Source organism: Tetranychus urticae, chromosome 3 (genome assembly GCF_039701765.1).
Source record: "Tetranychus urticae isolate SD_2017Ah chromosome 3, NJAU_TeUrti_SD_1.0, whole genome shotgun sequence".
In the NCBI taxonomy this organism is placed as follows: Eukaryota; Metazoa; Arthropoda; class Arachnida; order Trombidiformes; family Tetranychidae; genus Tetranychus; species Tetranychus urticae.
In genome coordinates this window covers 17,859,813-18,003,991 of record NC_142960.1, presented here as the reverse complement: position 1 = coordinate 18,003,991, position 144,179 = coordinate 17,859,813, and the positions used below count along the sequence as shown (strand labels likewise).

Sequence of the window (144,179 nt, the reverse complement as noted above, 5' to 3'; positions counted from 1 at the left end):
GATACTCTTTTAGTCCTCCAATTACCCTTTATATTTTATATCCTTTTCCCTTCAAAGCACCTTCTTCCCAGTCCTTTGTCATTATCATTTTGCGCCTATTAAGCTTTACAGATTAAATTGACCCAATCAAATTAAGTGGCCCTTTCAGATCAATCTTCATCTCTACATTTTTACACCATCAAATTAGTTTATTCACTTTCACCTCTTAATCCATTTATACCGTTGAAAACTTTTAATACAATGTTTACCTTTTCATTTGCTAATCAGTACATTAAATCCAATTTTACTTGATTACTTTCAATCATCAATTCATAGTTATTTACATCTTTCAAGCAAAAGGTTTACTTGTTAAAAGTAAAGTCAACCTAACAAAATGAACCGATAGCAATAAAGACTATCAGAAGATACACGAGATAGCTTTCGATAACTGATATGAATCGATTAACGAATAATTTGTATCGAGCATTTTGCTTTTCAACAAATCTTTAGTTTACTTTAAATGACAATTTTGACAATTTAGCAGCAATTGAATTTACTCATTTTCATTAACTGTTGTCAGGAAAAATGTTGGTTAAACCTTAAGCCACTTAAGACTCTTCACTGGACAAACAGCCTTGATGTGTTAATCTTTGCCAGTTAATCCATATCATAATCTAAGCCTTGACATGATGAAAGTTGCGAGAAGAAAAAATGACAAAAAAAATTATCAATAATTAATGGTTGACCATTTTACCAAATGGATTTCAATTGAAAATGAATGAACAAGATTAGGTGACATTTTCTTGTAATCAATATCATCACCCAATGAAGACGCAATCCAACCAAAGTAAACAGAAGAAGAAAAAAGTAAAATCTTTATTTGACAGATTCTAATTCGAGTGAGGGAAAAGGCAAGAGAAAAGTCGAGCCTTATGTACAGTGTGCATCACTTACCTGTGGTGTTATATAAAAATGGTTAATTCCTCATAAAAGAGGAAAGCTTTTGCTTTATTTTTTCTCTCTTTTCTCTTTTCTCTTTTATTATTTCTTTACAGTGAAACAAAAAATATTTATCATTTTATCCAACATTTATCAAGCTGCCAATCAAGCCCAAACGTACAAAATTACTGCTGTGGTTGGTTAACAAAATGCTTCAATATTGATACATTTTCTCATTTTATTCAGTTAACAGGGGAATGCTGTTGTCCCTTGCGAAGCCAAACTAATTTCCAGTTGAATGTTGAACAACAACAGATTAAATCTTTTACAATTTGCTTCCTTCCTCGTTTAATCCTCATCAAAACCTTTTCCCTCCAACATTGTAATTCATTTATCCAATCATAAGAATCACTTTCATTAGCGAACGACTCTTGTCTAAAGCCCTAATTAACTCGTTACACTCGACTATTTAATTAATCAAAAGTCTTTAAACTCTTCAAATTCATTGACTGATAATGAACTTTCATAAATGGAGACAATTGTTTAGTCATTAAAATTGCTCTTTGAGATGTTCATTTGTAAAGTTGATTCACTCTTTGCATCTATCAAGAAGAATCTGAATAAAAGTTGAGTTGATAAAGATTTGATGGTCAAACGGCGGAAGCAGGAAATTGGTCAGTGAAATATTGGTAACCATCAGGGGTCAGTAACTTAGTGAATGATAAAGCAAAGATTATCTTGATTCTCATATTCACCGGTCCATTGGAATAGAGTATTGCGAATAGCTAACAGCTACGAATATGAAGTTCTCTCTGTTGACATGAGAATTTACTTAAAAGAGAAAAAAACTAATCGTGATCTGAATTTGAGTGATTCTCAATCATGATAAAGATGTTTAGCTATCACAGATAAAAATATATATTATTTGAGATTCCAATGAAGCTGAAAATTGTGTGACTTCCTCTCAATCATTTATTTTTCACCATTTGCGTCTTCATAAGGAACAAATCAAAAGGCAAAATAAAGAGAAGATTCAAAGTCATATTCTTCTTTGTCTTTCATTCTCATCATTCTCATCATTCTATCTCTATCTCTCTCTCTCTCTAATAACTTGACGACTTCCTACTTGTCAATCATCAATAAACATTCTCTCTGTCTATTTTTACTCTTCCATGCTCTTCATTTTCATCTTACAATCAAAATCTTGATTTTTACTCATTACATTCTGATTTGGTAGCAATGCTTATTTAATGCCATTTACTTGTTCAAAAGTGCCTCACTCTTACTCTTCATGATAACACCATTCTCATGCATCTTCGAATCAACTTTTTTTTCTTCCTTTTTGGTTGCTACAAAGATTAATGTCAATCATTATTGTTACCATTTTTGATATTTATCATGCCAATAAGACAAAGGCAAGGTTGCAACATTTTCCTATCAACAATAAAATTGCTTCTTACCCTGTGCGTGTCTGTAACATAATTATAAATAATATATAATCAATTTGATCAAAAGGGCAGACAACGAAAAAAAAGTTGTTATATCATTCATCTGTCATGTCAACTATGTAAATGTAATCCATTCAATAAACTGCACATTGATTGCAAATGTTCATTTTGTACTGTTCAGAGTGGTACAAAGTTGCACATCGTAAGGTGAACAAATATTTTCAACTGTATTTTGATTTTGAAATCCTAGTTTTTTGAAAAATGCACTATTTATGCAATTTGTAAATTCTATTTTTGTGTAGAAAAACTAATGAGACGATCGCACGCCGAAGTCAGAGCGTTAGTGATGTCAGTTTTATTCATTTATCATAGTAGTAATAAAAGTAGTAGTAATAAAGATACACAAGATACCCCACTTTTATTGATCACTCATCGATTATATTAATAAAAAATTGTCACATCAAATTGCTAAATGAAAAAAACAATGGAAAATTGAAAACGATATAATTTTAAACAATTTAATGCGATTAAATAAAATAAATAGACTAATTAAAATTGAACTTTATAAACAATTCACGAAAACAAACTAATTTCAACCAATCTAACACTTTAGTATTAGCATTAGTACTATTTTGCTCATGTTGTCTGCAGAGTTCAGTTTTTGAATGAGAAGCTTTCTTCATGATCATTCTCATTTATACATACCGCATATCAACCGAATGAAATATAAAAATAAAAATTAGATAATAAATAATATTTAATGTATAAAAAGATGTAGAAGAAGAGAAAAGAAGATAATACATAAATCTTTTCATTAATTGTTATCTTTAGAGTACATGATTTACAGTGAATAGTTTTTATTTCGAGTTTTTTGTGTATATTTTTCAAACATTTTATATATCTTGACGCCTTACACGGGTTGTTTGTGCTCTCAGTAGCACAAGATTCATTAGACGGAATTTTGGTTACAGAAAAGCTAATTTTTGACTGATGTTTCCAAAAAGCATCATCTTTCGGAGGAATTCTTTGACCCTTACCAACCGAAAGTGTTACAAAAGAAACTTTCTCAGCGATTATTTTCATTACTGTGATAAAATGAATCAAAACAAAATAAAAATATTGAAAAATCAATTTAATTAGTTAGATAGATAAGTAAGAATAGGTGCAACTATTAAGTTTGAAAATCCAGATAATATGTTGAAGAATAATCTTCTTGTTACAAATATGTTTGTTTCAAAATCAATTGAAGTAATGCATGCAAGCACATTATGCACTTGACATGCAGGAAACAAAGAAATCAAAAATTGAAATTTTTATATCTGCAAAGTTAATGGGTTCCTCATATTCAACATGACATTCATCATTTATTTGCCCTGTTTCCTCAGCCTGAACCTCGACATCAGATAACCGGATAAATTTAAGACTAGTAGGAGATGATCCAGCATTTACGCGATACATTTCTAAATAGAAAGAAAAAACAATAAATAATTGCAATATTCAATGTTATAATAATATAAAACTCAATTTTAATCTTAAAGTCAAAACACTTTTCACTTCAAAAGATGTTTTTAATTAATATTCTATCTAATTGAAAAAAGGAGATTTTTGAAAGCTTTATGATAGTGTGGATGACGATCATTTAGAATTGATATTTTGCCACCTCAGAACTATGCATAGAAAGAGGGCAAAATGACAATGACAATGACCTTTGTGACTCAGTTTACAGCAAAGTAACCAGATTGACAACTTCTATGTTCTCTTGCAAGAATCTCATGGTAAATAAAATTTTTAATCAATAAACTTAAGTCTGAATACCCCTGCTACGAAAGAACGGCACATAGGACAAGTAGCGTCACCTGGAATCATTTTTAATATGAATTTGGTGAAAAGAAACAGTTCGTTATACACTCATGAGCAAGGGGAAAGAATGAAAATGACAATGACCTTTGTGACCTTGAAAAATGAAAAGATAATGCTGAGTTGATAGTTTATTATCAAAGAAGTATACCTTTATCTATTACTGTTTTCAAGTTACAAGCCTAAAAAAATCAAGTTTAGCATAGTTAAATCTGTCGCAAAGGTATAATTTTTGAACGGTAAGTGATATACAAAATTAGAGTATAAAAGTTGTGTATTTTAAAGACGCAAATCGAATGCAGTTTTTTGCGACAAAATCAGTTGAGGAATAAAGAAATTATGGGAAATTTAAAAAGTCTATGGTAAAAGGTCTGAGAAAGTTGATCTACTCAAAATAGGCCAAAATAGTCAGAAATACTTTTTACAGAAGTCATTTATCTTTGTCCATTGAGTTTCTATGCTTTTTTATTCACTTTGTATACTAATGCTAATACTGAAGTGTTAAATTGGTTGAAATTAGTTTGTTTTCGTGAATTGTTTATAAAGTTCAATTTTAATTAGTCTATTTATTTTATTTAATCGCATTAAATTGTTTAAAATTATATCGATTTCAATTTTCCATTGTTTTTTTCATTTAGCAACTTGATGTGACAAGTTTTATTAATATAATCGATAAGTGATCAATAAAAGTGGGGTATCTTGTGTATCTTCATTACTACTAAAGACATTTAAGGAAAGGAAATGTTAACCAACATTTTGTCAATTTTCCCACGCGCTTATTTCCAACCGAATCTCCGAATTCAAAATAGAAAGATAAACAAAATAACATTAACATTATTATTTAATTGTTACAAATACAAGTTAAATATCATTCTGATCTGATCTTTCATCTTCGTCATTGATATCATCATCAGCATTTTCATCTTCAATGTCTTTGATCGCTTGTAAATATTGTCATCTACATTCAGGATCACTTTTTTGTTTCACTAAACGAAGCAACTCGATTCATCACTGCAGATTGATTCTGTCTCCGCAGTTTCATTTGAAACATCGGGTTCAGTTATTGTAGTCCGAGCATTACGGTAATCCATCTTCTAATGAATTTTTATTACCTTTCTCGCGCAGTCAACGACTATTCTGCATTGTCAAGGATATCTTGTCCAATCACGACCATGTAATTCATAAATAATGAGGCTTTTATCATTTCTACTTACAGTGGAGAAGTGTCTGGACGGCCTAACGCATTTATCACTATCAGGACTATAAGTTTGCTTTGATTGAGAACCTAATGCTTCTCTTGCTTTTTGTGAAGGTTTCTGACTCTACCTTACCGTCTAACAGCAAGTACATCTGCTTGTGCTTGGCTGGGTTTTTGTATGTTTTTTATCTCTTTTTTATCTATTTCAAATATTTTTACTCTTACTTTCAAATGTCTTTGAATATTTATGTTTTGGAGAAACTATTTTATATAAGTTACTAGTAACATATCGCCCTTTCTCATTTTTCATCCAGAATACGGCAAACACACGTACAAAATATTTGATTGCTGTGTGCACAATGTGCTGAAGCCAGCAATTTCACTACTCGCATAAACAGGAGGTAATTAGATGAAACCCCGTCTCAATGTAAATTCAATTGATAGACAATTTAGAGTTATTTAGCTGTAAACGTGAAGGTTGTTTCTGGGCAAACCTAAAATATACATCTAATTTTTAATCAAAGAGGAGTTATCTTGTATATATTTACAGTAGTAATAAAATGTCTTATCTGGCACATATTCTTTTTCTTTCTTTCCCTTTCTTTTTCTCTTTCTTTTGTACCATTGAACACAACAGTATGATTGTTATTGAATAATTCATTTATTAACTTTTTACAAATTAGAAAAATTTTGTATATAAAATACAAATGTTTTATAATCAATATTAGAATAAATGGGATTTTTGATCATTTCCTCAAACACATATTTGGGATCCTTTTTGTCATCCGTTAGATTTTTTAGTGCCAATTCCATTCCGAATAAAGCCATCTTCTTTCCCATAATTTTAGCACATTCATTGCACATATAAAATGAAACAAATATGGTGTGCTTCTCTAGAAGGGTACAAAACTATTCAATGTTTTCGACCGTTATTGTCAATATTGTGGCAGAGGCAATAACGCTAAATTCTTGACGATCGATTCCTTTAATTTGGATGAAATCAATGTTTTGATTTGGGCAATTCTTGCTTTCTCCAATTTTAACTATTCGCATCAATTAGTTGGTAAAACTTTGTATTCTTTTTATATTTAATAATAAATATGTTACATAATATTGCTGCATATTACGTGTTTATATCAATGTTAAGAGGTTAAAAGAAAGTAAAAAGAAAGGGAAAGAAAGAGAAAGAATATGTGCCAGACAAGACATTTTATTACTACTTTTACTACTAGTTACACTTCTTACAGTCCAAATCAATTTTCGAGTGAAAAAAATCTTTATACGGATGACCTTGGAAGCGAATTTTAATATCTTTACTTTTCAGCGTGTTTCGAATATCACATCTAAATAAATGCCCGAATCTCATAAACCGATGTATCTAAAATACTTTTTATATCCTCTGCAAGTTTTACAAGCAACTTTGTCTCAACAATTGGGTGTTGATTTATCGATTTTATCCCTTAAAATTTCCCGTTAGGAAATCGAAACTTTTCACATTTTGACAAACTTAAAGTTTGTCGAAATGTGAATAAAATTGTTATCGTCATGAACTTGGTGCCTTACAAATAAAGGATATTTTTCTAAAGACTAACCTTTTATCTCGAATTGCCCATCATTGAGTAAACTTGCCTACTAAACTGCAAGTATAATCGACTCTTATAGAGAATCACGAATTACCATTTACGCTCAGCAGGATTCTTTCAGTTGAATAATATTGTTTCATGTATAATCATTTCAACGATGAGTTACCTTTAATCACCAATGAACACTTGGCAACTAAAGTTAGTAAAAATGAAGCAAAATAACCTCAAGCTATTTACCAACGTTTCAACTGTAATAGTATCAAGTGTTTAACTTTGTTTTTGTTTTTTTTATTTTCTGGCTCTCATTATTTCGTGACCGTTAAGTAACTCTGTATGACTTTTACTCATTATGACAATTGATTATCTCGAGTCCAGTTTGTCCGGTCAAAAAAACTATTCATTAATATTGTTCATGTTCACTTCTCTCTCGACCATTCCAATTGTTTCCGTGTCTCGTTTCATACCATGATATATGATAACCTCATGGGAACAAGATAACCTTTTTTTCAAGTGATAAAACAATTTGTTCAGTTTGAAAGTTGGCGAGTTTTTCACTTTCAAGATGAACCGAAGAAAGGAAAGTAACAACTGATCTAATTGAACATCAACATTGAACTTTATCATTGATTCAACTCAAACAACAAGCCAATTTATTAGCACTTTTATTGTACTCACAAGAGCATCATAATTATCCTTCTCTTCACTTGCACCTTACAAGGTTATTAATGAACAAATTAATAACTTTTATTCAGTTTCCATTTTCATCAATTACACCAAACAGTAAAAGAGTTAAAATTGAATTTAGTTGCAGATAAATTAATTAGCAAACGTAACTGCTTTTCTCAACGTGATAATTAGTAGACAATCAAAGAATAAATGATGAGCAGTAAATTGAATGTTATCGGTTAATATATTATCTCCATTATAAGGGAATGTTGAGCGATGAATTTTGACCAGTTTAGCCTTTCCTCAACAGAAGCAAGTTCAATTAATTATTCATTGATATCAGGGAATGAAAATAAGAATTTTTATTCTAATTTAGCTCAAAGAGTCAGCACTTTGGCGCAATTGAGAAAGTTTTTTTTCTTTTGCTCTCTCAACTCAAAGTTATCAAAAAGTTGGTATTGAATTTTATCTGAGTTTTGTAGAATCAGATTAAGGATTTTTTTGGAAAATTTTTGTTTCTTTTCAACATTTTGTTTCACTTTTGTAATAAAATTTGGTCAGAAATAAAGTGTAAATTGGCTGTCTGGGAGTGAAAATAAAGAAGCATATTTTGTGGTCATAAACTGGGAGTGAAATGCTTAACACTATCTTGTTGTATATCATCTTTTGCACGACTGAATCTAATGGTATAAAAATGATTGGAAATGTTATCATGTCAACCTTAACTTGACACCCAACAAGAGGAAAGCAAAAAGATGAAGATAATAATCAAAGAGGAATCACTTGACTATTGAATATTGTGCACTTAGATTGTCATGAAATACATATGTAATATCTATTTACATACACTTTTTTGCTTCTTCTTCTTCTTCTTTCTCCTCCTTCCCTTGAATCACATGTTAAGATGTTGAAACAGTTACGCATCATCAAGTTTAACTTGGATTTCTATCAGATTCATGTCATTTCCATCAGATTATCATCATAACCATAATCATAATCATGAGAAGTAACAAAAAAGGTTGAAACCTGCAAAGTAGTCAAGAACAAGAAATGAAAATGAATAATGTTAATGATTAGACGAGTTGAATAAGAGATAAAATTGTTGGAAATGAAATTTCCAATCAAGAAAAGTTGTTACCCATGAAACTGCATCATGTAACACTACCTCAAGGTTAAGATGAACATTTCTCAACATTTATCGAAGGTAATTACATCAACATTAAAAGGTTAACTTGAATTGACGCAGCCTAAAATGATGACTGGAAAAGACGGCATTTCAAGCATAATCTATGATGCTTTATAATGGCAATAATAATAAGAGCAATAATAATAATTGTAATCATGATATTGTTAGCATGTAAATAGAGTCAAACATGTCAACATATAAAACGAAGGAAAAGCAAGGTTAAAAGGTAAAAACATTTTCCTCTGTAATTTATAAACATTGCCAATATATTATTTGATGGTCCACTAGTTTGACTCCCCTTAATATATTGATGAGTGAGGTTCACTTATTCACTCCCAGTCAGTCCCTTGCCTATCCATGTATAGATGAACATGTATGTACATTTGGTTAAAGTGACCATCGATTTGCTATAAAAACAAAAGTACGTCCAACTCAGTTTCAACTACAGATGTACAGATAAACACACACCTAAAGGTTGAATGGTAAAGGACAGTAAAAGTTGAATTATGGGCAAATAAAATGTCTGTGGGTTGCAATAGGATATATTTATATATCTTTTGGCTTTTCTTGTTTTTACGACCAACTAAACATTTTGAGCAATTTTTTTTCATTCAGGCTTGAAACTCAATTGAATTACAGGGGAATCATCATCAACAGGGAAAGCAAAACTTTGAGCCACTTTGCTTTAGACTTTTCTCTCTCTCATTCTTTCAGTCTCTTCATCATCGCCTTCCACCCTCGGTTGGAAGCCAATTAAGCCTTTCGTCTTTATTTCTCTCTTTTTCTGTACATTATCTTCATCTCTCTACTCCTTTTGCTTTTCCCTTTTCAACTTCAAGTTTACCTTAAACTAATAATGCTAATGCCTTTGTTGCTAATAATAATAATAGTAATGGTAATAATAATAATGTTGAAGTTTAATAGCAATAATAACGGTAATAATATATATATTTTTTGCTCTTTTTGTTTCTTTTCCAGTTGACGTTTATTTCTTATCGCAATATCATTTCATATTACTTTTAACTGCTAACTTTATTTTTTCATTATTACCGACCAAAAAACCATTAAATCAATTGGTGATTAAAATTTGTCGCCTTTTGCTAAATTGTTTTGCTTACGGTTTGAACTTGAATTGTAATTTTGCAAGTTGACCAGTTTGAACTTTCCAAACATCGATTAAATTTAGGGTCGCCAGCTATTTTACAATCAACCTGTTTATAAATCATGTTGAGGTAAAGGAGGATATCGATTGTTTCCCTCAAGATAGCTCACACCAGTGGAAGGACCAGTAGCATCCAATGCATGCGAGTGATTAGAGGTCTTGGGCTGAAATGGCCTCAACCTATTCTCAAACTCCTAGTGGGTACTAAGTTGAACTTGTTAAACTTTTAAAGCTGAACATGTTTTGTATGATGGTGCTCAGTGGGCCATTTTTGGTAAGCAGAACTGGCGCTCTGAGATGAACCAAACGTTAGGTTAAGGTGCCTAATGCTGACGCTGATGAGATTCCATGAAAGGTGTTGGTTGCTAATGACATACGTCCAATAAATTTTCAAAATAAAATCTGGTTTTATTCATGGATTTTAGTACTTATGAATGATCCAATGTTGTTAAAAGAATTCTCGAAAATTGCCAAAACTGTAGGTTCTTCTGAGTAGACTTTTTATCGGTTATGTTTCAACAGCTAACCTTGTAGATGACCAGTTGTCTTGCTCAGAGTTTTTGCTCTGTTAAAGTTGACTATTGAGTAATTTTGCATTATCATTGTGACAAGAAATTGATTAAACTTGTAACAAGTTTATTATAAATAATTGGTTCGATGACTAAAATGTCTTTCAGCTAAAAGCTGTTGCCTTTACCCATGAGTCAATAAACAATATTACAACCTTTATCAGTCATAATGATGACAAGATAATTCTGACGAATAAAGTTCGATTCGGATAAACATTCTATTTTTACTTTTACCAAAGTTAAATATCTCTTTAAGTATCAACTTTAATTTTCACTTTTTGTCTTATAAATCAACATAAAAGTCAATTAATTGTCGAACCAAATTTTCAAATTGTTTTTACAAAACTCTAGATTAATGTTTTCCAAAAAGAGTTTCAAATGATTTTCAATTTCATGTTGACCATTTTTACCTAAATGTGTCTTTGGTTATAAATAGCTCGACTATTTATACGAGAATCGCATGTTTAACTTCTCATCATTCCATCCCATTATTCATCATGAAAATGGTTCATCATTGAGAGCCATTTGTTTATACAAAAAAAAGACTGTTTCAAGTTTGCATGTTTGTCGAGGAAAAATGTGATTCATTCCTGTGAGTGAGGATAAACAATACAAATGGAAACATTACGAGCAATTATAATAATAACAGTTTTATCTCGAGTTTCGAAGTGAACAGAAGGAAAAGTATCAAAAGACTGTTTGCGGTTTCATGTTTAAACGACAAACAGAATAAGATTCAAAAACGATTCCATCAATAATTGAGAGTCAGCAGAAAGGAGTAACTTTTCCATTCTTTACCATGAAAGGCAGAAACAGATTGAAATGTAAACTTTACACGAAAAAATGTTGAAATGGTTTACAATGAAAAGTCATTCCAAGTTTCAGTCAACTCCACTCCCAATCTTGAGCTTGAACACTCATGAGACTTTACTCTTTTTTGTTATCATGAAAATGATTCAGTAAGAATTGGATTTGTTTATTCTCAACTTTTTCTCTTTCCTCAGATTCTTCAACCTTTTACTTTCATTTATCTTTACATTAGCTTTTTCAAGTTATTTATCTTTGACTTGACTATTTGAGTTTCAAGTAAAAGATGAGTTGCAAAAGATGAAAGGTTTGATCAATGGTCGGCTGTGACCTGATTGTGCTGAATCAGCCGATTATTTTCTTTGTCATCTTTTTCGTTATCATTTGCTGGTGCAACTCTCATGGGAACAACCAAAGAAAAGGTTGAAAATGAAAATATCATGAAAGTAAATGAACATGAAAAAATTCATCCCAACAAATAGGTTGGAACAAGAATTTGGTTTGGCAAAAGGTAGAGTCGAAAAAAAAATGATGATAACAAAAGAAATAAAGAGATGCTATAAGAGCTGATTCTTTTTCCATCTTTGAATGTTGAGCCAACTTCAATTGAGATGGACACTTGCAATTGATGCACAATCATTTCACCCTCAACTCTACCTGTCATTTCGACTTTCACTTTTCATTCCTTCTCTTCAGATTGAAAATCTCCCCTGATGATTATCTATCTTTTATAGATATTTTTCCCTCTTTACTTTTCCTGTAAACATAAGTTGTGTTTATAAAATTCATGTCATGATCTTTATTTTGTCCAGTAAAAGAGTGTAAAAAAAGAGGAAAAAATAATCGACTTCGAGTTGCTTTGATTTCCAAATCAAACCTGAGCTAAAGACTATCGATTGAAAGGTGAGAGAAAAAGTTGATTAAAAATGTTTAATTGAACAAAGGAATCAACTTGTGTTGCCATTTCATTGGCAGTCTAGTTGAACATTTTCAGTCGGTTGAAGCTCCCAATCACTGGGTTGATCCTTTCATCTTTAGAGATAAACTTGACTCTCAACTTTTTTTCATTCAAAATGAATGAATATTTTACATGGATTTTCGTGACTTAGAAAAAGAAACAAAAAGTTCTTTTTGCAATCATCATCTTCTCAGTTGAACAATTTACTTTCTCCTTTTGTTCCATATGACACTGGGTAAAGTCACCATGTGATATCAGGCATCATCCATCATCGACACTCTAAAGGGCAAAGGTTGCCTCAAGGGTAGTTGAAAGGATCATTAATTTTCGTAGACGATTCATTTAAGTGTGAAAATTGTCTCAACATTTTCACTTATAACTGTATATTATTCAACATTCTTCATCTTTCTTCTTCTTCTTCTGCCTTCTTAACCATCATCAACATCGTCATCTTTTTTCATCACCAAACCTTTCATCTTTACGCATAAAGTGAACATCAAAATTCCAATCCTGAAAGAATCAAGGATCATTGAAGGTTGGCCAAGATGATGATTGATACTAAAGCAGAGAAATATTTATGTTCATTGGCAATGCCCAGCACATGATGCATCACCTTGCCTTAGCACATTGACTTGTACCTTTTAATAATGATAATCATCTTCTTATCTTATCATCGTTATTCCAAGCATCATCATTATGGTTTCATCATGAAAACTTTAACTAATACTCGAGAGAGAGAAAGCCTGGAATTTTCATGCGAATTTTCCCCCTTTTTTCTGCTCATTTTTTTCCACTTTCAAGAAGGTTCACAGTAAATGATAATTCGTCGAGTTTTCTCTCTTTCTTTTCCTTCTTGAACCATTTATGGTCTTTACAGTTACTTATCATGACAATCATGGAGAGGATAGAATGAAAAACAAACAATAAAAATATCTTTCCCTGAGAATATCGAATGAACTGAAGATGCACAAAAACTGTCAAAATACAGTTAATAATGGTATTTTATTTACCATGAAATATGAACTCAATGTTGAATTAATATTCTGTCCAAATGATTCCCTTCAAACACTTCCATTAATGCATTTCACCATTAAACTGATTCTTTAATCAATCAATTGCAATTTAACTCTCAACTTCTTTAACAATTTGATTCGCCAGATTAAATTCAGTTCAAAGTCACAATCAAAAGTCTTAGTGTCACCAAAGTAGCGATAAATCAACTCGAAAAGTTTACCAAAGACAATCTATTGATTGAATCGACTAAATTAAAACTGTTTCACAGAAAATTATTTTTCTTTAAAAATGAAAAATTTTAATTTCTTTCATCATTTCATTTGAGTTTTTATTCAAATTGAAAATTCTTATCAATTTTACTCGAAATTTTGCATAAAAAAGTTCATTGCAAAGCTCAATCTTGACCATGCAATTGAATCAATCTTTTCATTGCGGTTCAACCAGATTTGTTGAAATGTTGAAAACTTTTGTTCCTTTTTGTTTCGATGGTTTTAAGAAAAAGAAAAGGAACAAAAAGTTCAATCTTTAACCATGAAATTTAATTTACCAAAAGAATAAACAAGCATGAAGAATTGTTGATGTATAAACTTACTCACTATTCCTTCCCTGTTGAACAATTTGATAAGCAAACATGAAACGCTTTATCCTCTGCTTTTGTGATAAGATTGGTCAGCATCGAGTACTAAACAAGAAGATGATGATAAATAAGAAGCAAAGTAAATCCTATTGTTGTTGGGCTACAAATAGAGTTAACTATTGTTTGCATTCTGTAGAGCAATTAGATTATCAGATATACTTGATGCAACCAAATTCAATGAATTTTGCTCAAACTTTAGCCTTTTCTTTTCGCAAAAATTTCCTTCTCAAAAAAAGTTTCTCATTTTTCCAAAAAGAATTGAGCAAAAAAATTCAATCAGATTTATTTCAACATTCATATCGACTTGAAATTTCGACTGAAAAGTTGGCTTTTAGCAGCCAAAAAGGAAAAGGAAATTGTTCTCAATTAGAAACTGTTTCAGCCTTTCAACTCTTCGACTCCTTCCTTTTCCTCCAACTGTTCTGCTTCCTTTGAATCATATTTATCTCCGTCTTGACTCTCACTCACCCACCATGAGATTCAACAATGTCACCATGTTTCAAGAAGAAAAGACAGAAAAGGAGAGAAAAGAAGTAAACTTGTAGTTCTATTCAAAGTACACTTAATCGATAGCAGCTATTAATTGAATATCAAGAAATCCATCCCTGTCATTCCCTGTACTCTTCCTCTTATCCTTACTGTTTACTCAACAAACTTTTCAAATGATAACAATCGACTCTATTTATGTACAACCAGCAATCAATATGTATCTCAATATAATCTCGTAATGTGAAAATAAAAAGTGAATCCAATCAGCATGATTGAAAATCCTTTCACTTTACTCTCTTGTCTAACTCCACTCGTCAACTAAATGCTCATTCATTTAATGGCTGTAAAGCCTAAGTGTCTCGGCTTTTCATCACTCCCAGCCTTTCACTCCCAGGCTAATAACGTTTGGAGAAACAATTTAACTCAAAATTACTCAAACATTTTCTCAGTTTAAATTCATATCTCAACTCATTTCAAGGGTGAATCCTTTTCTTTTTCAGATGCAACAAATTTTTTCCTCAACTTTTCTTACATAAAAGACTAAATTGTAAATCCAATTTCAAGTCAAATGAGATTATTTTACCCGAAAACTGATTAAAATTTTCTTTTCCTTCCATTTGCATGTTAACTCTGATATTGATCTTGAACTCTTTTCGACAATTTATTTCGCTTCTTTGATATGATTGACTTTGGCGAGTAAACTTTGACTGGTTGATTGACTTTTACTTTTTTCCTGTCTTCTTTTCTTATCAAATTGAACTTATCATGTTGTTCATGTTCATAATGAACACTGATTTTCTTTTATCTCAAGTGTCAACATCATTGGAATGAAATAAAAAACAAAAGCAAAGCAAAATGATATCTTCATCATCGTTTCCCCTTGCAATTCCTTTATCAACTTCAATATCATTCAAGTTCCAATATCATATTCTTTTTCCTCTTGTAACATTTCATGAGATATTTATTTTGTGACATTTTCTTCCCTTTTGTTTCTAGATGGAAACAGCTGTAAAATTGATATCAATTGAAAACTAAATAAAAAAAGGAACAGAAAAGATAGTTTATTTATACTCCTTTTTTGTCCTCATCTTCATCATTTAGGAAACAATCTTTAACCCCAATTTGGATTCCCAAGATTCTGAAACACACACTTTTTTGTTTCTCGTCTTTTTGCCCTCAAGGAAGAATGAAAAAAGTTCAATCATCAGTTACAGTTTTGGTGAAATTTTTGTCAAAAGAAAGTCATTCCATTAAACTAATAACAATATTTCATTTTGTAACTTTCACAGTTTCACTTAAAGTTGAACTTCAATTTAATAATTTACTTTCATCTTTGACTCAATTTATCAGCCGCTAGCGTTAATCTGATAAAGTAACAAGAAAGGTTAATACATGACATTAGTTTTGTATCAGTCAAGTCAGTACTTTTGGCACAAGGACGCAACTCGACTGTTTGTGCAAGATAAAACATTGAAACATTTATGGAACAATAGAAATCTGTTTCGCAAAGATTAGCCTCAATTAGTTCATAACTTGTGATTTGTTACAACTTACAGATGAAATCATTGTAAAAGATTATTTTTAAGATGAAATTGAATGAATATCAATAAATGCTGAGTGAAGTGTTTATCAAGTCAGTGCGAATCTACAAGTTAATCCGCTTTGTCCCGTCAATGTTCAACAGATTTTAAGCTTCTGTTCAGATAAATTTCGATTCCAAAGTTAAACTGCAATAGATTTCAATTCAATTTCTATTCACTAATCGATTTGCTTCCTGTAAATTTCATGGATTATACCAATAGTTTAAAGTCACTTTTAAATCCTCCAACAATAGAACTTTTAAAATCGATTATTTTTCTTTCTCTTCTGTCTAGTTACTGGGACTTTTTCATATCAATATAGTTTCATTGCACATTCGTTGCACTAAAATCAAAGCAACTCGATGATTCGCTCAATCTTTGACCTCTTGATCTTCTAACCTGGATCTCTGCTAATGATAGTTACATTGTAACTAATAACTTGTAACAATATGAGAAACCAATGAATCCATTTTCTCAACATTTCCTTAGATTGGATTTAATTGGAAAGGTTTCAAAGCAGAAAATTTTGTTGCCAGAAAAATGAAGATATTTCAGATATTATCATAAGTGCTTACCATTTCCAGTTTAGCTTCTGTTCTGAATCAATATAAGTGCTTTTTGTTGTAAAAATTGTTACAAACTTATTGGTTAAACATTCAATATCAACTTACTTGTTTGCCTTTTATTTTAATAAATTGTTTTTACAAAACTCTAGATTAATGTTTTCCAAAAAGAGTTTCAAATGATTTTCAATTTCATGTTGACCATTTTTACCTAAATGTGTCTTTGGTTATAAATAGCTCGACTATTTATACGAGAATCGCATGTTTAACTTCTCATCATTCCATCCCATTATTCATCATGAAAATGGTTCATCATTGAGAGCCATTTGTTTATACAAAAAAAAGACTGTTTCAAGTTTGCATGTTTGTCGAGGAAAAATGTGATTCATTCCTGTGAGTGAGGATAAACAATACAAATGGAAACATTACGAGCAATTATAATAATAACAGTTTTATCTCGAGTTTCGAAGTGAACAGAAGGAAAAGTATCAAAAGACTGTTTGCGGTTTCATGTTTAAACGACAAACAGAATAAGATTCAAAAACGATTCCATCAATAATTGAGAGTCAGCAGAAAGGAGTAACTTTTCCATTCTTTACCATGAAAGGCAGAAACAGATTGAAATGTAAACTTTACACGAAAAAATGTTGAAATGGTTTACAATGAAAAGTCATTCCAAGTTTCAGTCAACTCCACTCCCAATCTTGAGCTTGAACACTCATGAGACTTTACTCTTTTTTGTTATCATGAAAATGATTCAGTAAGAATTGGATTTGTTTATTCTCAACTTTTTCTCTTTCCTCAGATTCTTCAACCTTTTACTTTCATTTATCTTTACATTAGCTTTTTCAAGTTATTTATCTTTGACTTGACTATTTGAGTTTCAAGTAAAAGATGAGTTGCAAAAGATGAAAGGTTTGATCAATGGTCGGCTGTGACCTGATTGTGCTGAATCAGCCGATTATTTTCTTTGTCATCTTTTTCGTTATCATTTGCTGGTGCAACTCTCATGGGAAGCAAAAAGAAAAGGTTGAAAATGAAAATATCATGAAAGTAAATGAACATGAAAAAATTCATCCCAACAAATAGGTTGGAACAAGAATTTGGTTTGGCAAAAGGTAGAGTCGAAAAAAAAATGATGATAACAAAAGAAATAAAGAGATGCTATAAGAGCTGATTCTTTTTCCATCTTTGAATGTTGAGCCAACTTCAATTGAGATGGACACTTGCAATTGATGCACAATCATTTCACCCTCAACTCTACCTGTCATTTCGACTTTCACTTTTCATTCCTTCTCTTCAGATTGAAAATCTCCCCTGATGATTATCTATCTTTTATAGATATTTTTCCCTCTTTACTTTTCCTGTAAACATAAGTTGTGTTTATAAAATTCATGTCATGATCTTTATTTTGTCCAGTAAAAGAGTGTAAAAAAAGAGGAAAAAATAATCGACTTCGAGTTGCTTTGATTTCCAAATCAAACCTGAGCTAAAGACTATCGATTGAAAGGTGAGAGAAAAAGTTGATTAAAAATGTTTAATTGAACAAAGGAATCAACTTGTGTTGCCATTTCATTGGCAGTCTAGTTGAACATTTTCAGTCGGTTGAAGCTCCCAATCACTGGGTTGATCCTTTCATCTTTAGAGATAAACTTGACTCTCAACTTTTTTTCATTCAAAATGAATGAATATTTTACATGGATTTTCGTGACTTAGAAAAAGAAACAAAAAGTTCTTTTTGCAATCATCATCTTCTCAGTTGAACAATTTACTTTCTCCTTTTGTTCCATATGACACTGGGTAAAGTCACCATGTGATATCAGGCATCATCCATCATCGACACTCTAAAGGGCAAAGGTTGCCTCAAGGGTAGTTGAAAGGATCATTAATTTTCGTAGACGATTCATTTAAGTGTGAAAATTGTCTCAACATTTTCACTTATAACTGTATATTATTCAACATTCTTCATCTTTCTTCTTCTTCTTCTGCCTTCTTAACCATCATCAACATCGTCATCTTTTTTCATCACCAAACCTTTCATCTTTACGCATAAAGTGAACATCAAAATTCCAATCCTGAAAGAATCAAGGATCATTGAAGGTTGGCCAAGATGATGATTGATACTAAAGCAGAGAAATATTTATGTTCATTGGCAATGCCCAGCACATGATGCATCACCTTGCCTTCGCACATTGACTTGTACCTTTTAATAATGATAATCATCTTCTTATCTTATCATCGTTATTCCAAGCATCATCATTATGGTTTCATCATGAAAACTTTAACTAATACTCGAGAGAGAGAGAGCCTGGAATTTTCATGCGAATTTTCCCCCTTTTTTCTGCTCATTTTTTTCCACTTTCAAGAAGGTTCACAGTAAATGATAATTCGTCGAGTTTTCTCTCTTTCTTTTCCTTCTTGAACCATTTATGGTCTTTACAGTTACTTATCATGACAATCATGGAGAGGATAGAATGAAAAACAAACAATAAAAATATCTTTCCCTGAGAATATCGAATGAACTGAAGATGCACAAAAACTGTCAAAATACAGTTAATAATGGTATTTTATTTACCATGAAATATGAACTCAATGTTGAATTAATATTCTGTCCAAATGATTCCCTTCAAACACTTCCATTAATGCATTTCACCATTAAACTGATTCTTTAATCAATCAATTGCAATTTAACTCTCAACTTCTTTAACAATTTGATTCGCCAGATTAAATTCAGTTCAAAGTCACAATCAAAAGTCTTAGTGTCACCAAAGTAGCGATAAATCAACTCGAAAAGTTTACCAAAGACAATCTATTGATTGAATCGACTAAATTAAAACTGTTTCACAGAAAATTATTTTTCTTTAAAAATGAAATTTTTTTAATTTCTTTCATTTCGTTCGAGTTTTTATTCAAATTGAAAATTCTTATCAATTTTACTCGAAATTTTACATAAAAAAGTTCATTGCAAGGCTCAATCTTGACCATGCAATTGAATCAATCTTTTCATTGCGGTTCAACCAGATTTGTTGAAATGTTGAAAACTTTTGTTCCTTTTTGTTTCGATGGTTTTAAGAAAAAGAAAAGGAACAAAAAGTTCAATCTTTAACCATGAAATTTAATTTACCAAAAGAATAAACAAGCATGAAGAATTGTTGATGTATAAACTTACTCACTATTCCTTCCCTGTTGAACAATTTGATAAGCAAACATGAAACGCTTTATCCTCTGCTTTTGTGATAAGATTGGTCAGCATCGAGTACTAAACAAGAAGATGATGATAAATAAGAAGCAAAGTAAATCCTATTGTTGTTGGGCTACAAATAGAGTTAACTATTGTTTGCATTCTGTAGAGCAATTAGATTATCAGATATACTTGATGCAACCAAATTCAATGAATTTTGCTCAAACTTTAGCCTTTTCTTTTCGCAAAAATTTTCTTGTCAAAAAAAGTTTCTCATTTTTCCAAAAAGAATCGAGAAAAAAATTCAATCAGATTTATTTCAACATTCATATCGACTTGAAATTTCGACTAAAAAGTTGGCTTTTAGCAGCCAAAAAGGAAAAGGAAATTGTTCTCAATTAGAAACTGTTTCAGCCTTTCAACTCTTCGACTCCTTCCTCTTCCTCCAACTGTTCTGCTTCCTTTGAATCATATTTATCTCCGTCTTGACTCACACTCACCCACCATGAGATTCAACAATGTCACCATGTTTCAAGAAGAAAAGACAGAAAAGGAGAGAAAAGAAGTAAACTTGTAGTTCTATTCAAAGTACACTTAATCGATAGCAGCTATTAATTGAATATCAAGAAATCCATCCCTGTCATTCCCTGTACTCTTCCTCTTATCCCAACTGTTTACTCAACAAACTTTTCAAATGATAACAATCGACTCTATTTATGTACAACTGGCAATCAATATGTATCTCAATATAATCTCGTAATGTGAAAATAAAAAGTGAATCCAATCAGCATGATTGAAAATCCTTCACTTCACTCTCTTGTCTAACTCCACTCGTCAACTAAATGCTCATTCATTTAATGGCTGTAAAGCCTAAGTGTCTCGGCTTTTCATCACTCCCAGCCTTTCACTCCCAGGCTAATAACGTTTGGAGAAACAATTTAACCCAAAATTACTCAAACATTTTCTCAGTTTAAATTCATATCTCAACTCATTTCAAGGGTGAATCCTTTTCTTTTTCAGATGCAACAAATTTTTTCCTCGACTTTTCTTCCATAAAAGACTAAATTGTAAATCCAATTTCAAGTCAAATGAGATTATTTTACCCGAAAACTGATTAAAATTTTCTTTTCCTTCCATTTGCATGTTAACTCTGATATTGATCTTGAACTCTTTTTCGACAATTTATTTCGCTTCTTTGATATGATTGACTTTGGCGAGTAAACTTTGACTGGTTGATTGACTTTTACTTTTTTCCTGTCTTCTTTTCTTATCAAATTGAACTTATCATGTTGTTCATGTTCATAATGAACACTGATTTTCTTTTATCTCAAGTGTCAACATCATTGGAATGAAATAAAAAACAAAAGCAAAGCAAAATGATATCTTCATCATCGTTTCCCCTTGCAATTCCTTTATCAACTTCAATATCATTCAAGTTCCAATATCATATTCTTTTTCCTCTTGTAACATTTCATGAGATATTTATTTTGTGACATTTTCTTCCCTTTTGTTTCTAGATGGAAACAGCTGTAAAATTGATATCAATTGAAAACTAAATAAAAAAAGGAACAGAAAAGATAGTTTATTTATACTCCTTTTTTGTCCTCATCTTCATCATTTAGGAAACAATCTTTAACCCCAATTTGGATTCCCAAGATTCTGAAACACACACTTTTTTGTTTCTCGTCTTTTTGCCCTCAAGGAAGAATGAAAAAAGTTCAATCATCAGTTACAGTTTTGGTGAAATTTTTGTCAAAAGAAAGTCATTCCATTAAACTAATAACAATATTTCATTTTGTAACTTTCACAGTTTCACTTAAAGTTGAACTTCAATTTAATAATTTACTTTCATCTTTGACTCAATTTATCAGCCGCTAGCGTTAATCTGATAAAGTAACAAGAAAGGTTAATACATGACATTAGTTTTGTATCAGTCAAGTCAGTACTTTTGGCACAAGGACGCAACTCGACTGTTTGTGCAAGATAAAACATTGAAACATTTATGGAACAATAGAAATCTGTTTCGCAAAGATTAGCCTCAATTAGTTCATAACTTGTGATTTGTTACAACTTACAGATGAAATCATTGTAAAAGATTATTTTTAAGATGAAATTGAATGAATATCAATAAATGCTGAGTGAAGTGTTTATCAAGTCAGTGCGAATCTACAAGTTAATCCGCTTTGTCCCGTCAATGTTCAACAGATTTTAAGCTTCTGTTCAGATAAATTTCGATTCCAAAGTTAAACTGCAATAGATTTCAATTCAATTTCTATTCACTAATCGATTTGCTTCCTGTAAATTTCATGGATTATACCAATAGTTTAAAGTCACTTTTAAATCCTCCAACAATAGAACTTTTAAAATCGATTATTTTTCTTTCTCTTCTGTCTAGTTACTGGGACTTTTTCATATCAATATAGTTTCATTGCACATTCGTTGCACTAAAATCAAAGCAACTCGATGATTCGCTCAATCTTTGACCTCTTGATCTTCTAACCTGGATCTCTGCTAATGATAGTTACATTGTAACTAATAACTTGTAACAATATGAGAAACCAATGAATCCATTTTCTCAACATTTCCTTAGATTGGATTTAATTGGAAAGGTTTCAAAGCAGAAAATTTTGTTGCCAGAAAAATGAAGATATTTCAGATATTATCATAAGTGCTTACCATTTCCAGTTTAGCTTCTGTTCTGAATCAATATAAGTGCTTTTTGTTGTAAAAATTGTTACAAACTTATTGGTTAAACATTCAATATCAACTTACTTGTTTGCCTTTTATTTTAATAAATGAAAAAAAGTTAAGCTTACCCAAGTTATTAATGGGCTTAATGTGCATATTCATTGAATTAATAGATTGGCCCTTTAAGTAGCTTCTTAAATCATAGCCCGAAAACAGTTGGGAGAAAAAATGATTTCCTAAACTCAAGACATTTATAATAAATAGTAATCATTATAAAAGCAACAAACATGAATTAATTTAGCTCTTTTGATCTCTGTTTTGGCAACATTCATCAGTCGAGTAACTTGATCTGAAACTTATTTCCTATTTACAATTGTGATTATCAAATCGCTTCAAGTTGTTTGCAGCTTGGATCTTTCCCTGAAAAGTTGCACATTTTACACGAACTTTTTTGTCCATTACTTGTTAATCAAATTAGACGAGTTATTTGAGACCAATGGAAAGGTAAAGAAACAGAGTTTGTTGAGGGAGGAAACTTCATCAACTGACCATGAAATTGATACAACGTTTTTGTTGGTAAACTTTGAAAGTCTGTTTTTTCGTCTTTTGCCAATTCCTTTTCAATTCTTGAAACTTGAAAATGAACCATGAAATGGTGGCCAATGTTGAAATGGAAAATTTTATTTTGTTTGGAAACTGTCGGAGTGGATAAATGATTACGAGCAGAGCAAAAAAAGTAAAACCTTTAATCTGATATAATAATAGTAAATAGACTCACAAACTGGTCTTTACCATAAAACTTGTTCAATCTTATTTTTGGTTCAATTTTTTCTTCTTCTGTTTCTGATTTTCACGTTTATCCATTTCCGATAATCATTTTTGTTTCTCTCCAAGTTACCAATACCAAGTTAAAGAAACTTTATGAACCTATTAACACATGAAATTGTCTTGCTTTTCACAGGCTCAATGAACTCGACAACTTGACTTTGGACAGTAAAAGGAAAGAAACAGATAATAACAAGACTTGATTTACTTGCAAGTCAATAATGAAACTATTAAGGTATAAATGAAATTTCGTCAAGTCAATAACTCGATAACTTGAAAGAACAAGATTTGTATAATTTCATGATATTCATCAGTCAATCAGTGATTTGTATAAACTTGCATTTCGATTGAAAATGCAAGATCTTTTCATCATTTACTGTTCAATTAGCTTGAGGAATGTTCGTCTTGTCTCTTGATTAGCTTGTATTGAGAGGTTGAGATGTCAATGGTTATTCGAACAAAAAGTACGGATAAATTGGCAACAATTCATTTGGCTTTCCATGCAAAATGTTTTCGCCATTCAACTAGACTCGAAAAGGTGGAAACTTGTACAACTTGTTTATACACGAAAATGAAAGGCTTTTCATTGAAACTCTCAAGAGGTTAAGTTTTATTAGCAAAAGCAGCTTTTGTGGTTTGTCATGTTGTTTGCATTATAAGGTTGATAGAGACCAATAAATGGCCAACGGGATGATGATGATTGGAAGAAAGAGGAAAATGAAGTAAAAGTTGTTGCAAGAAATTAAAAGTAATGGTCAGCATTCATCAACAACTGATGAGCAAGTTGTGATGGAAAATTTGCAAAACTTTTCAAACTCGAAACGAGGAACCATGAAAAAGCAAAGATTGACTTTCGATTAAAGTTTGCCTAAAAGGTCGTAATGATAGTCATTATTGTTCTGCAATGAATACCATTTTACCGGTTTAACTTAAGTGACTGTGATTATCTTTGATTGCATCGATTGTCTTGGACTATTTGCTGTTGCTTTTGCTTCGAACAGCAAACCTTTTCTTTCAATCTTATTTTTCCACCTTTTCTCTTCTTCCTCATCTTATTCATCTTCTTCATTATTCTAAACACGATTTTCAAGATTCTCTTTTCTTCTCTTCCAATTTCAATGACTTTTACCGTCTTTCACCCAACATTGTACAGACCTTTATCTTGACTGATTGACGAACATAAAGGAATGGTGAAAAAAAGGACATTTGTTGTCCATGAATTTATGCGTCTTTGACAGAGAAAATTTCAATTCTTTAAATTTCTTGTTTGCAATTTTTTCTCGTTTTCCAGCTTGAAATGCAATTTCAACATTTTCTTATTTCTTGCAACTTTTGCTGTCGATTTTGCAAAACAAAGTGTCAATTTGCTTTTACTGATTATTTATTATTCATGAAACAAACCAAATGATTTTCAACTTTTTCTGCTTGAATCAGATGAAATTTATTGGTTGCCATTGAAGTTGAATAACATTTTAAACGATTCAAGTGATAATCAGAAAAGTCAACATTAAACTTTAGCTTTTATTCATAATCAATTGAAACGTTGTTCAACAAAATCTTGGCTTGTTCAATGATTACAATGATGAATAATGAGAAACGGAAAAGGAGAAAAAAACAAAGGAAAGTGAAGGGAGAAAAAAAGTTGGTTCGAAAAAAAAAGCGAAATGATAAAGAAGGAGGAATAAATGATGATCATAATCTTGGTGATGATAATGATAATCCATCTAAAAAAGGATGCTGAGCGATGCTTGATTCTGGTTGCATTTCATGATAGCAACCAAGCATAACTTGAAAAGAGACACAAAAATGAAGAGAAAAGGTTCACCCAAACAATAATGCTCACCATGTTTGCCTCTCATCCATCTTGAGTCTTCTGTCAGGATGAAGGACTGAATGGAACCGGAAAATAATTGAAAGATTCGTTATTGAAATGAATAGGAAAAGCGCTTTTAAAAGACTTTTCCTTCGATTCAAACATTTCAATTTTATTCTTAAGTTTGACTTTATTTGCTTTTATTGCACAAAAAAGTAATCGGAAAACCACAGAAAAAGCAATTGTTCCAATGGATAATTTCAATTACAAGATAATTAGTCGACAATTTAACTTGTAAATTACATTTGGAAAGTAAATCAAGTTGCAAGAATAATGTTTGCAAGAGAAGAAAAAAAGTTGGAGCAAAAAACAAAGATTTATGAACAAGATTGAATGTTATTAAGTGTGCAAAAGAAACCATGAAAAGCGTAAAAAACATGATTATTCAGGCTTTACTCAATCATGTTGGTTGAACAGGAAAAAAAGTAAAGACAAGAAAAGAGCAAACAAAGTGATTGAGATTGCCAAATGACTAACTAGAGATTGTTCAGTTCAATGGTAAAGAGGGAAAAAAAGTTATTCAATGTTTGTCTGTTTACTTTTTTTGGGTGAAAAGTTGAAATTGAATAAGTCTTTGCTCTTTTTTTGCTAAAAATGATAACCAGACTCGCCATGAAATTGGATAACTTTCACTCCCTAAAAACTCCCAGTCCGAGAAGATCAAAAATGTACATTTTCCATTCAACTCTAAATTTCATTTTTCATCATTTCGATTACATTGATGTGAATCATTTTGCTAATTAAAAGGAAAAAATGTAAACTAAAAAAGAGCAAAATTTTCTTTTTCTTTACATTGTTAACTCTTGCTCTCTAAGCGATTGTCAAGGGTTTACTTAATCATGACTTCTCGAGAAATGCAAATCTCTTCAAGAACCTTTTCGATAATTTCATTTGGTCATGAAAAGAAACTGAAATTTGAGAGAAAAGTCGAAACAAAGTTATCCTTTTCCAGTCGACTTTTTACTTCTTTATGTCATTTTGTTTGCTTTAAATTTTTCAGCTTTTACTTTCAACTTTTAGTTCCAAACTTGTTTCTTTCGACTTTCCCATGTTTCTTGTGTTCATCATTGAAATTCACCTCACAGCATCACTCGCATCCAGTTTTGGGTAAAGATAATGAAGAATAAGAAATTGAAATGGAAAACTGAAAGAATCTGAAAATGACCAGAGAATGAAATTTTTCAATCAACTTGAATCATTCCATGAAACTTTTTCACCTTCCATTAAAAGATGCGTTTCTTCTTCTTGGTGATATCATGAAAAAGAGATTTCACAATTTTCATTATCATCATCAAACAATTTTACAATAAACATTAAGTCTAAAGTGTAACTTTAAGGGAAAGAATGAAAACTCATTTGGTGAACAAACAGATTCACTTCTCATTTGTTCAATTCACTTTGCACAGTAAAAGGCAAAGCTAAACACACTCATGATCTTTACTCTCATCGTTCACTCTGATTATGATCCCTTTGTGAATATAAAAAGGTAAATACACAATTTATTATTCCGCCATAGTTAACTCATTAGAAGCTATTTTTCAAGTGAATTTCAATCCATGATTTCAAGTTAGGCAAAAGGCAATCATTTCCATGAACCATTTTGTATTAAATTACCAAATCTTTATTCTGATTTCTTATCAACTTACTTTAAAGGTACGAAAACTTGAAATGCATTTTACAGAAGCTTCATGTTAACCTTTTTCGGATAAAAATATACACTCAAGACTCTTTTACCTTGTAATTTTTTTATTATACAAACAAACACATTTCAACTCCATTGAGTAACTTTACTTTTTTTGTTATTTACCAAAATTGAATTCAATCTTTCTTCATTTACCATTCAATTTATGTCATACTTTGGGTTCATCTTAAGCCACTTAAGATGCAAGTTGCCCTCACATTTGGAAACAATTAGTTGACAAAGTTTCACTCGCTACTTTTATCCATTTTCATGGACATTGTTATTGTTATTACACTTTTATATCAGTTCATTTATCTGTAACAAGCAACTCTACTCAAATCTGTATAATTAATGTAACTGTTGACATGAAAGTGAAGGAAACAAATGAAACAAAGCGTGATAACATTTTAACTTTTTCACGTTATTATTCACACAATTGAATCTCGGCTATTAAAGTCAAGACATTTCACAGCATCTTTAGCATCATCATCATCATCATCATCATGACATTGTCTTGGAAAAAGATGACAAAAAGTCTGAAGAAGGGAAAAAAAGGTTAACTCGACTAGAATAAATTTATCATCATTTTGTTTTCCGTTTTTTCTCTTTTTCTCCTCTTCAACTTTTTAACAAAATTAAATGCAAAAGTTGATTCAGTAAAAAGGGAAAAACGAGATTTCCAATTGAACCTTTTCATTGTTTTCAAGTTTACCAAATATTAATAAGTCGTTTGTGCGACTGTAAAGAGAGGATAAAATGAAACTGTAAAGATGAACTTCAACTAAATGCTCAACACAATTATGAAAAGGAAGCCCTAGAGTAAAATATATTTAGCTTAGGATGAAGAGGATTTATCAAAGTCAATTTGTATTTCCATAAACGGTGGAAAACAAGATTCAGCTAATTATCTCAGTTTCAAAAGACAAAAGGTTCTTCCATGATGGCCAATGCAATTACCTTGAATAATGTCCAACAATTAAAAATAAACTCTTCACTGGAAAAAATTGATAATCTCAACTCCCAGTGCAGCTTGGAGTTGCTTTTCAATAGAAAAGGTAAAATCATTTTTGGAAATAATTTGAAAATTTTTCTCCTTTTATTAAATTTACTTTTATCTTTCAACAGTAAATCCAGTAGAATAATCATTTTCATGGAAAATCTCATTCTAGTCCAAGTGATGAAATTCAATTTACTTTTCAAGTTCAACTCTTTTCTCATTGTAATCCTTTCTTTTCACGATAATCTCAATACTCGGTTGAATCCTCGGTTAATCTAATTTTGCTTTTCGTTTTTTCTCAATTGAATCCTTTTGCTGTCCATTTTCAGGATAATTTACATTTTCATCACTTTATTTAATCGTTTGATTTGATAATCATTAGATGATTCTAAATGTTTACAAATGTTCATTAATCATATTCTTGACCAAGTAATGAATTTGTATCGCATCCGATGAAGGTTTCAATTTTGGGGAAACAAATTTTTTCTTCTCATTCTCTTTGTGATACAATAAATGATAAAATAACTTTGATGCCAATTTTATTGAACAACCATGATTGATGATTGTTTCCACCGTCAAATTAAACTATTACCATGTTGATTGATGTTGATTCCTTATTGACTAGTTAAATTGTTTTGCCTTTACTTGAAACTGTCTTGTATCCATTAAAAGAAAGGTCACCAACTTGAAAAGTCAAAAATGGTATTTTTGTGTCTTCCTTTGCGCGTTATTAATAGATCAATAAATGACAGTTAAAGCATCACTTTAAATCTCAACAATTAAACAGTAAAAGTTAAATGCAAAAGGCAATAAAAAAAAGTTCAAATTGTTTGTTTTATTTTCAAGTTTAATGATTCAATAAAGATTCAACATTTAAGGTCAAAGCCTTTGCAAGAAAATCAAATGCTTTTCTGGTAAAATGGTCAAGAAATGTAAAAAAGAAAAGGAAGTTTTCGATCAAAAATGTTCTTTTCTATTTCGATTTTTTCTTTATATTTTGCCACTTTTTCTTCGTTTTTCAAGGAACAAAAATTATGAAAATGAAAAGATCGAAATTCATAATCTTAAGAATTCATTGACTTTAAGTTAAGAATCATTCTTAAATGACTTTGGTTTCGTTTTTCATCCTCAATAACTCAATTGAATTTCGTTTTCTACAAAAGGTGCCAATAATAGTGTTTTTGAAGCTTCTATAATTCCAATGAATCTCATGTAATTTGAAAACTTATCAAACTGAATAACATTATCATCAGAATGAATTGAATAAACTTATCCATGAAAGTCTTGCGGTCAACTCATTTCAATGGAAATCGAGATTCAATGAGTTTTCATTGATGAAAACCTCATGAGGTGAGATGAAGAAAAGTTTGATTTTTATTTGAAATCAATGAATAAATTGATATTCATCCTTTTTCAATCAAAACAAAAATCTAATATTAATTTTGATTTTTGCTAATAAATCGCTTTCTAAGTTGCTTTGAAACCAATTTGTTAATTTTTCAATTTTAAAGAGTGACAAAAGTCTAAACATTTATTTGGTTTAAATAATTGTTGACAATGAAAGTTAATCTCGATTAAGAGTTGAATTGATGAAAAGGAAGCGAGAAAAGGATTCGCTGGAAATGAGATGTTGATCCAAATCGATTAAATGGTTAAACGAGTGAACATTTAACATCTCATCTTTCTCCTTCTCTCGTTTCATCTTTTATCATCTCACCAGTAAACAAGGTTTCCTCATCATCATCATCATCTTTAGAGTTTCCTTCATCTTAAAATGATTGCAATCAAGTGTAAGCCGATTGATCCAGTTGTCCCATTAGTCTTGACGAGTCTTTACCCTTAAAAACAAAGCAAAACCCAAACAAGACAAAAGACGAACCCAAATCCCAATCTATTTTTTGCTCGCCTCTCACCCTGAATCCATGTTCACCAATAAAAAGTCTCCCTCTTCTCACCCTGTTTTTATGGATTAACACAAACATTGCCTCTCTGTTATTTATCATCCAATCATCCAATCATCCTCTTCTCTTCATCTCATCAGTCTAAATAGACTGTCTCTGATGATCACATCTCTTGATTACTTGTGAAACAAAAACTGGATTAACAATTTTTACAAGTCGAGTTCAACATTTGAAATTAACCTTTAAATTATTTCTTTTCTTATAAATTATTTTCTTCCATTTCAATCATGTATTCATCATCACTGTTATCACCTTTTCGTGTTAACATGTTGGCTATTTCATAATGACCCTCCATGATGGCTACACTTATCCTTGTTACTTTACCTCTTCAAGGAAAGAGAAATGTTGAACAAGACAAAATTACGCTGTTCAACGGGTGACCAACAAATGCAATGTAAAGAAGCAGGTTCAACATCATCACCATCATCATTACCTTACCCTTGTCCATTGGCTACTCCTGTTTTAGTCACTGATCTTCCTTCCTCAACAACAACATCATCATCATCAACTACAACTACAACATTATCCCGTCCAAATGGAAGCCAATTGACGGAAATAGGAGTTAACTTGCCTGAGACAATTTCGAGGATAACATCACTTGTATCATCATCTTCATCAGGAACCACCGATGATAAGCCAACAGCAAATCCAAGCAACACTAACATTAACATGACGGGTAACATTGAGAGGATCATTAATTTGAGAAGCGAAAGGTTATCTGTCAATGAATCGACTTGTAAACCATTTAACAAAATCACTTGTAATTTATCCAATTTACGTCCTCGAATGTCAGCTCATCATTTAGACAGAAGACATCATTCACATTCACATTTCAATTCATCTTTCAATCGACACAAAAAATCAGGTAAAAAATATTTTCTTTTCTTTGGCTTGAGAGAATGGACTTTACCGATTAGAAACAAAAAAAGCCAAATTTGGCTTTCAATTATATCCTTCCCCTGTTTTCATTGATTTACACCTTGTTTCCTGATTCCTTGATTACATCCAATGGAAATGGTTAGGAAAAGTGAGAATTGAAAAGACGGTGAATCAGCTTCAATTGATTAACTTTCAATAAACAATCAATCCTTAATGAACCAATTTACCAGCAATTGTCCTTTTCCTCAACAATCAAACCTCATTAATGGTTCAACTTCAGTCAATGTTAACCTTTTTTGATTTTTACCTTATTGATTTGCCTTCTTGATTTGTTTATTAAATGTTGAGATGAAATTGTTGATCATCTTCATCATTAACTTGAAATTGGCGAGAATTCCTTTAATCATTCCTTTACAATTATTTATATCATCAGTCATCATGTGATGATATCTTTGCTTCCAAAATAAAACCTGAAAATGGGTTTCAAGTTGAAAGATGAAGGTAAAGATGAAGATGGTAAAGTCCCGCCTTGGGCATTCCTTAAAGACTATAATATCATGGAAGGTTAACTCATCAATCATCAATCCTTATCGTCTTTTCTTCCTCATCTTTTTCATCTCCTCATTTGACCATCTCAAGAGATTATTATGTCTTTAACTTTAAACACTTGCACTCTTCAACATCAACAACTCTGAAACTGTTGAATATTCAACAATTTTTTTCTTCGCCTCCAATTTTTTCCATCGACTTTTCACTTAAATTGTTTACAGTGTTGATTGTTTCGAGTTCATTAACCATTACGAGTCATCAATTAGCTTCATCAAATTGTCTCCAATAGATCAATAAATTTTGGAAATTATTGTTTTCTCCTTTTTTACGATTATGGTAATGTTGAGATGAATATTGCCAAAATTAGAGATTGCAATTTTACTTGAATTTAATGGCAATCGATTCAAGATAGCTTCCAATGAGTTTACCATTGAACACGGAAAAACAATCAACTAAATTTGGCCACAGAAATTGAAAAATCTCAATCTTCTTTAAATTCTCAATCAATTTTGGTTGATTCCTTTTTCCACTGATTTTAAAGTTGGCTTTTTTTCCTTTGGACAAATTGATAAAAATATTTTCCTTTTCCCTCTAGTATTTCAATAATAATGATTATATTAACAGTAGGTGAACCTTGCATATCTTTTAAATCATTAGCATTGAGTGAATGGGGCGAGAAGAAGAAGAAAATTTAGTAAGAAAATAGTTTAGATAAACTCATTTCAATTGCAAATGATGTTGAATTATTTTCCATTATGAAGACATTAACTTTTATAACGAGCAGAGTGAGAGGGTTAAGGGAAGATGAGTTGATTTGCTGAGGATGGAGCTTTGATGATTATGTATTTCTTTTTTTCCAATCCTTTAACGATCACTAGCTTTTTTTTACTTTTATTATACCAGCTTTAGTTCAAGTCATTTCCATTGATAGGTCAGTGTAGGGTTGAATCTATTGTGATACATAATTGGTTCCGTTATCTCAAGCTGTTGATGAGCATCACAGCTCATTAAGACTTCATTACTTGATTGTTGAATATCCAAGGAATGAATGAAAAACCATTAAATTGTCCTTCAACTTGTACGAATGGCTTTGCCTTTAAATTGGTTTAACTTTAAAGTTGCTATTTATGTGATTACGATCAAATTGTTTGGCAGTTTGCCTGTCTTGAAAAAAAAGGTCCATCTTATTGGATAAACAGACGATGTTGATGATGGCAAATTATTTGCTGCATTTTGCTGTTAGCTGTTAGGGGTTTTGTTCAAATAGATACAAAGTTAGGCTGGTTCCAATTGTGATGAACTCGATGAGCAAACGAAAAAAAAATCTGATTAAGATGCTGATCATCCCTTTCCTTTTTTGCCTCTCTTTTTCTCATTCTCTCCTCTATTGTCTTATTTCAGCCATTTATACATTAATTCATTTACTTTTCTTTCATCTTTCTCTTTACTTTTTCTTCCTCCTCCTCCTAATTTGATGTTGATCAATTCCCAATAGAACTGAGAAGGTTTAACCAGAATAGAGGAAATGATGATTCGGAAGGAGAAGGAGCAACCAATTGTTATACTTCATCTAGTGAACATTCAATGGATACCGTAATTTTCTGTGGTAAATCCTTGAGATCTTCATACAATAATAATGGTAATCATAATGAGAATAATAATCATAACATTCCGGGTTCAATGAAAAGTTCAGTAAAACCAAAAGTGCCCAATGGTTCATCATTAGAGCCACGAATCACACCGTGCCATACCGTGAATAAATCATCCAATCAAACCTTGAATTTGATTCAACAGCAACAACAGCAACAGCAGCTTCTTCAGTCTTCACCAGTTCCTCAAGCGTCTTCAACAGCCTCATCGACATCACCTTTACACAACCATTTAACGGTCGTTCAACATTCAATGGATGTTTGTATCAAACATAAAAACCAATTGGATAAGAAATGTTTCAACACCAAAAAGCTAGTCTGTGACATTGGAACTTCACCTTTACACAAAAGCCTTAACTGTAGTAATACTTTAAATAAAATTGCCAAATGTGATGAACTTTGGATAGATAAGCCTAAACGAGCCAAACGTAAAAAGCCTCCTCAGCCTAGAATCTCAGGTGTTGAATTGTGGGTTGATGGTCCTCACGCAGTACCACTTAATCAGCCAAATGAATCCTCTCAGTGTGTTGACTATACTGACAAACAGCAAAGGATAACTGAATGGGTCAATCAGCATGCCAAAACAGTTTTAATTGCAAATCAATCTTGTACAGGTAGCTGTAAAACTCCAGTAAAAAATATAACTCCAGCAACATCTTCAAAATCCAATTCATCCAATGGTGCCAATGGGACGTGTATTGAGCTTATAAATCTTCCAAGTCCTTATCATGTACGTGTATCTGAATCAAAAATTAAGGAAAAGAATAACATTAGTCAAGATAAAATCATTGAAACCAAAGAAATGGCTTGTCAAACTGATCAAATAGATTCACAGAATGGTGAAAAGGAGAAGAAAAGTGTTTTACAGGAGCTTAACACTGAGGAAACATTGATTCTTCTGAGTAACCTTCATGATGATGATGAGCTGCAAAACGATGATTGGACTGATGGACGAAGATTAATGTTGTTAGAGAGAGGAGCTCTCAGTGATTGCTGTGATAATCAAATTTGCTGTTGTTGTTCAAGTCCATTAACATCTGATGGTGAAGAGGATGATGTCCTAAAGGATGAAAAGAACGTTAAAGATGATAATAATGGTAAAACTGAAATAAATGTAAACAGCGAAAAGAATGGCGAAAATCAAAACAATTTAGATAATGTTGAAATAAAAAGTGAATCAAACGACTTGACTGAGCCACCAGGGCAGTTAAAGTTGGAGCAATTTCTTAAACAACTGATTACAGTTACAAATCCAATATTAAATAATAAACTCAACAATGACACTGATAGTGATAATTTGAAAAACAAAAAAATTAACAATGAAAATATTCATCGACACCACCAACATCATAACCATCACCATCATCATCACCATCAAAATCATCAACATTCAGAAGAAAAGAAACATCAAAATTATACAAATTATGATTCTTTGCCGCCAAGACGATTGACTCGATCCCGCCTTCATGGATCCAGATACTTTGTATACGGATCTCATCAGGATTTAACACATTGTATAGCCAATGAAGCTAGAAATGGATCCGTTATCGACTCATCTGTTGAAGAGAAGACATGTGTTCCTGTTAATTTTGTAATTACAAATGATTTACCAATTACGGATGATTGTCCAAAAAATCATGTTGCTTTTATCCCAACTTCGCCTCGCATCAACCGTATTTTGGGTAAGTTATTGCTCCTTAACTGTTGAAATCTTTTTGTATAATCTTTCTGTGTAATCTTTCGAAGCTTAATCCGTTGAAACCTTCAAGTTTTGGCTAATCCATTTTGTTTTGTTAATCCGATTCTCTATTAGGTGGACCTCCAGGTAAAGGAGAATGTTTAAGTGTAACAAATAGTCCATCTAAATCATCCAGGAAACAGAGTTTTAGCAAGCGAGATACAACTTCAACCACAACCAGTGGCCATGGAACAACAAGTGAAGGCGATGATAGATCAAGTGTAACCAAAAAATCATCCGATTCCTCATCTAGTCCATCTCAACATCATCATCACCATCATCATCATGGCCAGACTCAGGGACCGGCCTCAAGTGGATATGATAGTACCATTAAAGATGAAGAAAGTGATCGTGAGCTGGTTGAAAATGTCAATAAAAGTGTTACCAAAGAGTTGATTGGAAATAATAATAGTTCTAGTTCTATTGCTAATCATATTAATAACAGTAATAATATTGTTTGTAATTCTAATAGTAACAATAACAATAATAGTAATAACAATAACCAACAGGCTAGTTGCAATATTGTTAAGAGTTCTGTTAAAATGAGAGATAAATCTGACAAAAATCGGAAAAATAGAAAAGAGAAAGAGAAAGAAAAGGATAAACGGGAATCATTATCTTCAGATAAATGCTCTTTTCTTTGCTGTAAATTGACTTCTTTTTATTGAACAACCAAAGAATCTATTAATTGATATTGATCATTGTTTGCCAAAGTCCCCTGTATGTGTTAAATTGAAACAAAACCAAACCAAAAAAAAATCAACGCAAAACAAAATTACGAGGTAAACTATTGAATTGTCTTAACAAAATGTTTTCACAAAGTTTTTTCTATGTATTATTCCATAAATGAATCCATTTTATAACCAATGTAATTAAACTGTCTGATTTTACTTTAATCTCATTGCTTAGCTTTGCTAATAAATTTGTCACCTTTGAAATTGGGTGAATCGATGAAATCTAATTTTTACTTTTATTAATATTTTCTCTTGTCAATTAATTTAGCCACAAATACGGTCCTCAAATCTATTAGTGAAACTGGATGGAAGTTAAAGGAAGGAAATTATAAATTTAATGGCAGAATAAAGCAAACATGTCGACATTGATCTTCTTTTACAGTTAACCAATAAACTCATCAAGTAAATTTCAAATCAGAATATAAAAGATTAATCTGTCTTGGAGTTGATGAAAAAAACAAGTCAATATTCATTATTGTTTCTTGCATGATAGTCCAAAGATTTTGAATATTTGATATGAAGTGATAAGGTAAACTATTTCAAATGTGTTTTAAAATAAAAAAGACTTCGGAAGATTTGATATTTAATTATTGATGTTATTTATTGTAATTGTGTGAGGCAGAGTATTAAAGAATTGTCTGAATCGCGAATGAAAATTAGGTGCTCTGACTGCTGGTGACATCTTTTACAGCTGAAAGTCAACTCACAGAGTCTCATTTGTTTTGCTTTATAAAATCATGTTGATCAATTTTTACAAATAAAATTTACATTTACCGTTGTTTTTTGTTTTATAATCAATTTCGAAGTTAATAATGTAAATTTTGAAACTATTTGACCTTAATCTAATGTCATGTAATCTAATGTCAACCGAGTAGAGGAAGCTGTTAAAATGAAATAAAATAGATGACCATGGTTTAATACTGATGCGGTGTTTATTGAAAATACGCATTAAGCGCAAGCAGTTATAAATTACTCATTAAATTAATGACTTCTGCAAACTTGATGGAATTCCAGTTTACTTAAAGGTCGGTACATGAGCTGGAAGTGACTGCTGGCTCTTCCTTTGTTGATTCAACCCAGATGGTGTAAACACACTCTTCTTTGGCAGCCTGTAATGCAAAATAAAAAGGTAGGTTGTAATTCAATGATTTAACTGATAAAAGTGTATTTCAAGTGTGATTAATACTTACACCTTGTCCAACTGGACAGAGTTTGGCACCAGCATCTTGTTTGGCGCAGTTAGTATCGGCGAGGACCAAAGTGAGTTCGTATTTCATACCATTGACGACTTGTTGCTTAGCAGACTTAATCTCGACGAGGGTTCGGTAGTAAAGAGAGTTGATTTGGCTGTTTCGGTGTTCAGTGGCGACTTGAGCAAGATCTTTGATGGTTTCACTGTTGGCATCAGAAGTTTGCCATCCACCGAATCTGAATTGGTGTGAGGCTCCGATTAAACAGACGGCAATAACGAGAATAAGTTTCATTTTGGAAATGGGTGTTTGTTGGTTTGTTGATCACTGGTAACGGATTCAAATTAAACTGGTTAATTATTAGCCATTTGGTTTGTCTTTATATAACTCAAGGATAATCTCTCGTTAATTAAGATCTATCGTATTCTGGGAAAAACAATGGTGTGCGTCATGGCTATTGTTGGGATCATCGATTCACAATCGATTCCATTGTTATTCACATTTCTCATTGTTCATAGATAAGATGATAAAGGAAAAGAATGGATTTAAAATGCCTGATAATTACAAAGGTTGAATATTATTTCGTATCATTCTGTCGATCTGGTTTTATCCCAATCAATATCCTAGGATTGAACCATCACGGTGTTAACAATCTTGATCAGTGTTCAACAATTAATACTGTTCAGATTATTAGAATGTAAGTTACAACCTTTATACCTGTGATCAAATTCAATTCAATCAGTATGGGTGCTGCAATCTAGATGAGCTAATCAAGTGAATCTAGTGACAAAGTACATATGATATGATTTTACGATTAATGTTAATGTCCAGCAATTTTCTTGTGGCTATAGACAATTATCGGTTTCGGTTCATAAAATTTAATAGGAATATTTTCATGCTCATTCAAGTTTACAATGTTAGATATCAATACAATAGTTAATAACTATTAGTTAGTAACGTGATAGCGAGACTTTGTTATCAATCAACTGATTTGTAAGCAAAAAACTCTAACAACCTTTTCTAAGTTTTAAGTACCAAGTAAACCAGAAAATATCCATTGTTATATCAATTATAATCATTTCTTTGTTTTTTCTTACAGAAAATTTTGCAATGACTGATCCAAATTACAAGCCTCATTCAAAGGTTCAATGTCATCATGATATTACGTTCGATTAGTGATATTAAAGGAGGAAGGCCAAAACTGCCTGAAAAAAGAAATTTCTTGTGATGAACGTATATGATGTAAAACTATATGCTGAATTCATTTCTTCAATCCATTTTTCAAAATAATGATTTCGTTTTGGAGATATCATGAAATAACGTTAGAAATGCATGGGAAAGAATAGCAAAATAATCAAAGGTGAAAGCACTTTCTAGATAACTTTTTCAGATGTAAAATTCAATTGCGATTTCAGTGGAGTGATTCATTTTGACCAAAACTGACGCAAAACTGGCCATTTTTTCGAAAAATGTAATACTGCCAAACCTCCGATAATGTCACACTCTCAAAATGTCACAGAGTCATGGTAACGAAATTAAAAAATTTAATTTAATTCAGTTTTTTAATTAAATAAATTTTGCAAGGACTTCAATAATGGTTTTAATTGGGTATATTATACGAATTGCCCAATTAAACATCAAAAATCTCAAAATTAAATTCAAAATTAATTTTTTTTGTTAAATAAGATTCGTAAAAAGGCTATTCCACCTAGAAATAGCCAAAACGCTAATCCCACGAAGTGACATTATTGGAGGTTTGACAGTAGCTCAACCAAAGGGTATTGAAAATATAAATTGATAACCAAAGGTGGCAGCACTTTCCAAATAACTTTTCTAGATGTAAAATTCAATTCTGATTTTAGTGGTGTGATTTATTTTAATCAAAACTGGCGCAAAATGGCCATATACGATTTTCATTGACAGAGAGCTGTTACATTTATCGAAAAAAAATGGCCAGTTTTGCGCCAGTTTTGGTCAAAATGAATCACTCCACTGAAATCGGAATTGAATTTTAAATCTGAAAAAGTTACCTAGAAAGTGCTTTCACTTTTGATTATTTTGCTATTCTTTCCCATGCATTTCTAACGTTATTTCATGATATCTCAAAAACGAAAAATTATTTTGAAAAATGGATTGAAGAAATGAATTTAGCATATAGTTTTACATCATACATAATCATAAGAAAAATTTTTCATGCTAGGCAGTTTTTCCTATTCTTTTGGTCTTCATCCTTTAAGTCAGATAATCAAACAGTAAGGGAAAAGAGTGAATAAACAAAAATCCAAGTTAGTTCAAGTCCCCAATCTTGACTTTTAAACTTCATAAGTCCAGTCATTCAATAGCAGCAGTGAAAACTCTTAGCATTAAGCCGAGCAAAACTGCCAAATGAAAGTGCACTTGATGCCTTTTTCCTCCCTTTTAGTGGAATAAACTTGGTATTGCTAAACCAAGAGTCAATGAAATGGTCGCCAATGATGAGACGAAGCTTGGAGTTATAACAAATAGACCAGCAAAGGTAAAACCAGCATCAAAGCGTCCAACACGAAGTAAAAAAAGGTTAATCTATAAATATTAGAAGGTTTACATTAAAAATTGAATGTTTGTTTTGGATAACTTTGATATCATCATTAAATGTATTTACAAAAATACCTCATTAGAGTATTCAAATGAACCAGATTTAGTCAAGGTAAGTGAATAAACTTTATCAAATATACCAACAGACAGCTGATTTACATGGACAAAAGCATAAGTTACTATGAGCATATAACTGAACTCGCCAATCATTCGTATTAAATGTCGTATCAGCATGTACCAAGAATCGTAAATTGATTCGAAAAAAAAGTTAAATGAAAAGATGCAATTGAGAGCAAAGTAAACGTAATAAGAAAATGTTATTACAAAGAAAAATGAATCTATGCATTTGGATGCTTCCGTTGCTTTCATGAATAATGAACGATTCCGTTTCAATAGAGGAACAATATTTTCCTCACTGATGGTTGCACACATAGAGTCTAAATTTTCAATGCGAGCACTGATTACATAAAATGTTGCTTGAAGATAGACACAAGTTTCAATAACAAAATGAACAAAACAAGACCAACAAGCAGCATCGGTAATTATCAAAATATAATAAGTAATCAACTTGATATGCGAAAAATTTATGGTGAAAAATGCCTTTGATATACGTGAATGGTCAACTACAGTAGATTCAATTAAAATTTCGTAAACGAAAAAAATGACCACCAATTTGTTCATCGTTGCTTTTTTCGTGACAACAAATTCATTGGCAACAGACTCATAGCCATGCACTATTGCAGCGCAAGAGGCTAGAAATTTATTGTACAATGATTGATTGATCATTAAACTGAAGTAAGTATAAGTAGTAATTAATCTGTAAGCAAATCTCCAGAGCGTATCGTATTTGACGATATCGTTTGGGAATCCATTTGTGAATAATTTGTTGAAGATGAGGTAACATTCAAAAAGACCTCTCATTGCATATGCAATCGACAGCACTAAATGGATTATTCTTGTGGTTAAATTTTTCTTTGAAACTGATTGAGCCAAAATACTTGAAGGTTGAGCAAGAATAGACTTTTTTAATGAGTTGACAGAAGTGATGGTTGACATTTCAACGAAAATTAAATTAACAGTTAAAGTTGACAAGCTGATTCATTCCATTTGCAACATTAATATTTGCTGTATTAAGCTGTATGTGGCATTTTGCATTTGCTCGTTGGCACAATTTATTTTGACCAAAGTTTGGTCACCAAACCATTCACTTTATCTTTTTTCAATGACTCACGATTGATAAATCATCTTTTGACGTAAATTTAGCTTATGTAGCGTACCATCGAAATAATCGTTTCATTTAATGTGTCAATTGAAACAGCATTGTTATTGAAAGAATGGCATCTTGATTTTTTATGCATCTATTGAATCTTGTTCTGGACAAGAAAATGCACTAAATCAATAATTTTTGGACAGTTTTTGTTCCATTTTAATATTTTCCTTCTTTTGTAATGAATCAAATCGAATGTTATGCATTTAGACACAAAAGTAAATGAATGAAAGGAAAATTAATTTTCTAACAGTTAACAATTACCAAATCGATCACTTGGGACAATTGAGATCATTTTGAGGGCGATTCTTGTCTATATAATTATTTTCATGTTTGGATAGGTTTGGACCAATATTTTTGACCAATTTACCTGTAAACATAATTTGTATATAATTGCATAATGCAGAGTATTGTTAAATTGTCGGAATCACAAAAAGCATCTTCACAGCTTGTGATAATTCCCATCTCAAAAAGTTCAGAGTCACATTTGTTTGGCTTTGTAAAATTGCGTTGACCAATTTTGTTTTACAATCAAAGTTATGGGACTGCATTTTTCGACCGCAATCTTACAGGGTGGGGAGAAAGTTTCTAGGCATTTGATGACGAAATAAGGCACAAAAAAGTATCTGAAAGGTGGAGCTTAAATGCCTAGAAACTTTCTCCCCACCCTGTATATTAACCGAGTAAAAAAAATAAAAAGATGAACAAGGTTTAGTGCTGATTGATTGTTTATTGAAATTACGGATTAACCGAAAGCAGTTAAAATAAAAAGCAGAAAACAGAAAACTATGAAAACTATGAAAACAAAGATGTGCGTCATGACTATTGTTCATGTTAGTACCTGTATACCTATTATCAAATTTACTGATCATGGGTACTATTGCTGCAATCTTCACAGGAGAGCAGAAAAACTGTCCTTTCATATCCTGATTCAAAGCTAGATAACTTCTGATAACAGCCGAAAATAACCGAATAACATTACTGTGAACCCTCTCATATTGTCACCCTCTCAAAATGTCCGTGGTCATAGTAACAAAATAAACAATTAAGTTTAATTCAGCTTTTTTAATTAATTAAATTTCGAGAGGACTCTAATTATGTTTTTAATGCGGCTTGATTTAACAATTGGGTAAATAAACATGAAAAATCACAAAATTAAATTAAAAATTCATGTTTTTTTTGTAAAATTAAATTCGTAGAATGGCTATTTCACCTAAATATTATAGAAAAATAGCCGAAATGCTAATCCCACGATGTGACAATATGAGAGGGTTCACAGTAATATTATTTTTCGCCCTATTTTGTGATTGATTATTCATATTCAGTAACCAAGCCCAATGCAACTAGTGTCAATGTTGCATCTGAAGTTTTTTCAGATACATGACTTTTGAAATTGCAACTAAAAACTAAGATTATATACTGTGATTCTAAGATTTGATTGGTTAATAGACTATCAGATCATAACGATCTTGGGCTGTGAGCTTAGGATGACAAAAAATAGATAAATAAATCTGGTTGCTCGATGCCTCAAGGCGCCCCAGCTATAAAAGATTTGTTTTTGGGTGGAAAGTTTTAGGTCAACATGATAAAAATTAATAAATATTTGAGGATACTAGAAATTCAATGAAATTCTTAGTTTGATCAATTTAACTCAGGTGGACTGTTGAGGAACAGAATAGCATGTCAGATTGAAGTTCATACTAAATTGTATGCATCATTTTTGTGACGCGAATCTGCTCAATCTTGAAACAATTATTGAATTGTGAACAAAACAAAGCTAAATTGTTCTAAACCGCCTTTCCTGAACTATATTTCTTCAGTTGATTGCTTCATGAAGGTAAAAATAAAATACATAATGCTCCATGTCATAAGTTAATTAAGGCCAAAAAATTTTGAATTCAAACGATATGTCGATAGGCCTCCGAATTCACCTGACATTAACCTCATCGAAAATTGTTGGGGTTAAGTAGTACGAAAACATACGCTTCAACTCCACAGACCGGAAACGGAATTACCTCCACCCCCTTTCGCATGACTGATTTCACGCTCGGTTGACTTAACGCTCGACTGACTTAACGGCTGACCTTGACACCGTCTTTCGATATTAATGTTTTTAATGCTTGAATGATTTTTGACACCGTCTTTCGATATTAATGTTTTAGATGCTTCGATAGTTTTGCACTTGACCGTTTGACACCATCTTACGGTATCTATTGTTTTAAATGCTTCAATGATTCTTTAATTGTTCAAGGTTGAACCTGAATGAAAGAAGGGAAACGAATGTTTCCCTTCTGGAATTGACAAGTATAAATAGTAGAGTACAAAGACATAAGCTTCAGTAATTACCAATGTATGCAATTGTTTATGTATTAATGTTAATATTTGCTTTAATTATCGTTTTATTATTCAAAGAATACTTTTATATTGTTCTAGATGCGCATTGTTAATATCGTATCACTATGGGACCTTGGAAAAAGGATCCGTTTAGCTGCAAGAATGACCAAGTTCAATGCCGATGTAATTAAAGAAGGAAAAAACTGTTTATTAATTTTTGAATCCGGTAAAATGATTGCTACAGGTTTTAAAAGATTAAATGAAGTTAAAAAATTCATAAAGTCACGTTTTCCAAGTGCAAAATTCGTTAAAATTGTGAATATGACATCAGTTGCACATATTCGTGGTTAGATTAATTTAATTGGTCTTTCTTACGAACCGGAAATCTACCCTGCACATGTCTGGAAGAATAAGAACCTTTGTGTTGTGTATTATGCTTCTGGAAAATTAATTGTTACTGGCGGAAAAACGCATAATGAGCTTCGTGATGCATATCGAGAGTTTAAGAAGAAGACAAGTATAAAAAGAGATGATGTTGATCAAAAAGATCAGTAAAGTAACTGAAATCACAATGTCAACTTTAAACTGGCACTCTTTGAAAGCCGTGAAAATCAACGACCTCCGTCTAACCCTATCATGGGCAACAGACGCAACTGCAGCCCCATTCTGAACATTGATCACGTACGCGAACGAGCTGTTGAGAACTTTCTTGGACTGGTTGCTCGTTTGATTGATGTTGTTGTTGTAATGCCTGATTGTTGCGGCGGGAGGAGCGAAGGGTCAGTTGAGTGTTGGCTGTATAAGAAAAAGCAAAAAGCAAAACAAAATTAGACTGAAAACAAATCATGGAATAAGAAAAAGAATCCTTACCGTTTTCCATCATGAAAGCAGATAAGAATTGGCGAAATATGATTTGAAAAGAGGGGAAAAAAGAAAGTTTATCGTTGAAACTCTTGAAAATAACTGATGCTTTTCTGAAAAAAGTTTCAGCTTAAATACAAGACTCTCAAACAACTTTGAAATAAATTAGTGCACTTGACAGCTAAATAATTTCATTAATCACTTTACAATTCACGAAAAGGGAAAAGCCAGCTTATGAACTATCTCCTTATTTGGTAAAAAAGTAATTCCCTGAATCACTTTACATTTCAAACATCATGAAAAGGGCGAACCAGCTCATGAATAATCTCCTTATTTGGTGAAAAAGTAATTCCCTGAATCTCAATTCATGAAAAGGATAAAACCAGCTCATAAATAATCTCCTTATTTGGTAAAAAAGTAATTCCATTAATAACTTTGCATTTAAAACAACATAAACTCATTACTTGATCAATTAATTCTCATGTTTGAGAATAGTAAATGTGATAAATCACCTCATCTGTCAGCTTAAACTGAATCAACATGCTTGAGAAAACAAGAATTGAATAATCAAGTCATTGCACTCATATGATAAAACTTAATCAGGTGAAGAAATCAAGCATAATTAGGTTGATAGATAATAAAGCTTTGAAATGAACCTAAAATGAGAGAATTAGCATAAAAGAAGTGGTAAAGCCAATTTTGACATTTGAACATTTGACCCTAACTAATTATACTTGTCAATTCCAGAAGGGAAATATTCGTTTCCCTTCTAGCATTCAAAAATCATTCAAGCATTAAAAACATAAATATCGAAAGACGGTGTCAAGGTCAGCCGTTAAGTCAGTCGAGCGTTAAGTCAACCGAGCGTGAAATCAGTCATGCGAAAGGGGGGTGGAGGTAATTCCGTTTCCGGTCTGTGGAGTTGAAGCGTATGTTTTCGTACTACTGGGTTACATTACACAAAGATTTCAAAAGTAAAAATTTAAAATTCAAAAGATTTGTAAGCAAAGATGTAATGTCTTTTTGGGATGATCTTGATGGCTCTTATTCGTTTTGATTTTCCCCACATCTGTCTGTTTGAAATCTATTAATGAATGCTTTTTTGTACTTTTTTATCTTCAAATATTTAAAAGACCGAGCTCATTTAGATCATTAAATACATTAAATGTTTTTCGTATTTTATACCTTACTTCATACTTTAAAACGTATATTTAACTAAATATACGTTTTAAAAAAAACACAAAGCTGATGGCGCTCGATCTATCGAGTAACCGATGGTTGTAACCGATTTAATCTCGACGAGGGTTCGGTAGAAAGGGAGTTGATTCGTTGCGTTGACCAATTTTGTTTTACAATCAAAGTTATGGAATTAAATTTTTGACCAAGTGCATTTTTGATGCAATTAAAAAAAATTTGCTAAAATAAAAAGATGATCAAGGTTGAATGCTCATTGTTTGTTTATTGAACTATTACAGGGTGTTAATTAAAGAACTTTAGACGTTCGAATACTATATTTTCTGAGACTGTTGCTCGAAGCTTGAATCACAACGTCACAGTTAAACCTCTCAGCACAAGGACAAGCGACACCACCAAGTGAAGTACAAGTATACTTATTGATGCCTTTTTCCTCCCTTTTAGCGGAATAGACTTGGTATTGCTAAGCCAAGAGTCAATGAAATGGTCGCCAATGATGAGACGAAACTTGGAGTTATAACAAATAGACCAGCAAAGGTAAAACCAGCATCAAAACGTCCAACTCGAAGTAAAAAAAGATTAATCTGCAAATATTAAAAGGCTCACATTAAAATTGAATGTTTGTTTCAGATAAATTTGATTTCATCATTAAATGCATTTACGAAAATACCTCATTAGAGTATTCAAATGAACCAGATTTAGTCAAGGTAAGTGAATAAACTTTATCAAATATACCAACAGACAGCTGATTTACATGGATAAAAGCATAAGAGTAGTATGAAAACATACGCTTCAACTCCACAGAACGGAAACGGAAATACCTCCACCCCCTTTCGCATGATTACTTTCACGCTCGGCTGACTTAACGCTCGGCTGACCTAACGGCTGACCTTGACACCGTCTTTCGATATTAGTGTTTTTAATGCTTCAATGATTTTTGACACCGTCTTTCGATATTAATGTTTTTAATGCTTCGATAGTTTTGCACTTGACCGTTTGACACCATCTTACGGTATCTATTGTTTCAAATGCTTCAATGATTCTTTAATTGTTCAAGGCTGAACCTGAATGAAAGAAGGGAAACGAATGTTTCCCTTCTGGAATTAACAAGTATAATCATTGCGGGTCAAATGTCAAAATTTGCTTTTACCACTTTTATGCTAATTCTCTCATTTTAGGTTTATTTCAAAGCTCAATTGTCTATCAACCTAATTATGCTTGATTTCTTCACCTGATTAAGTTTTATCATATGAGTTGAATGACTTGATTATTGAATTCATGTCTTCTTAAGCATGATGATTCAGTTTAAGCTGACAGATGAGGTGATGTATCACATTTACTATTTTCAAACATGAGAATTAATTGATCAAATAATGAGTTTATGTTGTTTTAGCTGCAAAGTGATTAATGGAATTACTTTTTTACCAAATAAGGAGATAGTTCATAAGCTGGTTTTTCCCTCTTCGTGAATTGTTAAGTGATTAATGAAATTATTTAGCTGTCAGGTGCACCCATTTATTTCAAAGTTGTTTGAGAGTCTTGTATTTAAGCTGAAACTTTTTTCAGAAAAGCATCAGTTATTTTCAAGAGTTTCAACGATAAACTTTCTTTCTTTTCCCTCTTTTAAAATCATATTTCGCCAATTCTTATCTGCTTTCATGATGGAAAACGGTAAGGATTCTTTTTCTTATTCGATGAATTGTTTTTAATCTAATTTTGTTTGCTTTTCTAAGGCAATACTTTGTCAATTCTAATTTGTTTCAATTTTTATTTATTTATTTTAATCCAGGAACGCGGCAACAAACAACAAGAAGATCACGAAGAAACTCCTCTGCGGTTCGTGGTGCTTCAACTTCACAAGAACAGTCCCCCGCAGAAAGAACTGGGCAAACAGTTAGAGTCCTGGACCGGTGTGCTGAGTGGAGATGCACAACCTTGCGATGGGCTATCGATCCTGATGGACGGCGGCAGACCGAAGTCGGATTCGAAAATGCACGTTTGTTTTTTGAGGACCTTGACGATCAGGAGGACCTTAGAGAGGAAAATAGAGTTCCTTGGACTGTATTGAAAGAAATTAAAGCTCTCCATGACCTCGAAGCAGAGGCAAGAAAGCCCATCAAAGAGTACCCAGTTCGTTTTATGTGCCTTTATTTTGAAGGCACTTTCAAGAGAATGATAAATTTGAGGGAGCATGTAGTTGGGCGAGATCATCCTGACCACAAACGGTGGTATATCCAATGCCCAACACGAATAGATGTCGAAAAAATCCCCAATAGAGGATTTGTTGAAGAGAATACTTATTTACCAAAAAAATATCCTTGGGCAGCATATAAATGTGTTGACCCAGAGTATGATGAAGGTAAAGAAATTTTCGCTGTCCCTGAGATTAACCAACGGCAATTCAATGCTCACCACATTGATTACCGTGGTCAATCAAGCAACAGTACTGAAGCACCTCAAATGTAATTGTTTTCCATAAATAAAATTCCGTCATGAATAAATGCATTTTCCAATTAATTTCGGTTGTATGTTTTTGAATGTAATTAAATATACCAGTGTCAATGATGAAATTTTTCACCGTCGAGGAATAGAATCATGTTAAATCTATGATTTGATCTTGTCAAATTCAAAATGAGTCAAATCAATTAGAAACTATACGAGCCCAAACATGCTAATAACATTGTAATAGCAATACAATGAGAAAATAAAGAACCCTAGAAAAACAAGTGTTCAAGGTTAATGATGAAATTTTTCTCCGTCGAGGAATAGAATCATGTTAAATCTATGATTTGATCTTGTTAAATTCAAAATAAGTCAAATCAATTAGAAACTATACGAGCCCAAACATGCTAATACATGTTCCATTGAAATACAATGAGAAAACAAAGTACTCTAGCAAAAACGCGTGTTCAAGGTTAATGATGAAATTTTTCTCCGTCGAGGAATAGAATCATGTTAAATCTATGATTTGATCATGTTAAATCTATGATTTGATCTTGTCAAATTCAAAATAAGTCAAATCAATTAGAAACTATACGAGCCCAAACATGCTAATACATGTTCCATTGAAATACAATGAGAAAACAAAGTACGCTAGCAAAAACAAGTGTTCAAGGTCAATGATGAATTTTTTTACCGTCGAGGAATAGAAACATGTCTAATTTATGATTTGATCTTGTTAAATTTAAAATAAGTCAAATCAATTAGAAACTATACGAGCCCAAACATGCTAATACATGTTCCATTGAAATACAATGAAAAAACAAAGAACCCTAGAAAAACGCGTGTTCAAGGTTAATGATGAAATTTTTCTCCGTCGAGGAATAGAAACATGTCTAATCTATGATTTGATCTTGTCAAATTCAAAATAAGTCAAATCAATTAGAAACTATACGAGCCCAAACATGCTAATACATGTTCCATTGAAATACAATTAGAAAACAAAGTACTCTAGCAAAAACAAGTGTTCAGGGTTAATGATGAATTTTTTTACCGTCGAGGAATAGAAACATGTCTAATTTATGATTTGATCTTGTTAAATTTAAAATAAGTCAAATCAATTAGAAACTATACGAGCCCAAACATGCTAATACATGTTCCATTGAAATACAATGAGAAAACAAAGTACTCTAGCAAAAACAAGTGTTCAAGGTCAATGATGAATTTTTTTACCGTCGAGGAATAGAAACATGTCTAATTTATAATTAGGTCTTGTTAAATTTAAAATAAGTCAAATCAATAAACAACTATACAAGTCCGAACATTCTAATTCCAATTCAATAGAAATGGCGCTTTATTTACATCGCAATTTCGAGTGACAAAACCAATCAATAACAAAAATCATGTGATCATTCAAGCGGTCAATTCAAGCTTATTAGTCGTATAAAAAAATCCGTTAATTTTACTGTTTATCATTATGCATGATTTAATGAGCGATTAATTCACGTGTGAAATGCCTTCTCACCCCGTTCTGCAGATGTTATCGGTTGTTTACAAAGTGTCATCATCAAACTGAGATCACTTTCACTCCGACCTCCAACCAGTCAACTTGTGTTATTAAAAAGTTTTTTATTGTCAAATTGCCAATCCTCAACAAAATGAATTCTTCTAATGTTTCATCCGATTGGGATTTCAATGATCTATGGGATCATCCCAAAGTAACAATCAATACCAATGATGTGGACATGGTTGACACCGAAAATGATGTTGGTAATGCTGTTGAAATGCCTGTCAACAGTGATGATCATGATGTTGAAATGGACGACATTTCTTCAAAGGAAAATTCCTTTGATGACAAGGAAAACGCTCAAATTAATGTAAGTTCATTTTATTTTTTCTTCTTTTTCACTTTTTCACTCTTTCATCTCTTTCGTTTCCATCTTTTTCATCTTTTCAGGATATTGCTGCCCGTTTCAAAGACTTTACTCTAAGTTCCTTTGATAGGAGACAGTTTTCAGAATTGCTTTCTAAAATGGAGCAGGTTTCCCTTGAGGAAACCAGAAAAAAAGCTCCAAATGCAATTCGAAAGCATTTACAACTTCGCCTTAGGAACAAGGCATTTAAATATATGGAGAGTGTCAACAAATTAAAAGCTCAGCGAAAAATACTCGCTACAATACAAAGTCAGCATGCCCATGACATATGTGAGCTGATTGACCTCCATCTTAGGGATGTCAATCGGACAATCAAAAGATACTACAGAATTGTAAAATCTTAATTTCATGTTTACCAAAATATTCAATAAAATTCATTTTTTTTATTACACAAAATGTTTAAATTTTATTCAGAAAAAATATATAAATTGTCTATTAACATTCAATATAATTTTCAATCTTCAATTCATTTTTTATTTTAAATATTCAATAAAATTTCATTCAAAATTCAAATTCAAATTGTTTAAATTTATTCGTAAAAATTAATATATAAGTTATCTTTCTTCTTCTAAGATACAATGTGATTGCTGCAAGCAACATTACAGAAACTTGGGGGAACTATTAAATCATAATTGTCAATGTTCATCGGAAAATTGCAAAATGCTTAATATTTTAAATGAACAACAAAATGAACAACAAAATGAACAACAAAATGTCCAACAAAATGAACGAGAAAATGAACGAGAAAATGAACGAGAAAATGAACGAGAAAATGACCAACAAAATACCCAACAAAATGTCCAACAAAATGCACAGCAACCTGCGTGTTTTAAGTGCCCTTGCTGTGCTATATCTACTGAACATTTACCGGAATATTTGAACCATCAGTGCACATGTGCAGATAATTGTAAGCGGATGGACATTTTCTTTGATGAACCACCAGCTAAAAAGGATTGCTTGAGGTGCCCATGTTGTGGTAAAGAAAGTGAACCTCTTTCAGAATATTTATTGCATCACTGTAACTGTGAAGAAAGATGTCGAAGGATGGAAATATTTTTCGATAAAGAGCCAGTGATACAAGATGCACTATCGACAAGAGCAACTCCAAAAGAAATAAAAAGAAAAGTGAAATGCTCAAAGTGCAAAAGACATTATTCATGTGAGCAAAGATTGCGATCTCATCAAAGAGTTTGTGGAAGTATTTCTTTGCTAAATCCACCACAACCTACTTTTCAATCACCTTTTAAACTTGTTCATTGAGCGTTCCGCCGCCGGTTCCGTGTTTATTCACAAGATATGACGGACATGATAGATATTGACATCGTTAAAAGACAACAAAAATCAAAAATCAAGCAATTACTTCAAAAAAACATCAATGATCTCGGGCCAATTAAATTTTACTTGATTTGTAAAGTATATTTTCAAAAACTATCCATGATTGAGTTGATTGAAGCGGAAATCCCTTCAACAATGAAACCTTTACTCCCCGGTGATAACATCAATAATGAAATCGAAGAAACTTTCACAGAGATGAAAGAAATTATCGATCAATACACAGAAAGGGGAAGTGGATTTACTATTGTTGACATCAGTAAAATTGATATTTGGATTGCTCGTTATCAACCACATAGAGGAGGATGCTATCAACATAAATTACCTGAGCAACTCTTTGAAAAACGGTGTTTACTTTCAATTGAATGTCAAACTGATTGTTTCATGTATGCCATCCTAGCTCATCTTCATAAACGAAATAATCATCCTGGAAGATATCAACAATACGATGAATTTATCAACTCTCACGACTTTTCAAAATGGCGTGGAAATGTTGAACTGAACATGATTGAATCATTCGAAAAGAAAAACTCAATTTCAATCAGTGTCTTCACTTATAACTCAACTAATAAATTCGTGATACCACTCTACATTACTAAAAATCCTCAACCTTCACATGTTCGACTATTTTTGTTCAATGAACATTACTATTTAATCACAAACTTTGCTAGACTTTTAAATTCACGGAGCAATTACCGCCGATACCACTGTGAACGGTGTTTGCAAGGCTGGCGACATGAATTTCAATTGATCAAACACTCAGTTGATTGTTCATCTAAAAATCCACAAAAAATCATGATGCCTTACCCGACACCTTCAAAACCAAGGCGAAATTTTTGCGAAAGGTCAAACTTCAAAAAAGAAGTTAAACATCCAATTATTATTTATTGTGACTTTGAATGTTTAATTGTGCCAACCAATGACCCATTGAAACCTTCCATTCATAAACCATGCAGTTATGGATACATTATTGTTGATTGGAATAGGAAAATCATTGATAAAAAGTTTGAACATGGAGCAAATATAATCGAAAAATTCTTAATCAATTTAAAACAATCAATTGAATCCGCAAGATATTATTTATCTCTCGCATTAAAACCTCTAAAAATGACACCAAATGACGAATTAAAATTCCAAACAACCAAAAACTGTTGGATTTGTGAAAAACCTCTTGAAGATGATAGAGTCCGTGATCATGACCATTTAACAGGGCTATTCAGAGGTGCAGCACATAATGCTTGCAATGTAAATTATTCAATTCCAAATCGTATTCCGATATTTTTTCACAATTTAAAGAATTATGATGGCCATTTATTAATCGATTCAATCAAAAGCAACACATTTATTCAAGATTTGAAAATAATTCCTTCATCGATGGAAAAATATATTGGATGGTATGTTGATAATCTTGCTTTCCTTGACTCATTTGCATTTTTACCTGGAAGTCTTGATACACTAAGTTCCAACTTGACAAACGATGAAAAAGAAGAATTTTTACGTCAAGAATGGCCTGATCAAGATCTAAGTGATTTGATGGGAAAAGCATCAATACCTTATGAATATTTATCATCACTTGATAAATTCAATGATAAACAACTACCTCCAATGTCTGCATTTTACTCGTCATTATACGACACAAATATTTCACAAGAAATGTATGATCGATTGAAAAGAATTTGGCATCAATTCAATTGTGAAAACCTCGGAGAATTGATTGATATTTACTTGCGACTCGATGTTTTAATGCTTGCTGCTGTTTTTGAAAACTTTCGAGAAACCAGCATAAATGATTTTGGAATTGATCCACCACATTACATGACATGCCCCGGCCTTGCTTATGCTGCTTCATTAAAAATGACAAAAATATCAATTGAATTATTCTTGGAAATTGATATGTTATTATTAATCGAAGGCGGCATTAGAGGAGGTTTCACAACTGTTGCTAAACGTCACGTGACTGCTAACAATCCTTCAACAAATTATGATGGCGGCCAACAAACCTGGTTAATGTATTTTGATGTGAACAACCTTTACGGTAATGCAATGATGGACATGTTACCAATTGGTGAATATAAATGGGTCAACTTTTCAAACCAAGATAAATTACTTGAACATATTATAAATACACCTGATGATGGGGATATTGGATATATTTTAGAAATTGATTTAGTGTATCCTAAAGAACTCCATGATGCTCATAATGACTTTCCTTTGGCACCTCATAAAATGAAAGTCACACATGAAATGCTAAGTCCTTATGCTAAAAAATTATATGATGAACTTAATGAGCAAGGGCTTACACCAGTTGCTACCGAAAAACTTGTTTCAACTTTTTTAACGAGGAAAAGATATGCACTACATTTTCGCAATCTAAAGTTTTACCTCGAAAACGGACTTAGAGTTTCAAAGTTGCATCGTGTGATTTCATTCAAGCAACAAGCCTGGTTAAAACCTTATATTGAATTCTGTACTAAGAAGCGTCAACAAGCGAAAACTACATTTGCTTCATCACTCTATAAATTATTTGTAAACAGTATTTATGGTAAATTGATGGAGGATAAAAGGAAACACATTGAAGTCAAGCTTGCTATGGGAGAAAAAGTTGCAACAAAAAGAATTGCGAATCCACTTGCATCAAGATTCAAAATTATTGATGAAGACAAAGTGCTGATACAATTGAAACCTGAATGTGTTTTAATGGACAAGGCAATTGTGTCTGGCTTCACCGTTCTCGAACTCTCAAAACTCCATGTTTATAAACTTTATTATGGTCGATTCAAGAAATACTTTGGTAATAATGTTCAACTAGTTTATTCCGATACGGATTCATTTTTACTGGAAATTAAATCCAACGACATAATTACTGACATGAAACAATTCAATGATATTATGGACTTTGGTGACTTGCCCAATGATCATCCCCTCTATTCAAGTCAAAACAAGAAGAAAATTGGATGCCTCAAAGATGAGATGTCAGGAGAAGTCATCCATGAAGTAATCGCTGTTAAACCGAAACTTTACTGCATAAAATCACAAAGCGGAGAAAAGAAAAGAGCTAAAGGCGTTCAACGAAATGTTGTTAAAAACAAACTCAATTTTGAAACTTATAAAAATTGTCTTTATGATGAAAAAATACATAAAGAAATAACAAGACGCTTTGGATCTGATAAACATAAAATTTCAATGTATTGTACTGAAAAGGTTTCAATCTCACCTTTTGAAGATAAACGATATCTTTTAGATGATAAAATAAGTTCATATGCTGATGGACATTATAAAATTAATCAATAAAATTTTTAATCATTTGTAACAATTTTTGTTCATTTTTTAGTGTTTTACATTTTTCAAAAGTTTTATAAAATTTGTTTAAATCATTAGCAAGTAATACAAAAAGTATACAAAAGTATCCACATGATGATGAATAATCATCTTGATATTTATTGCTTGAGTAAGTATATCCTCTGGGTGAAAATCTTTCAAGGAATGATAAAATATTTCCGTACGGTGGCCGACCATAAGAATCAAAATAATGAGAATTTCCAATTTTATCAAAATGAACCGCAACCCAATGAGACCCTTCTTGATAACTTGGGTCTAAATTAATGATAAAAGTTGTCGGTTTTTTCAACACTAAAGGTAATTTATCGCTTGGGAAAACACCACCAAAGTGTTTAACATCACGTAGTATTCGCTTCAAGTCAATTGTTGTCAACATTAGTAATCAAGTGTTACAATTCTATCTTTATCAATTGTAATTAGATTATCAAATTGACCAAAAACAATGATCTTATATGAACTTATTGTTTCCGATGCGAATCGAAGCTCTAATCTAACAGCTCCTCTTTTAATTAAGGATAATGATCCTGTTTCACCTCCTAGTCCTCCTCCTAAATCAAATCCGAAAAGAGTTTTTGATGCTTTGTAATTTTCAAAATCCAAGTCGAGTTGAGGGATTCCTTCATCTTGTCCCAAACATCTAAATAAATTCACATATTCACGCATACAATTATCAGGAAAACTTGGTTGATAAGGTATTGAAGGGTATAAATTTCCGTCAACATTTAACGAAATTTGTGTAATGTTTGCATGTTCAAACCAAAAGGGATCTTTATAATTATTGCCCGCGAAAGCTGATTCATCAACAAGTCCAATGATTACTCTTCTTGGTAAAATCCCGGAAAAAATGTTTTCAATATTGACTGTTGACATGCCTTTATTCAGAGAAAAGCTTTTAACAACATTTCTAACGATGAAATATTTTGCAGGAGACTCTTTAAGTGCAGATATTATCCCTGTTTGTGTGTCTGGGAATAATTTAACACGCTTAATATGTAATGCTAAGCGAGTTATTTTTATTTTATATTCATCTTGAGTTATGTGTATCAATGGAAATTTCTCTCTGCTTCTTGTGAATCTGAATAATAAGGGAGTTCCATTCAACAGTAATTTGTCTTGTTGACACATTGGAAGATGTAATCTAAAATATAAATCAATGTTATTTTTAAGATGAACTGAAGAATCATAACGTCCAGCATCAGCTTTTGTTGGATGACGGAACAATAAATCTTCAATGAAAGATTGATAATGGTACATATTTGTAGCTTGAGATGTATTGACAGTACCAATAAAAAAATCAATTTGATCAAATAAAGCATTTCCAAAGTTTTGTGAACCTTTAAGCACAGCTGTTGTTACTTTTGCTCCGGCCTTATCAAGAATCTCGAGATTTATATGAACCATTGTTTGAGATAGATCCGTGAAATCTTCGGATGCAGGTACATCAATGGTGTGTACTTTAGAGCTTTCTAATGACGCTGAAGGTCTATACTCTACTTCATAAGTAGAATCAATAGCTACTTGTGTAGGTGGTACAGTGAATAATGATAATTCACTTTTACTTGCAGGTAAAGATGCAGGATGTAAATACTCCATGTTTAATCGAAAATATCTTTCTTTTTTCTTTTAACAGCTTTTTTCTTCTTCTTATACAACCGTTTTCGTTTAACACCAGTTCCACTTTGATTGAGCATAACATTTGCTTTATCAATTGATTGTTTTGCCAGATTACGAAGACTTTCTTTACCTCTTTCTTTCAATGTTTGTTTCAAATTTTTATTTTCCAATAAATCTTGACCGACGTTGATTCCTGTTTTTACGGCCTGTTTTCCAAGAAACTTCAAAACAGGAATTGCAAATCTTTTGAATAGACTTCCAAATCCATATCCTCGCTGGTAAGGAGAACCTCTGAATATTTCTATATCAGAGAATCCTTGTCCAGCTTGAGATAAATAATAAGATTTGAAGTCTGAATGCCTTGGACAATAAACTTTACGTTGCATTTTGTTTCTTCATAAAATAAAATACACCTTATACAAAGCGTTTTAAATGTAAGCCAATTGCGACTCTTCCTGAAGCGAATTTAATTGGATTTCCAGTTTCATCTGTCAAAATGAAATTCACATCCTCAATTTGATTCGTCCTCACAGGATAATAAAAAGGCTTTACAAATCTCTCATGAACAATCTCATGTCTTTGTCCTCTTTTCAGAGGTAAAATTCTCAAGACTCTCGTAAATGTATCTCCAACAAAATGTGGGGCAACAATATCTGAATAAACAAACATTAAACTTGATCTTGCATTTAGATCGGCCGGCCTGGACGCAGTTACTTTGGGATTAGTGATTAAACTTTCACTTGGATCGTCAATGAAACCAAGAGCATTAATCAAAGCAGCATCTTTAAATGTTGGAATCAACTTAGTGTTTCCTATCCTCCCTCTTATAATTGATATTATTCCTTTTGAATATTCTAATCTTGGTGGTTTATCACTAATATCATTTGTTGTATTTGCAGCTTCAAGACCAAGTTCTGCCTTTAATTTGTGAATTTCTCTAGTGAATTCTTCTTTTGTTACATTCAAGTTGACTTGAGATTCATCGAGGGCTTTTTTAACTTTTTTCAATTCAAGCGTTAAATTGTTTACTTCAATTTGTTTATCCCTCAATTTCTGATCCTTTCCTCTGATATCATTTTCTAACGAATCAATTTTCGATTTTTTTTTCATTCAAATCAGTAACTTTATTGTTACAATCACTCAAACTATTTTCCGTTTCAGTAATTTTCCGTTCGAGACCTTCTTTCTCAGTTTTTAATGAATCATAATTTCTTTGTATTTCTTTTAAATTTGAAATTTCTTGATTTTTATCATTGATATTTTTTTCAGCGTCTCTCAATTGACCCTCAATTTTCACTTTTTCTGTTGAAAGGTCATTAAATTTTCTTTGAAGTTCATCAAATTCATTTTTCTGTGTGTCAGAGTTCGCACCAGCTGCTTTGAGACGATCTATCTCCTTCTTTTTAGCATCAATTTCCTTTTCTGCGTTAATCAATTTTTGATCAATTCCCGTTTTTGCTGTGTTCAATTCATCATACTTCCTTTTTGCTTCAGAAAGTTGTGTTTCAAGAGGTGTTACTTTGTTCGCTTCTGTTGTTAGACGTGTAATTTCTTCTTTCTTTGTCTTGAGCTCATCATTAGCTTTATTCAACTTTGACGTAAGTTCTGTCTTTTCCCTTTCTAGAGCTTGTTTTTCTCTCGAAAGATCATCCCGGGCTTTGTTTAATTCCACTTTGCTAGTCTCGAAACTTTGGATTGATTTATTCAATTCTTTAATCTCATTGAGTTTCGCATTGAGTTCCCTTTCAGCGGTTGTTAACTTATTAAACAACTCATTCAATTCACTTTGTTTTGATTCAAGTGTTTCATTTTTCCTTTTGAGCTCTAGATTTTTTTCAGATAATTCCCGTCGTTTTTCATTAAATTGTTTGAACCATTTTCCAGCTTCTGGGTCTTTCCTTGCTCTTTTAGGAGGAGGAGGTTCATAACCTGAACTAGTATATAGTTCTTCCAATTTTCTATCTTTTGCTTCATCTGTCAAATCGGGATTTTTCATTATATCCTTTTCTTCAGATAAGAGCTCTGCTTGACTCATTCGAGATTGGCCCGCTCTTGCAAATAGTTTATCTATCAATTCTTCTTTTTTCTCATCATCATAAGCAGGATTATTTCTTATTAATTGACTTTCAATCTTGAGCCTACTCACATCAATAGGCAATTCTTTAGGGTTTCGTACTTTTTTATGATAATTATAAAAATTATTCAGGAAAAAGTCCTTTGTGAAAATGTCGAGTGATTGATTATTCAGTATATTGTCTTCTATAGCTTTGAATCCCTCTGGTGATAGTAATTGCTCAGTTTGTGAAGCTTGATCACTTTGCATCCCTTGATTAGCTTGCGGTTGTTGATTTGGGCGTGGTTTTAGTGCATCAAATATTTTTGATGCTTTCACATTGAATTTATTAACAAATTTTTGTACATCATCCCCTTCATTTATGTTTACAAAATATTGTCTATGACCAGCACCTGATATTTTAAAGTACACTTCACTTTCACTTTGTGTCAGATCTATTGGATAAAATATTTCTTGAATTCCTACAACCCAATCTCCATCAAGAGATATTGCATGTTGTAGACGATTCGTAAATTTTGTTAATGTGTTTTCTGGAAACAAATTTGTTGAGGCATTAGAAACAGCCTCAATATAATATTCATCAGGTTGGTAAAACATCTTCGACCCAGCTATTAAATTTTGATGGATATCCGAACCACTTTACAAAATATTCCTTCTTTTTTGTCTTTGGATTTATTCTTGTTTTAATAACTTTCTCTACCTTATATAAACTTATTTCATTAGCTTTTACAAGTTCATAATGATAAAAAATTGATGTTATATCTTCTCCGTTATAATCTTTCAAACGATAAACATATCCTTGTGGTGTTTTTTTCACTTTATTTATCGTGAATATTTCTTCAGTAAAATTACTAGTTGCTCCTTTTTCAAAAATTCCTTTAGCTCTTGCAATTCTTACTTTATCATCAACTTTAAATGGTTTTTGTTTCGAATGATTAATAGGATGAGTTTTCCTTATATTCAATAAAACTTGAGTTGAGTTTTCCTGGGTAACTTGACTTGGTGACATTTGAATAGTTCGATGATAAGAATTATTATATGATTTTACGATTTTTTGTAAATCGTCAATGTATCTTCTGGTATTATAATAATGAAGATAACGATAAATTCTTGTTCTAAGAGTCCGATTGAATCTCTCAACAATTGCACATTTTATCACATCATCTGTAGAAGTAAAAAAATTTATTTCATTGTCTGCAAATAATTGTTTGACTTGAGAATTTAAGAATTCTTTTCCTTGGTCACTTTGTATTTTATCAGGTTTTCTCTCTTGTAATAAAACTTTAAATGCTTCAACGATTTCATTTGCATTTTTCGTTTTTAATGGAATTACCCAAGCATAACGACTGAAACAATCAATAATATTTAATAAATACTTTTTATCATCATTAAATTTCGATAACCAAGACATGTCCATTAAATCGATTTGCCATTGTTCATCAATTTTATTAACTAAAATTGGGAGCCGAGGAAATTTTCTCTTCACTTGTCTAAATAAAACATAAGTATCCTGATTCTTCAACCAATCTTCAACTTGTTTTAACGACGCTTCCTCTTGGACGCTCTCGAATAATCTTCTGACTCCGCCAAAGCTTGACGTCTGGCGTGACGTACTTGCTTCGGATTGCTCCTGTAATTCTTTCCATGTATCTTTACTTTGAATTCCGGGGTTTTTAATAAACTGTAATAAACCCGGTCTGTTTTGCCTTATAGCAGTAACAACTAGATCAACACCGTTTGGTTTTCTAGAAATTTGATTTTCTAATAGATAATTAACAATCATCTGTAAATTGCTTCTGTAAAGAGCTTTCCCATCAGGTTTTATGACTTGACCGTTTTTATCTATCAAACCACGAATACTTTTTATTCCAAGAGCTAATACTTCTCCAATATTGGGTTGAAAAGGTTGCATTTTACTCTTCCTCGGAGAAAGTGGTGGTGGTCTGTCTATTTCAGTTTCAAGCTTTGGTGGTTCTGTAACAAAAGCTTGCATGAGATTTGTCCTAGCAGCAGAATATGAATTCATTGGTGTTGTTTGTTGTGTTGTTTGTTGTGAAAAAGGAGTTGAAAATTCTCCTCTAGGTGTAGAAAAAACATTTTCTTCTTGATCATCAGCTTCTTCGGATTGAACACCAATTTCTACTGTTTTCTTTTGAATTTTATCAATCAATCTTGCTTTTTGTTCGGCTGTTAAATTTGATTCGATTATTGCTTTCATGTTAATTTGTTCAGGTTTCTTCTCCATTTTTTTCAACATTAAATTATTTAATAATCTAATTTTCCTATCATTTGGAATATTTGCTTCAAACAATACGTTGGATGGATCTTTATATTGATCCTCTGGAATTAATAACATACGTGTTATTGTGTTCATTTTTTCATTAATTTTGAAGCAACAATAGAAGCTAATAATGATAAAGCTGGCTTTATTAATAGTGGTAAAAAGCCTCCTTTCTGAATTAAAGTTCTTTTGATTTTTGTACTATTTCTTTGTTTGGCGATTTTCCTCAAATCATTCTTATACAGTTTCAATGATTTTAATTTGTTTCTTGGTAATTTAATAACACCTTTCAAAATATTCCTTGCGATTTCAAATAAAACATGAAAAACTTTACATGGACCAGAAGAAAAAATTGTTTTTCTTTCAGTCTTTTTCTTTGTCCTTGCAAGCTTTTTTAGTGTAGGGTAAACTTCAACTGCTTGTTTGACCGTCATTTTAATGTTGAATTCGATATGTTCAGCTTATACAAGTTGATATGCAATTATCGGAATTGAAAAAATGTTTGTTAATAATCTAACTTGATTTGGAGTCTCTGGTTTTAAATCAATAAATAAATATGAAAATGGTTGAGATGTGGCATGTTCGTAAACTTTTTGGAATTTTACAATTCTAGTTGGGAACATTTGTCTTGCTAAACTTGTGGCAATTGATTGATCCCTTGGGTTTTTGAACAAAACGATATATTGAGAGTTTAAAGAAATATTTCTACTTTCAATTCCTCTCATAAAGAAATTTTGGCAAATTAGTATTACTGATAAATTTCTATGATGACTTCCTTTTGTAAATAACTCTGATATCAATTTCGAATTTGATGCTTCATGCATCAAGTCATCAATTATTATCCACGTTGGCCTTTTATCAAGTTTAATTTCATCAGGTAAACCTTTTATAAATTCAACATTAAAAAGTGAATTAAAAATTTCTTGATATTCACTGTAAAAATAGATTATCCTTTCGGGTATTGGATCACAAATTGTTTCTCTTATAACGATTAGTTTTCTAACAAACTCAGTTTTACCGCTGCCTGTAGGACCCGCAATAAGCATAGTAAAAGGATGACGTAAATATATTTTAAAAGACATTTTAATTTTTCAAATTAGTTAAGTTATACTTATATAATTTTCGATTACAATTTTGATTATTTGATTACAATTTTGTTTGATTACAATTTTTATCAATTTTGATTATATGATGTTTCATCCAGCATTTCCAGGCATGTTACCACAAACATCCTGTCCTCGTTGCTGTTCACGATAAGCTGGGCCTTTCTCAACCCACTTCTTCATGCCGATTACTGCATTTAGACTGCATTTCCCAGGATTTACATGTAAGCTACATGGTTCCAACCGAGTGTTTATACCGCTCCAAGTTGCACCAAGCTTTCCAAGGTTCAATCTGGGAATACCAAGGGCCCTTAACATATCTTCAGCCTCCTTGGATTTACAAGCAGCAAGAAAATGGTCGTCATCAAGATTACATTCATAAAAGGCAATGATTATATCATTGATACTTTGTATTTTGGCACCTTTGTCAACTTCAAAAGGTAAACCATGATGTTTGCGTGTTAGATACAGTGCCTGTCGCTGATCATTGGCAGATAGTTGATCCATTTTTAGCTCATGGTCAACACTAAATACACTTGCACCATGATCACTAAGGACAGCACATTCACGAGGATAAAATACATTGTTGGCGTAAAAGCCTTGAACATCAATATAGCAGCAAATGTAATCCATTTTCTTGTGAGCATTTTGAACTTTCTCTCTTCTATTTATACTCTCCGATTTCTCTCATCAGCAGAGTGAGTGATCGAAGGAGCGGGGGAAATTCAGCATGGACACCGCGCAAAGATTTCAAAAATTCTCCGTTGACTCTCAACATGAAGTCATTGCGAGTACAAGGTCCAGGGGGTAGAATCATTTCCCCGAAATTATTCATATATGTGTCAAAAATTTTTACACAATTTGTTTTTAGAAATTTGATAGCTTCGGCAGGAAGTTTATTGCCGGCAATTATTTCTTCTTCTTCTTTGAAGGCATGGTCGATTGATTTTATTTCACTTTTCACTAAAGTGGAAAAGATGAAGGCATCTTCAATTGTTCGGGCTGGAGCAATTGGGCAGCAGACAAATTCTCGTGGTCTTAGTACACTAAGAATGAAATTCACACCACAGAGATAGATGTCAAGTGGAGCTATATCCTTCTCTCGGATACAAAGACGGTGATTACGCTTAATAAGCATGATTCCTCCGCTTGTTGATTCGATGGTCAACTCATCAACAACCTTTTGCGCGGGAGTGTTGCCTTTAAGCACTTCTTGAATGAAGATGTCAAGTTGAATTAACTCCCATCGCTTCATGTTGACACCGTAAGAAGTGGGATAATCCTTCACAAAAAGACGCAAGTCAGCACGACTGCAAACAATTTTGTCGTTGCCGTCTGTTGCCCATGATAGGGTTAGACGGAGGTCGTTGATTTTCACAGCTTTCAAAGAGTGCCAGTTTAAAGTTGACATTATGATTTCAGTTACTTTACTGATCTTTTTGATCAACATCATCTCTTTTTATACTTGTCTTCTTCTTAAACTCTCGATATGCATCACGAAGCTCATTATGCGTTTTTCCGCCAGTAACAATTAGTTTTCCAGAAGCATAATACACAACACAAAGGTTCTTATTCTTCCAGACATGTGCAGGGTAGATTTCCGGTTCGTAAGAAAGACCAATTAAATTGATTTTACCTCGGATATGTGCAACTGATGTCATATTCACAATTTTAACGAATTTTGCCCTTGGAAAACGTGACTTTATGAATTTTTTCACTTCATTTAATCTTTTAAAACCTGTAGCAATTATTTTACCAGATTCAAAGAGTAATAAACAGTTACTTCCTTCTTTAATTACATCGGCATTGAACTGGGACATTCTTGCAGCTAAACGGATCCTTTTTCCAAGGTCCCATAGTGATACGATATTAACAATGCGCATTTAGAACAATATAAAAGTATTCTTTGAATAATAAAATGATAATTAAAGCTAATATTAACATTAATACATAAACAATTGCATACATTGGTAATTACTGAAGCTTATTCCTTTGTACTTTACTATTTATACTTGTTAATTCCAGAAGGGAAACATTCGTTTCCCTTCTTTCATTCAGGTTCAGCCTTGAACAATTAAAGAATCATTGAAGCATTTGAAACAATAGATACCGTAAGATGGTATTAATCAAACGGTCAAGTGAAAAAATCATTGAAGCATTTAAAACAATAGATACCGTAAGATGGTGTCAAACGGTCAAGTGCAAAACTATCGAAGCATTAAAAACATTAATATCGAAAGACGGTGTCAAAAATCATTGAAGCATTAAAAACATTAATATCGAAAGACGGTGTCAAAAATCATTGAAGCATTAAAAACACTAATATCGAAAGACGGTGTCAAGGTCAGCCGTTAGGTCAGCCGAGCGTTAAGTCAGCCGAGCGTGAAAGTAATCATGCGAAAGGGGGTGGAGGTATTTCCGTTTCCGTTCTGTGGAGTTGAAGCGTATGTTTTCATACTACTCATAAGTTACTATGAGCATATAACTGAACTGACCAATCATTCGTATTAAATGTCGTATCAGCATGTACCAAGAATCGTAAATTGATTCGAAAAAAAGTTGAAATGTAAAGATGCAATTGAGAGCAAAGTAAACGTAATAAGAAAATATTATTAAAAAGAAAAATGAATTTATGCATTTGGAGGCATCAGTTGCTTTCACGTATAGCAAGCGATTCAGTCTCAACAGAGGAGCAATATTTTCCTCCCTAATAGTTGAGAACATAGAGTCTAAATTTCTAATACGAGCACTGATTACATAAAATGTTGCTTGAAGATAGACACAAGTTTCAATGATGAAATGAACAAAACAAGTCCAACAAGCAGCATTGGTAACAATCAAAATATAATAAGTAATCAACTTGATTTGAGAATAATTTACGGTTAAAAATGCCTTTAATATCCGTGAGCTGTCAACTATTAAAATTTCATAAACGAAAAAAATGAATACCAATTTTTTCATCGTTGCTTTTTTCCTGACAACAAACTCATTGGCAACAGACTCATAGCCATGAATTATTGCATGGCAAGAGACAAAGAATTTATTGTACAATGATTGGTTGATCATCAAACTGAAGTAGATATAAGCAATAATGAATCTGTAAGAAAATCTCCAGAGCGTCTTGTATTTGACGATACTATTGGTGAATCCATTTATGAACAATTGGTTAAAGATGAGGTAAGATTCACATGAAACTTTCATTGCATATGCAATCAGTAATACTAAATGAATTATTCTTGTGGTCAAATTTTTTCTTAAAACTGATTGAGCCAAAACACTTGAAGGTTGAACAAGACTATCATTTTCAAATGAGTTGACAAATATGATTGTCGACATTTCAACGAAAATCAAAGGGGAAATAATCACTTTCATTTGCTTCACTAACAGTTAAAGTTGACAAGCTGATTCATTCCATTTGCAATATAAATACAAAATGGTATTTGCTGTATTAAGTTGTATGTGGCATTTGAATTTTGCATTTCGGCGCAATTTATTTTGACCGAACCATTCACTTTCAATCTTTTACAATAACTCATTGATCAATCATCTTTTGACGTAAACTTAGCTTATGTAGCGTGCCATCGAAACACAAGTTAACTCACTTTCCCAAAATTGTCACAGGAAATTGAATAATGAAAAAACAATTGCATTATAAAATCAATTGTATTTCAACCAATTTAATTAGATTAACGGAACTAAATAGACTAATCAATTTAACAATGTAAAATTGAAAATCAATTTATTGTGACAATTTTGGGAAAGTGATCTTGTGTATTTATGTAACAATTGAAATAGCATTGTTATTGAAAGAATGGCGTTTTTATGCATATATTGAGTCTTGTACTTGACAGGAAAATAAAAATAAAAACATAAAAATCAATAATATTTGTTCAGTTGTTGTTTCATTTTAATATTTTCCTCCTTTTGTACTATGAATCATGATCAGTTACATTCACTCGACGCGTGGGTGAATCGATTCACTTTTGATTGATTCGCTTCTTTGGTACATAATCTGTGAGTAGAGGTCGTGACCTAAATGCAAACCATCGTTTTTACCGTATGTATGCATTACAATACCTAAAAATAATCGGAAATTACAAATTGAAAGTTTTTGAAAAATACTTTTTGTGTGAATTGTACACACATATGCAAGGACTCCACTGGTTTTAGATGATAACTTTTCTAATATTTTTTTAATGAAAAATCGTTGCATGTTCGTTATCAGGACCCGCACATATACAGATACACATATACACGTGTATTCAGAACCGACACGCTTTCAATGCTCGCCTAGTTATGACGAATAGCATCTTCAGTGCTTGTGATAACTCCCATCTCAAAAATTTAACTCACATATTCACATTTGTTTGGCTTTGTAAAATTGCGTTGACCAATTTTGTTTTACATTCAAAGTTATGAAATTAAATTTTTGACCGAAATCTAATATTAAGCAAGTAAAAAAAATTTGCAAAAAATAAAAAGATGACCAAGTTTGAATGCTGATTGTTTGTTTATTGAAATTACGGATTAAGCGAAAGCAGTTCGAACTAGCTCATTGAATGAATGACTTCTGCAAATTTGATTGAATTCCTGTTTACTTAAAGGTCGGTACATGAGCTAGAAGTGACTTCTGGAGCTTCCTTTGTTGATTCGATCCAAATGGTGTAAACACACTCTTCTTTGGCAGCCTGTGATACAAAATGAGCATAAATAATAATAAAAATAATAATTTAATTGGCAAAAGTAATTTTATTGTATGATTAGTACTTACGCCTTGTCCAACTGGACAGAGTTTGGCACCAGCATCTTGTTTGGCGCAGTTAGTATCGGCGAGGACCAAAGTGAGTTCGTATTTCATACCATTGACGACTTGTTGCATATCAATAACCGCGCACTAGCGAAACAAAAGCAAAAATACGTGTCTAATTATTTTTTGCCCTTTACAATATAAGTCCGAAAAAAATTGAAAATGATCGTACCAGCAAGGGCACTTCCCTTGTCAGTATGGGTGCTGATGCTTAATCAAGTGAATCTAGTGAAAAATTAATTCAAATTATTTTGAGATACGCAATAATGTCCAGAGAAATTTGGCAATGATGGATCCAAATTACAAGTATCTTTCAAAGATGCAATATCATCATGTCAATCTAGTGAAAAATTTATACATATGATATTGGTTTTAAGATCGTAATATTGTCCAGAAAATTCGGCAATGATTGTCCAAATTATGTTCCTCTTTCAATGGTTCCATACCAGTATGTTATTAAGTGATATTGAATTTTCCAAGAGATAGTAGAACTTGCAAAGGAAGTGGAATCATTAAACTTGATAATTTAAACTGTAATAACGTGACTAATGAATACGTATTTTTAAAAATAAACTTACGCTTGACGAATAAAGCATTTATGTAAATCGTATTTGATTTATTATAAAAAATGAAAATTTTATTTGATTGGAAATTCCACTTAAAATGTGATGAAAAGTTTGATTTTAATTTGAAAAGTTGAAATAAAATATGCATGTCATGAGACGATTTTGTGCATAAAGATGAATCCAAAACTGTGAATAAGCCAGAGTTAATTACCAAAATGATTATCATGAAAATGAAGCAACTTTCAACATTTTTTGTTCCTCATTGTAAAGTTTACTACTCAAATGATTGTAAGTCATTTCAAAATCAAGTTGAATAAAAGAAAAATGATATTTTTAATTGTTTTCAAATAATGACTATTCATTTCTTTTAATAAATCATCGGGAAAAATTGACATCCAAGTAGAGATAAACTCACTATTTATCATTCTAAGCATCACAATGAGTTGATTTCAATTTGGCATCAAACTTACGATAGTTTTCGTTAGTTATTAACCAACTCCGTGTCACAATGCTATGAATAAAATTTATTTCAAAGGAATAACCAAAGTGAATGTAAAATGGATGAACTTCCTGGTTTTCATCGTTACCTTAAATATCAATTCAATAGTTTAAACTACTTACAAACCTCTGAATCAGTGCAAATTAAATGGTTTTTCCCAACGACCTTCATAGTTATCACTGTCAGCTTAATTAAACAGTTGATTAATCTGAGTCTAAGTGAAGTAAATAGTTTCTCTTATTATATTGGTGACATTACGTTGGTTGCTGGACACACTCGTAAACACTTAACGTTAATATATTTTGCTTGGTTTTTTGGTGGTTTCGGTACCGTACTGACTCTTTACAGATCACAGTTTGACCGCTCGCTACAAAAATGGGCAAGAATTGGAGTAATTTTTGAACATCTTGATTCAACGCAAATTCATCCTTATTCTGGTTTACCAACAATTGCACACAGAATTTTTATCCATTTCTGTAATGGTTCAGTAATTGGAGCTGCACTTGCTTCCTTTCTTTGCGTTTTACCTTCCTTCCTCATTTATCCGACAAAGTACTTGGTCTATCTAATTTTTTGGCTGATACTCACAGTAGCTGCTGGATCATCTGTTGTTTGCAACGGAGCCAATTTTTTGCTTCTTTTCACTGCATCAGCATACATTTTCGGTAGGCGAATACATGAAGAGACTTTGATTTTGGTGGATAAAGTTGCAGAAAAGTGCGAATCGTTCCAGCCGTTAAACTCAACCATCAAACATTCAGTCAAAAGACTTACTCTTATATTGATTCACCAAATTGAGGAATACAAATTTTGGGTCATTTTGAATCAAAACGGCTTTCTATCAACATACAATGCTCAGTTCATTTTGAATTATTTAATTTTTTTCATTGATATACCAAAGTTTTTACGAATATCTTTGATAATATTTACATTCATTAACTTGGCCGTTGGACTGTCATTCAATTTTCTAGTTTGTACTTATGCACAACACAAGGTTATATTAATAGTTAGCATGTCAGTTAATTCAAGGTAAATGCATAGATAATTAACTGATGTCTTTTTTGCTTCTTTCAGATTCATGGATATTGTTCTAGCTTGAGACAGACTCTAAATGAAAACATATCGATCCGCACAAAATTACGTACATTAATTTTTCTGGAAAATGTTGAAAATCGTTACTTTTTTGTCATTTTTGGTGCTTTGAATTACTCTACTCATCATTTTATAATAGTGAGTGGATTTTTAAATGATTTGGGAGATGAATGAAAGTTTACTTTGGAAATGTGAAATTTAATTTGAAATTAATATTTTATTCACTTATTTTCACAGATTTTGCTGGAAAATATAACGAATCTGCTTCTCCTGATCGCCTCATTGAGAAGGCAAAATTAGCAGTGCATAGTTGGTCAATTAATCAAGCATGTTACAACTTGATTTTTAAACACAGTGAATCCCAAACAGAAATTCATTATTATTGTTATGCCATCTTGACTAATGATTGAATTGTTATCCTCGATAAATGACTTTAATCTCATTGCTTAGCTTTGCTAATAAAGTCACCTTTGAAATTGGGTGAACCGATGAAATCTTCTACAGTTACTTTTATTAATATTTTCTCTTGTCTATTAATTTAGACACAAAAATGGTTCTCAAATCCTTAAGTGAAACTGGATGGAAGTTTAAAGAAGAAAATTTTAAATTCAATAGCAGCAAAAAAATCATGTTGACATTGATCTTCTTTTACTGTTAACCAATAAGTTTCAATTCGATATGTTGTAGTGTTATGATTTTGTGATCTCCAGAATGAAAAAATCAACATGCCATTAATTATTTGGTTTTTTTTAAATTATTTGCCTTGTAAAAAGTTTAATTTAATGGATAACAAATAATCACGTATTTAAAAAAACAAGTTATTTAATGGGTAGCACCTGAGAGATAAAACCAAAAACTGAAAATTTTATATTTTTTACTTTACATCTTATTGTATTTTTGGTCTCCATCCTCATCCACATCATCATCGTCATCATCCTATCACCATGATCTTTGTGCACTAAACACAAGAACCTAAAAATGTCACCCTAATGTGACCTGAAACCTATCTTTGAGAGTTGCCTGAGTTGAAATAAGCTTGCAAACTCTTATTTTTAGCATTTTCTCCCTCTACAGCCCCAAAAGGACCCTCTCTTGGTTAATTAGATGATAACAATGATAAAAATACAATTTGAATTTTGCAACATTACATACATATCAACTACATGATTACCAGTTACAATTAATGATTCTACAGACTAATTTGCTAAATTAATATTGTTTTCACCAGACATAAATGTTGATGCATAATTTAATGACAACAGGTTGTTTTTCTCATCAGAACACTTTAGATTTTTCTCACTTCCTATTTCAAAACAGCGATGAAGATTGTTTACAGCAACAATAAAGTTCCTTACAAAGCTGTTGAGTTTTCATACACAGAATTGAAGGACGAAAATTTCGAAGCGAATATTTAAGTGTATTTTCTGCATTCAAATTTCATTCAACACACATCATCAATCAACAAACATGGAATATATATTTCTCTTTTCATCCATAGTAATGGCAAAAACTAATACCTAATATTATCAGGTAAATAGATGATGATGATAAAGAACAAGGCGACGATATTTTCGCACTTTTAATTAGCGAACAGGACGAGGAAAATATTAATCTTATTGAAGAACAGAGAAATGACCCAATAACACTTGAACAATGACTGTTCTTTGCTGTTATACTATAATATTAATTATAAATTTAGACCTAATGGATTTAGCATCTACTTTAGATTATATCAGTTACTAATATCTATTATTCAAACATTTAAATGTGTTATCGCATTCTATCCAAATATAGGTTATTTAACATGTACCACAACCGTCTAAGACCACGGCCACAAAGTCCAGTATTTTTTGACCTAAGTTCAGACCCAGATCCAGGCCCGGTTCCATCCACCTCCCGTGATAATCCAGATCTAGTTCCATCCACCTCCCATTATAATTCAGATCCAGTTCCATCCACTTCCCGCTACAATCCAATGGATTGGCAAGGGTTGGCTGGTAGAGGAAGACGTAATTATGCCAGAAACCGTACTTCTTCAAACCGCGATTCCGCCCAATTTCCATCCACGTATCGTTTCATTTCAACAAATTGACTGAAGATTACGCAGAAGATTACAAGAACTGAATTGGCTTGACTGGGTTCCTCCAAATTACGAAGCTGAAGCTGACGCTGACGCTGATGCTATCGCTGCATCTGTCCACGAGAGACCAGCCCCGGAAAATCCCGAAATATTAGAAATCATGAACCAAGCCCCAGAGACTCAAGTTATGAGGGATTTCGTAGATTCCGACGCTCATAAAGACTTCACTTGCTCATTATGCTTCGATTTAATCCCAGAGCATTATAGAGACCACACCTGTTTCCATCGTAGGGCTTGCATGTGTCCCGATACTTGTTTAAAGGCTTATAAAGTTGAGAAACCCGATGAAAAGAATAGAATATGCCCTACTTGCAAAAAACCATTTGACTATAGACCACGACCCCAGACGGGTATTAAATCTATAGAAGATTGGCATAAATTGTTAGTATTTTGTCCGTTCCCCACATGTAAAATCATCTTAGAAAATGCAAAATTCGATGAACACACCAATGCTTGCCCACATAATGTTATAAACTGTTCTAGGTGCACCTCGAAAAATTGGAATCAAGAAATTCATACAAGCTATTGTATGGATGAACTTATTTTCACCCAACAAGAGATTAAATCCAAAGATGAGAAAATTGCGCAATTGACTCTAGAAAGTAGCCTTAGAAAACAAATGATAGAAGGTGCGGAAGCAAAAATTAAAGAATTAAAAAATAAACTAACGCAAAAAGAATTAGAAAATCGAAATAAAAATCCCACACTAATAATACCATCCACATCCAATACCATAGGTAGTGTCAGTTCTATGAAGATAATTGAAATGCTTGTCTGGATTTTATAAAAATACAACCTCTAGGGTAGCAAATGTCGTTAAAAGATGGTGGTAATAGTAAACATAGATGTAATTAGACATTTGAAGATAAATGTTCAGTCTTTAATAAGTATAGCAATATAAATGCAAGAGAATTGGTCAACATGAAAGAAACTATGACTGTGAAGCACATATATGTGGCAAACTTAAAATTGATTAAAATTAGTGCTCTGCTAATACTTGTTTCTGTTTCATAGCAACCAGAAATCAGCTGTTTTTTATAGATAAAGTTTAAGTAGAACCAATTTGCAACTAATTTTTACATCAGTCGAATTTAATTGTTACTTTGATTTAAACTTAAATTAAAACTTAAATTAAATCTAAATTAGTAAAGATGTTTTCCTTATTAACTCATTTATCCTTCTTTATGCTAAATAGTAAGTAGTTTGTTTTCTTTTTAACTTAATACTTATCATGTTTTTCTCTTCCTTTAACATAACTTTTAACTGATGCATCATTAGATGATGGTACATCTATGGAAGAAAGAGATGATAATCAGACTGGAACGGGAATTACAGACAATAGTAAAAAATCTTTCATTATGATTAACTAACAACTAAACTAATTAAATTTCATTAATCTAATTACAGCCACACTAACTTTGACCACTTCAGCTCTTACTTCAACCTCAATTTCCGCCTCAGATTCTGACACTAATTCTACCTCAGCCTCACACAATTTAATCTCTGCATTAGACTTGCCTGTTGCTGCGACCATAGATATCAACCGCAAACATAGTCTCACCTTCACTCTCAACTTTCATAGAGTTTGTTTCCTCAGAAATATGTACTCGAGCATCGAAATCAGGTGCATATAAGAACGTTTCTATTCAAGCAGGTACTTCGTTAGAAACAAAAATAATAGAGATAAACAAATAAAAACCTATTGTAAGGTAACCCCTCTATTTCATCATATCTAGTGAAATATTAGATCTAGAAAGATAACTGAGATTGCAAAATGCTTGTCTGAGTACTGGTTAAAGATTGTATATTTTGATTTTTGATAAATGTCTATTTCTATGGTAATTGAACATTCGAAGGTATGAAAATTCGAGATGGTGGCGCATGAGTAATATGCATGATAAAAGATAAATGATATGTTGATTGATAGATATCTATGTCTACTATGATTTCTGATTAGTAAAATTGATTTGAGCATAGAATGTGATTTTAACACAGGTTCGCAGGTAAATGTCTATTTCATCATACCTAGTGAAATATTAGGTCTATGAAGATAATTTAGGTATCAAAATGCTCTGAATATTATTGAAAAAACAAGCCTTAGGGTATTAAATCGTCGTTGAAAGATGGTGTGGATTGTAAACGTAAATGATCTTCAAATAGTCATTGAAAGACGGTGTTTAACCGGAAATGTTAGCAAAAGATGGTAAGCCCTAGGGTAGAAAAATGTCGTTGAAAAATGGTGTTCAAGCGGAAGTGCCTCAGGGGATAAAATAGCCGTTGAAAGACGGTGTTTGTCGGGGTGCGCGAGTTTTTCCCCAATTTCCGTTTCCGGTTTCTGAGCCAGAAGCGAATGTTTCTATACTAATTTAGTGGGTTAGTCACCTGGTTACACAGATCGACTATAGCTAATAGGCAAAATCCCCAACTTCAATCGCTGTTGTTTTCTAGCCCTCTGATTTGCTACCCCCAATGTTTTGCTAAAATTAAAGATTCATGATGGTCAATTGAAATTTTACTAAATCATTCATTTTTATTCAGAGTGGTTCGGGTGTTTGGCTAGTCAATAATCTTACTTTCAATGTTTATTAAACTCGTCTTTTAAACTTATTCACCTTTATATTTTCATTTTTCGTGATTTTATTTTCGTTACAGTATGGTTTAGGCGCAGACGACAAAAGGAAATATTTTGTTGATCCCAGTCTGACTGAAACGAAGACTAATTAATATGCGTTTAATTCATCAGAAAATTGTATTTGATTTTATAATAATTTGATCTCATTACTCTCGTCAACTCTGATTTTATTTGAAATTGGATTATTTGAACTCGTTTATCCAATTACTCGACCATCTCAAATTCTCAGCTGCATATTAAGCCAACACTAGTGTTTCCCGATATTGAAAAAAAGTATCGTTGAAAAGTATCGGTATCAATCGTAAAGGTATCGAGTATTTAATGAGTACAATTAAAGCGTAAGTTTATGCAGTGAGTCATTCTCATGGTCTCCAGAAATAACTGAAAGCTGATTTTTTCTCAATTCTGTAATACTTTGCCTGATAATTTTATCAAATTAAGAGCTTTAAGTATCGAGTAATATCGACACGCAAAGTATCGATACTTTTACTCAAAAAAAAGGTATCGGGGAAACACTAGCCAACACTCTGAATGCAAATTTGAATACGAGTTTAAATAGGATACAATAATTAAAGAAATCTGTATAATTCTGTCGATTTACATTTCTGTACATTCTTTAAAGTTAGATACTGAATGTAATTTCATTGTGATCAATTATATAGGTTCAAATGTCTAGGAATTCAATGCAATCAGCAAGAAAGGAAAAACAAATGAATAAACAAAATTCCAAATCGTAATACTATAATATATTTTCTGAGACTGTTGCTCGAAGCTTGAATCACACCGTCACAGTTAAACCTCTCAGCACAGACAAGTGACACCACCAAATGGAGTACAAGTATACTTGTTGATGCGTTTTTCTTCCCTTTTAGTGGAATAGAGTTGGTATTGCTAAACCAAGAGTCAGTGAAATGGTCGCCAATGATGAGACGAAACTTGGAGTTATAACAAATAGACCAGCAAAGGTAAAACCAGCATCAAAGCGTCCAACACGAAGTAAAAAAAGATTAATCTGTAAATATTAGAAGGTTTACATTAAAAATTGAATGTTTGTTTTGGATAACTTTGATATCATCATTAAATGTATTTACAAAAATACCTCATTAGAGTATTCAAATGAACCAGATTTAGTTAAGGTAAGTGAATAAACTTTATCAAATATACCAACACACAGCTGATTTACATGGATAAAAGCATAAGTTACTATGAGCATATAACTGAACTGGCCAATCATTCGTATTAAATGTCGTATCAACATGTACCAAGAATCGTAAATTGGCTCGAAAAAAAAGTCAAATGTAAAGATGCAATTGAGAGCAAAGTAAACGTAATAAGAGAATGTTATCAAAAAGAAAAATGAATTTATGCATTCGGAGGCTTCAGTTGTTTTCATGTACAATGAACGATTCAATCTCAATAGAGGAACAATATTTTCTTCACTGATGGTTGCACACATAGAGTCTAAATTTTCAATACGAGCACTGATTACGTAAAATGTCGCTTGAAGATAGACACAAGTTTCAATGATAAAATGAACAAAACAAGACCAACAAGCAGAATCGGTGACGATGAAAATATAATAAGCAATCAATTTGAGATACGAATAACGAATAGTGAAAAATGCCTTTGATACCCGTGAATGGTCAACTATGGTCACGTCCATTAAAATTTCATAAACAAAAAAAATGAACACCAATTTTTGGATCATGGCTTTTTTCGTGACAACAAATTCATTGGCAACAGACTCATAGCCATGAACTATTGCATGACAAGAGGCTAGAAATTTATTGTACAATGATTGGTTGATCATCAAACTGAAGTAAGTATAAGTGATAATAAATCTGTAAGCGAATCTCCATAGCGTTTCGTATTTGACGATACTGTTGGTGAATCCATTCGTAGACAATTGATTAAAGATGAAATACGATTCAAATAAGCCTTTCATGGCATGTGAAATCAGTAATACTAAATGAATTATTCTTGTGGTCAAATTTTTCCGTAAAACTGATTGAGCCAAAACACTTGAAGGTTGAACCATGTCATCATTTTCAAATGAGTTGACGAACAAGATTGTCGACATTTTAACGAAATTTAAAAGTGAAATAATCACTTCCATTTGCTTCAAAAGTTGACAAATTGATTCATTTCATTTGCAATACAATTTTCCTCACGAGTTGAATTTGAATTGTGCATTTGTTCGTAAAATTGAGTACAATTTATTTCGAGCAAAACATTTACTTTCTATAACTTTGTAATAACTGACGATTGATCAATCATCTTTTGAAGCAAATATGTGGCGAAACAATCGTTCCTATTGATAAATAAATGGACCCAACATTATTATTGAACGACAGTTTTCTTGACTTTTATGAATTTATTGAATTTTTCTCTGGATAAGAAAATATGAAAATCGATAATATTTGGTCCGTTTTTGTTTGTCTTTTGAATATTTTCATTTTTTTCTGCACCAGAAATCATGATTTATGGTGTTACCTTGAATTGTAGATGAATAATTCCACTCACGAAGCTCAATGATGGTAAGTTGAATGGATCAGCTAAATGTTTATGAAAATTTTTTGTCATGATTTCATGCAAATAATGACTAGCTGATCCTCCTCAAGTCTTTAAGTAATAGTTTAATTCATATTATTTTTAGTTTATAATGTCAATATTAACGTACTTTATAGATTAATAATTGATCTTGCACAGGCATATTTACTCGTTTATTGATTATTCTCGCCCATTTACATGTTAACATGAGATGACTATTGTTCAGCTATGAAGCGATATGAGGGTCGATTGATTTTATCGGTCTTTTTGCTACATAAATGGATTATATTAATCTCTCGATAGATTTCAATTCGATTTGCATAGTGCTAATTTCAAATCGAACCTCAAAGCTAAATACACGTTCTAAGAACAACATGAAGCTAATGAAGATCGATCGCTCTCAGCCATTCATACTCGATATTTAGTTGTACTTGTAGTAAAATGTGTTTAAAAAAAGAAAAAAAAATCAGAGGATTCGTTATTTAATTATTGCTGTGATTTATTGTTGATTGATTAATATTTTAAGGCAAAGTATTATAAAATTGTTCATAAGATGAATGACTTCTGTTAATTTGATTGAATTCCAGTTTGTTTAAAGGTCGGTACATGAGCTAGAAGTGACTTCTGGAGTTTGCTTTGTTGATTCGATCCAAATGGTGTAAACACACACTTCTTTGGCAGCCTGTGATGCAAATACAAGAGGAAAACAAAGGTTGTAATCAAATGATGTAACTGACAAAAGTGTATTTTATTTTATGTTTAGTACTTACGCCTTGTCCAACTGGACAGAGTTTGGCACCAGCATCTTGTTTGGCGCAGTTGGTATCGGCGAGGACCAAAGTGAGTTCGTATTTCATACCATTAACGACTTGTTGCTTAGCAGACTTAATCTCGACAAGGGTTCGGTAGTAAAGAGAGTTGATTTGGCTGTTTCGGTGTTCAGTGGCGACTTGAGCAAGATCTTTGATGGTTTCACTGTTGGCATCAACGGATCCCCATCCACCATCCAATATGAATTGGTGTGAGGCACCGATGAAACAGACGGCAATAACGAGAATAAGTTTCATTTTGGAATTGGATGTTTGTTTGTTGTTTCTTGATCACTGGTAATTGATTCAAATTGAACTGGTTAATTCTCATACAGCTAATTTGTCTTTATATAACAAAAGCTCTAATTAATATGTGGTAGGGGTTCTGTGATAAACAATGGCAGATAGATTCATAGATGGTTCATAAATGAGATAGATAATTAAAAGAATGGATTCCAAATACTTGATAATTAAAAAGGTTGATCAATACTAAATATCATTCAGCTAATCTCATTTATCTTCATCAATATCCTTCTAGGATTGGACCATCACGGCGGTAAAAATTTTATCAGCGCTCAACAATCATTAATATCATTCAGATTATCAGAATTTTAGCACCATTATAGCTATTATCAAATTAAATTGATTTTACTCAGTATGGGTGATGATGCTTAATCTAGATGAGTTCATCAAACGAATCTTATTTAACTTATTTATCTTATCTTATTATCGAACAAATTATATTTCTCTTTCAATGGTTCAATTCCAGTACGTTATTAGGTTGGATTAGTGATATTGAATAATCCAAGAGATATTGACATAGTTTGAGATGTTGGTTTGATGATTAACTTAATTTTAAGCATTTTTATGGAAAAGCTCCTTTCAATCAATGACCTGAGACCAGTGAGAACATGTTGATGGTGGATTTTTTGCCAATATAACTACTCTACATGTTTGAATAGGTGAATCAAGATTTGATCAGTTTACTGGAAAACGTCAGAAGTGTGTTGAAAAATTGCCTCCAAAACTTTTATTTTTCCTTGGAATAAACTTTTAGATTAATACTTTAATTTGTTTTTCGCTTTTGGTTTTTGAAAATTTCTTGTAAGCTGCAGTAACTTTCGTTTTTTCGTGAAAAAATAACTTTTAAACTGTTCCATATCACATTTATGATAGATTATCACTAGTAATGAACTAAATAAAGAGCTTAAAAATAATGCAATGAGTATTGGAAACGAATCAGCTTGTTCAATTTCAACGAAATTAACAGTAACTATTTCCTCAGATAAAGCTGAAACAATACTAGCATCTGCATATCTACCATTTTCAATGTTTAGATGAATTCTGAATTCACCCGAAGCAACTATCTTCAGAGAACAATAAATGAAAGTCTTGTCCATAGTAAAGTTGGTACAATAATTGAAGAAACCAGCTTTGATGGCTAGAGATTCTTGTGAATTTGTTAAATCCAGTGACTTGTCAAGTTGAACGACTAAAGTTTCTGGTGAAGTATTGTTGAATACCAAAGGTGAAATCGAGACAATTTTAACGCACAGATTGAACATCTGTGATTTTGCACTTTTAGGTTGTCCATCATAGGTACATTCTGAATTGGACCAAACACAACCAAAATTGAAACCATACATGATACAAGGGATGCAACTTTTAAATTTGTAACATGGCACAAGGTCGAAGAAGATAGACTGATCGGTTGATTCAGAAACGTATAATTCACCCGGCGGTAGATGATTAATGTATGCATGCTGGTGAAAATCGACATCAAATTCCTGTCCAAAAATGGAACAGTCAGGTGGACCATTTTTGAGTGCCAATACACATTTAATACATTTAGCTATGGACTTGACTTGGATGTCTACAGAGTCATCATAAATTGGATACGGAATGGAAAATGAATTTATAGTTGGAATTGAATCAACAGGTTGAGTGTTGGTGAAAGGTGAATCCCACATCATGGCTGAATCTCCATTGTAAGCAACTGAAGGAAAGGTGTTTTTGTTTCGAGTACAACTTTTATAAGCCGTTTTTTCACATTTACCGACCTCTGATCTTAAATGGTATCTAAATAAATTTACAGCAGAAGAGCCAGAAGCACATTCTTGCCCAGCTTGGTCAAACAACGAAATGAAATCATGGATATAATAACGAACATACGTAAAGTTACCATCAGGAGCTTGAAGTTGTATCACCATTGAATAGCGTTCCGATGGATGGATTGACTCAATTAAGTTGTTATTGGGTTGTGTTATGAAAACAAGAGTTGCATCCGTTATTGTGTTATTATGAAATTCTGGTTTAGTATAATGAATCTCAACTGCACTTGAAATAAATTCATTTCCTTTATCGAGACACAATCTTATTATCGACATTTCGTTTGTAGTATTTGAGGTTGCATTTCTAAAGATACTTCGCTGTATTAAAAGGTACAATTTATCGTCCATATGAATAAAATCTGCCAACTTCCATTCAACAATGAATTTCCAATCATCATCTTTAAACCATTTCAAGGAATCAGTAATCGTCACTCGGCCACTATAAACATCAAAATGCAACAATTCAAGATAGTTCCATGTAGCACTTGGTTTGGTTAAATTGGGATTGAATATTGTTGCAACGTGAAGAGCTTCATTATCACCAAGAGATATTATTGAACCATTCAATTGACCAGAATATTTCATGTCTTCAATTTTCTTTTGTTGAACGAGCATTCGAGGTTTTTTATCATGGACAAACATTAATAAATCTCTATTGACATTGATCACTTTCCAATTGATAATGGTAGACAGATTGGCAAGACTTTTTGGTACATCAATAGTTGTGATTCTACCTGCAACATAAATACCATAAGATGTTGTGTGATTATTGGGGTTCGTCAAGAAAACACTGTCTCGTGATTTGAAATAAGCTAATAAATTGTGTTTTGGTGTACGAAATGAATGTAAAAGTTGAATCAAAAGACAAAATATAAAGATCCTTGAAATAATAAACATTTGAAGTGTTGAGGCAAAAATAGTTGGCCAGTTCAAGAGTAAGTCAGAGTAAAGAAATTTATCGATAAACTTGCCTGGTTACCAACAGGTTCGCAGGACAGCGAACTGTTGGAGAGCATCTTCATGATAAGAATAAATAATGAGCAATTGAACAAGAAAATTGGAATTATATAAAGATATAAAAGGATTGTAGCAACATGTGTAACTATTACACAATAATACAATCAAAGAGTTTGCGCGTGTTTGCTTTTGAATGATGGATTGGCGCAAATCTGATACAATATAACGATCTTTTGTTTTTGTTGCAGATTTATATTGATTAACCAAATCGATTGGGTTAAAGCAAAGTTAACAAATGTCAATATATTGCAATCACGATAATCACGGTATAAGATACATTATAAGTCAACTATTAAACTGACAAATAGTCGTTTATGATGCAAACAATGTTTATAATTTCATAATTATTTGATTAATGAAGCAAACATTTGCCCTTCAATGTGACATCGACTAACTGACTTTGACTCGACTGGGTCGCCTCGCTCTTGTGAGTTACCGACTGACTAGTCTTAAGTCGACTCATAATGAGTCTCATTTTGACTGTTTTCAGTCTTTAGTTTGTACAAAAATTCAAAAAAAAAACAAAACCCATTCGAATTGGTTTGATAATGGTTTGATGTTAAACAAAAATGTCTCTCGTGAATATGAAAAGTCAATTTAGATTAAATGAAGGTTTAGTTGAATGTTCATTTTAAATCAATAGAACAATTTTGTTCAGTTTGTAAAGTTGATTCACTTGACTTGAATGCGAACAATAATGAAGATGAAAAAGATTGTTGTAAAAGAAGTGAAAGGTTATCCTGGTTTTCGTCGTTACCTAAACAATCAGCTAGTCGATCTCAACTATTTAACCAATGAACCGGCAGAATCACGTCAATGGGTTTTCGTGTTAATTTTCACAACGTTATTGTTGAACTGTGTCAAGATGGTGATTCAATTTTGTCAAACAAGTGTAAACGATTTAACTTATTTCATTGGCGATATAACCATACCAGTAGGATCGACAAAAAGACAGTTAGCTTTAATCTACTCTTCTTGGCTTATCGGAACTTCGTTCTGTGCTTTCACCCTTTACCGTTCACAGTTTAATCCATATTTACAAAAATGGGTTTCCATTGGAACCATTTTTGACCATCTTGGTTCATCAAAAGTTCACCCTCACACACAGTTGCCCACAATTTTACATCGATACTTTATCCACCTCAATAGAGTGGCCTTTTACACGGGAGGAATTGGAGCACTTTTCCTTTGTTTACCTTCCTACTTCATCTATCCACAACAGTTTATCGTCTATCTAACAGTCTGGTTGATTATTACGATTCTTGCCGGGTTCGTTGTTCTTGGTAGTGCGGGTAATTTCGGTCCCCTTTATGCTTTCTACCTCTTCTTGTTTGGCAGTGAAATGGTTCTCGAAAGAAGCAAACTGTCCAAACGAATTGACAGGTCACATGTTGATTCAAAGGAAAGACTAACAAAAATTGTGGCTGCATCGTACTCATCAAGTACCATTACGTTGAAGTCAATGATTGCTGGCTATCGTTTTTGGGTCCTTTTCAACCAAAGTATTTTCCTAGCAACTTACAGTGCTCAGTACATTTTGATTTACCTCATTTGCTTCATTGATATTCACAAGTTTTTGAGACTCGCTTTGATTGCTTTTGGTGCCATCAACTTGTGCAGTGGACTGTCGATTCACTTTTTCCTTGGCGCATATGCTCAGCGAAAGGTTTGTATCATTAATGAGATTTGTATGTTGAATAATCATTTTCCCTCTTTTGATAATCAGATTGAACAGTATTGCAAAAAGTTGCGAAAAACACTGTACATGGACATTTCGCTTAATGTCAAGTTGAGAGTAATTATTTTCTTAGAACATGTTGAGAAGCGTTATTTTTTCACCATATTTGGGGCCTTAAATTATTCACACTATCACTTCATCATGGTAAATAAAGTTATGCATAACAGGAATGCTTCCAGTGATCGACGTAAACAGTTGATTCAAAAGTAATCCAAGGATATTGAATTGATACAATTCAATGAGTCGCTTTCTTATTGCATTTTATTCATCTTGATTAAAGCAAACCTTGTAAACTGTTTACGTCTTAAAGCCTTCCTGTGTGTTGAGCAAATATTAAAATATTTCAACATTTTGTTTCTTTTTTAGGTGATGCTTGAAAATGGCACTAGTCTATTGTTACTCATTGCATCTATGCGTCGTTAGACAACACGCATTGTATTACTTAAAAACGAAAATTGTTCTCGTGCAATAATCGAAATTCAATGTGCAAAGCAAACATGGATGGTGCATGTCAGGTGCAGATAGAACTGGAAATATCAAAGGAAATGGAATCATTAAAATTTTATAATTTAAACAGTAAATATCGTGACTTGTGAATAGATGAAGCTTATAACGATAAACTTGCACTTGAGGAATAAAGCATTATTAAAATTGTATTTGGTTTTGTAAACAAGAAATGATAATTTTATTTGATTTGAAATTTTGATAACAAATTCGCTGTTGGATGAAAGAAAAGTTTCATGTTGTTCTGAAACTTACAATGAAATACGCATTTTATGAGACAATTTGGTGCGGTATAAAGGCGAAGCAAAAAATGTGCAAAGACACTAATAGTCCATAATTATTATGTCTGTCCTTAGCACACTTGTGCTAGAGTCACAACTTTTTATTCCTTTTGCTACAGTCGATTTTTTTGCTAAAATTTTCGGACCATCACAATTCTTCGATGTGAAAAATTTAAACGTTATAATATAATAGGTGTCAAAGTCAATAGTGAAACTATCGGGAAGTTTTAGTCCACGATGTGAACAGATATTTGAAATATTTTCTCAATCTTTTCCAGTCATATTAAAGTCGAAAATATGTTTTATCTATTGATATGTTACAAAAGATTGTGCAAGTCATTCGCAGTTTGCGTTTAAAGTTGCTAAATTGCACCATTGGAAACCAATTGTAAAAAGCATGAAATTCAGAATCAATTTGCTTTGAATTGTTTGTATGGCCAGCTTAAAGAGGATACTTTTGCGAGTTGGTTGATGTCCTGCAAAATTTTTTTATTCCGTATTGTTCGTGATATTGACTCGAAATTGTAATTCATAAATTTTGAATATTTTATTGAATATCTCCTCTTTTTTGACTATGAGTGGCTATCGTTAAATCGCCGTGATATGCAGGGAAATCAATAAAGGCTCATATATCAATCAATAGGGCTGAAAAAATATTTCAAAAATCTGTTCCCATCGTGGACTAATAAACCTCCCGATAGTTTTAATATTGACTTTGACACCTAGTATTAATACCGAAGGTGCTTACTTTAATTTACGGGACCGACTTTTTCCACCACTTTCGCCACTTTTTTCAACCACGATTTCAAGCAATTTTTTATAAGATTATCAACTATCCAAATCCACCAAATTGTTGACCACTTTTACACAATCTAACACATCCTCTATTAATCGCCATCATATCCCAAAAATGTGTGTAAAAAAGTGGTTGACAATTTTGTTGAGAAAAGTCTTTTTAAAAAGTGCTGATGTTTGATTTGATTGATTTGGTGGATGTCGTGGTTGACAAGATGGTGAAAAGACGGTAAAAAAGTGGTGGAAAATCCACTTTTAAAGGGCTGAATAAAGTGTTGAAAAAAGCCTGTCCCTAATTCACCAAAATTTCAGTCAATCCTGAACTACACTTCATATCCAACCGGAAAATTTATTTGACACTTTAATAGATTGAAAAGCAGTCAAAAAAGCCTTTTCTAATGTTGATACACTTTTCCCTCTAGTTTTTTGCTATGCTGCCATCTAGAGTAACTAGAGGGGGAAATCACAAATTTTACAATTAAAACAATTAACAACTTTAATGACTCCCCTTGCCCCACTTATTCCCCTCTCTATCCTTTTCCCCATAAGGAGAGTCATTAGAGTAAGCTAATTGTTTTAAATGTAAAATTTCAGATTGTAGTTCATTTAGATGGCAGTGTAACAAAAAAAAACAAAAAACTCGAGGGAAAAGTGTAATTGTTTGAATTTAATTGAAAATGATGAAAAGAAAGAGAAATGAAAGAGAAAAAGAAGGTAAAAAATTTGTGAAGAAAGTAAAAAGAAAGAGTCTCTTTCTCGCGCCATCTTCTGTCACCAAAAGAAAACTTTCGTTTAGCAAATGTATTCAATTGCTCTCTCTCTCTCTTCCTTTACTCATTTCTCTTCTTCCATTTTCACATGGTCTTATCTTTAGTAGTTTCATGATGAAAGTTTCATCTTTTATCTAATTTATACTTTTTAAATGTCTGTTGACTAAAATTTTGTCTATCGATTTTTACTTCTGTTGATGATTTTCGGCAAATGCTGCTGTATGGGTTTGTTTATCAGAAAACATAACTGTATGTGATTTTATTTTCTTATTTCCTTCTCTGTGTTTCTACCTTCTTCTCTCCTTTTCTTGATTTTCTCATTTCTTTTCATCCTTTTCACCAATCTCAGCATCTCAATTCTTAAAAATCCTTCTGTCAAAATGTTTGATTTTCTCCATTCTCACCGTACTCTTGCAGTCTATTCAAGTGATATTGCAAATGAGGACGGTCATGATGACGAGGAACCACCGTTTCAATATATTCCCGTTGATGCTTCACCTCCATCCAGATCAAAAACAAAATGTGATCGACTTTTAGAATCCATTATGTTACTTAGAGAAGGCCTAGAATCTGGAGACATGATATTTCAATTTGAGGTGAGTAACTTTGAAATTGTTAAAAATTCCATTTTCCAACCTTTATCCATTTTCCTGCAATCTTAATTAATCTTTCTTTGTAATGTTTCCACTTTCAACAGCAACTCTATCGTAAAAAGCCAGGAGAGGGAATGACCATTGCCCGTTTACCTGACAATCTTTATAAAAATCGCTACAGAGATATATCACCTTGTAAGTTGACCATCGTAACCATTGAAATACCAAGCAAGGCAATTTAAGGACCATTTATAGCATCAATTAACCGATAATATTAAGTCCATAAACAGAGTTTTAGGATCACTTCATTAATACTTGCCACTTATGATGCATCATGAAATTACCTCAAGAAAGCTATAGAATCCTGTTGCCATTACGGATCAATTTTATTGCCTCACTTTTTGCTTCGTTATCAACATATCTTATTGTGATGCCTTTCAATTTACAATCAGGCTATCAAGTAGTTTTGTCTCAATTATTGCGTGCAAACAAACTTCTTGAGTTGAACAATCTCTAGCCATTTCTTCTTGATAAAGTTTAGTCAAATTTTGATTTAAAATTTATTCAAATCAAAAATTGATCTTCAACATCATTACCTGTTGAAAAACCTCTTCAATTTATTTACATTTTGAAGTAATTTAAATAACTGTCAATCAATTTGCCTCTTTAATTCATACCAATCATGCTTTTATTGACAAGCCACAGCAATGATTAGCTATTAATCTCTTAAAACAAAGCTAAATTAGCTTTCATCACAGGAAATACCTACTTAATCGGCTGTCCTGAAATAACCAGGTGATTAAAGCTTATCAGCAAATGATAGGAAAAGATTGATTAATCTGACTTTTTCCAAGTGAATATGAAGAAGAAGCAAGAAAAAGTGAGACGAAACAGAGAGAAATGATAAAATGAAACTATTCTGAACCTTTTCCCAGCATTTCATTATAAAGACTGTTACCAACGAAACTAGTTTCCCTTGAGGTATTCATCAGCACTGAGGCCCACACTTCCGACTTGCCATTGTATTAACCATTTTATCAAATTAACTGCAATATGATTCAATTCAATTAGTCCTTGAAAAAAACAGCAAAGAATCACCGGTATCATGGAAAATCTCCTTTCTCTTCTTTCCTCCTCTTCATGCCACCCTTTGACTAGTAAACACAGACCTAGAAAACGTCTTATTTCAAAGATGCTTGAAATGGAAACGTATTTCACTTGATTGGTCATGATTAATTGTTTTAATTAATGTCTTGTGTTTCACCAAATGACGCTCATCCAATCAGCCAACAACCATTCCTTTGCCTCTTTAACTACAAACCAATTTTACCATCATTTTCATATTCATCTTGCATCATGAAATTTGTGTTGACTTTCACTGTTTTCATTGAGAAACCACGTGAATAATATTCACAGTTTTTTTTGTTGTTTTTGTTGCTCATTTTCAACATGAAGTTATATGACTAACTCCATGGTTAGTGTTAGTCCTTGAGCATAATTTTTTTTTAACTTACTTTTACATTTTCATTCTTATTCAGCAAATCATGTAACCTCGATCATCAATGGCAATTTCATCCCTCTTCCTCTTTCTCTCTCTAGCCTTTCATTTAGCCAAGTAAGATTTGAATCATTTTACCTTGTCTAACGAGCAAACTTACCTTGTCTCACTAACATATTAATGTTATACACTCATAGGTACTTTTGTTATCATTTTCACTTTTCTTTTCTTTCATTTCATTTCTCTGTAGCTTATGATATTTTATATTATAATATCAGTGACAATTATCGATGTCATGGTTACTGTTATATCATTTTGTGTACTTTTTTCAAATCAACTTGTCAAGATCATTGTTAGACAAATTTGCTTATTGATATATTTTTTTCCATGTCTCCTTGTTCATGTAATATTTATTTGGTTCAAATGATTGCATTGGATTTACATTGAAAATTCAAATCAACTTCAAATATTGCGATGTTGCCTAAAAGCTTGCTTTTGAAGCGAACCTTGTATTTAGCTCTAACTTGATTCTCTACATTTGTTATCATTGGCATTATCATTTTTGCTTTATACTACTTGTTGATTATCGACTCTTAATTGCGACGATGTAAGGTTATCACTTTGATTAGAGGATGTTGATGACTTGAGGTCTTGTTTCGTTATATTTATTATCGTTCTTGATTTCATCACTAGCAATTTACTTCACTTTACACCATTTACTTCATCTCGGCGTGATGTTTGTAACAAGTATAATTTAATTGTCACAAGTTGCAACTAATCTCATTTTTATAATGCATTTTTGACAGTAATCTTGAAGGTACCTTGATATATCTTGTAATCATACCTGATTGCTCTGAATTGATTTCTAATCATCATAGTAAATGAATGTGGTCCAATTTATAATTAACCAAACAATTTTTACCTTTATTTTGTACCATTTACAGATGATTCAACTCGGGTTGTCTTGAAAAAGTGCATCTCAGGAGATTATGTTAATGCTAGTTTTGTTAATGTGAGTAGAAATTTTTAATTTCGTAAATTGTTGCAATGTTATTAAATGTATTCACTGTAATTACTAATTTTCTGTTTTTTTTATTTTTCTTCTCTTTTCTACCCTGCAGATGGAAATACCAGGATCTGGTATAGTTAATAAATATATTGCTACTCAAGGTCCACTTTCAAGTACTTGTGAGGAATTTTGGCAAATGGTTTGGGAACAAGGTTGTAGACTAATTGTTATGGTTACACCTTTAATTGAACGGGGTAGATCTAAATGTCATAAGTACTGGCCGAATGTGGAAGAATCGGAAAAGTACGGCGATCATTTGAAAATTTTTAGTTCATACGAAAGTGGAAATGCGTCCATGGTTGAAAGGCATTTAAAATTAACCAATCTAGAAACATCTGAAGAAAGGGACATTGTGCAATTTCAGTATCTTGCTTGGCCTGATCATGGAGTACCTGATGATGCCACCGAATTTCTTAATCTTATTGGTCAAGTTAGAAAACATAGATCTTCTTTCACTGATCCTATTATAGTTCATTGCAGGTAAGTTTAACCTCGCCATTGTATTGGTTTCAATTGTCAACTTATCTAATATCTTGTTTAATAATTTCTAGTGCTGGTATTGGTCGAACTGGAGTACTCATTTTAATGGAAACAGCAATGTGCCTTATAGAAGCTAATGAACCAATTTATCCTCTGGAAATTTTAAAAGCCATGAGAGATCAAAGAGCTATGCTTATTCAAACTTCGGTAAGATTTTAAGATAAATATGAAAGGATAAAATTTTAATTCTTTGTTTTCTGTTTTATTTCAGAATCAATTTCGCTTTGTTTTAGAGGCGATAGATAAAGTATACAAAGAAGAGATTGTAAAACCTTTGGTCCCGATCGATACTGAAAAGCAATAAATTAACTTGTATACAAGCATGATTATACCCATTTCTGTAACCATACATTAATTGATTCGATGCTCAAAATCAAAGAACTGCAAAATACTTTGGTGCACTCTCATGGAATCTGGATCAAACTCAATCTTCTCATAGACACAAGAAGGCCCAGTTGCAAGCTATTCACATGTTTTTTTTCTTTGAGGATGTATCATTGAAATTTCTCCATTGACCATCTTCAAAGAGGATAACTTCATTAAACCCATTCACAACATGGAAAAGTCCAAGAAAACGAGACTTTGTCTAACAAGGTTCATCCACCCACCAACCCATAATCAGTAATGGACGAATAATTGTGGCAAAATGTGAATCAAGAAAAATCATTTTTGAACACTGCGAATACCGGGCTTTTTCAACTTTACCCAAAACACTTGTTTTTATTTCACATCTTGCTCGACTTTATCATCTTTTTGCCATTTATTCTCACATTGACTGATGACAATCAAGGACCATGAAGCCGATGAAAATTGATGATGATCATCTCTTTTTTGCCTTAACCTTTTGCCAATTAACAAACTTGACTTGGAGCTTACATCGATATCCATTGTTGCAATAAAAACCGTTCCATGGTGTAAATACTTGAAACTTGGACATTAATAACTTCTAAATTGATGAAAATCACAAAAACAAAGTACGAAAACCTATTAATCAGTTATGCTAGTCAATGATTTATTTTTGATGGTTACTTTCAACTTTACATACAACATATAAAACTATACATACACATTACGTGCATATATGAAACACATCAAACGCCTGTAAATTTTCAACTCATCTTCATTGAGAGACAAGAGAGGATCCAAAAATTTACACAAACGGATAAAGAAATCTTCACTTGAAAGGAACTTTTCTGAACCCTAATGGTAACCAAGGCTGCTTATTCATCTTCGTGATCAACTGCGATATAAAGACCATGAATTGTTCAAAAGCCAATTTAAACTTATCAACAAAATTTTGGTAAACCCAATTTTCATCTGCCAACATTTCCGACAAACAACGAAACCAGAAGAAATAACATTTCAGTCGCAAATATTTTTACACAAGATCCAATCAATAATTAGCCAGAGAAGAAACATTCTTAAGTCATTCTATTCTTTCTGTCCAGAGTTATTATCAGTTCAACTGAACAAAAGATTTCTTTGCGTTCAGTCAGTCCCGTCAAAATAGTCAGTAAATGCCTTTTCCCTGTTTTTCATTAAACAGGACCAATCAATATGTAACATTCAATCTCTTCCTTCAACTCTTTTCGCACGTTTTCCCTCGAAGTTTTGATATTCAATGAAAAGCAAATATCGTCAACTGCATGAGATGGATAATAATGCAACTATATGATGGATAATAATAATATTTATACTTATCCTGATTGCATCTTCGAGGAAACAAGAAACCAATTAAAAGCAAACACAGCAATGACATTGACAACTATTACTATGTAAAAACATTGACTCAGATTATTCTCATTTTCTGTCTTTACTTTTGTCTCACTCTTCATCCTCTCTTTACTTTAGACATTTAATTATCTTGGATCCGTCTTGTCATATCTTAATCAATCATGTGCAAATTAAATGAACCACTGGAATACATTTCATAATCTACTTAAACTTCTATTTATTTAAAGGTTAATCATGAACTTTGATTGACCATGAGCTTCAAGTTCACCATTCACACAATGAAATCTTCAAGTATCATTTATGAATAAACGATGAACTAGCAAAATTAATGGTTTGGATTCATGATATATTTTTGTCTTTTGTTTAAATATTGACCTGAAATCAAAATAAATATAAGGAATACACAGAAATGAGTCTTGAATATTTTAGAAATGCCGTAATTTATGAAGGACAAATGGAAATACAGAAAATAAGACATCCACAGAATTGCGCACGATTCTAGTGAACACAAAACGAAACAATGAAACATTTGTCAATGAAACAAATGTCAAATTCAGATTGTTTGAAAAACAACCAGAGAACTGAATTTTTCTGATCAGCTATCTCTTGGTGACGAATAAGCAACTCATAAATGCAACTATTAATAATATATACATATACATGTATGTTATGTATGGTATATACAATTGTATATTGAATGGTTTCTTTTTAATGTTTAAAGTGAATAAGTTCGATCTATTGGCTCTTTACCTTGGCTTAAAAATTGATTGGAATGTAAAATGGCCGATGATTTTCATTTAATTACAATACAGAAAGTATTTCAGGTGAAACTAGATTCATATTTTACCCGAACTATGTAGCAACCCAATTCGTTAATTTAGTAAAATTATCTGATATTAGTTAATTTCATTTTTTGAAAAAGTTAATATTTCAATTGTGAGTTAATGATGAATCAGAAAATTTTATTATATGCTTATTACATGTATTTACATGCATTTTATCATTAGGATGTAAATGGATAATATTCGGATGTAAACGGAAATTAATCAATTAATTTAGCTAATTCTATTGACTTAAATGGATTTCATCCTGTTAATAATTATGATCCATGGAATTGTCTGGATAGAAAAACAAAGAATTTCAATTTAAATATACAAAGGTGAGGAACAGTTTACAAGTTGCTGAGTCCAATAAGTCATTGAATGGTGGTGTCCTTAAACAGTTGAATTTAATTTTGTGTTTCTATTTCAATTTCAATTTACATTTGTTGTGTTAAAGTTTATTAAACAATTAATTTCATTCAGTTGCCTCACTCTTATCTTGTTATTTGTATCATGTCTATCTGCCATCTTATAACAATCCTGTCCCTTGTCTTAATGATCCAAACTTCACATCCATTCAAACCACCGAAACACAATATAATTTCATACTACAAGACTGTGAATAATGTTTTCTTGACTAATCCTGACAATCACACAACATCTTATGGTATTTATGTGGCTGGTGAAACAATAACAATTGGTATACCAAGTAGTGTGGCTAATGTGTATGACATCCTCAATTGGAAAGTGATCAATGTTGATAAAGATCGATTACAGTTCGTCCATGATAACAAACCACAAATCATGATTGATCAAAAGTCTTTCAGGGGAATTGAATATTCTGGTGAATTAAGTGATTCAACAATAGCTTTTGGTGATAATGAAGTTCTTCATGCTCCATCCATATTCAATCCAGAATTAACTGAGCCATCTTATAAATGGAATTATCTTGAATTATTGTATTTCGATGTTAAAAGTGAAAAAGTTTCAGTAATTCGATCCTTACCTTGGCATAGAAATGACGATTGGAAGTTCATTATAGAATGGAAAATGATGGATTATATTCATTTCGACGATAAATTGTACCTTCTAATCAAGCGAAGTATTTGGAACGAAAAGGCTGAAAAATTTACTCAAGATGTATCAATGGTACGATTGTGTCTTGACAAAGGAAGGGAACTTATTTCAAGTGCAGTTGAAGTTCATTTCACTCAACCAGAGTTTCAGAATATTCAGATAATTGAAGCCATTTCTATTTACAGAACAAGTGTTAGTAATGGTTATAGAGTCGCAGACTGGCACGATAGGAAACCTAGTTACGGAGATGACCCAAACGGAAGATATAATTTGTTTATCACATTAGATACTCCGAATCGAGATCAAATGCACTTTCATACAGAAATGTTCAATGGCCATGGTGATGATGTGTTCGACATAGTGGAGAGAATGTTTACCGCAGGTACAAAATCAAGTGACCTCAACCTATTACAATACCATTTACGATCAGAATCTAGTGAATGCAAAAAATCCATCAATCAACTTTGTTTTTCAGATGAAAATACCATCCCTTCATTTGATGTGAAGGAAAAAACGACACTAGATGTGAGTTATTTGGAATTTTCCAGAAAAAAACTCGAAAATCAAAGTAATACTGTGAAACATCAATCAATTATGTTTGGACATCCATTTAGCCGATGGTTATTTTTGCATATACAAACCCCTTTATCTAAATCTGGTTTGTATACTAGCTTTCATTGTGGATTTTTTTCACCTGATTTTGATCGTTATTACTGCCAGTCTATTGAAGTAATGGAGCAGAAATGGAAGCGTTTGAATATTGATGTTGAGCAACAATTTTTCGTTAACCAGCGACCATTTGGAGGTTTTTTCATTGCTAAAAAGAGCCATGAAATAATATTTTTCAACTTTAATTTAATTTGTGTGGAATTTAACAGTTGCATTGATTGTATCATGTATGGTTACTATTTTAATTGTGTTTGGTCACATGAAACTCCCACTCTTCCCAAGTGCAAATATGATGATCAACCTAAAGACAAAACTGCACTGACTGTCAACCATTGCTTTAAAATCAGACACTTTTCCTCTAGTACAATAATCAACTCATCTGTACAACAAACTTCATCCATTCAACTTGATACAGATCCATATATAAGGGAGTCAGATAAAACTCTGACTATCCAAGCTGGTTCAGATAATTACTGTACAAACATCACAGAGCATTTGATGTTGAACGGACTCAATGACTATGATAACAAACCACGAATTGTGATCGATCAAAAGACTATCGAAGATATGGAATTTTCTGGTGAATTAAGTGATTCAATAATACCTTTTGGTGATAATGAAGCTTTTCATTTTCCATCAATATTCAATCCAGAATTAACTGAACCATCTTACCAATGGAATTATCTTGAATTGTTGTATTTTGGTGTTAAAAGTGCAAAAGTTTCAGTGATTCGATTTTTATTTTGGCTTAAAGATGACGATTGCAAGTTGATTAAGAAATGGAAGATGGCTGATTATATTCATTTCGACATTAAATTGTCCCTTCTAATAAATCGAAGTATATGGAATGAAAAGGGTGCAAATGTTACTCAAGAGATATCAATAATTCAATTGTGTATCAACCAAGGAAGTGAACTTATTTCAAGTGCAGTTGAAGTTCAGCATTCTAACCCAGAATTTCAGAATAGTCAGATAACTGAAGCCACCTTTAAACTACTTGATTTAGGTTTTTCTTACAGTTCTGTATCTAAATCTAAATTGACTTCAAGTGGAAATAGGTATTATGACTTTGAGCATATTGATACATTGAACCGGGAGTGGAAGGCTTTGAGTAATGATGTTCAGCAAAAATTTTTCCTTAACCAGCGACCAGTTGGAGGTTTTTTCATTACTAAAGCGCGCCATGAAATCAGGTTTTTCAATTTTAATTTCCTTTGTAAACCAATACGCAATTGCTTTGAATGTGTCATGTTTGGTGTGTATTTTAATTGCGTATGGTCTTCTCCTATTCCGCTTCACTATAAGTGCATATATGATGATAGACCTGTTAACAAGACCGCACTGACTATCAACAGTTGCTTTAAAGTCACATGCTATTACCCTTCAATATTCAACTCTTCTGTTCAACAAACTTTATCAATTCAATTTAGCACACCACTACAAATAGACTATTCAAAAGAATCTCTGGTTGTCCATGCTGGTCTAGATAATAATTGTACGAACATCACAATGAACGATCATAACATCCAATGCTCTGTGAATCAATTGAAATCGGGTAAATCCAATCCCGAAATAAACTTGATGAATGACAAGATTGCAGATGCTGAAATGATCAGTGCTATATCTACTGGAATGGTGCATATTATTTTTCCAGAAATTGACCATGATTATTTATTAACAATCATTACATCAACATCAATGATTATTATATTATCTTTATGTTTCTATTTATGTTTCACTAGAAGTTTAGTCAACAAAATAGATCAACCTTTCTCTCGATATTCTGGAATTAGAAATGACACTTCATGTAACATTTCGATGAAACTAGTCGGTCAAAACGATTCAGAATTAACATTAGTTGACCATAAACAACGAATTGCGCTTTCAACATCTCATGCTAAAGTTATCAATCTTTTATGTTTTTTGTTAATTTTGGGTATTTTACCAACGCTGAATGCCTTTACAAAAGCACCATTCATCACTTGGAGAACTAGTGAAAAACCAACCATCATTGGCGAAATTCATCATCATATTTTTATTGCAATGAAGTCACCCTGTCCGAAAATAAGATTAGATAAAAGAGATATACCTGATAGTCCCACATATGCTTCGTCTCAAGCCTATTCCATGAATGATAATAGTAAAAAAGATTATTCGGTTGAAGACTACCCACCGCATCATGCTCCATCCTACCCAGTGCCGCCGCCGTTTGCTCCAGACTACGAACCGCCGTCTGCTCCAAAATACGAACCGCCTGTGCGTGGATATGCTCCTGTGCGTGGTGTCAATGACAATGCCTATGCCGAAAATGATAATAGTCAAAATACTTTTTCGGAACCAGCCTACGAACTGCCTCCAGGCTACGAACCAAGCAAGGTTTATGCTCCAGCCTACCAAGCCGCTCCTGACAACGGCAATTGGCTTGCAGACTTTGAAAATTTTCAAAAAATTACTAATCAAGTCTGTACGCAGACTACTGAAGACATGGTTTATGAAACTTTGAAAAAACTCTGTCCAACAAAACTAAGAAAAAAGAGAAGTTTTAAAGTGGTAAAGGAACTGATTATTGCTGTCTCTGCAATCATTGGTGTCATAAGTCAAACCTTAGCTGCTATCGATCATTACTTTAACATACAGAAAAATGATGAAATTGATGAAATTTGGGTTGAATTAGACAATCAATTTAAAAATGATAAAGTCATTGTAGAAGCTCTAAAGAATTTAACTGAAAATCAGCAAAAAATCGCAAACGAGATGAAAAACATGCAACAAAGATTTAATAAATATTTCCAATACTCTCCGCTTAGTATTTTGACTACTTCAAAAACAATGATGGAACTCTCAGCAATCAAACAAAAATTAGACATGATAGAACCAGATATTCAAAAGAAAAGGTTAAACTCAAATCTATTGAAGATGTTTAATGTTACATTGCCATGTGGAGATTCCTGTCCATCCGAATTAGCTAGAAATTTTGATTGTGAATTTGATAATTTTGGTTCTGAAACACGTAAACTCAAACTAACATTTGAATCTGCTGTCATTAATAAAAATAATACCATCTACAAAGCTGACCCTTTTCGGCTAAATGAATACAACGGCAGTCACTATTGTACGAAAACTTATGTTGGTCCTAAGTATGTGTTTTGGCGTGATTCAATGATCTGTCCTTTTGAACAAGATGATATAGAAAACACAGATAGTACAATTTTGAATCCGGATGATCATGATTGCTTTCAAAGTAATAATAATGATTTAAAAGATTATTGGAAAACTGGGAATTGTGTAGAAAACCTCAAGAAAATTGATATTCAAGTCAAAATCTCTAAAGAAGAGCTTTACATATACTGTTTCAACGAAAATATAACAGTATTTGGTATAACAAAAGCATGTCCTATCTATCCTTTTCGATTAGGAAGAGATGTTAGTTTTAAAATTGGTAAAAGATCGTACGACGCAAGATCATTTCGTATGACGGTTAATACATATGAAACTCTTAAAATCAATCTCATGCTTGACTCTGGAGTTGGTGACTTCAATTTAAAACCTGTTTCTGTGAATCTAACTACTGTTGATTTCATCCCAAATCTAAGAGGAACTTCAAGTGAACCATTATACATTCAGATCGTCATTGGTATCCTCATAATCATCTTATTGGTTTGTGTTTACTGTTTATGTCGATCTGAAAAACCAAAATATCACAGGTATCTTCAACCTGGGCCAAAAAATGTAGACAATTCATTGATTTAATATCTAAGATTCCGTTAATAAAGAAAGAAGCAAAGAGATTACCGTGTTAATCATTAGATGTCTTTAAATTCAGATTTTTATATGCAATCACAGCATATTTTCCATTCTTATTCTGACAAGGAGGTACACGATCTCATGAAATCTGGATCAAACTCAATCTTCTCATAGACATAAGAATGCTCATTTGCAAGCTATTCACATGTTTTTCCATCATTGGAATAACAAAATTTTTCTATTGACCATCTTCAAATAGATAACTTCATTAAACCCATTCACAACAAGAAAAAGTCCAAGAAAATGATAATTGGTTAAACAAGTTCATTAACCAGCCAACCCATATTCAGTAATGGACAAATAATTTAGTGAAATTATCTGATATTAGTAAATTTCATTTCTTGAAACGTGAATTTATTTGAGAAAATCTTGAAATTGTTTATCGAAATTCATGATAAATCTGAAAATTTTATTATACGCTTATTATTTACATGCATTTTACCACTAGGATGAGTTTTTGATTATTATACTGTATATCTGTAAGCATGTGATCAAATCACTCGTCAAACCTGTAAATTTTAAATTTCCTGATGAGCAACTGTAAATGGATAATAGTCGGATGTGTACGAAAATTAATCAATTAATTTAGCTGTTTACATCAACTTATATAGAATGCATCCTGTTATTAGTTATGATCCATGGCATTGTCTGGATAGAAAAACAAAGAATTTTGATTTTGTAGAAACAGAGGTAAGGAAATTTACTACGAATTGCTGAGTCCAATAAGTCATTGAATTATGTTGTCCTTAACAGTTAAATTTATTTTTGCGTTTCTTTGTAAATATTTATTAATAATATTTCATTCTGTTGTCTCACTCTTATCTTGTAGTTTGCGCCATGTCAATTTACCATCTTATAACAATCCTGTCACTTGCTTTACTGATCAAAACTTCACATCCATTCAAAGCACCCAAATAAAATTTGATTCCATACTGCAAGACTGTGATCAATGTTTTCCTAACTAAACCTGAAAATCACACAACAACTGTTGATATACCGAATGATGTGGCTAATGTGTACGACATCGTCAATTGGAAAGTGGTCATTGTAAGGATCAATTAATGTTCGTCTATAATAACATACCTCAAATCATGATTAATCAAAAAAGAATCAAGAAAATGAATTATTCTGGTGAATTAAGTGATTCAATAATACCTTTTGGTGGCGATGGAGCTCTTCATGCTCCAACAATATTCAAAGATCCTTTAACTCCATCACTTCATAAATGGAATTATATTGAATTGTTGTTTTTCGATATTAAAAATGAATCAGTTCGAGTTATTGACTCCTTACCTTGGCTCAAAGATGACGATTGGCAGTTCATTAAGGAATGGAAAATGATGGATTATATTCATTTCGACAATAAATTGTACCTTTTAATATCAAGAAACAAGAAACCAATTAAAAGCAAACACAGCAATGACATTGACAACTATTACTATGTAAAAACATTGACTCAGATTATTCTCATTTTCTGTCTTTGCTTTTGTCTCACTCTTCATCCTCTCTTTACTTTAGACATTTAATTATCTTGAATCCGTCTTGTCATATCTTAATCAATCATGTGCAAATTAAATGAACCACTGGAATACATTTCATAATCTACTTAAACTTCTATTTATTTAAAGGTTAATCATGACCTTTGGTTGACCATGAGCTTCAAGTTCACCATTCACACAATGAAATCTTTCAGTATCATTAACAAATAAACGATAAACTATCAAAAATAACAATTAGATTCATGTTATATTTTTGTCTTTGTATTTAAAGGTTGACCTGAAATTAAAATAAGTCGTTACATCGAAATGAGTCTTGAGTATTGTAAAGGATAAATAGATGTAAGGCAACTAAGACATTCAGATTCAGTTGCAGATTCGCGGAATTGCTCACTAGGCTAGTGAATACAATAATAATCAAGAAGGTTTTTTAAACTTATTCCTTATAAAATCCATGAAATGCAATAAAGCTTAGATCACTTTTAATAAATTGGCACATCTGCAATTCAATGTACTTTCCACAATGGAGCACAATGCCATCTCACCAGTTTATCGAAACAATTAATTTGATCAATTTTGAAATAGTCAGCAAAAGACTACGGTATAAAACTTATAAAAATTAGGTATGACCCCAAAGAGTAAATAATTTGCCCCAATATTGTTTGTCCTGGAGTATCTTCTGAATATCATTTTGGTTAAGCTCAAATTCACCATTAACACAATGAAATCTTTCAGTATTACAATGCGGCAAGCTACTAATAACTTAATACTTACAGTACAAGGAATATTACTGCAATTCTGATGGGTCTTTAATTATTACACATCTGTAATTATGTTTCTAAATGACTCAGCGAACCTGAAAAATTTTATTATTTCCTGATGAGCAACTATTAATGGATAATATTCGGATGTGAACAAAAATTAATCAATTAATTTAGCTAATTCCATTGACTTAAATGGAAATCATCCTGTTAATAGTTATGATCCATGGAACTGTCTGAATAGAAAAACAAAGAATTTCAATTTTAAATAAACCAACGAACTGTTTACAAGTTGCTGAGTCCAATAAGTCATTGAATGGTGGAGTCCTTAAACAGTTGAATTTAATTTTGTGTTTCTGTATTTCAATTTCAATTTACATTTGTTGTGTTAAAGTTTATTAAACAATTAATTTCATTCAGTTGCCTCACTCTTATCTTGTTATTTGTATCATGTCTATCTGCCATCTTATAACAATACTGTCCCTTACTCTACTGATCCAAACTTCACATCCATTCAAACCACCGAAACACAATATAATTTCATACTACAAGACTGTGAATAATGTTTTCTTGACCAATCCTGAAAATCACACAACATCTTATGGTATTTATGTGGCTGGGGAAACAACAACTGTTGATATACCAAGAAGTGTGGCTAATGTGTCTGATATCTTTAATTGGAAAGTGGTCAATGTTGATAAATATCGGTTAATGTTCGTCCATGATAACAAACCTCAAATTCTGATTGATCAAAAGAGGATCAAGAAAATGGATTATTCTGGTGAATTGAGTGATTCAATAATAGCTTTTGGTGACAATGAAGCTCTTCATGTTCCAACAATATTTAATCCAAATTTAACTGAACCAGTTCATACATGGAATTATATTGAATTATTGCATTTCGATGTTAAAAATCGATCAGTTTCTGTAATTCGATCCTTACCTTGGCTTAAGGATGATTGGAAGTTCATTATAGAATGGAAAATGATGGATTATATTCATATGTACGATAAATTGTACCTTCTTATAAAGCGAAGTATTTGGAATGAAAAAGCCCTAAATGTTACTCAAGAGATATCAATAATACGATTGTATCTTGACAAAGGAAGGGAACTTATTTCAAGTGCAGTTGAAGTTCATTTCACTCAACCAGAGTTTCAGAATATTCAGATAATTGAAGCCATTTTTATTTACAGAACAAGTGTTAGTAATGGTTATAGAGTCGCAGACTGGCGCGATAGGAAACCTAGTTACGGAGATGACCCAAACGGAAGATATAATTTGTTTATCACATTAGATACTCCGAATCGAGATCAAATGCACTTTCATACAGAAATGTTCAATGGACATGGTGATGATGTGTTCGACATAGTGGAGAGAATGTTAACCGCAGGTACAAAATCAAGTGACCTCAACCTATTACAATACCATTTACGATCAGAATCTAGTGAATGCAAAAAATCCATCAATCAACTTTGTTTTTCAGATGAAAATACCATCCCTTCATTTGATGTGAAGGAAAAAACGACACTAGATGTGAGTTATTTGGAATTTTCCAGAAAAAAACTCGAAAATCAAAGTAATACTGTGAAACATCAATCAATTATGTTTGGACATCCATTTAGCCGATGGTTATTTTTGCATATACAAACCCCTTTATCTAAATCTGGTTTGTATACTAGCTTTCATTGTGGATTTTTTTCACCTGATTTTGATCGTTATTACTGCCAGTCTATTGAAGTAATGGAGCAGAAGTGGAAGCGTTTGAATATTGATGTTGAGCAACAATTTTTCGTTAACCAGCGACCATTTGGAGGTTTTTTCATTGCTAAAAAGAGCCATGAAATAATATTTTTCAACTTTAATTTAATTTGTGTGGAATTTAACAGTTGCATTGATTGTATCATGTATGGTTACTATTTTAATTGTGTTTGGTCACATGAAACTCCCACTCTTCCCAAGTGCAAATATGATGATCAACCTAAAGACAAGACTGCACTGACTGTCAACTTTTGCTTTAAAATCATATACTTTTCCTCTAATACAATAATCAACTCATCTGTACAACAAACTTTATTCATTCAACTTAATACAGAATCTGTGATAAGAATGTCAGATGAAACTTTGACTATCCAAGCTGGTCCAGATAATTACTGTACAAACATCACAGTGCATTGGATGTTGAACGGACTCAACTTCCAATGCTCTATGAACTCATTGAAACCGGGTAACTTCAATATTGAAATAAGCTTAATAGATTACAACACTGCAGATGTTACAATGATTAGTGCCGTATCTACTGGAATGGTTCATATTATTGTTCCCGAAAGTGATTATAAAACAAAGTCTGATAAATGTAATGGTTCATCAACAATTATTACACCAACGACGTCAACAAAATCAATAATTATTACATTATTTTCATGTTTGTTTCTCTGTTTGTGTTTATTTGTAGCTTACAAAAGGTGTGGTAAGCAAAAATTAACTAGAATCAGAGAATTTTGTTGATCAAAAAGAATCAGAAACATTTGCAGCATTTTCCAATATTTGGACAAACATGATCTCCGCTTCGCTCAGAATAACCTACTAGAATTCATTTCATAATCTACTTAAACTTTTATTTATTTTAAAATTTAATCATTACGTTTGAGTGACCATGAGCCACCATTCACACAATTGAATCTTCCAGTATGATTAATGAATAAACGATAAACTATCAAAATTAATGGTTTGGATTCATGATATATTTTTGTCTTTTGTTTAAATATTGACCTGAAATTGAAATAAATATAAGAAATACATAGAAATGAGTCTTGAATATTTTAAAAATGCCGTAATTTATAAAGGACAAACGGAAATACAGAAAATAAGACATCCACAGAATTGCGCACGATTCTAATGAACACAATAAAACGAAACAATGAAACATCTGTCAAAGAAATAAACTTTCAATTCAGATTGTTCGAAAAACAACCAGGGAACTGAATTTTTCTGATGAGCTATCTCTTGGTGACGAATAAACACCTCATGAATGGTTTCTTTTTCATGGGTAAGTGAATTAGTTTGATCTATTGACTCTTTACCTTGACTTAAAAATTGATTGTAATGTAAAATTGCAGATGATTTTCATTTAATTACAATACAGAACGTATTTCAAGTGAACTAGATTCAGATTATACCAGAACTATGTAGCAACCTACTTAAACTTACAATACAAGGAATTGAGTTACCATTCGTTAGTTTAGTGAAATTATCTGATATTAGTTAATTTCATTTCTTGAAAACCTAAATGTTTCAAATGTGAGTTAATGATGAATCAGAAAATTTTATTACACGTTTAGTATTTACATGCATTTGATCATTAGGATGGGTCTTTAATTATTATATTATTAATATTATATTATTAATATATCTGTAAGTATGTGATCAAATCACTCAACAAACCTGAAAATTTTTATATTTCCATTAACAAATTGCCATTGAATGATGTTGTCTTTTAAAAATTAATTTTTTTTTCTTTGTTTAAATCAACAGTTACAATCATTATGCTAACGTTTATAATGTTTATACAATACAATACAATATTACTTATACAATCATTAAGATAAGTATTTAATTATTATGCGTCTGCAAAGATGTAATTGCTCATCAGTTACTATCCATGGTATTGTCTGGTAGAGAAACAAACAACATGGTGGAGTCCTTAAACAGTTTAATTTAGTTTTGTGTTTCTGTATTTCAATTTCATTTACATTTATTGTGCTAAAGTTTATTAAAAAATTTATTCCATTCAGTTGTCTCACTCTTATCTTGTTATTTGTATCATATCTATTTGCCATCTTATAACAATCCTGTCATTTGCCTTAATGATCCAGACTTCACATCCATTCAAACCTCCGAAACACAATATAATTTCATACTACTGTACAAGACTGTGAACAATGTTTTCTTGACTAATCCTGAAAATCACACAACATCTTATGGTATTTATGTGGCTGGGGAAACAACAACTGTTGACAACAACATCGTCAATTGGGAAACGGTCAATGTTGATAAAGATCGGTTAATGTTCGTTCATGATAACAAACCTCAAATCATGATTGCTCAAAAGACCATCAAAGAAAATGCATTATTCTGGTGAATTAAGTGATTAAATTATATCTCTTGGTGATAGTGAAGCTCTTCATGTTCCGACAATAGTCAACTCCACCATCTCATAAATGGAATTACCTTGAATTGTTGTATTTCGATGTCGAAAATGAATCAGTTCGAGTCATTGACTCCTTACCTTGACTTAAAGATGATGATTGGAAGTTCATTAAAGAATGGAAAATGATGGATTATATTCATTTCGACGATAAATTGTACCTTCTAATAAAGCGAAGTATTTGGAATGAAAAAGCCTCGAATGTTACTCAAGAGATATCAATAATACGATTGTGTCTTGACGGAGGGAGTGAACTTATTTCGAGTTCAATTGAAGTTCATTTCACTCGGCCAGAGTTTTAGAATAGTCAGATAACTGAAGACATTTTTAATTTTGAATGGTTAAGTTTTAGTAACGATCATAAACTCACAGAATGGCGCGATGGGAACCTCGTTACGGAGATGATCCAAATATTAGGAGATATGATTTGTTCATCACATTAGATAGTGCGAATCGAGATCGAATGCACTTTGATATACACATGTGCGATTCTTGTTATGATGGTATGCTCAACATGGTGGAAGAAATGATTGCCTCAAGTACAAAATCAAGTGACCTCAACCTATTACAGTACCATTTACGATCAGAATCTAGTGAATGCAAAAAATCTATCAACCAACTTTGTTTTGTAGATGGAAATACCATCGCTTCATTTGATGCGAAGGAAAAAGCGAACGTTTACGAAAGCATCTACGAAGATCGAGGTCATGCTGTGAAACATTAATCAATTATGTTTGGACAGCCATTTAGCCGATGGTTATTTTTCCGTATCCAAAACCCTGTATATAAATTTTTTTTTGGATACTGATTATGATCGTTATTACTGTCAGTCCATTGAAACCATGGGACAGAAATGAAAGCGTTTGACTAATGCTGTTGAACAACAAGTGTTCGGTAATCAACGACGATTTGGAGTTTTCTTCATTACTAAAAAGAGCCATGAAATAATATTTTTCAATTTTAATTTCATCTGTCGGGAATTGAACAATTGCATTGATTGTATAATGTTTGGTCTATATTTTAATTGTGTTTGGTCACATGAAACTCCAATTCCTCTCAAGTGCATATAAACTGGTTGACAAAAGTATTAATATAAGACCACTTAATTTTTAGGTCTAAATCTTTCGCTTTTTCGATTTTATAAGTTTTGAGCAGAGCGTAAGAAAGTGAATCAAATGAGACCGCATTTGAAAAAATATATGATTTAATTAGAAAATTATTAAGAAAAATCAAGGTGACAAAAGTATAAGACCACGATTTAAATTTCACGATGCAAGGTGTGATAAGGAAAAATTAACTAGAATCAGAAAATTTTGTGGATCAAAAGGAGTAAAAAACATTTGCAGCATTTTCAAATACAAATGTACAAATCAAATGAACCACTGGAATTCATTTCATAATCTACTTAACTTCTATTTATTTTAAAGGTTAATCATGAACTTTGATTGGCCATGAGCTTCAAGTTAATAAATAAACGATAAACTGTCAAAAATATAATAATAATTGGATTCATGTAATATTACTGTCTTTATGTTTAAAGATTGACAATAATCGTCAAAATATTTTTTTAAGTTTATTCCTTGTGAAATTCATGAACCGGAATAAAATTTTGGTTAATCTTTAAATTAAGTATTTTTTCACTTTTGTGCAGACTTACTTTACTCTTAACAAATATTGCATATTGAACAGTATTTAATAGAGATCGTGAAACTTGTTTTATCGGTTGAATATTCACACTCATTCAAGCTACTGAAACACAATGAACTTTCCTATTACAGGACAATGAATGTCTTCTTGACGAATCCCAATAAACACATCTTTTATGGTACTTATGTTGCTGATCAAACAATAACATTTTTATAACAACAAGTAATGTTAATATGTCCGACATCGTCAATTGGAAAGTAGTTGATCTAAATAGAGATCAGATTCAGATTATACCCAAACCATACAGCAACCCACTTAAACTTACAGCACAAGGAGTTCGCACAAGGAGCACATTCGTTAATTTAGTGAACTTATTTTATATTGGTTAATTTCATTTCTTGGAAAGGTAAATGCTGCTCATAACATCTTGGAAGATTTCAATTGTTTATCGAAATTAGTGATGAATCAGAAAATTTTATTATGCGCTTATTATTTACATGCATTTGATCATTAGGATGAGTCTTTAATTATTATACTGTATATCTGTAAGCATGTGATCAAATCACTCACCAAACCTGCAAATTTTTATATTTCCTGATGAGCAGCTGTAAATGGATAATTGTCGGATGTGTAAGAAAATTAACAAATTAATTTAGCTAATTCCATTGACTTAATATGGAATTCATCCTGTTATTGATATTAGTAATGATCCTTGGCATTGTCTGGATAGAAAAACAATTTTGATTTTGCAGAAACAGAGGTAAGGAACTTTTTATAACAAATTGCCATTGAATGATGTTGTCTTTAAACATAAACTAACTTTTGTATTTCTGTGTTTCAATTTACAGTTAAAATTGTTGTGCTAAAGTTTATAAAGCTTTTTTTATTTCATTCTGGACCCTCGCTTTCATCTTGTTATTATTTGTACCATGTCTTATTACCATCTTATAACAATCCTGTCACTTGCTCTGCTGAACCGAACTTCACATCCATTCAGTGCAACGAAACATAATATAATTTCATACTACAAAACTGTGAATAATGTTTTCTTGACTAATCCTGAAAATCACACAACATCTTATGGTGAAACAACTGTTGATATACCAAGTAGTGTTGCTAATGTGTACGACATCGTCAAATGGAAAGTGGTCAATGTTGATGAAGATCGGTTAATGTTCGTCCATAAAAATAAACCTCAAATTCTGGTTGATCAAAAGAGAATCAAGAAAATGGAATATTTTGGTGACTTGAGTGATTCAGTTATATCTCTTGGTGATAATGCAATTCTTCATGTTCCAACAATATTCAATCCAGAATTAACAGAACCAGTTCATAAATGCAATTATATTGTATTGTTGTATTTCGATGCTGAAAATGAATCAGTTCGAGTTATTGACTCCTTACCTTGGCTTAAAGATGATGATTGGAAGCTCATTAAGGAATGGAAAATGTCTAATTATATTCACTTCGACAATAAATTGTTCCTTTTAATACTTCGAAGTATATGGAACGAAAAGGCTGCAAAGGTTACTCAAGATACATCGATAATTTGTGCGGAATTGCCCAGTTACCTTGATTGTGTAATGTATGGTTTCTTATTTAATTGTGTTTGGTCACAGGAAACTCCGATTCCCCCTAAATGCCTTTATGATGATCAACCTAAAGACAAAACTGCACTGACTGTCAACCATTGCTTTAAAATCAGACACTTTTCCTCTAGTACAATAATCAACTCAATTGTACAACAAACTTTGTCCATTCAACTTGATACAGATCAATATGTAAGGGAGTCAGATAAAACTCTGACTATCCAAGCTGGTTCAGATAATTACTGTACAAACATCACAGAGCATTTGATGTTGAACGGACTCAATGACTATAATAACAAACCACAAATTGTGATCGATCAAAAGACTATCGAAGATATGGAATTTTCTGGTGAATTAAGTGATTCAATAATAGCTTTTGGTGATAATGAAGCTTCTCATTTTCCATCAATATTCAATCCAGAATTAACTGAACCATCTTACCAATGGAATTATCTTGAATTGTTGTATTTTGATGTTAAAAGTGCAAAAGTTTCAGTGATTCGATTTTTATTTTGGCTTAAAGATGAGGATTGCAAGCTGATTAAGAAATGGAAGATGGCTGATTATATTCATTGTGACATTAAATTGTCCCTTCTAATAAAACGAAGTATATGGAATGAAAAGGCCGCAAATGTTACTCAAGAGATATCAATAATTCAATTGTGTATCAACCAAGGAAGTGAACTTATTTCAAGTGCAGTTGAAGTTCAGCATTCTAACCCAGAATTTCAGAATAGTCAGATAACTGAAGCCACCTTTAAACTACTTGATTTAGGTTTTTCTTACAGTTCTGTATCTAAATCTAAATTGACTTCAAGCGGAAATAGGTATTATGACTTTGAGCATATTGATGCATTGAACCAGCAATGGAAGGCTTTGAATAATGATGTTCAGCTTCAATTTTTCATTAACCAGCGACCAGTTGGAGGTTTTTTCATTACTAAAGCGCGCCATGAAATCAGGTTTTTCAATTTTAATTTCTTTTGTAAACCAATACGCAATTGCTTTGAATGTGTCATGTTTGGTGTGTATTTTAATTGCGTATGGTCTTCTCCTATTCCGCTTCACTATAAGTGCATATATGATGATAGACCTGTTAACAAGACCGCACTGACTATCAACAGTTGCTTTAAAGTCACATCCTGTTACCCTTCAATATTCAACTCTTCTGTTCAACAAACTTTATCAATTCAATTTAGCACACCACTACAAATAGACTATTCAAAAGAATCTCTGGTTGTCCATGCTGGTCCAGATAATAATTGTAACAACATCACAATGAACGATCATAACATCCAATGCTCATTGAATGCATTGAAATCGGGTAAATCCAATCGCGAAATAAGCTTGATGAATGACAAGATTGCAGATGCTAAAATGATAAGTTCTGTATCTACTGGAATGGTGCATATTATTTTTCCAGAAAGTGAACATCATCGTTCATCAACAATTATTACATCAACAACATCAATAACTATTATATTATCTTTCTGTTTCTGTTTATGTTTCACTAGAAGTTTAGTCAACAAAATAGGTCAACCTTTCTCTCGATATCCTGGACCTAGAAATGACACTTCATGTAACATTTCCATGAAACTAGTCGGTCAAAACGATTCAGAATTAACATTAGTTGACCATAAACAACGAATTGCGCTTTCGACATCTCATGCTAAAGTTATCAATCTTTTATGTTCTTTGTTAATTTTGGGTATTTTACCAACGCTGAATGCCTTTACAAAAGCACCATTCATCACTTGGAGAACTAGTGAAAAACCAACCATCCTTGGCGAAATTCATCATCATATTTTTATTGCAATGAAGTCACCCTGTCCGAAAATAAGATTAGATAAAAGAGACATACCTAATAGTCGGCGTCATTTGCCTTTACCAAATGAAACTTATAGAATCGATTTTGAGCAGGAGCAACCACACGTTCCTGAGCCTGGTCTGCATGACAATTGGCTTGCAGACTTTGAAAATTTTCAAAAAATTACTAATCAAGTCTGTACGCAGACTACTGAAGACATGGTTTATGAAACTTTGAAAAAACTCTGTCCACCAAAACTAAGAAAAAAGAGAGGTTTTACAGTGGTAAAGGAACTGATTATTGGTGTCTCTGCAATCATTGGTGTCATAAGTCAAACCTTAGCTGCTATCGAACATTACTTTAACATACAGAAAAATGATGAAATTGATAAGATTTGGGTTGAATTAGACAATCAATTTAAAAATGATAAACTCATTGTAGAAGCTCTAAAGAATTTAACTGAAAATCAGCAAAAAATCGCAAACGAGATGAAAAACATGCAACAAAGATTTAATAAATATTTCCAATACTCTCCGCTTAGTATTTTGACTACTTCAAAAACAATGATGGAACTCTCAGCAATCAAACAAAAATTAGACATGATAGAACCAGATATTCAAAAGAAAAGGTTAAACTCAAATCTATTGAAGATGTTTAATGTTACATTGCCATGTGGAGATTCCTGTCCATCCGAATTAGCTAGAAATTTTGATTGTGAATTTGATAATTTTGGTTCTGAAACACGTAAACTCAAACTAACATTTGAATCTGCTGTCATTAATAAAAATAATACCATCTACAAAGCTGACCCTTTTCGGCTAAATGAATACAACGGCAGTCACTATTGTACGAAAACTTATGTTGGTCCTAAGTATGTGTTTTGGCGTGATTCAATGATCTGTCCTTTTGAACAAGATGATATTGAAAACACAGATAGTACAATTTTGAATCCGGATGATCATGATTGCTTTCAAAGTAATAACAATGATTTAAAAGATTATTGGAAAACTGGAAATTGTGTAGAAACCCTCAAGAAAATTGATATTCAAGTCAAAATCTCTAAAGAAGAGCTTTACATATACTGTTTCAACGAAAATATAACAGTATTTGGTATAACAAAAGCATGTCCTATCTATCCTTTTCGATTAGGAAGAGATGTTAGTTTTAAAATTGGTAAAAGATCGTACGACGCAAGATTATTTCGTATGACGGTTAATACATATGAAACTCTTAAAATCAATCTCATGCTTGACTCTGGAGTTGGTGACTTCAATTTAAAACCTGTTTCTGTGAATCTAACTACTGTTGATTTCATCCCAAATCTGAGAGGAACTTCAAGTGAACCATTATACATTCAGATTGTCATTGGTATCCTCATAATCATCTTATTGGTTTGTGTTTACTGTTTATGTCGATCTAAAAAACCACAATATCACAGGTATCTTCAACCTGGGCCAAAAAATGTAGACAATTCATTGATTTAATATCTAAGATTCCGGTAATAAAGAAAGAAGCAAAGAGATTACCGGGTTAATCATTAGATGTCTTTAAATTCAGATTTTTATATGTAATCACACTCTATTTGCCATTCTTATTCTGACAAGGAGGTACACGATCTCATGAAATCTGGATCAAACTCAATCTTCTCGTAGACACAAGAATGCCCATTTGCAAGCTATTCACATGTTTTCCATCATTGGAATAACAAAATTTTTCTATTGACCATCTTCGGATAGGATAACTTCATTAAACCCATTCACAACAAGAAAAAGTCCAAGAAAATGATAATTGGTTAAACAAGTTCATTAACCAGCCAACCATATTTAGTAATGGACAAATAATTTAGTGAAATTATCTGATATTAGTAAATTTCATTTCTTGAAACGTGAATTTATTTGATAAAATCTTGAAATTGTTTATCGAAATTAATGATAAATCTGAAAATTTTATTATACGCTTATTATAATATTTACATGCATTTTACCATTAGGATGAGTTTTTAATTATTATACTGTATGTCTGTTAGCATGTGATCAAATCACTCACCAAACCTGTAAATTTTTATATTTCCTGATGAGCAACTGTAAATGGATAATATTCGGACGTAAACGAAAATTAATCAATTAATTTAGCTGTTTACATCAACTTATATAGAATGCAACCTGTTATTAGTTATGATCCATGGCATTGTCTGGATAGAAAAACAAAGAATTTCGATTTTGTAGAAACAGAGGTAAGGAAATTTACTACGAATTGCTGAGTCCAATAAGTCATTGAATTATGTTGTCCTTAACAGTTAAATTTATTTTTGCGTTTCTTTGTAAATATTTATTAATAATATTTCATTCTGTTGTCTCACTCTTATCTTGTAGTTTGCGCCATGTCAATTTACCATCTTATAACAATCCTGTCACTTGCTTTACTGATCCAAACTTCACATCCATTCAAAGCACCCAAATAAAATTTGATTCCATACTGCAAGACTGTGATCAATGTTTTCCTAACTAAACCTGAAAATCACACAACAACTGTTGATATACCGAATGATGTGGCTAATGTGTACGACATCGTCAATTGGAAAGTGGTCATTGCAAGGATCAATCAATGTTCGTCTATAATACATACATGTAACATACCTCAAATCATGATTGATCAAAAAAGAATCAAGAAAATGAATTATTCTGGTGAATTAAGTGATTCAATAATACCTTTTGGTGGCGATGAAGCTCTTCATGTTCCAACAATATTCAAAGATTCTTTAACTCCATCACTGCATGAATGGAATTATTGAATTGTTGTTTTTCGATGTTAAAAATGAATCAGTTCGAGTTATTGACTTCTTATCTTGGCTCAAATATGACAATTGGAAATTCATTGAGGAATGGAAAATGATGGATTATATTCATTTCGACAATAAATTGTACCTTTTAATTGATATACCAAGTAATGTGCCTGACATCGTCAATTGGAAAGTGATCAATGTTGATAAATATCGGTTAATGTTCGTCCATAAAAATAAACCTCAAATTCTGGTTGATCAAAAGAGAAGCAAGAAAATGGAATATTTTGGTGACTTGAGTGATTCAGTTATATCTCTTGGTGATAATGAAATTCTTCATGTTCCAACAATATTCAATCCAGAATTAACAGAACCAGTTCATAAATGCAATTATATTGTATTGTTGTATTTCAATGTTAAAAATGAATCAGTTCGAGTTTTGACACATTGCCTTGGCTTAAAGATGATGATTGGAAGTTCATTAAAGAATGGAAAATGTCTGATTATATTCATTTCGAAGATAAATTGTACATTCTGATTGAGCGAAGTATTTGAAATGAAAATGTCTTACAATCTCAATCTTTTGCTCGAGAGATATCAATAATACGATTGTGTCTTGACAAATGAGGTGAACTAATTTCGAGTGCAATCAACATTCATTTAGCTCGACCAGAGTTTCAGAATAGACGGATAATTGAAGTCATTTTTAAATTGTGTAGGATGCACTTTCCTGTTAATCAATATAACCCCGGATTTTTCCAGGGTAGGAAACCGCATAGCACTTCAATGGATCCAAATAACAAATATGACTTGTTTATCGTATTTGATGCAACAGATAGAGCGCAAGTATCGGTAGATTATGGGGTCAGTTACGAAAGAATACAAGAAAATCAAAGCCTTGCTGTTAAACATCAATCAATAACATTTGGACATCCATTTGGACGATGGTTCTTTTTTCACATCCAAAACCCTTTATCTAAATCTTCATTGTCTAGTACCTGCTTTCCTGATTCGTATCTGCCAGTCTATTGAAGCAATGGGACAGAAATGGAAGGATTCGAATAATGATGTTGAGCAACAAGTTTTCGTTAACCAACGCCCATTTGGAGGTTTTTTCATTACTAAAAAGAGCCATGAAATTATATTCTTCAATTTCAATCTAATTTGTGCGGAATTGAACAATTGCCTCGATTGTATCATGTACGGTTTCTATTTCAATTGTGTTTGGTCAGATGCATCCTCAACTCACCCCAAGTGCATTCATGATGATCAACCTAAACACAAGACTGCACCGACTGTTAATCATTGCTTTAAAATCATACACTTTTCACCTTCCGTGATCTACTTATCTCTACAACAAACTTTATCCATTCAACTTAATACACCAATGACGATAAACAATTCAGAAGAATCTCTGTTTATCCATGTTGGTCCAGATAACTTCTGTACAAACATCACAATGAAACAACTGTAGATTCAATGCTCGGTGAATCCATTGAAATCGGGTAACTTCAATATTGAAATAAACTTGATGAATGACAAGATTACAGATGCTACAATGGTTAGTGCTGTATCCACTAAAATGGTTCAAATCATTGCTCCTGTAAGGAAATATACAGTGTCCACTGCTGACCCTAATTATAGACGCCCATATTTTAGCAATTCATTTGCATCTTGATCGCAATAATGCATCATCAATAATTTTTATACCATTGAATCATTGTATTGTTTTCATATTTATCTCTCTCTCTCTCTCTCTCTCTCTCTCTCTCTCTCTCTCTCTCTCTCTCTCTCTCTCTATTTATGTTCATTTATAGCTTGAAAAGGTGTGACAAGAAAAATTAACTTGATCACAAATAGGCAACAAACATCCAAGGATTGTCCAAACATTTCAACGAACATGAATATCACCAAAAGTTTATTTTATTTTCTTTACTGTACTTTATTATACTTTATTTTCACATTTGTAATCTTGTCGATTAAATTGTTTGGATTCGTGAGCTTTTGGTTAAATACAGTTAAGTTGAAATAAGATTTTAAAACCAATACAAAACATTGCTTTTCTTTAAGCTTATTCCTTATGAAATCCTTAGAATGAAGTAAATTTTAAATTATACTTTGAACCAAACGTTTTACCTTTTTGTGTTAACTAGGGTTATTCAAAGATTTAATGTTGAGTCAACATCTAATAGAGATCGTGAAACTTGTTTTATTTGTAAAACTTTCACATTCGTTCAAGCTACCAAAACACAATGTACTTTCCTATTACAAGACAATTAACAATGTTTTCTTGACGAATCCTTTCAATCACACAACATCTTATGGTATTTATGTGGCTGGTCAAACAATAACAATTGATATTCCAAGTGATATTGTTAATGTGTACGACATCCTCAATTGGAAAGTGGTCAATGTTGTTAAGAATCGATTAATGTTCGTCCATAATAACAAACCTCTAATTTTGATTGATCAAAAGACTATCAGAAGAATGAATCATTCCAATGGATTGAGTGATTCAATAATAGCTTTTGGTGATAATGAAGCTCTTCATGTTCCAACAATATTCAATCCTAATCTAACAGGACCAGTTCCTAAATGGAATTATATTGAATTGTTGCATTTCGATGATGAAAAAGAAAAAGTTTCAGTGATTCGATCCTTACCTTGGCGTAAAAATGACGATTGGAAGTTCATTAAGGAATGGAAAATGACTGATTATACTCATTTCAACGATAAATTGTACCTTCTAATAAAGCGAAGTATATGGAACGAAAAGGCTGCAAAGGTTACTCAGGAGATATCAATAATACGTATGTGTCTTGACAAAGGAAGGGAACTTATTTCGAGTGCAATTGAGATTCGTTATACTTTACCAGACTTTTTCATAGAAATAATTGATTCAAATTTCAAATTATATCCTTATCGGAACACCACAAACAGTTCTCAGAATTTAACCCTGAACGTTATCAGACAGTTCAACAGTACACATTATCATGAAAGTGAACATTCTATTCCTCAGTTTGAGGAACTGTTTGAAAGAGGCGCAAAAATATGCGCCTCTGGAAATGAATCAAATACTGTCACTTTGTTACAGAACCATTTAAGGTTTGAGTCTAGTGAGTGCAAAAAATCTACTCATAAACTCTGTTCTTCGAATGATAATTTCATCCCTTCATTTGATATAACTAACGAAGAAGCTGTCATAGTTTCACCAATATATTTTTTGGAAAACTACCATCCATTGAGTAATAAATATCAATTTGTTTCACTTCAACATCCATTTTATCAAATGTGGTCCATCACTATTGATAATATGAAAATGTTAGGTTCATCTCACATTTGCTACTCATCTGAAAGTTTTCATTATTGCAATTCGACAAACCAAGTTGAACTGCAATATTTTGTTAATCAAAGACCATTAGGAGGGTTTTTCGTAACTAAACTGACCAACCAAATCATTTTCGTTGATAAAGCTGTCAAATGTGAACAATTGACAAGTTGTATCTATTGTATCATGTATGGACTTTATTTTAACTGTGTTTGGTCAAATTCAATTTGTACTTATGATGATCAACCTAAAAATAAGATTCACCTGACTGTCGACCATTGCTTTAAGATCGTCCAGATTTCACCTTTAAACTTTACCTCATCTTCCAGCAATTTCACAGTTGTACTTGATGAAGCACTAGATATCACTAAACCTCAAGAGTATCTAGTCATCGAAGCTGGCTCACATAATCATTGCACCAACGTTAAAATTAATGGAACAATTATTAAATGCTCAATGAATCAAGCCGATTCGGGTGAATTCAATGTTCATGTCAACCTGATGAGTGATAATTATGTAGATGTAGCTATGATTAGTGCTAAGTCTACTGACAAGGTTACCATATTTGCGTCTGGGAGTGAATATATATATCCATTGATCGTGATAATATTTTTAATACTTTCATATATCCTTCTATGTTCATTTTTAGTAATGGCTTATCTGAGATGTAACGAAGAACTCATTGAAAGGTTTAGAAAATTTTTTAGATTAAAAAAGGCAACGGAATTTTTCGGTGCTAACAAAACTTTAACGCAAGTTAAATCACAAATATTATCCTCAACAATGAAGTCGTTAACCGATTCGACCTTTACAAATGAACCATCGACTAAAATGGTTAAATCTTGGACTACAATGCCTTCTGTTTCTCAACAATTGTATATATCGAAACAAGTACACTAATTAAAATTCAAATAATCAAGATTCAGGAATCAAAACATTTTCATTCTATTTCTAAAAGCCTTAAACTGAAATGTACTACATTATACTACGTTAATAACGATTGATTCGAGAATATCTCATGAATCGTAATTTTATCAAAAATGCTCCGTGTCTTTGAAATCAGCATGCAGTTTCACATAAGAAAAGGGTCACTGAGGGTAAAAGGGTAAATGTGATTTGAGCACTATTCAATTTTGCATCCTAATTGAAGAATTCTGTTGATCAAAATATCAACATATCAAGTTGGTACAATTCCTTCATACTTTATTGGATTACTTATTGAATGACCTAATAAATATTTTTACTGTTTTTATTTTAATCAATATCGCGATCGATGACAAAATGATTAAAATATGTTTTACCTATAAAAAAATGAAAGGAAAATATTAAAGTTTTTGCTTGAAATTGATTTCTGTCTTGATTGCAACCATTTTATCATTTCAGAGGATTTCTCAGCTTAAACTCAAGACAGATATTTAATTTCAATTTCAAAACTGTAAGTGTGCCAATGTTGGAATAATGCTCTCTTACTCAGTGCAAAATATATTTAATATTGAAAAGCCAATTCAACCTTCGAGTATTTTGTCTCTTTCCATTTTGCGGAAAAGTACATCAGCACGTATTGTTCATTTGGCAGTGCCGCTTGGCTCTATGCTGATAGGTTTCGCTATTTATTATGATTGGCTTGTTGAAGATGGCATTGAAGAAGCTTGGAGTAACAATATTGGCAAATATTATATTATCTGGAGATTTCTTTATGCATTTATTTTTCCTTGCTCTTTGATCGCATTAATATTCAATTTCACTCATTACATTGAATTCCTAAGCATTTGGAACTACATTGTTAATCGCGAAAAAAACATTATTAATGATTATATAACTTTGAAAAGGAAATATATTTACAGAATTATATTGATGTCGTTCATTTACGAGACAGCAATCAATGTTTTCCGACTCATTCAAGTCGTTAACATGTTAACTCAAAACAACATTTCGATATACGTCCAAGTTATACGAATCGGTATTCAAGTTATAGTGATGATGTCGTTAGTATTTGAATGGCCACTCTTCATGCATTTCGTCCTTGAAACTTGTATTTACATGCATTCAGCGTTTGTGCTTATTGATTATCATCTCGACAACAATAAACTCAATCAACTGGATTCTAATAATATTGAACAGATTATATTAGCTCGTAGCACTTATTCTGAATCCATCAAGCTCATTGACTGTGCTGAGAAGATGCTATCTTTTCTCATAACTGGATTCTACATATTTTTTGTAGGCTATTGTTTTGGTATTATTGGACAATTTTCAATGTCTGATGGCACATTCATAGATGTCTTAACTGTCATCTTCAGACTGTTTGGTGAAACCATTTATATTGGCTCGATGACACATTACCTTGTAAACATTAATAAGCTTTCTGATAGAATATTTGAAAAGGTTTATTCTCTGACTTTGAACAGGCCAAGAACAGTTGAATATAATGATGAGGTAAATAGTTTTCTTATAGTTGATCAAACTTACGCTTTGAGTCAATTTTTCCCCTGAATTCAATGTTAATAATTATTCATTTTTTATCATTTTATTCACAGATCAATCTGTTTCTGCTTCGAGTTGGTCGAAATGATGTTGGATTCAGATTTGCCAATCTGTTCGTTATGACACCTGCTTTCGTCTCTTCTTTGGCCACTATTTCATTGACTTTGGTTTTAACTCTTCCGAGTTTATTGCACTAGAACTAAGAAATTCTTTTATTCGTTAGTAAGAACTGTGACTCGAAATGCTTGTGAGAATGTAAAAATGAAAAGCATTTATGACGATTTTTCTGATCAACATACACTTGTACTTATTACGCCATAACTATGAATCTTTTTCATTCGTTAGTAAAACATGTGTTCTTGATTTGAAATTATTATAATATATATTATAAGGTATGACCGATAAAGTTTGTCACTAATTTTTTAGAATTGAATTGAATTGCGTCAGTTTGACTAGACTTACAGGCACCATTTAACCGTTGAAATAAAGTTACACTTCTTGAGCACATTTTGTGCAAAAATAAATTAATTTTGACCATAAATTGCCAAGTTATGACCTTAAATGGACAAAGGTGTCAAAATCTGATTTTAACTTTACCCAAAAACCATAAATTTTTCAACTTCATACTAGGGCTTCGAAGAATCGAAAAATGGTGCAATTTGGCCTCAAAGTTATTGAAAAAGATGTAATTCTATTAATATGACCCAGCATAGATCAATTGAAAGGTCCAGGCCATCGCCAAAACTAAATTTCATGGACATTCGATAAAAAAACGGGTTGTCAAGCTTTTTTAAAAAGACTTTTTAGAAAAATGATTTCGATTTCGAATATTTCGAGCAATATTTTGAAATAAAAACAACAGCATCTCATAGACAACAGTAAGTTGACCTTATGGCATTTTTATTTCAAAATATTGCTCGAAACCATCAGGTCCATCCAAATTAAACCTTTTTTCATCAGAGAACATTACTGTCAACCATTTATCACCAAAGTCAATGTATTTTCCAGCAAAAGTAATTCGAGCACCTTTATGTTCAGCAGTCAGTGGGAATTTACAGTTAGGTTTACTAAACTCGATATTTTCAGCTCTTCTAGCGGCATTGTACGTTTGACGTGTACACTGATATCCAAGATCACGTCTTACCTGTTCACAAGATTTCTTTTCATTTGTAATCTCACGTAAAACATGCCAAACATCACGATCATCAAACATGAAAGCAGGTCCAACTCGATTTTGTTGCTTATAACGGTCCGGATTTGCAAAGTAGTTGTTGATAGCTGTTTTCGATCGATTTAATTTTGCAGCAATATAACGACTTGATCTTCCTTCAGCGTTATATACAATAATTTGCCCAATTTCAATATCATTTACCTCTTTTCCTTTACCCATTTCAATAACTTGCGTAACTCAGTTAAAATTACTAAATTTGATGAAAAATAACACAAATCAGCTAAACCTCGCGATTTCTTTGCTGGTTGTTTGAATAATTTGTTTCTTGATTACATAGCTCAGACTAACGCTTGGATGCCAAAGAAATTTTTGAAAAATGGTTAGATAAATGGCTATAATCTCTAGTCAGAGAAAACAAAAAAATTTTTTTGTTATTAGATAACTTTAGAGGTCATTTAGTCGATCGTAAATGTTATCCAAATATAACCTTTGAATTTTTACCACCATCAACAACTTTTCTTACTCAACCTCTTGATGCTGGTATAATCAGGTCATTCAAGGCTAAATATATGTGTCTTTTTGTGAATGAATTGTTAAAAAAATGATGATGATCATGTTAGTCAATCTGTTAAAAAAATTAAGATTTTAAAAGCCTTGAATTGGATCGATAGTGCCTGGAATTCAGTCACAAAAGAGACAATAGTCAATTGTTGGACCCATTTTGGATACTTAAATAACGAAGTGCCTTATTATTCCGATCTCATTGAGAATCTCAAAGAACTTTCCCTTAAAAATTCAACTAAATTTGTCGAACCAGACGTTTTGTTAGACCAAATTACTTTCAGTAACACAAATTATTTTGATTAAATTTAATGTTACTTGCTCAATAAATAGCACTTGCTGTGTAAATAAGCTATTTCAAGTTACTGACAATTACTGGTAACTTACTGTAGCTTTTTGTTAAATAAAAATTCTACTCTCCTAACAATATCTTGCCCAATTTAGTTTGATTTGTTTGGTGTTATTTTTCGGCGTTTTTTGACAAAAATGGAAGATAATTCGTAAAATAGTTTTAAAGAGAAAAAATTTGTATTTTGATGAATCTGCCAGGATAATTAGACCGAATCTTTGCCATGACAAAGGTAAGTTTATATTGACTGTGAAAGCTTGATATTAACATGCTTTATCCTTCAGAGGTCTTCTTTGTTGGTAAGCTCCAAAATTCTCCCTACTGATTTAAGCGTAAACTCTTCAGTAATCGAGGTTGAATTTTGGCAAAAAAGGAAAAGATAGAGCTCTTATTCTTTGGTAGCGTAATCAACTGCTTAGCTCATGCTGAGGCTGATTCCATCAGCAGTTTCATTTTCAGGAATTCATACACTTACCTTACTGAATGATGATATGAATGTTAACAAGAAAACATATGAGCCAGAAAATACAAACAGTGGATCGGAATGAGAGGACCTTGGTATTGGCCTCCAAGATCTCCTGAACTGACTGTCGGTGACTTTTACCTCTGGGGGCGACTGAAAGACAAAGTTTTCGTTCGAAATCCTCGAGCCGTAGATGACCTCAAAGATTTCATCTACGAAGAGTTCCACGAGATTGACCAGGAAGAGATAAGAAAGGATTGTGCTTCAGTTGCTGTTAGGTGTGCGGGGCATTGGAAAGCATCCGAAGAAGCACAAGGATTACAGTTAAATTGGCCTGTTCCCGGTAGGCATTGCAGTTCAAAATTGTAACCCCGCAAAACGGTCCATTTTCACGAAAATCAAACAATAGTAGTAATCAAACTATAGAAAAAATGGCCAGTTTTGCGGGGTTACAGATCAAAATGAATCACCTCATTAAAATCAAAATTGAATTTTACATCTAAAAAATCTATTCAGAAAGAGTTTTCACCTTTGGTTATTCATTCGTATTTTGCAATTCGTTCCCATGCATCTCTAAGGTTATTGCATGATATATCGAAAACGAAAAAAGATTTTAAAAACGGTCTGAAGCAATGAATTCAGCATAAAAGTTTACATCATATATTTTTATTTCAAGAAAATACCTTTCTAGGCAGTTTTGGCCTTCCTCCTTTTCTTAAGAAAAGGAAAATAGGAACGTGATTTGAGCATAAGGAATTCCACATTTAATTTTATATCCTCCTCATAGAAATCTCGACCAAGAAAAGGGAACATTAACAAAAAATATTTTTTGCTATTAATACTTTTATTGTATACCAATCAATATCACGATCGATAACAAGTTGATTAAATTTTCACCTTTAATTTAATTACTATAATAATGAGATATTTTCTGTTGAAGGGAGAGCTAAAATAGGATAAAATGTCTATAGATGTAGATCAGAGATTCTATCATTATTGCTAGTGATTTAATATTTATTGATTGGAAAAGATGTAAGTGAAATATTGCCATTTTGCTTGCCACTGATTTCCATCTATCCTTCACTTTTTGATTGCAACCTTTTCAGCATTTCAAAGAATTTCTCAGCTTAAACTCGGGACAGGTAAATTTCAATTTCAACACTAAAGTTTGCCAATGTTGCAATAATGCTTTCTTTTTCAGTGCAAAATATAGTCAATATTAAAAAGCCAATTCAACCGTCGAGTATTTTGTCTCAATCCATTTTGCGAAAAAGTAAATCAGCGCGTATTGTTCATTTAGCAGTCTCACTCGGCTTTGTGCTGAGATCTTTCACTGTTTATTATGATTTGACGAGCGAAGATGGCATAAGCAATGCTTCGAGCAACAATATTAGCAAATATTATGCTATCTGGTTGCTCATTTATTCATTTGTTTTTCCTTGCTCTTTGATTGCATTGATATTCAATTCCACTCATTACATCGAATTCCTAAACATTTGGAAAAACATTGTCAAACGCAATGAAAACGTTATTAATGCGTACATAACTACGAAGAGAAAATTTAGCTACAGAATTATATTGCTGGCGTTCATTTACGAGACAGCATTGAATTTTATCCAGCTCATTCAACTTGTAGACTTATTAACTCGAAATAACTTTTCGCTGTACTTTCAAGTTATACGGATTGGGAGTCAGGTTTTAGTGTTGATATCGATTGCATTTGGATGGTCACTCTTCATGTATTTCATTCTTGAAACTTGTATTTACATGCATTCAGCGTTTGTGCTTATTGATTATCATCTCGACAACAATAAACTCAATCAACTGGATTCAAATGATATTGAACAGATTATATTAGCTCGTAACACTTATTCTGAATCCATCAAGCTCATTAGTTGCGCTGATAATTTACTCTCTTTTTTGATTACTGGATTCTACATATTTTTTGTTGGCTATTGTTTTGCCATTATTGGACAATTTTCAATGTCTGATGGCACATTCATAGATGTCTTAACTGTCATCTTCAGACTGTTCGGTGAAACCATTTATATTGGCTCGATGACACATTACCTTGTAAACATTAATAAGCTTTCTGATAAAATATTTGAAAAGGTTTATTCTCTGACTTTGAACAGGTCAAGAACAGTTGAATATAATGATGAGGTAAATAGTTTTCTTATAGTTGATCAAACTTACGCTTTGAGTCAATTTTCACCCTGAATTCAATGTTAATAATTATTCATTTTTTATCATTTTATTCACAGATCAATCTGTTTCTGCTTCGAGTTGGTCGAAATGATGTTGGATTCAGATTTGCCAATCTGTTCGTTATGACACCAGCTTTTGTCTCTTCTTTGGCCACCATTTCATTGACTTTGGTTTTAACTCTTCCGAGTTTATTGCACTAGAACTATGAAATTCTTTTAATCGTTAGTAAGAACTGTGACTCGAAATGCTTGTGAGAATGCAAAAGGGAAGATCATTTATGACAATATAATTATTTTTCTGATAAAATACTTTGAGAGTACACATGTATAATAATGGGTCGCTCTAGTACAATTCAAGTTTTCGCATCACAATTTTGCATAAAAATTCTTCGATCCCTTTCTTTCTTTTTTTCATTTTACTGTACATAATGACAAACACAGTATACATATGAAATTGTGCAATTTTGAACAAATCACGGCCGATTCATGATAATCTTTAAAAATTTCAGTTTGAACTAGCATGTAAATAATTTCAATTCGACAAAAACTTAGTCTTAAATCAACTATCAAATTATTTAAGTCAGAACTAACTGACTTCAGTCACTTTGTACCAATCTAGATTTAAAGGACTTGAAGTAAAGGGCATAGTTCACTAATTGATTTTACGATAACTGCCATTCATTCTTTCATGTATTGATTATAAAGGTTATGAAGTCCATTGAATGTTCATGTTGACACATGAATGACACATGTTCATGGCGTTAGACAATAAACTGGAAATTAATTGCAAACTACTTATGTTTACAGTACAAAGACTTGAGTTGATTAATTGAAATTTTCTGATATTGCTTAATTTCATTTCTTAAAAACCTAATTGTTGTTGATAACATCTTGAAAAATTTCAATTGTTTATCCAAATGAATGCTGAATCAGAAAATTTCATTTTAAGCTTATTATTTACATGCACATAATCATTAAGATGAGTCTTTAATTATTATATATCTGTAAGTAATATGTGTCTAAATAGTAGTAGTAGAAATGCACAAGATAACTCAATGCACAAGATAACTCATTTTATCTAAATTGTCACATTTTGAATATTGATTATTGACAATTATGACAACAAAATTAATATAGTCAAGTTACAATGTATATAAACTGATGAAACTTTCTTGGTCTACTTTTAAAATGATTAAATTTGAGCAAATTTGTGTCATTAGGTTTACAATGGTAATAATTATCATTCTCATTTTATTAATACGCATATTGTACAACCCTACGAGTGAACTAGACATTAAACTTGCTTAATGTTGTTATTGTATTGTCTTTATCTAGGGCAAATCAATCACAAACAATGAAAGGATATCCTGTACTATTAATACTTCAATAATTGAAATAATTATGAGATATTCAATTGTGTCTTGATTTAACTATCAATTGTTTTCTTCAAGTTTTATTACTCATTGTGTATTGTTTCATTGAATACAATAAACAATAAAAAACTGTGTTGTTCTCTATGACCTAAAAGCTCTTTCCTTTGGTATAAAAGTGAGGCAAAAACCAAACAAAATTTATTCGTATTCACTCATTCATTCATGATGGTTGATTGTAATGAAGTTATCCTTGATGGTTTTTTCCCACATCTTCCTCTCGGTATTTCCCAGAGTGACATTAGAAGTGAATTAGATGATATTCCTTCTGTGTTGGTTCAAAACAGTGATATTCCGCCTGTTGCAGTTCAAAACAGTGATGAATCGACTGGACGGAGCCCTCCTGTAGCAGTCCCAAATACGGAAAACACCAATTCGATATATCTTTGCGATGGTAAATCGCCCTTTTGTGGTTTCAACCAAATTGTTGATGCAGAGTATCCTGAATACATAACCTTACAAAGCAGAATCGATACGTTTTCAAACTGGAACAGTGAAAACATTTCTGTGAACAACCTAGCTGAAGCCGGTTTCGTATACAGCGGGAAAGCTGACATTGCTGTTTGTTTTCATTGCGGAGTACATGTTGGTAATTGGTTGCCTGGAGAGGATGCTTGGGTATCACACGCAAAATTCGCTCCCTGGTGTACATTCCTTTACATCAGAAAAGGATTTGGTTTCATCGATGCATGTACAGGAGATCAACTTTTGCAAGTTCAATCTTCACCAATCATCGAGCCAGACAATGATCGATATAAATGTAAAATCTGTTTGGAAAAAGAAATTGGCGTTTGCTTCTTCCCGTGTGATCACGCCGTGACTTGCGTTGATTGTGCACCAGGTATCACTAGTTGCCCAATCTGTCGTGAGAAAATAACAGGAGTAATAAGACTGAAACTTATTAATTAAGAGTCATTTACTATGAAGTACCTACAAGAGAACGTTTCTATTGCAAACATTGTAACATCATATACTTTAAACTCTAAACTTGATCGTAATCTAATAAAAGAAAATTTTAAATTTATAAAGTATCCAAAATCATTTTCAGGCGGAATATTGAAATATTGTGAAGGTTGTTTGCTGATTTTTGATTCAGGAAAAATCAATGTAACGGGTGTTCAAAATATAGTAACATCAATGTTACTGGTTGATCGATTTTGTTCTAAATATCCTTCCAACATATCTTATTCAACATTTAAAATAGTGAACATAACTGTTTGTGCAAAAATTATTGGTGATTTTGACTATGAAGCGCTCTTACGTCACCCAGGATCGTCTTATGAACCAGAGCTTTTTCCAGGAATACATCTTAAACTTGATGAATCAAAAGTTGTTTTCATCATTTTTAAGTCAGGAAAAGTAATAATAACTGGTTTGAAAGAGCTGTCATCAATTTGGCATTATTGCGATGAATTCGACTACAATATAAGACTAAAATCTATATAAAGAACCGTCTAAAACTAAAGTAAGCAACGCAATTGAAAATGGAATCTCCTCAAGCAGTCCAACACAACTTATGGTACAGAAAAGTCCTCTTTGTTGTTCAACTAGCTGTATTGATAGCATTGCTGATCACATCTATTGTGAATATAATTCTGAAGACTGGAAACCTGCCTCTATGGACAGCCTTACTTGGGTCATCACTTGGTTTCATACTTCCAACTCCAAACGTCCGATCAAACAAGTCTGACGCGCTTATTCATCAAGGCTCTTATGCCTCATCTATTTCACCCCAAAATACCTAATAATTATTATATAAAACAATAAAATGTAATTTTTTTGCAAATAACAAAATGTCTATTTCTGTTCATTTAAAACATCCTTTTACTATGCTTATAGCAGGACCAACTGGTTCCGGAAAAACTCATTTCATTCGGGACATGATCAACAAAGCTTCACAGATATGTGATCCCCCACCTAAATCTGTAACATATCTTTATGGAGAATATCAAAAAATGTTCAATTCAATGCCGGGTGTTAAATTCATTGAAGGATTACAAGAAGAGGTAATCAAAGGTTTAGGCGGAGTTGATCCTGAATGGTTAGTGATAGATGATTTAATGTCTGAAGCTGCGAATCAATCATTTGTTAGTGATTTATTTACTAAAGGATCACATCATAGAAATATTTCTGTAATTTTAATCACTCAAAATTTCTTCATGAAAGGTAAAGAGACTCGAAACATCAGCCTCAACAGTCAATATGTTGTATGCTTTAAAAATCCTCGTGATAAATCTATTGTAACAAATATCGGTCGTCAAATGTTTCCAACAAAAATTAAAAAATTTGCAGCTGTTTATGAAGATGCGACTCAAGAGCCATACTCATACTTGTTCATTGATCTTAAACCAGACACACAAGAGAAAACAAGGTTATTGACCAATATTTTCAATGAAAGAGATAAACCAATGTATACATATCTACTTTAAGCTATATAAAGATAAGCAATTTCATGTTACCTACTAAATGTCGATTGAAGGTGTTGTAAAGTGTCTTCCGACATTAAAAAAGCTTGCACAAGCTAAATCAAAAAAGCAAAGAGAAAAAATTTTAACAGAAGCAAAATCTTGTATTTTCTACGCAATATCTGAAATCAGCAAAAACACTTTAAACGGGAATATATTACTTCCTGACGTGCAAAGAAAGAAACTTAATCGCTATAAAATCGAACTAAGAAAACTTTCTAGAAAAAGTATTCCATTGAGAAAAAGAAAAGAAATAATAATACAAAGTGGTGGTGCATTTTTACCTGCGTTACTTTGGCCAGCTTTATCATATCTAGGTGGAAAATTGGCTGATAAATTGATATCATGAATGTCATCAATAAAATGGTTGTTATTCCAGAAAAGGAGTACATTCTTCTCAAAAATCATGATGAAAAAAGTGACAACGTGAAACCTCTGGTTGAGCAAACTACTGCAGAAACAGAGACAAATTCTCAAGTTGAGAATAAATTCAATGAAGTAGATTTGAATGAAATCAAAACATCTTTTAAGGAAGCAGTGCAAAAATATGAAGCAAAGTTATCTAAAAGACCTAAAAGACCTGTAAGACCTAAAAGTGGTGACCAACCTAGAAAAAAATGTCAGAAGCTCAAGTGGACCAACGTGAAGAACTTTTGAAAAACCTGTACTTCAACTTAAGTAGTCCAGGTAGTTTTGGTGGTGCTAAAAGACTTTTCGCCGCAGCGAAGGAACAAGATCCATCAATTGATTACAATTTCGTTAAACAATGGCTATTGAATCAAGACACTTATACGAATTTCCGTTTAAGGAGAAAAAAGTTTGACAGACTACCTGTATTAGTAGACAGGATTGATGAACAATGGCAAGCTGATTTAATGGATATGACATATTGGTCTAAACAGAATGATGGTTTTGTTCATTTATTAGTAGTCATCGATATTTTGAGTAGATTTGCTTGGGTTCAGCCTTGTAAAGATAAATCAGCATCTACGATAATCAATGCATTTTCTGAAATTTTAGCCTCAGGGAGAAAACCAGAAAAGTTGCAAACTGATCAAGGAAGAGAATTTGCAAATGTCAGATTTAGAAATTTTTGTTCATCAAACGGTATACATTTCTTTACCACAACAGATGCTACGATTAAATGTGCATTAGCTGAACGTCTGATAAGAACATTGCGTTCACGCATCTACAGATTTATCTATTGGAAACATACACAACGCTACATTGACAATTTGCAAGAAATTGTTGAAAACTACAACAATTCTTATCACAGAACTATTAAAAGAGCTCCAAACTCTGTAACACAGGACAATCAAGATTCTGTTTTGCAGACTATACAGAGAGGAATCAAAACAAATGAAGATAGAAAGCAAATCTTTCGTGGTAATGATCTTGTAAAAATCCCGTTAAATTCTGGTAACTTCGAAAAAGATGCTGTGCAAAAGTGGACTGACGAAGTTTTCAAAGTTTCAAGTGTTAAAGAAACACCGCAGAAATTCATATACAAGCTACAAGATTTAAAAGGTCAAGATATATCATCAATTTTCTACCCAGAAGAACTGCAAAAAGTCAAGTATGATCAAACAAAAAAGTTTAAAATTGAAAAAATAGTCAAAAGAGTTTATGACAGATCACAAAGACAATATAAGTACTTAGTCAAGTGGGAAGGCTGGCCAAGAAAATTCAATAGTTGGATATCCGATATCACTCTCGCAAATGACGACAATTAACTTTACGATTGATCTAGCATCAAATGGTTCTACAGACATCTTTCCAGACAATACATTATCTAAATTTCAAAATCAAATTGATCCTGCATTGGAACTTGATGGTGATTGGGAAGTTGCACTAACTGAAATTTATTTTCCCGTCAAATTTGCTATTGATTTACCAGAGCAAATGAAAGTTGAACTCAACCTTGTGATGACAGACTTTGTCATATATCCAAATATAGACCTGAGAAAGATACACGCTCCTGACAAAAAGTGGCTAAAATTTGCATATATTGGTGATGATTATGCTTCATCTGTTGATGTTTCTCCAGATGACTCTTTAGATTTGATAATAGATAAACTCAACACTGCAATGATGAAAAATTTGACCAAAATCAGACCTTCATGGAATTTTGATCGCTATCCTAAATTTGTTTGTGAAAATGGAAAAACAGTCTTCTATGCTGGCCTTCTTACTACAACAGTAGATAAATATGCAAAGATTGGTCTATCTGTAGATGGTCCTGTTGATCTGATTAAATCAAAATACAAAAACGATTATGGTATTGATTTAGAAGAGATAGGCACTCTGTCAACTGAATCGCAATTTATGCGTACAGACAAGAATTGGATTTATTATTACAAAAACAGACTTATTGATGAAATAAGGACTGACTATTCTACAAATGGAGAGCAAACTGATAAATACAAAGCAATTTCATCTATTGTAGTTGTTCCACAATTTTCAGACGGAAAATTATTGGAATATTTAGGTTTCTCCCCATCAGGTGATGCTTTGATTAATGCTATTGATTCATACAAACAGGAAGTTGTAGTAACAACACCTCTTTATCATAAAAATAATGTCAATCTGATGTACGTATATACTGATATCATAAGGGATCATACGGTTGGAGGAACTAAAGCGCCTGTGTTGAGAGCAGTACCGCTGACGACTGGTATTTATCAAGGAATCGGTTATTGCACATTTGAACATCGAATATATTATCCAGTAAGGAAAAATCATATTGAAAATATTGCAATTATTTGTTTAGATGATACTGGAGAGCAGATTAAATTTGCCAACATTGGAAGAGTTTTTGTAAGCTTGGATTTTCGTAAAAAGAATTAATATAAAGAAAACAATGTAATTAATGATGTATTCAATAAAATGATTGAAAGAAAAACTTATTGCCCTAAACACAGTGATTTCAACAGCTATTTTACTCATCAAATCGGTTCGGGATTGGGTGACATCAACATTGTGAGAGGTCCTAGATTCCAAAGAGGTTATGGGTTTGGTGGATTCATTGCAAGATTTGCTATGCCATTAGTAAAGTATTTAGGAAAAGAAGCATTAAATAAAGGAGTCAGCATAGGTAAGCGTGTAGTTCAAGACCCACAAATTCAACAAGCTTTCACGGATGGGGTCAAGGATTTAGCCAATAAAGGTTTATCTAAAATTAAAGAGAAAGTTGCTATCCAGAAAGGAAGGGGTCGTAAAAGATTATATAAAAGAAAGCCAAAGAAACCATCGAAACAACCTTTGCGTAAAGTGAAGAAGCGCACTCTTAAAAGAGTGAGCAACAAAAAAGCTACAAAAAAGAAAAAATCAACAAGGATACCTAAAGATATTTTTACATAATGGAATTCTTACATTCGTCATCTTCCCCTGCAACTATTGCTGAATTGGATTTATTCAAGTTACCTCCAACACAGACGGTTATCGAAAGTACTTATGATGTAGAATTTAGACCTATTGGATCATTAGCCAATGCTTTAGTTTTTGAATTCATAGTTCCTGGATCTGAGCATTACACTGACCTTTCTGCTTCTTATTTGTATGCAAAAATGAAAGTCAACACTGATGATGCATGCAACTTTGTCCCTACAAGTAATCTTGCCGCTGCACTATTTGAACAACTAGATGTTTACCTTGGAAATGTCAACATAACTCCTGGAAACAGTTTATACCATTATCAATCATACATTGATGATCTATTTTTCAAGTACAAGTCAGTACTTGATGATTGTCAATTGATAGGAGGAACAGATGCGGAGAGAACTGAGAGAGTCAAAAATAAGAAGACATTCGATATTATCATACAAATTCATGCGCCAATGTTTCAGCAAGAAAAATTTCTAATTGATAATGTACCCATGACATTACGTTTGAAAACTTCTCCTCACACTTTTGGATTTAAATGTTCAACAGCTGTTGACAAATTATCTTATGAGTTTGAACGTCTATCACTTTTCATTAGGAGGGTCAAATTGTATACACCAGTGCAAATGTCAATCACATCACATCTTGAGCAAAGTCCTGCAAAGTATTATTTGCAAAGAAATGAAGTAAAATCATTTCACCTACCAACTGGTTTTGCTGCTAGTAGTATTGATAATGTGTATAATGGTCAGTTACCACGTAAAGTAATCATTGGGTTTGTACCTGATAAAGCCTTCAATGGTGACATATCTCAAGATTGTTTTACTTTTGTTCATAAGAATCTACAAAGTGCAACTGTTGTAGTTAATGGAATAAAGATACCAAGTTCACCTTATCAACCTGATTTCACTAATAAATTGTACATGAGAGAATATTATGATGTTTTTAGATCAATGAATCAAGATCATGGATTCCCTCAAATTAATTTGCAATACAACAAGTATGCTGACAATTATCCTATTTTGGTATTTGATCTTACTGATGATGGTACTTTGGCCTCGGATTCAGGTGCATTGTCTTTAATTAAGCGGGGTAATGTGCGAGTTGATATTCAATTCAAAGATGCTCTTGATAAAGGATTGCATATGATTGTGTTTGCTATATATGATAGTGTTTTACAAATTGATGCAGCACGCAATATTGTAACTGATTACTGATGGCACTAACATCTTTAGACATTCAAAATCATCTTTCAAAATACACAAGTTTCAAAGGAGTATATGCAATTGACAAACTTCCCCTTACCTTGTTTCCAAAACCTTTCGGAATTGTAATAAACCTTGATCCAAGCTGGAAATCTGGTTCACATTGGACGGCAGCATTTATACCAATGTATGGAAGCGGAATTTATTTTGATTCTTTTGGACGACAGCCTCCCGAAATGATAAAAACATTTATGGAAAGAAACTGTATACATTATGATTATATCTATAATGTAGATGTCTTGCAAGGCGATTTGTCAATTAAATGTGGCTATTTTTGTATTACCTTTTTAAAAAGTTGTTTTACCGATTCTTACTTACCTTTTGTTAAATGTGAAGTAAACCAAAATGAAAATGTAATAAACCGTATTTATTGAAATAAAATTGAATATTAATGTAAATGAAGAATAAAATTGAATATAAAAGAGTACAATTGAATATAATAAAATGCAATTACATATGAAAGAATACAATTGAATATAATAAAATGCAATTACATATGAAAGAATACAATTGAATATAAAAGAATACAATCGAATATAAATAAATCACATTAAAGAACTTGGGTCATCATTACAGTTAAATCATCCATTTCTTGGTCAGCTGGTTCTTCACCCCAGTCTAGCTCCCAAATCTCTGATTCATCACCCCATACTGGATTCAGCTCGATAGGCTTATCTTCAATAGTTTCAGGCTCCAGCCCTACCCATTCATCTAAATCGTCCCAATCAATCTCCATTTTAGGATCCAGCAGCTCTGAATCCTTGAATCTACCCAGCCAATGAGGGTCAAAACCTGCAGGACAATTCATAAGCTGCCCTCGCTTCCATGTTTCTATCAACATCTCCCTTGTCAATTCAAACACAAGAGGTTTTTTTGTTGCTACAATCGGAATTTTGCTTCTTTTAGCAACAAGTTTAGCTCTCTTCTCAAGACGAGCTTTCACATTGAATTTTGCCATCTGCAAAAGAAAAAAAAAACAAGATTAATAATGTGAAATGAAAAAAAAAACATGAGAGGAAAGTCTGATTGGGCATTAGTTGGGTAGGATTTGCGGGTGAAGGATGATTTGGTAGGATTGAATGAAAAGTCAAACTTGCATTACCTTTCGGTTCGCTCTGAGATTCTAAAATGACCAAACGCTAAAGTGGTGACTGCATCGTCTAAAATGTATCTCTTATCATCAAGGGGAGAGAAAGATAACTTATTTATCTCTACTGAGGAAATAGAATGATGTTTACTTTGTAATCTGTAGTTTTTATGTTTCAATAAAACATTTGAAAATAGACAATCCTTGTAATCAGCAATTGAAATTTTACTTTTTACGATCGCTTTTTGCACTCCTTTAGCAGTCATTTTTTTATTTGTGCCATACTTTATAGCATAAAGTTTAGCTTTAATTGCAACTACTTCATCGATAATTTGTCCATTCATTTCATCTTTCAGATAACCTAGTTTCTTTTTGTTCTCAATGCTGTATAAATAGTGTGATTGGGGATAGTCTGAAAAATCCATAAGATAATTGAAATGTTGCAAATCATTGTAGAAGTCTTTCGTTTCAATTTTGTAAATGAAACTATCTGTGTCAGTGTAGATTAGCGATAACCCTGACCCATATTTAGGCAGGAAATGATCATAATGCAGTTTATACATGTGCAATTTTGACAATTCCAAGACTGTAAAGCCTAAATATATTGGTTTATCGAGAATTACATCATACTTTCTCAATTTAATAATTGCTAAATCATTGTCCAGAATGTAAAATTGTTCAAACATTGGTTGCCTTATTTGCTTCAATGCTTGTTTGCCATTTGTAGCAATTATGACTTTACTATGTTTTCTCTTATCTTCTATGCTTTTTCCATACAATGAATTCACCATGAGTTTCCAAAAATCTTTGACAAATGATGATGTAGCTTTTCTTCTATTTTCAGTACACATTTCAATGTACGGTTTGAGCCAAGCTCTTTGTTCAAACCTAATTATACGATGCACTTTTTTCAAAATCAAACCTTTTTCAATGTAAAAACGTAGGTTTCTTTCATGTAGAACATATTTTTCTTTGTTCATCAAATTCGGAACAAGTTTCTTAGTTTTATAACGTTTGATGCCTGCAGCTTCTAAAATGCTCACAATCTCTTTTTGATAATCACTCAATTGTTCATATTCAACACTAATTTTTTCAGGAGCAAGCGGATAATCATTATGAAGATCATGTAACCATGAAGGATATTCAAGATCAACCTCTAGTATGTAACCAGTTTTCCGGTCACCATCAGAATGCAAAATTTCATCAATTACACTGTTAAACATTTTGCGAGGAACCCATCCAAATTTTCCACAAGGAAGAACATCACTCAATGCATATCCGTAGAGATTGTTTACGTCAAGATATGCTATGAATGAACTTGGCTGATTAGGATCAAATTTTTCAGATAACTCATTATTAGCACAAGCATAACGACACATAGAGCAAGATATCCCTCCTCTTATTTCCTCCTCAATCATCAAAACCATGTCAATATCAGTCAGCAGATCCAACACAACACCAGTGAACTTCAAGGAGGCATCCCATGTTAGTCCTGGGGTCGAGAAATAGTGACAGGGATCTAAACCAAACTGTAGCAAGCTCGTAGCACGAAAGTTTTGAAAAATAGCTGCAAGAAGTAAGACATCAACTTTGAGATAAATATCATGAAAGTCTCCAAGATTTTCACAATCAAAATGCTGCCAGATGCCAATTAATCTATCGTACAATTGTTGGTCGATTGTTTTCAATGATAAATGTGAGAAAAATTTATCAATAGATGGTAAACTTCTTTCTTTAAATCTTTCCCAAGAGTCCATGTATTCATAAGGCAGCGATCCTTTGTTTAGAATGTATGGTAAATCATTCTCGCAAAAAGATTGACACAAAAATTTTGTCTTTTCTTCAGTTGATAAATTATTCGCTAAAGTATCCAAACTAGATAGCAAAAATGCATAGCTGTCCAAGAAGATGAAATCATCCATCATTATTGCAATATACTTTTCAGTATTTTGCGGAATTACATTTATGCTGTGAATTTGATCTGTTTTGAGACCTCTGATTAGTAAATGAGCATCATATCCTTTTAAATTGTGAAATATGATTGGTAGCTTGTGCGGTAAACGCATTCTGAGGTTGCAAAGATTATGAGCAGCTCCTCTAAATTTTCCAGTCAAGTGACAATGATCGATAACTTTGTCACCTAGCAGCAGCCCTTTGCAAACATAACATTGTGTTGATGCTTCATAAACATGTCTTTCATAATCACTTAGCTGAGCTGGTTTTTTGTTCTGATCAAGGTGCTTTTGAAGAAAATCTTTTAGCTTCAAAATAGTGTCAATAAATACTTGACTTGCATTTAAGCCACGATAAAATTTTTGGAACAAAATTTTATCATTCCAGTCAATAGCAACTAATCCAAACGAACAAGCTTCATGTTTTTGATATTCAAATGTGTTTTTAGTCAGAGTTACGTTGGTTTTTATCAGCAAAGCTTCAAAATCAGCATAAACAATATAAGGATAACTTATTGATTTTTCAATTTTTCTAAATAGACATTTTGTTGGAATGTTTCCTTTTCCAGGCAGGACAACATTTGCTGCACTTTTATTGTAGCAAACAAGTTCATGTTTAAGCAATGATTTTCGATTTCTAAAACCTGAACAGCAATTGTAACAGAAATGACGTTCCCAAGATTGACCGGTTCTGATAAATGCATTGAAATTTGCGATACAATAATAATGTCCATTGAATAAAAAAAGATTTGCATGTTTTAGCTGACGTTTTTTAGCAATCATCAGGGGCACAACTTTCTTTCTTCCATCAGGTGATAGTGTGTAAACATTAACAGTAACATTATTTCGTCTCTCAAACTGCTTGATTTGCTGAATCGTTGTCATACCGTCCACCGTGCTAAAGTCATATTGCTTCTCGTAAACTTTGTAATGTCCTATCCTTTCCTTATTAATTCTTTGAGGGTGTAAAGCCATGAGAATGGACCATTTGAAACAATCTTTCATACACTTTGGAGATAGTAAACTTTTCTTTTGCATCAATTTAGATGGCAATCTTGTGAAAATGCACCCTCCGCTGTGTTCTTTGAGTTTTCCAATACGTATTTCAAGAACTTTCACATTTTGAAGAACCCAACCACTTCCTCGTTGTGTGAATTGATCGATAGCTAGCTCAATTTGTTCAATCCAATCTTTAACAATAGTTTCAATATGATGAATGTTCGTTAGACTGTGCATCTGAGACACTTTATAAATTTCTGTTGAATCGGTTCCACCTTCAGTCAACTGTTTGATGAATTTAAGTAGAAGACATGCTTGCACTTTGACAGAACCAATTTTTTCAATAATGTATTTCAGCAGAGAATGAATGTTTTCTTTTTCAACAGCTAGTAGATGTTCGATTGATTTCCAACCATCAGCTTTCATGTACACAGCTAAAGCATTTCTATAACTTTTTTTATGTAGTTTGAACGTTGCAAAGTCTCCAATATCTTCTCTCCGGGTTTCAACACACTGAATAAAGTGATTCAAAAAGTTTAGACGACTAAAATTTAGTCCACATTTTTTACAAACAACTGTCTTACACTTTGTTTTGTGTAACAAAAAAGATTTGTATTTCAAGAAACTTTTCTTGCATGTTGAACATACAAACATTTTGAATAGTGAAACGAAATTCAAGATTGTGCACGTTTAAATAGAAAATTGAAACGAAAATTTTGGGAGAGCTCTCTTTTTTTTATTCAATTATTAAGACATAAAAAATGAATACAAGTAAAAATAATAAAGAATAAAAGATAAAAGATAAAAAAGATAATAGAACATAAAGATAATATAGAATAAAATATAATTGAATCAATAGCAAATGCTAAAAAAAATAGGTTAATCATAGAGCGATTGACACATTGCTGCACCAATAGCATCGGCAACAGAGTGTGAGATTAGTTTTGTAATCTCTGAACGATGCAAAATAAGGGAGCTCGTTTTTGCTTCAGTTTTGAGAACAACTGATAAACCTTTCCCACCAATACCTTGCTGTGCGAATACAAGGCGACCAGGTATTTCAGAAAATTCAAACACTTTCTCCATAGTATCAGCCACCAATAGACCAGTCAACCAATCGTCAAACTTTTGCTTGAGTTTTTCGTATTCAGGATACTTCAAGAACAGACCCTGCGAAGTCGGAATGTAAATTTTGCTTCCTTTCCACTGTCCTTCTTTCTTCCTTCGGATGTCGACAAACATTGATCCTTGCGAAGATCTGGATTTGTGAACTGCAACCCACAAGGTTGGACTGATTTCAACGTTCAAAAGTTGCTCAAACTCCTGGCTAAAACTTTTACGATACAAAGATTTTTTACGGTTTGGTTGTTGTTGAGAGTTATCGGAACTGTTTTCACTGGAACTCATGTTTAGATGTTTAACTGATGGCAAGATGAAACTGAATGAAGAAAAGTTGAAATGTGTTGGCCTTTTATACTTAAAAGCCTGATGATCCGAAGCCTCTCCCGCCTCGCTCACCAAAGTCGATCAATTGGCACACTTCAATCAAATTAGGAACTTCCGCTCTTGTAACAATCATTTGAGCTATTTTTGTTCCCTTTTTTATTACCAAATTATCTTCACCTAAATTGTGTAGGATTACTTTTATTTCTCCGGTGTAGTCTGGGTCAATCACTCCCCCGTTGACATAAATTCCTTTTGCAGCAAGACTGGAACGTGGAGCAATTCTGATGTAAGTACCTTCGGGTGATTGAACTTTAATCCCTGTTTTCACAATACTAATTTGCTTTGATGGTAATATTAAATCTTCATACGAGTGTAGATCGAAACCAATAGATCCAGCAGTAGCTCTAGTTGGAGTTGAAGAGTCAGGATAGCACTTACTGAAGAACAAAGACATTTTGAATGATGTTGGAAATGTAAAAAACAGTTTCTTATATACAAAAAAGAGAGCTCCTTATAGCATTGTTCAATTGTTTTATTGTTCAATTGTTTTATTGTTCGATTGTTCAATTGTTCAACTGTTTTATTGTTCAATTGTTCAATTGTTCAATTGTTTTATTGTTCAATTGTTCAATTGTTCAATTGTTCAATTGTTCAATTGTTCAATTGTTCAACTGTTTTATTGTTCAATTGTTCAATTGTTCAATTGTCCAGTTGTTTATGATTATATTTGAGCGCCAATTAACTCAATTTGTGGGTCCGGAATCAGGAAACGCACTAAATCTTTTGTTTGCGGATTATCACTTTGATGTGAGTAGGTGATTAAATGATGTCTGAGCTCATTCATTGTTTGATACTTGAAAGAGCTTTCTTCTAAATCTATGCCAAAGTAATGAAAAACGTAACCTAGTTCCAATTTTTCAGACAATGAAAGGTCATGATGTTGCACAATACCTGTCTGAAAAAAGCTCATTAAAATTTCCCAGTAATTCGTCTTTATCGGCTCTGAAATTATATGTGAACGAATAGTTAGGTTATGGTTATAAAATGGTTAGCATAAATGTTTTATTTACTTACCTTTTAGCATGTAACAATTGTTTTTAATCTTTTTAACTGGTCCAACTAATGATCCTCTTAAACTTTTAGTGAACTTATTGTTTGGAATTTTCTCATCAATGCGTTTGCAAAAGACCGAATCAAAGACACTAAATTCTTGCGCATTATACCAACAAGTTATATTGTGAGCTTTCAGTTTGAGATAGCAGTTCATGTTTTCAAACTTGGAAGCAACTGATGAATGACTAAGTCTGATAAAATTCTTAACATTATAAATGAAAATGAAAAGGAATAAATGAAAAAAACATTTAATGAATAAACAATAAACATAAATGGATAAATGCATACAATAAAGAGTACAATGAATTGTAAAAATACATAAAAAGAAGAGTAATAAAAGATTACAATGAAAACATTAATTGAGATTACATTGTTAAGAAATGAAATTAAAGATTACAATGAATTGAAATGATTACATGAAACAATACAAAGATTATTGATTGTTGGCATAAAAACCAATTGCCAAGTACATTTGAAGCAGCATGGCCTCCATCTCTTCTTTATCGACGTGAGAATAACCAATCGTCTTTATATCATTAAGCCAATTCGCAAAGAATGACAATTCGCCTGCATATTTTTCACCAATAATACCAGAAAACAAAGGAGCATCAATCAATTGTTTGAATGTTTTCTCAATTTCTTTTTGTACAGCACCAAATGCATTATTGTAATGGGTTTGGTACGCAATTAAACTCATTAACTTTTTCCTAAGAGGTTGAGCCTTCAGGAAATTCTTACGATAAATTGTCTTTCCTCTTGTTTTGGCCATCTGAAAATATAAAAAAGAAAACATTAATAAAATCAATTCAAAAACAAAATCAAATATGGTATCAGGAAGGTGTGAAGTAACAATAATCAACAAGTTCATTGTTCAAAACTTTTATTCAAAAATCATCAAATAAAGTTCAAAATAAAGGATAAATAAAGAATACATAATAAATTTAGGACGTAGGTTACATTGAACATAAAGAATACATAGACATAAATTCAAAGTATTAGGTTCAGGTTACATAAATCATGAACAAAAGAAAGTTTAAATTTACGATTAAGGTTACATTAAATTATCATTAATAGCAAAGTATAAATTTGAGATTAAGAGTAACATAAAGTATTAAATGAATATAAAAAGAATGTAATAAAGGTTAAATTTTAGATAAATCGACTCCATTTAAGATCCAATCAAAAGCAGTTCTTTGCTTCTTTGTTCTCCCTCTTGTCCCCGAAGCAATGTATTTAAACTCTTCTCTTTCATATATATTTTTCTGCAGCTGATTCTTTTTTTCATACTCCTTCCAAATCATCAGCCAGCGACAAACGTCTTTAATTTCTCTTTTTAGTTTGGCGTGTAAAAATATCATTTCCCTATCTCCAATATCAGCAACTACCTTTTGAAAATAGACTTTTGTTGCTTCCGACCATCTTTCGTCATTTTTAAACTGGTCCAATAAGCTTTTAAACTGCTTTAGTTCCTCTCCTTCCAAGAACGTACGTTGGATCCATTGCTTAGATGAATGCCAGAATTTGCTATCCAAATCATTGTGCGCCGCTTGAATTTGGAAGAAGCGTTTGATTTCTTTTGCAGTGGGAGCCATATTTACTGATGATACTTTGAATAATAAGAAATAAAAGGATATTAGATTAAACATGATTAGATTAAACTGTGCCACAAAAACTGGTTGCAACATTTATGGGGAAATGCAATAAATTCTTTTCTCGATAATCATCCTGCATATTGGACATTTCTGATCTCTTTTAGCCAGAACTTCATTGCATTCAACACATGCACATAGATGATGACAAGGGGAATAAAGAATTTTAGGAGATTGAGCCAGACAAACGGCACAAAAACTTTTTTCAATATCGTATTTTTCTTTATTCAGAAAAGGACAGTTTGGAGAAAGCTCTTTGTGCGCAAAAATAGGGAGAACTGCGCTTTGACTTTCAGTAGCTAGACGACAAAAAGCGCATTGAACAACTCTTTTGTAGCCACACCAGAAGAAACCATTCTCAACCAACCAATTTTTAGATTTTTGTGAGATTGGCGCAGCTTTGAATGAGAATTCTCTATTCACTCTTATTTGAAATAATTGATAAACCTTTTCAGGGTTCAAAACTGTTTTTGTGAGGAATGATTGAGAATAGAGATCGCTATGTTTCTCTATTTTGGTGACTCGCAAAGTTGCAGGGCAAGACAAATCAAGTTCAATGTTTGCCCTCGGTGTACCATAGCATTTAGCTGAAGTTTTTCCATCCCAGAAAAGTTTAGTCAAACTATTGTCAAGCATTTTGATAAAAAGACAATCAGGATTGAAGTTGGCATGTATTCTCGCAACATCGTTGGCAACACAGTCTTCTGCGACTTGTAACCCACAAGAGAAACATGCTACAACCTTGAGTTCAGGTATATAATAGAACCCAGAAGAAACCGCGATTTCCTGTGTGTCTGGTTCAATGGTAGTTTCGTTTCCATAAGATTGTATTCTATTAACCCAATGTTTATACCGCAAGTAATTTTTCAATGATGTTATAGTATCCTCACATGTCCAATTTTCAATGACTGGAGTAATCATCTTGCGTCTGAATAAGTCGAAGAAACCAGAAAAAAAGTTAAAGTCAAAAATTTAATTATTCATAATCATAGTTAATACATGCATTTTTACATCTTGTTTCTTTTTCTTATTTCGCAGTATTGCTGAATGTAAGTTACAATTTTTCATCGCACTCAGTTTAAGTTTACAATTGATCAACCAAACATTTATTTGATTGATTCTTGGACACTTGTTGTGTGTTCCAAGTATACAAAGTTTTCCTGCTAGCATTTTAAATTTCATACTGTTAATGATTTTTCTTCTATCAATTTCTTTGATTGGTTTATCATCACTACATGATTTACAATGAATTGTACTGTATGTAATTTTTTTATGTATCTTTTTAAGATTACGGACATATTGAGAGGCCAAACAGGGATTTTTAGTGCTTTCAGTAATACATGGAACATCTTTAGGGATCTTTGGAAATTGTGCTACTTGCTTGTTTGTCTGGTGCTTCCATATAGAATCATTTTTTGATGGAATACGATTTCTTTTATCAGTGTTTTTTTCAGATACTTTAGTTAAGATAACCTTCATTTTACTGAAAACAAAAAATGAAAATCAATGAGATTGATTGAAAATGAATCATTGTTCATTATTGATGATGATATTCAATAAAGCAGAGAATTTTCTTTTGCATAAATATATTTTGTGACTGTCTGATTTGTTTTCAGTAACACAATTGATCAAAGGTTCTTTAAATCTATCATCAACTAAACATAAAATGTCAATGAAAGCATATTTTGTTAGCTCGTAATCAGCTAAGTTGATTGCCTCCTCACTATTGTCCTGAAAATCACCCTCGACAACGTTTGTTGCTTTGTCCGCAACTTTAATAAATTTCAAGGAAAGTTCATTTTGACCTCTTCTTAGTTGATACATTCTGCAAAGAAAAAGAATCAACAAGAACAAGTCAATATTCTAGCTAATTAAAAGATTTATGTAAGATCAATAATGAAGATGAACAATTAGACAAAATGAAAGCATCAGAAATGATATTTAATAGCTTTAATGCATTCAGGGACCACAAAAAGCTATGTTGAACAAAAAGAAAAATTTGACCTTGAGTTTGATCTTTGTGACCTTGAAATTTTTTTAGATTATTTTAAGTTGATCAGTTATTGTCAAAGAAGTACGTACCTATCTTGTATAGTTTTCAAGTTATAAGCTTGTAAAAATCGTAATTAACGTTGATAAATTTGTCGCAAAGTCATAGTTTTTTAACGGTAAGTGATATTGAAAAAATGTAAATATAATAGTTGTGTATCTCTACAAGTTCTATCGACTGGTTTTTGTTGCGACAAGATCGGATGAATACGACAAAAGTTATCCTCAATTGAAAAAATCCGGGGTTAAAAGCTGATTTTCCCCTTGAAGGAGTGACTTTTTCGAAAAATTTTCTATGGGCAACTTCTTCAGACCGAAGGTCTGAGAAAGTTGGTTCAGCTTAAAAGTGCCTAAAATGCTCATAAACACTTTTTTCAGAAGTCAATTATGTTGGTCCATTGCTTTGCTATAGATTTTTCAATATCTTAATTAACAAACTTTTTGTATGATGCTAAATGAATAAGTTTTACCTCAATACTATTAGATAAGCTAAAGTTAGACTCAAGATACGTTCATAAGACTATTATCAGCACTCAAATAATCAATTTCGCTGATAGAATTGGGTTCGACTCAGATTAGAGCTGTTGAATGGTACGAAACTCAATTAGATATTAGATTCACATTAGATTTGAGATGACACTAAGTTAGATTGAAGATAAGAATGAGATTGCTAAGATGGCTAACTAGAAAAGAAGACTAACACTAATTACTAAACTTAACTAGATTAGATAAGGTTTACATTAGAACAGATAGCGCTGAATTAGATCGTAGATAAAAGTACTGCACTGAGTGAATGCACTAAACAATAGGCTGACAAGAATGAAATTAGATTAGAGTGCTAACTAGAAAAGAAGACTAACACTAATTATCAAATGATAAACTATTTAAGAATCAAAGTGGGCTTATTTCTTCGCAAAGTGATTAAGATTGAATTTAAACTAAAGACAAATTAGAATCAACTAACTAAGTATTAACTGCGTAAGTAAACTGAAAACTCAGTATAAAAATTAAATGCATAATTAAAACAATCAGTCAGTACAATAGTCAATAGTCAGTAAAATCATTCAATAATAGTTAGCAGGAGGAAAGATTAGTGAGGGGAAAAGATGAGAATGAAATGTTGCAGACCCCTACCTTAATTTAGTTTATGTTGGTGCTGTTGATAATGCTGTTGCTGAAGTCGCTGTTGCTGGTGCTTTTGCTGGCTCTGTCTCTGGCGCTGGTGCTGTTTCTGGTTCTGTTGCGTTTTCTGGTTCTGTTGCTGTTTCTGGTTCTGTTGCTGGTGCTTGTGCTGGTTCTGTTGCTATTGCTGGTACTAATATTGGTGCTGGTGCTGTTGCTGGTATTGATATTGATGCTGGTGTTACTGCAGGAAGAAATTGAAAACAAAATAATGAGCAAAAAGTAAGAAGAAAGATGGTGAAAATCAATCAATGAAAACAGATCTTACATTGAAAACAATATTGTTGATATTTATGCTGGAATTTATCCTGATGATGAAGTAAGAGCTGATTCTGATGCTGAAAAACAAAAAACATAGAGAAAAGAAAATTAAAACAAGAGGCGAGAGGCAAGGACGAAAAAATTGACAAATTTAAACGAAAACTTACTTCAATAAAGGTTTAAATAATGTTGAGATTGATTGTGATGGTGATTTAGCTGATCTCGTTGATGCTGATGCTAATTTGGTGCTTTATGCTGTTGTAAATGCTGAAAAACAAGAATTAGACAAAAAATTAATCCAAAATTGAACATAAATCCACAAATGCACTGAAACTAACTTGAAAACTGTTGATAACAATGTTAATGTTGATACTAGGGTCTAAATTGTTGTCGAAGCTGCAAAAAACTGAATGAAAAAACTGAATTAAAGCAAAAACAGAGTAAAAAGACAAAATTAACAAATTGAAATGAAACTAACTTTGCAAAACACAATGTTAACGTTGATTCGATTGATTTGGTTGATAACGTTGGTGTGTTGTTGATGTTGTTGATGTTGATGTATAACAAGAAAAACTGAAACTGAATTAAGATTCAATGATGGCCAATGGTCAATGATGATTTCAATGCGATCCAGCTCTCCTTTTATACTAATTTAGCTAATTGTGATCAGGAAGTAATAATTCTGTGAAACAATACCTAACCATTTGACAATGGGATTAATTTGATCAATTATTCAATCGTACATTGACTTACAAGAGACATAAAAATAAGATTCAACTTTGAATTAATGATACCAATTTCTTCATAGATAAATGGCCATCCTGTGTTAAATTTTGTTTCAATAATCTGTTTAAATTGCTGGCTTCCTATTCATTTTACTAAGCAATTGATTTGCAAAGTTAAATTGCTTTAAATTATATCGATTCAATTGTACAATTGTTTCCGCAAACCGATTAAGATTAGTTTATTCACATTGTTTTAAATTGAGTTAATCTTGCAATTGTTTCCGAGAGACAAATTGAAATTAGTTAAATTTGATTAGAATCATTGTTTAAAATTATTGATTTCATTTTGCAATTGTTTCCTTAAGTTCAATTCAGATACAGTTAATCCCATTGCTTGAAATTATTGCCATAATTTGCAATTGTTGTCTAAAGTTCAATTTAGATACAGTTAATTCACCTTGTTTGAAATTATTGCCATAATTTACAATTGTTAACAAAAGTTCAATTTAGATACATTTAATCTCATTGTTTAAGTTTATTGATTTTCATTGAATCATTGTTTGCAAAAATTACGATTGATAATACGCTAGTTTGACCGATCTCATTGTTTAAATCATTGTTCTTAATTGAGCAATCATGGTTTTCATTTTTCACGTTTGCTGTGACAATTTTCAATTCGCTGTGACAATTATGATAAAATGAGTTATCTTGTGCATTGAGTTATCTTGTGCATTTCTACTACTACTTAAATTACTAGCATTGCAAATTTGAAAATTTTATTATTTCCTGATGAGCAACTGCAAATGATGCTATTCGTAGTTAAACGAAAATTAATCAATTAATTTAGCTAATTCCATTGACTTAAATGGAAATCATCCTGTTAATAATTATGATCCATGGAATTGTCTGAATAGAGAAACAAAAAATTTTAATTTTAAATAAACAAAGGTGAGGAACTGTTTACAAGTTGCTGAGTCCAATAAGTAATTGAATGGTGATGCCCTTAAACAGTTGAATTTAATTTTGTGTTTCTGTATTTCAATTTCAATTTACATTTGTTGTGTTAAAGTTTATTAAACAATTTATTTCATTCAGTTGTCTCACTCTTATCTTGTTATTTGTATCATGTCTATCTGCCATCTTATAACAATCCTGTCCCTTGCTCTACTGATCCAAACTTCACATCCATTCAAACCACCGAAACACAATATAATTTCATACTACAAGACTGTGAATAATGTTTTCTTGACTAATCCTGAAAATCACACAACATCTTATGGTATTTATGTGGCTGGTGAAACAACAACTGTTAATATACCGAGTGATGTGGCTAGTGTGTATGACATCGTCAATTGGAAAGTGATCAATGTTGTTAAGGATCGATTAATGTTCGTCCATAATAACAAACCTCAAATTTTGATTAATCAAAAGAGAATCAGGGAAATGAATTATTCTGGTGAATTGAGTGATTCGATCATATCTCTTGGTGACAATGTGGCTCTTCATGTACCAACAATATTCAATCCAAGTTTAACTCAACCACCTCATAAATGGAATTATCTTGAATTGTTGCATTTCGTTGTTAAAAGTGGCAAAGTTTCGGTGATTCGATCCTTACCCTGGCTTGGAGAAGATGATTGGCAGTACATTAAAGAATGGAAAATGACTGATTATATTCATATGAATAGTAAATTGTACCTTCTGATAAAGCGAAGTATATGGCAGAAAGAAATCTTTGATTTTACTCGAGAGATATTGATACGATATCAATAATACGATTGTGTCTTGACAAAGGAAGTGAACTTATTTCGAGTGCAGTTGAAGTTCGTTATACTCACCCAGAATTTCAGAATAGTCAGATAATCGAAGCTATTTTCAAATTACGTATGGTACATAATTATGATGCTTTCCGCGCCTCAAATTTTGGACGCAGTAGACCGCATTTCTCTGGTACAGCTTTAAACAGCAAATATGATTTGTTTATCACATTTGATACTCCGAATCGATATCGAATGTATAGGGAAATATATACAGCATCGAAAGTAAAGTTAGAGCTGGTTACGTTATCTTTTGCACATTGTTTGGTAACCAAGCATTTCGATAGTCAATTTTTTGAGATAAATTAAGCACAATCAACAACGATTCAATGCCTTGACCAATGAGTTTCGGGTTGATGTTGATTGTGCTCAATTTATCTCTAGAAATTTGCTATTAAAATATGCTTGGTTACCAAACAATGTGCAAAAGATAACGTAACCAGCTCTAACTTTACTTTCGATGCTGTATGTCTAATCCCTATGGTAAAGATATGTTCGATATGGTGGAAGAAATGTTTGCCTCAGCTGATAAATCAGTGGACCTATTACAGTATCATTTGAGATCAGAGTCTATTGAATGTGAAAAATGCACTCATGAACCTCTTCCTGTAGGTCAAAATTTTATCACTTCATTTGATGCAACAGAAAAAGTGCAAGTGTCGGCGTACTATATAATTTGCGAACAAACACACGGAAATCAAAATTATTTTGTTCAACATAAGCAATTACATTTGCACACCCATTTGAACGCCTGTTATTTCTTCATATGCAAAACTCTTTATCCGAATACATATTATCTAGCTCTTGCTATAAAGCTTTTGATTGGCATTACTGTCAGTCTATTGAAGCAATGGAACAGAAATGGAAGCGTTTGAATATAGATGTGTGACATCAAGTTTTCGTTAATCAACAACCATTCGGAGTTTTCTTCATTACTAAAAAGAGCCATGAAATAATGTTCTTCAACTTTGATTTCATTTGTGAGGGATTGAACAATTGCCTTGATTGTGTAATGTATGGTTTCTATTTTAATTGTGTTTGGTCACATGAAACGCGGACTCCTTCTAAGTGCATTTATGATGATCAACCTAAACACAAGACTGCACTGACTAACAACCATTGCTTCAAAATCATACACTTTTCACCTTCCGTGCTCTACTCATCTCTACAACAAACTTTATCCATTCAACTTAATACACCATTTCAAATGGACAATTCAGAAGAGTCTCTGGTTATCCATACTGGTCCAGATAATTATTGTACAAACATCATAATGAACGGTCTTAACATCCAATGCTTAATGAATCCATTGAAAGGTGGTAAATTTAACATTGAAATAAACTTGATGAATGACAAGATTGCAGATGTTTCAGTGATTAGTGCTGTATCTACTGAAATGGTTCAAATTAATGTTCTCGAAAGTGAATGTGATAATTCATCAACAATAATTATTACATTATTCTCATG

At 32.2% G+C, this 144,179-nt stretch overlaps 16 protein-coding genes and 3 long non-coding RNA genes across 23 annotated transcripts; 11 read left to right on the top strand and 8 right to left on the bottom strand.

The window, feature by feature from the left end:
- Window positions 1–29,352: 29,352 nt before the first annotated feature.
- Window positions 29,353–33,924, bottom strand: LOC149093526 (uncharacterized). Its single transcript, XR_016199375.1, has 2 exons — window positions 33,785–33,924; window positions 29,353–33,658 (listed from the first exon to the last, which is right to left on the bottom strand). It is a non-coding gene; the product is annotated as an uncharacterized LOC149093526 (long non-coding RNA).
- LOC107363293 (uncharacterized) lies at window positions 30,184–35,612 on the top strand. Its single transcript, XM_015930502.3, has 3 exons — window positions 30,184–30,706; window positions 32,765–34,600; window positions 34,732–35,612. Exons 1-3 carry the CDS (start codon window positions 30,184–30,186, stop codon window positions 35,322–35,324), a joined length of 2,952 nt encoding a protein of 983 aa, XP_015785988.2. The 3' UTR covers window positions 35,325–35,612.
- A 691-nt stretch (window positions 35,613–36,303) lies between these two features.
- LOC107363344 (cystatin-1) lies at window positions 36,304–36,924 on the bottom strand. The gene is made up of 2 exons (XM_015930557.2): window positions 36,581–36,924; window positions 36,304–36,499 (listed from the first exon to the last, which is right to left on the bottom strand). Exons 1-2 carry the CDS (start codon window positions 36,872–36,874, stop codon window positions 36,410–36,412), a joined length of 384 nt encoding a protein of 127 aa, XP_015786043.1. The 5' UTR covers window positions 36,875–36,924; the 3' UTR covers window positions 36,304–36,409.
- Window positions 36,925–37,074: 150 nt separating this feature from the next.
- LOC112538944 (uncharacterized) lies at window positions 37,075–38,133 on the top strand. Its single transcript, XR_003082409.2, has 2 exons — window positions 37,075–37,277; window positions 37,680–38,133. It is a non-coding gene; the product is annotated as an uncharacterized LOC112538944 (long non-coding RNA).
- Window positions 38,134–50,479: 12,346 nt separating this feature from the next.
- LOC149093525 (uncharacterized) lies at window positions 50,480–53,806 on the top strand. The gene has a single exon (XM_089269365.1). It carries the CDS (start codon window positions 50,480–50,482, stop codon window positions 53,804–53,806), a length of 3,327 nt encoding a protein of 1,108 aa, XP_089125491.1.
- A 423-nt stretch (window positions 53,807–54,229) lies between these two features.
- On the bottom strand, window positions 54,230–55,447 carry LOC149093524 (uncharacterized protein F54H12.2-like). The gene has a single exon (XM_089269364.1). The coding sequence runs from the start codon at window positions 55,445–55,447 to the stop codon at window positions 54,230–54,232; it is 1,218 nt and encodes a 405-aa protein (XP_089125490.1).
- Window positions 55,448–62,353: 6,906 nt separating this feature from the next.
- On the bottom strand, window positions 62,354–62,809 carry LOC149093523 (TATA-box-binding protein-like). Its single transcript, XM_089269363.1, has one exon. It carries the CDS (start codon window positions 62,807–62,809, stop codon window positions 62,354–62,356), a length of 456 nt encoding a protein of 151 aa, XP_089125489.1.
- A 2,608-nt stretch (window positions 62,810–65,417) lies between these two features.
- LOC107363309 (U7-hexatoxin-Hi1a) lies at window positions 65,418–76,332 on the bottom strand. 2 transcript variants are annotated; one of them, XM_089268539.1, is made up of 2 exons: window positions 75,983–76,332; window positions 65,418–65,614 (listed from the first exon to the last, which is right to left on the bottom strand). In XM_089268539.1, the coding sequence occupies exons 1-2, from the start codon at window positions 76,277–76,279 to the stop codon at window positions 65,525–65,527; spliced, it is 387 nt and encodes a 128-aa protein (XP_089124665.1). In that variant the 5' UTR covers window positions 76,280–76,332; the 3' UTR covers window positions 65,418–65,524. The 2 variants fall into 2 exon arrangements, with proteins under 2 accessions (XP_089124665.1, XP_015786010.2); XM_015930524.3 differs by lacking the exon at window positions 65,418–65,614 and adding an exon at window positions 75,676–75,894.
- Window positions 73,318–74,292, bottom strand: LOC112538941 (uncharacterized). The gene is made up of 2 exons (XM_025161028.2): window positions 73,762–74,292; window positions 73,318–73,674 (listed from the first exon to the last, which is right to left on the bottom strand). The coding sequence occupies exons 1-2, from the start codon at window positions 74,116–74,118 to the stop codon at window positions 73,531–73,533; spliced, it is 501 nt and encodes a 166-aa protein (XP_025016796.2). The 5' UTR covers window positions 74,119–74,292; the 3' UTR covers window positions 73,318–73,530.
- A 692-nt stretch (window positions 76,333–77,024) lies between the features above and the next one.
- On the bottom strand, window positions 77,025–79,241 carry LOC149093522 (uncharacterized). Its single transcript, XM_089268538.1, has 2 exons — window positions 79,100–79,241; window positions 77,025–78,862 (listed from the first exon to the last, which is right to left on the bottom strand). Exon 2 carries the CDS (start codon window positions 78,772–78,774, stop codon window positions 77,080–77,082), a length of 1,695 nt encoding a protein of 564 aa, XP_089124664.1. The 5' UTR covers window positions 78,775–78,862; window positions 79,100–79,241; the 3' UTR covers window positions 77,025–77,079.
- Window positions 79,242–79,549: 308 nt separating this feature from the next.
- On the top strand, window positions 79,550–81,336 carry LOC107362955 (uncharacterized). The gene is made up of 3 exons (XM_025161023.2): window positions 79,550–80,815; window positions 80,876–81,031; window positions 81,254–81,336. Exons 1-3 carry the CDS (start codon window positions 79,835–79,837, stop codon window positions 81,308–81,310), a joined length of 1,194 nt encoding a protein of 397 aa, XP_025016791.2. The 5' UTR covers window positions 79,550–79,834; the 3' UTR covers window positions 81,311–81,336.
- A 1,977-nt stretch (window positions 81,337–83,313) lies between these two features.
- LOC107363115 (tyrosine-protein phosphatase non-receptor type 4) lies at window positions 83,314–88,875 on the top strand. Of its 2 annotated transcripts, none has more exons than XM_015930284.3 (7): window positions 83,314–83,486; window positions 83,655–83,833; window positions 83,935–84,025; window positions 86,273–86,340; window positions 86,450–86,877; window positions 86,949–87,084; window positions 87,149–88,875. In XM_015930284.3, exons 1-7 carry the CDS (start codon window positions 83,435–83,437, stop codon window positions 87,239–87,241), a joined length of 1,047 nt encoding a protein of 348 aa, XP_015785770.2. In that variant the 5' UTR covers window positions 83,314–83,434; the 3' UTR covers window positions 87,242–88,875. The 2 variants fall into 2 exon arrangements, with proteins under 2 accessions (XP_015785770.2, XP_015785771.2); XM_015930285.3 differs by having other exon boundaries at window positions 83,587–83,833.
- A 901-nt stretch (window positions 88,876–89,776) lies between these two features.
- LOC107363116 (uncharacterized) lies at window positions 89,777–96,775 on the top strand. 2 transcript variants are annotated; one of them, XM_089269579.1, is made up of 3 exons: window positions 90,509–90,641; window positions 90,755–95,732; window positions 95,872–96,775. In XM_089269579.1, the coding sequence occupies exon 2, from the start codon at window positions 90,876–90,878 to the stop codon at window positions 94,986–94,988; it is 4,113 nt and encodes a 1,370-aa protein (XP_089125705.1). In that variant the 5' UTR covers window positions 90,509–90,641; window positions 90,755–90,875; the 3' UTR covers window positions 94,989–95,732; window positions 95,872–96,775. The 2 variants fall into 2 exon arrangements, with proteins under 2 accessions (XP_015785772.2, XP_089125705.1); XM_015930286.3 differs by having other exon boundaries at window positions 89,777–95,732.
- Window positions 96,776–97,509: 734 nt separating this feature from the next.
- LOC149093521 (uncharacterized) lies at window positions 97,510–102,454 on the top strand. 2 transcript variants are annotated; one of them, XM_089269578.1, is made up of 3 exons: window positions 97,510–98,303; window positions 98,496–100,348; window positions 100,834–102,454. In XM_089269578.1, the coding sequence occupies exons 1-2, from the start codon at window positions 97,750–97,752 to the stop codon at window positions 99,805–99,807; spliced, it is 1,866 nt and encodes a 621-aa protein (XP_089125704.1). In that variant the 5' UTR covers window positions 97,510–97,749; the 3' UTR covers window positions 99,808–100,348; window positions 100,834–102,454. The 2 variants fall into 2 exon arrangements, with proteins under 2 accessions (XP_089125704.1, XP_089125703.1); XM_089269577.1 differs by having other exon boundaries at window positions 97,511–100,348.
- A 1,313-nt stretch (window positions 102,455–103,767) lies between these two features.
- Window positions 103,768–111,626, top strand: LOC107363113 (uncharacterized). The gene is made up of 3 exons (XM_089269576.1): window positions 103,768–103,913; window positions 104,002–108,782; window positions 108,922–111,626. The coding sequence occupies exon 2, from the start codon at window positions 104,083–104,085 to the stop codon at window positions 108,031–108,033; it is 3,951 nt and encodes a 1,316-aa protein (XP_089125702.1). The 5' UTR covers window positions 103,768–103,913; window positions 104,002–104,082; the 3' UTR covers window positions 108,034–108,782; window positions 108,922–111,626.
- Window positions 111,627–116,949: 5,323 nt separating this feature from the next.
- Window positions 116,950–118,595, top strand: LOC149093520 (uncharacterized). Its single transcript, XR_016199719.1, has 2 exons — window positions 116,950–117,453; window positions 117,506–118,595. It is a non-coding gene; the product is annotated as an uncharacterized LOC149093520 (long non-coding RNA).
- A 2,894-nt stretch (window positions 118,596–121,489) lies between these two features.
- LOC107361408 (baculoviral IAP repeat-containing protein 7-B-like) lies at window positions 121,490–122,230 on the top strand. The gene has a single exon (XM_089269361.1). The coding sequence runs from the start codon at window positions 121,490–121,492 to the stop codon at window positions 122,228–122,230; it is 741 nt and encodes a 246-aa protein (XP_089125487.1).
- Window positions 122,231–127,145: 4,915 nt separating this feature from the next.
- On the top strand, window positions 127,146–128,384 carry LOC107360188 (uncharacterized protein F54H12.2-like). The gene has a single exon (XM_015926806.2). It carries the CDS (start codon window positions 127,146–127,148, stop codon window positions 128,382–128,384), a length of 1,239 nt encoding a protein of 412 aa, XP_015782292.2.
- Window positions 128,385–128,982: 598 nt separating this feature from the next.
- Window positions 128,983–132,896, bottom strand: LOC112539557 (uncharacterized). Its single transcript, XM_089269360.1, has 2 exons — window positions 129,756–132,896; window positions 128,983–129,390 (listed from the first exon to the last, which is right to left on the bottom strand). Exons 1-2 carry the CDS (start codon window positions 132,894–132,896, stop codon window positions 128,983–128,985), a joined length of 3,549 nt encoding a protein of 1,182 aa, XP_089125486.1.
- Window positions 132,897–144,179: the final 11,283 nt, after the last annotated feature.

Bases quoted from the DNA above. Each gene is read 5' to 3' on its own strand.
- LOC107363113 (XM_089269576.1), top strand. From the start codon at position 104,083: ATGTCTTATTACCATCTTATAACAATCCTGTCACTTGCTCTGCTGAAC.
- LOC149093521 (XM_089269577.1), top strand. From the start codon at position 97,750: ATGTCTATCTGCCATCTTATAACAATACTGTCCCTTACTCTACTGATC.
- LOC107361408 (XM_089269361.1), top strand. From the start codon at position 121,490: ATGGTTGATTGTAATGAAGTTATCCTTGATGGTTTTTTCCCACATCTT.
- LOC107360188 (XM_015926806.2), top strand. From the start codon at position 127,146: ATGGAATTCTTACATTCGTCATCTTCCCCTGCAACTATTGCTGAATTG.
- LOC107363293 (XM_015930502.3), top strand. From the start codon at position 30,184: ATGTTGAACAAGACAAAATTACGCTGTTCAACGGGTGACCAACAAATG. The intron at 30,707-32,764 runs GTAAAAAATATT...AATTCCCAATAG, and splicing joins CAATCGACACAAAAAATCAG to AACTGAGAAGGTTTAACCAG. The intron at 34,601-34,731 runs GTAAGTTATTGC...ATTCTCTATTAG, and splicing joins TCGCATCAACCGTATTTTGG to GTGGACCTCCAGGTAAAGGA.
- LOC107363116 (XM_015930286.3), top strand. From the start codon at position 90,006: ATGTCTATCTGCCATCTTATAACAATCCTGTCCCTTGTCTTAATGATC.
- LOC149093524 (XM_089269364.1), bottom strand. From the start codon at position 55,447: ATGGAGTATTTACATCCTGCATCTTTACCTGCAAGTAAAAGTGAATTA.
- LOC107362955 (XM_025161023.2), top strand. From the start codon at position 79,835: ATGCGAACAATAATGAAGATGAAAAAGATTGTTGTAAAAGAAGTGAAA. The intron at 80,816-80,875 runs GTTTGTATCATT...TTTGATAATCAG, and splicing joins GCGCATATGCTCAGCGAAAG to ATTGAACAGTATTGCAAAAA. The intron at 81,032-81,253 runs GTAAATAAAGTT...TTTCTTTTTTAG, and splicing joins CACACTATCACTTCATCATG to GTGATGCTTGAAAATGGCAC.
- LOC149093523 (XM_089269363.1), bottom strand. From the start codon at position 62,809: ATGCGCATTGTTAATATCGTATCACTATGGGACCTTGGAAAAAGGATC.
- LOC107363309 (XM_089268539.1), bottom strand. From the start codon at position 76,279: ATGAAACTTATTCTCGTTATTGCCGTCTGTTTCATCGGTGCCTCACAC. The intron at 65,615-75,982 runs GTAAGTACTAAA...TTTGTATCACAG, and splicing joins TCTGTCCAGTTGGACAAGGC to GCTGCCAAAGAAGAGTGTGT.
- LOC107363344 (XM_015930557.2), bottom strand. From the start codon at position 36,874: ATGAAACTTATTCTCGTTATTGCCGTCTGTTTAATCGGAGCCTCACAC. The intron at 36,500-36,580 runs GTAAGTATTAAT...TTTGCATTACAG, and splicing joins TCTGTCCAGTTGGACAAGGT to GCTGCCAAAGAAGAGTGTGT.
- LOC112539557 (XM_089269360.1), bottom strand. From the start codon at position 132,896: ATGAAAGCTGATGGTTGGAAATCAATCGAACATCTACTAGCTGTTGAA. The intron at 129,391-129,755 runs GTAAAAAGTAAA...TTTCTTTTGCAG, and splicing joins AAGGAGTGCAAAAAGCGATC to ATGGCAAAATTCAATGTGAA.
- LOC149093525 (XM_089269365.1), top strand. From the start codon at position 50,480: ATGACGGACATGATAGATATTGACATCGTTAAAAGACAACAAAAATCA.
- LOC107363115 (XM_015930284.3), top strand. From the start codon at position 83,435: ATGATTTTCGGCAAATGCTGCTGTATGGGTTTGTTTATCAGAAAACAT. The intron at 83,487-83,654 runs GTATGTGATTTT...GTACTCTTGCAG, and splicing joins GTTTATCAGAAAACATAACT to TCTATTCAAGTGATATTGCA. The intron at 83,834-83,934 runs GTGAGTAACTTT...CACTTTCAACAG, and splicing joins ACATGATATTTCAATTTGAG to CAACTCTATCGTAAAAAGCC.
- LOC112538941 (XM_025161028.2), bottom strand. From the start codon at position 74,118: ATGTGTGCAACCATCAGTGAAGAAAATATTGTTCCTCTATTGAGATTG. The intron at 73,675-73,761 runs GTATTTTTGTAA...TAATATTTACAG, and splicing joins CATTTGAATACTCTAATGAG to ATTAATCTTTTTTTACTTCG.
- LOC149093522 (XM_089268538.1), bottom strand. From the start codon at position 78,774: ATGTTTGTCCATGATAAAAAACCTCGAATGCTCGTTCAACAAAAGAAA.